General features: G+C 47.7%; 3 protein-coding genes across 9 annotated transcripts; all 3 read left to right on the top strand.

Moving 5' to 3' along the window:
• Positions 1 to 22041: 22041 nt before the first annotated feature.
• On the top strand, positions 22042 to 58875 carry srgap2 (SLIT-ROBO Rho GTPase activating protein 2). 3 transcript variants are annotated; one of them, XM_045222977.1, is made up of 21 exons: positions 22042 to 22198; positions 27285 to 27347; positions 33536 to 33751; positions 34309 to 34437; positions 37228 to 37449; positions 37628 to 37729; positions 38700 to 38897; positions 39222 to 39306; positions 40038 to 40065; positions 40729 to 40759; positions 41648 to 41708; positions 42049 to 42126; positions 42234 to 42368; positions 42740 to 42845; positions 45264 to 45488; positions 47291 to 47355; positions 48321 to 48519; positions 49619 to 49747; positions 54543 to 54768; positions 54867 to 54977; positions 55110 to 58875. In XM_045222977.1, exons 2-21 carry the CDS (start codon positions 27321 to 27323, stop codon positions 55626 to 55628), a joined length of 2892 nt encoding a protein of 963 aa, XP_045078912.1. In that variant the 5' UTR covers positions 22042 to 22198; positions 27285 to 27320; the 3' UTR covers positions 55629 to 58875. The 3 variants fall into 3 exon arrangements, with proteins under 3 accessions (XP_045078912.1, XP_045078911.1, XP_045078913.1); XM_045222976.1 differs by having other exon boundaries at positions 22121 to 22198; positions 48339 to 48519; XM_045222978.1 differs by lacking the exons at positions 48321 to 48519; positions 49619 to 49747; positions 54543 to 54768; positions 54867 to 54977; positions 55110 to 58875 and adding an exon at positions 47511 to 48069 and having other exon boundaries at positions 22121 to 22198.
• A 1492-nt stretch (positions 58876 to 60367) lies between these two features.
• LOC121574828 (inhibitor of nuclear factor kappa-B kinase subunit epsilon) lies at positions 60368 to 83744 on the top strand. Of its 3 annotated transcripts, XM_041887441.2 has the most exons (21): positions 60368 to 60545; positions 60971 to 61165; positions 65662 to 65799; positions 65966 to 66095; positions 66195 to 66376; positions 66631 to 66791; positions 66995 to 67105; positions 75227 to 75406; positions 75495 to 75691; positions 76276 to 76334; positions 76534 to 76625; positions 76715 to 76816; positions 81028 to 81085; positions 81215 to 81327; positions 81467 to 81543; positions 81771 to 81810; positions 81890 to 81991; positions 82087 to 82183; positions 82877 to 82962; positions 83039 to 83110; positions 83405 to 83744. In XM_041887441.2, the coding sequence occupies exons 2-21, from the start codon at positions 61064 to 61066 to the stop codon at positions 83466 to 83468; spliced, it is 2163 nt and encodes a 720-aa protein (XP_041743375.1). In that variant the 5' UTR covers positions 60368 to 60545; positions 60971 to 61063; the 3' UTR covers positions 83469 to 83744. The 3 variants fall into 3 exon arrangements, with proteins under 3 accessions (XP_041743375.1, XP_041743374.1, XP_041743376.1); XM_041887440.2 differs by having other exon boundaries at positions 82877 to 83110; XM_041887442.2 differs by lacking the exon at positions 75227 to 75406 and having other exon boundaries at positions 82877 to 83110.
• Positions 83745 to 86702: 2958 nt separating this feature from the next.
• Positions 86703 to 132355, top strand: LOC121574827 (ras association domain-containing protein 5). Of its 3 annotated transcripts, none has more exons than XM_041887438.2 (6): positions 86703 to 87633; positions 113851 to 113975; positions 130799 to 130909; positions 131036 to 131375; positions 131524 to 131639; positions 131812 to 132355. In XM_041887438.2, the coding sequence occupies exons 1-6, from the start codon at positions 86808 to 86810 to the stop codon at positions 131953 to 131955; spliced, it is 1662 nt and encodes a 553-aa protein (XP_041743372.1). In that variant the 5' UTR covers positions 86703 to 86807; the 3' UTR covers positions 131956 to 132355. The 3 variants fall into 3 exon arrangements, with proteins under 3 accessions (XP_041743372.1, XP_041743371.1, XP_045078910.1); XM_041887437.2 differs by having other exon boundaries at positions 130796 to 130909; XM_045222975.1 differs by lacking the exons at positions 86703 to 87633; positions 113851 to 113975 and adding an exon at positions 119781 to 120959 and having other exon boundaries at positions 130796 to 130909.
• The last annotated feature ends 719 nt before the right edge of the window (positions 132356 to 133074 follow it).

Here is a 133074-nt window from a genome sequence, read left to right as displayed (position 1 = left end):
TCCTCTCCTCTCTCCTCTCCTCCTCTCTCCTCTCCTCTTCCCTCTCCTGCTCCTCTCTGTCCTCTCCTCTCCTCTCCTCTCCTCTCCTCTCCTCTCCCTCCCTCCTTCTCCCCTCCGCCTCTCCTCTCCTCTCCTCTCCTCCTTTCCTTTCCTTTCCTTTCCTTTCCTTTCATTCCTTTCCTCTCCTCTCCGTCTCCTCCTCCTCTCCTCTCTCTCCTCTCCTCTCCTCTCCTCTCTCTCCTCTCTCTCTTGTCTTCTCCTCTTTCTCTCCTCCTTTCTTTCCTCTCCTCTCCTCCTCTCCTCTCTCCTCTTCTTCCTCTCCTCCTCTTCTCTCCCCTCCCCTCCCCATGCCCTCCTCTTCCTCTTCTCTCCCTTCTCCTCTCCCTCTCCTCTTTCTCCTCTCCTCCTCTTTAACTCCTCCTTTCCCTTTTCCTTTCCTTTCCCTTTTTCCTTTCCTTTTCCTTTCTTACCTTCTCTCTCCTCTCCTCTCCTCACTCTCCCCTTCTCATCTTCTCTCCTCTCCTCTCCTCCTCTTCTCCTCTTCCTGCTTCTCTCTCCTCCTTTCCTTTCCTCTCCTCTCCTCCTCTCCTCTTCTCCTCTCCTCTCATCTTCTCCTCTTTTCTCTCTCCTCTCCCTCTCGTCTTCTCCTTTCCTTTCCTTTCCTTTCCTTTCCTTTCCTTTCTTTCCATCTCCTCTCCTCTCCTCTCCTCTCCTCTCCTCTCCTCTCTCTCCTCTCCTCTCTCTCCTCTCCTCTCCTCCTCCTCTTCTCCTCTCCTCTCCTCTCGTCTTCTCCTCTTCTCTCCTCCTTTCCTTTCCTCTCCTCTCCTCCTCTCCTCTTCTCCTCTTCTCTCCTCTCCTCTCTTCTTCTCCTCTCCCCTCCTTTCCTCTCCTCTCCTCTCCTCTCGTCTTCTCGTCTTCTCGTCTTCTCTCCTCTCCTCTCCTCTCCTCTCCTCTCCTCTCCTCTCCTCTCCTCTCTCTCCTCTCCTCTCCTCTCCTCTCCTCTCCTCCTCTCTCCTCTCCTCTCCTCTCTTCTCCTCTCCTCTCATCTTCTCTTCTCTCCTCCTTTTCCTTTCCTCTCCTCTCCTCCTCTCTCTTCTCCTCTTCTCTCCTCTCGTCCTCTTCTCTCCTTTCCTCCTGTCTTCTCCTCTCCCCTCCTTTCTTCTCCTCTCCTCTCTCCTCTCGTCTTCTCGTCTTCTCGTCCTCGTCTCTCCCTCTCCTCTCCCCCTCTCCTCTCTCTCTCTCCTCTCTCTCCTCTCCTCTCCTCTCCTCTCCTCTCCTCTCCTCTCCTCTCCTCTCCTCTCCCTCTCCTCTTCTCGTCTTCTCTCCTCTCTTCCTCTCCTCTCCCCTCTCTCTCCTCTCCTCTCCTCTCTCTCTCTCCTCCCTCTCCTCTCCTCTCCTCTCCCTCCTCTCCTCCTCTTTCTCTCCCTCCCCGCCTCTCCTCTCCTCTTTCCTCTCCTCCCTCCCTCCTCCTCTCCTCCTTTTCTCTCCTCCTTTCCTTTCCTTTCTTTCCTTTCCTTTCCGGTTCTTTCCTTTCCTTTCCTTTCCTTTCCTCTCCTCTCCTCTCTCTCTCTCCTCTCCTCTCCTCTCCTCTCCTCTCCTCTCCTCTCCTCTCCTCTCCTCTCCTCTCTCTCTCTCTCCTCTCCTCTCTCTCTCGTCTCGTCTCGTCTCGTCTCCCCCTCTCCTCTCGCCTCTCCTCTCCTCCCTCTCCTCTCTTCTCTTCTCTTCTCTTCTCTTCTCTTCTCTTCTCTTCTCTTCTCTTCTCTTCTCTTCTCTTCTCTTCTCTTCTCTTCTCTTCTCTTCTCTTCTCTTCTCTTCTCTTCTCTTCTCTTCTCTTCTTCTCTTCTCTTCTCTTCTCTTCTCTTGTCTTCTCTTGTCTTGTCTTGTCTGTCTTGTCTTGTCTTGTCTTGTCTTGTCTTGTCTTGTCTTGTCCTCTCCTCTCCTCTCCTCTCCTCTCTCCTCCCCTCTCTCCTCCCCGCCTCTCCTCTCCCTTCTCCTCTCCTCCCTCTCCTCTCCTCCTCTTCTCTCTTCCTTTCCTTTCCTTTCCTTTCCTTTCCTTTCCTTTCCTCTCCTCTCCTCTCCTCTCCTCTCGTCTTCTCTCCTCTCCTCTCCTCCTCCTCTCCTCTCATCTTCTCCTCTTCTCTCCTCCTTTCCTTTCCTCTCCTCTTCTCCTCTTCTCTCGTCTTCTCCTCTCCTCTCCTGTCCTCTCGTCCTCTCCTCTCCTCTCCTCTCCTCTCCTCTCCTCTCCTCTCCTCTCTCCTCTCCTCTCCTCTCCTCTCCTCTCCTCTCCTCTCCTCTCCTCTCCTCTCCTCTCATATTCTCGTCTCGTCTCCTCTCCTCTTCTCTCGTCCTCTTCTCCTCTCCTCTCGTCCTCTCCTCTCCTCTCCTCTCCTCTCCTCTCCTCTCCTCCTCTTCCTCTCCTCTCGTTTCTGCTTTCCTCCTTTCTTTCTCTTTGACATTTTTCCTTTCACTTCCTCTTTTTTCTCTCTGTTCATCAAGCCATGTTCCAGTCAGTCAGGCTCTCCCTGAAATAGATAATCTACTGGACATGCAGGGGGACTTTTCGTGTGGAAACACACACACACAAACTCATACACACACACACACACACACACACACACACACACACACACACACACACATATGATTGCCACGGTGTGTGTGATCAATATCCGGTGCGTGTGGACTTCCAGACTCAACCATACCCCATGAGAGATGACGTCTCCTGCAGACAGCCTCTCTCTTTGATCCATGCTTGGGGGGATTTTCTCCTCTGGTGGGTGGAGGGGAGGGAGGGAGGAGGAGAGAAGAGAATACTACTACTTACTAACCTCTCTGTCCTCCCCTTTTCATCTCTACCCCCCCCTCCTCTCTCTCTCTCTCAATTCAATTTCAATTTAAGGGCGTTATTGGCATGGGAAACGTATGTTAACATTGCCAAAGCAAGTGAAGTAGATAGTAAACAAAAGTTAAATAAACAATAAATATTAACAGTAAACATTTCACTCAGAAGTTCTAAAAGAATAAAGATATTTAAAATGTAATATTATGTATATATACAGTGTAGTAACAATGTGCAAATAGTTAAAGTACAAATGGGAAAATAAATAAACATAAATATGGGTTGTGATTGCACACTGTGGTATTTCACCCAGTAGATAAGGGAGTTTATCAAAATTGGGTTTGTTTTCTAAGTCTTTGTGAATCTCTGTAATCTGAGGGGAATATGTGTCTCTAATATGGTCATACATTTGGCAGAAGGTTAGGAAGTGCAACTCAGTTTCCACCTCATTTTGTGGGCAGTGTGCACATAGCCTGTGTTCTCTTGAGAGCCAGGTTGTCACGACTTCCGCCGAAGTTGGTGCCTCACCTTGTGCGAGCAGCTATCGGCGGTCGTCGTCGCCGGCTTTCTAGCTGCCACCAATCTACGTTTCTGTTTTCCATTTGTTTTGTCTTGTTTCTACACACCTGGTTCCCATTGTATGATGATTATTTCCCTATTTAACCCTCTGGTTCCCACATGGTTTTGTGCGTGTTTGTTCGTTGTGTTGTGTCATACGCTTTTGTGAGCTGGTGTGTTTTTCCCTGCGTGGAAATTAGTGTTTGTTTTTCCGAGTAAAGTACGTTGTGTACTCAGTTCTGTGTCCTGCGCCTGACTCTGTCCTACCGCTGCACATTTGACACCCTGACAGAAACACGCACCTAATATGGTGTAGCCAGTCCTCCGGTACCCGTGGAGGAGCGCATCAAGCAGTACGCGACGATGCTCCAGAATCTGGGCACTGCGATGGATCGTGTGTTGCAGACCATGGAGCGATGGGAGAGAGGGGGTTTTCCCACAACCCCAGCAACTTCAGGTCAACCCACACCGATGTCCACCCCTCCGTCACCTGGACCCAGTGGGATTCAGCTCTCGCTACCGAGGGCATATAAGGGGACGGCTGCCAGGTGCCAGGGGTTCCTGCTCCAGGTGGAGCTCTACCTGGCGACCATCCACCCGGCTCCCTCGGGATACGAGAGCGTGTCCGCCCTCATCTCCTGTCTGTCTGGGAGAGCGCTTGAGTGGGCCAATGCCGAATGGGGAAGAATAGACGCAGCGTTGGTTCGCTATGAGGATTTCACCCACCGCTTCCGGACCTTGGTGGCCAGTGCGGGATGGAATGAGAGGGCCCTGATCGACCATTACCAGTGTAGTCTACGTGAGGACATTCGTTGGGAGCTGGCATGCAGGGACACCACCCTTACCCTTGACCAGCTGGTGGATCTATCTATATGGCTGGATAACATTTTGGCCATCCACGGACGTCTGGATCAGGGTCTGTCCCTTCCATCCCCCAGCACCTCCGACCCTACCCCTATGGAGCTCGGAGGTGCTGCTCCTAGGGTGACCGGAAGGGGGCCGGTTCCTGCACCAAGTGTGGCCGCAGAGGGCACACTGCTGGTCGGTGCTGGGGAGGTTCCCCAGGGAGTCGAGGCAGCAGGCAGGGCACTGGTGGATCATCCCAGGTGAGTAGGCACCTGACTTACCCAGAGCTCCCTGTTGCGCACATGTATGTTTGTATAGAATTTCATGAGTTTTCCCCACATTCCCAGCATAAGGCGCTAGTCGATTCAGGCGCAGCTGGGAACTTTATTGACAGGTCATTTGCACGTAGATTAGGGATCCCTATTGTTCCTGTTGATGTGCCCTTCCCTGTACATGCCTTAGATAGTCGTCCTTTAGGGTCGGGCCTGATTAGGGAGGTCACAGCTCCACTATGGATGAAAACGCAGGAGGGTCATGAGGAGAGAATTAGTCTCTTCCTGATCGATTCTCCTGCGTTTCCTGTGGTGTTGGGGCTTCCCTGGTTGTCCTCTCATGACCCCACTATTTCGTGGCAACAGAGGGCTCTCAAGGGATGGTCACGTCAGTGCTCAGGGACGTGTGTAGGTGTTTCCATAGGTGCAACTACGGTGGAGAGTCCAAACCAGGTCTCCACTACGCACATTCCCCCCGAATATGCCGATTTGGCTCTCGCCTTCTGTAAAAAGAAGGCGACTCAACTACCACCCCATCGACAGGGGGATTGTGCGATAAATCTCCAGGTAGGTGCAGCACTTCCCAAGAGTCACGTGTATCCTTTGTCTCAGGAGGAGACGGCGGCTATGGAAACATATGTCTCCGAATCTCTGGGACAGGGATACATTCGGCCTTCCACTTCACCTGCCTCCTCAAGTTTCTTTTTTTGTGAAGAAGGATGGAGGTTTACGCCCGTGCATTGACTACCGTGGGCTAAATCAGATCACTGTGAAGTACAGTTACCCACTGCCTCTCATAGCCAGTGTGACAGAGTCATTGCATGGGGCGCGCTTCTTTACCAAATTGGATCTCAGGAGCGCTTACAACCTGGTGCGTATCCGGGAGGGGGATGAGTGGAAGACGGCATTTAGTACCACCTCTGGGCACTATGAGTACCTCGTCATGCCGTACGGGTTGATGAATGCTCCATCAGTCTTCCAATCCTTCGTAGACAAGATTTTCAGGGACCTGCACGGGCAGGGTGTAGTGGTGTATATAGATGACTTTCTAATATACTCCGCTACACGCGCCGAGCATGTGTCCCTGGTGCGCAAGGTGCTTGGTCGACTGTTGGACCATGACCTGTACATCAAGGCTGAGAAATGTCTGTTCTTCCAACAGTCCGTCTCCTTCCTAGGGTACCGCCTGTCCGCGTCAGGGGTGGAGATGGAAAATGACCGCATTTCAGCCATGCGTAATTGGCCGACTCTAACCACGGTAAAGGAGGTGCAGCGGTTCTTAGGGTTTGCCAACTACTACTGGAGGTTTATCCAGGGCTTTGGTCAGGTAGTGGCTCCCATTAACTCCTTGCTTAAGGGGGGACTGGTGCGACTGCAGTGGTCAGCTGGGGCGGACAGGGCTTTTGGTCACCTCAAGGCTCTGTTTACCTCGGTTCCCGTGCTGGCTCATCCTGATCCCTCCTTGGCATTCATAGTAGAGGTGGACGTGTCCGAGGATGGGATAGGCGCTGTGCTGTCTCAGCGCTCAGGTACGCCACCAAAGCTCCACCCCTGTGCTTTCTTTTCTAAGAAGCTCAGCCCGGCGGAGCGAAACTATGATGTGGGGGACCGGGAGCTGTTAGCTGTTGTCAGGACTCTGAAGGCGTGGAGGAATTGGCTTGAGGGGGCTAAACACCCTTTCCTCATTTGGACTGACCACCGCAATCTGGAGTACATCCGGGCGGCTAGGAGACTGAACCCTCGCCAGGCAAGGTGGGCCATGTTTTTCACCCGTTTTGTTTTCACCCTATCGTACAGACCAGGTTCCCAGAACGCCAAGGCAGACGCACTGTCCCGGATGTATGACACAGAGGAGCGGTCCATGGATCCCACTCCCATACTGCCAACTTCTTGCCTGGTGGCACCGGTGGTATGGGAGGTTGACGCGGACATCGAGCGGGCGTTACGTACGGAGCCCACTCCCACCCAGTGTCCAGTTGGGCGTCTGTACGTTCCGGTTGTTGTCCGCGATCGATTGATCTGTTGGGCCCACACGTCACCCTCCTCTGATCATCCTGGCATCGGTCGGACAGTGCGCTGTCTTAGTGGGAAGTACTGGTGGCCCACTTTAGCTAAGGACGTGAGGGTTTATATTTCCTCCTGCTCGGTGTGCGCCCAGTGCAAGGCACCTAGACAACTACCCAGAGGGAAATTACAACCCCTACCCGTTCCACAACGGCCGTGGTCACACCTATCGGTGGACTTCGTGACGGATCTTCCTCCGTCACAAGGTAACACCACGATCCTGGTCGTTGTGGATCGGTTTTCTAAGTCCTGCCGTCTCCTTCCTTTGCCCGGTCTCCCTACGGCCCTACAGACTGCGGAGGCTCTGTTTACCCACGTCTTCCGGCACTACGGGGTGCCTGAGGATATAGTGTCTGATTGGGGTCCCCAGTTCACATCGAGGGTCTGGAGGGCGTTCATGGAACGTCTGGGGGTCTCGGTCAGCCTGACCTCAGGTTTTCACCCCAAGAGTAATGGGCAGGTGGAGAGAGTTAACCAGGATGTGGGCAGGTTTCTGCGGTCCTATTGCCAGGACCGGCCGGGGGAGTGGGCGGCTTTCATCCCCTGGGCAGAGATGGCCCAAAACTCCCTTCGCCACTCCTCCACTAACATGTCTCCGTTTCAGTGTGTACTAGGTTATCAGCCGGTATAACCCGAAACCTGCCCCTTCGCCTGCCCTGCCGGAAGCTGGGTCCGCAGTTTGTGGGGCCATTTAAAGTCCTGAGGAGACTGAACGAGGTATGTTATAGCTCCCCCCTGATTACCGTATTAACCCCTCGTTCCATGTGTCTCTCCTCAGGCCGGTGGTAGCAGGTCCGCTCCAGCAGTCTGAGGTGCGGGAGGTTCCTCCGCCCCCTCTGGACATCGAGGGGGCCCCGGCTTATACTATACGAGCCATCATGGACTCAAGATGTCGGGCGAGGGGCCTTCAGTACCTCGTGGAGTGGGAGGGGTACGGTCCGGAGGAGAGATGCTGGGTGCCGGTGGAGGACATCCTGGACCCTTCCTTACTGCAGGAATTTTACCGTCTCCACCCGGATCGTCCTGTGCCTCGTCCTCCGGGTAGTCCCCGAGGCCAGAGTCGGCGCGCTGCTGGAGCCACGCGTCAAGGGGGGGGGTACTGTCACAACTTCCGCCGAAGTTGGTGCCTCTCCCTGTGCAGGCGGCTATCGGCGGTCGTCGTCGCCGGCTTTCTAGCTGCCACCGATCTACGATTCTGTTTTCCATTAGTTTTGTCTTGTTTACATTTTTTTTACATTTTAGTCATTTAGCAGACGCTCTTATCCAGAGCGACTTACAGTTAGTGAGTGCATACATTATTAAAAAAATTATAATAATCATACTGGCCCCCCATGGGAAACGAACCCACAACCCTGGCGTTGCAAACGCCATGCTCTACCAACTGAGCTACATCCCTGCCGGCCATTTCCTCCCCTACCCCGACGCTGGGCCAATTGTGCGCCGCCCATGGGTCTCCCGGTCGCGGCCGGCTACGACAGAGCCTGGATACGAACCAGGATCTCTAGTGGCACAGCTAGCACTGCAATGCAAAGATAACATAAGTAAACACAAAATTATTTTTGTTTGTACGCACCTGGTTCCCATTGTATGATGATTATTTCCCTATTTAACCCTTTGGTTCCCACATGGTTTTGTGCGTGTTTGTTCGTTGTGTTGTGTCATACGCTTTTGTGAGCTTGTGTGTTTTTCCCTGTGTGGAAATTAGTGTTTGTTTTTCTGAGTAAAGTACGTCATTTACTCAGTTCTGTGTCCTGCGCCTGACTCCGTCCTACCACTGCACGTTTGACACCCTGACAGAGGTCTGCCTACGGCACCCTTTCTCAATAGCAAGGCTATACTCACTGAGTCTGTACATAGTCAAAGCTTTCCTTAAGTTTGGGTCAGTCACAGTGGTCAGGTATTCTGCTACTGTGTACTCTCTGTTTAGGGCCAAATAGCATTCTAGTTTGCTCTGTTTTTTTGTTAATGCTTTCCAATGTGTCAAGTAATTAGGTTTTTGTTTTCTCATGATTTGGTTGAGTCTAATTGTGTTGCTGTCCTGGGGCTCTGTGGGGTCTGTTTGTGTTTGAGAACAGAGCCCCAGGACCAGCTTCCTTAGGGGACTCTTCTCCAGGTTAATCTCTCTGTAGGTGATGGCTTTGTTATGGAAGGTTTGGGGATCGCTTCCTTTTAGGTGGCTGTAGAATTTAGCGGCTCTTTTCTGGATTTTGATAATTAGCGGGTATCGGCCTAATTCTGCTCCGCATGCATTATTTGGTGTTTTACGTTGTACACAGAGGATATTTTTGCAGAATTCTGCATGCGGAGTCTCAATTTGGTGTTTGTCCTATTTTGTGAATTCTTGTTTGGTGAGCGGACCCCCGACCTCACAACCATAAAGGGCAATGGGTTCTATAACTGATTATTTTTAGCCAGATCCTAATTGGTATGTCACATTTTATGTTCCGTTTGATGGTATAGAAGGCCCTTCTTGCCTCTCAGATCGTTCACAGCTTTGTGGAAGTTACCTGTGGCGCTGATGTTTAGGCAGAGGTATGTATCGGTTTTGTGTGCTCTAGGGCAAAGGTGTCTAGATGGAATTTGTATTTTCCCCCAACACCACTTTCCATCAATTTGTATAGCAGACCCTCATGCCAAATTGAGTCAAAAGCATTTTTGAAATCAACAAAGCATGAGAAGACTTTGCCTTTGTTTTGGTTTGTTTGTCAATTAGGGTGTGCAGGGTGAATAGGTGGTCTGTCGTACGGTAATTTGGTAGAAAGCCAATTTGACATTTGCTCCTGTTCTCTCTCTATCTCCCCCCCCTCTCTCTCTTCCCCCTCTCTTTCTCTCTTCCCCCCTCTCTCCCCCCTCCCCTCTCACTCTCTCCCCCCTCTCAATTTAAATTCAAGGGTCTTTATTGGCATTGGAAACATATGTTTACATTGCCAAAGCAAGTGATATAGATAATAAACAAAAGTGAAATAAACAGTAAAAAATGAACAGTAAACATTACACTCCAAAAAAAATAAAGACATTTCAAATGTCATATTAAATCAAATCAAATCAATTTTTATTTGTCACATACGCCGAATACAACAGGTGTAGACTTTACCGTGAAATGCTTACTTACGAGCCCTTAGCCAACAATGCAGTTCAAGAAATAGAGTTAAGAAAATATTTACTAAATAAACTAAAGTAAAAAATCAAATAAAAAGTAACACAATAAAATAACAATAACGAGGCTATGTACAGGGGGTACCGGTACCGAGTCAATGTGCAGGGGTGCAGGTTAGTCGAGGTTCTCTCTGCTTGCCGTGTGGTAGCAAAGAGAACAGTCAATGACTTGGGTGACTGGAGTCTTTGACCATTTTTTGGGCCTTCCTCTGACACCGCCTAGTATATATGTCCTGGATGGCAGGAAGCTTGGCCCCAGTGATGTACTGGGCCGTACGCACTACCCTCTGTAGCGCCTTAAAGTCGGATGTCGAGCAGTTGCCATACCAGGCGGTGATGCAACCGGTCAGGATGCTCTCGATGGTGGAGCTGTAGAACTTTTTGAGGATCTGGGGACCCATGCCAAATCTTTTCAGTCTCCTGAGGGGGAAAAGGTGTTGTCGTGCCCTCTTCACAACTGTCTTGGGGTCTTTGGACCATGATAGTTTATTGGTGGAACTTGAAACTCTCGACCCACTCCACTACAGCCCCGTCGTTGTGAATGGGGATGTGTCCGGCCCTCCTTTTCCTGTAGTCCACGATCAGCTCCTTATTATGTATATATACAGTGTTGTAACGATGTGCAAATAGTTAAAGTACAAAAGGGAAAATAAATAAACATAAAAAATATCTCTCTCTCTTTCTCTCCCCACCCCTCTCTCTCTCTCCCCCTTCTCTCTCTCCCCCCTATCTCTCTCTCCCCCCCCCCCCTCTCTCTCTAACATCTGGGTCTTTAACAGCTCCACTGCTGCAGCTCAGCTCTGGTGCCACGCTGGAATCTCACATTTTTTCCGGTTTTGTGTGTGTGTGTTTGTGTGTGTGGTGATTCCATGGAGACTGCTGCTCTGTGTGTTTCTGTGTATCTGTGGCACAGAGGCAACAACACTAGAGGAGCAGAATGTGGAGGAGAAATGGACCCCAGCTTACTTCTCTCATCTTCAGTCCTGCCCCCTCCATGTCTCTCTAATGCTGCAGGAATGTATGAAACACTGGAGGAAGACTTTAACTAGAGGAAACATCCAGGCAGTCCAGCCAAGCACAACACATTGGTGTGTGTGTGTGTGGGTGTGAACATGTGATGTCTTAGGGTAGAGGGTGAGGATTGTCCTCCTCCCAGAGTGCAAAGAACCTTGGCGTGACACCGCTAACATCAAAGCGGTGACCCGATCCTGCAGGTTCATGCTCTACAACATTCGCAGAGTACGACCCTACCTTACACAGAAAGCGGCACAGGTCCTAATCCAGGCACTTGTCATCTCCCGTCTGGATTACTGCATCTCGCTGTTGGCTGGGCTCCCTGCCTGTGCCATTAAACCCCTACAACTTATCCAGAACGCTGCAGCCCGTCTGGTGTTCAAACTTCCCAAGTTCTCTCATGTCACCCCGCTCCTCTGCACACTCCACTGGCTTCCAGTTGAAGCTTGCATCTACTACAAAACCATGGTGCTTGCCTACGGAGCTGTGAGGGGAACGGCACCTCCTTACCTTCAGGCTCTGATCCTACACCCAAACGAGGGCACTACGTTCATCCACCTCTGGCCTGCTAGCCCCCCTACCTCTACGGAAGCACAGTTCCCGCTCAGCCCAGTCAAAGCTATTTGCTGCTCTGGCACCCCAATGGTGGAACAAGCTCCCCCACGACGCCAGGACAGCGGAGTCACTGACCACCTTCCGGAGACACTTGAAACCCTACCTCTTTAAGGAATACCTGGAATATAACAGTAATCCTTCTACACCCCCCCCTCCCCCAGTGGTGGTTGTCCCACTGGCTATCCTAAGTTGAATGCATACATTTGTAAGTCGCTCTGGATAAGGGCGTCTGCTAAATGACTTAAATGTAAAAATGTAAAATGTCTAGGGTTTCTGGGATGATGGTTTTGATGTGAGACATGACCAGCCTTTCAAAGCACTTCATGGCTACCGACGTGAGTGCTACGGGGCGGTAGTCATTTAGGCAGGTTACCTTCGCTTTCTTGGGCACAGGGACTATGGTGGTCTATTTGAAACATGTAGGAATTACAGACTCGGTCAGGGAGAGGTTGAAAATGTCAGTGAAGACACTTGCCAGTTGGTCCTGGTAATCCGTCTGCCTTGTGAATGTTGACCTGTTTAAAGGTCTTGCTCACATCGGCTACGGAGAGTGTGATCACACAGTCGTCTGGAACAGCTGGTGCTCTCATGCATTCTTCAGTGTTGCTTGCCTCGAAGCAAGCATAAAAGGCATTTAGCCCGTCTGGTAGGCTCGCGTCACTGGGCAGCTCGCGGCTGGGTTTCCCTTTGTAGTCCGTAATAGTTTGCAAGCCCTGCCACATCCGACGAGCGTCAGAGCCGGTGTAGTAGGATTCAATCTTAGTCCTGTTTTGACGCTTTGCCTGTTTGATGGTTCATCTGAGGGCATAGCAGGATTTCTTATAAGCGTCCGGATTAGTGTCCCGCTCCTTGAAAGCGTCAGCTCTAGCCTTTAGGTCGGTGCGGATGTTGCCTGTAATCCATGGCTTTTGGTTGGGATATGTACGTACGGTCACTGTGGGGATGACGTCATCGATGCACTTATTGATGAAGCCGGTGACTGAGGTGGTATACTCCTCAATGCCATTGGATGAATCCCGGAACATATTCCAGTCTGTGCTAGCAAAACAGTCCTGTAGCGTAGCATCCGCGGCATCTGACCACTTCCGTAATGAGCGAGTCACTGGTACTTCCTGCTTTAGTTTTTGCTAGTAAGCAGGAATCAGGAGGATATAATTATGGTCAGATTTTCCAAATGGAGGGCGAGGGAGAAATTTGTGTGCGTCTCTGTGTGTGGAGTAAAGGTGGTCTAGAGTTGTTTTCCCTCTGGTTGCACATGTGACATGCTGGTAGAAACGAGGTAAAACAGATTTACGTTTGCCTGCACAGTGACTCCCCCAGTGCTCCCACAGACTCCAGTCACAGTGACTCCCCCAGTGCTCCCACAGCCTCCAGTCACAGTGACTCCCCCAGTGCCACATCATCCAGTCACAGTGACTCCCCCAGTGCTCTCACAGCCTCCAGTCACAGTGACTCCCCCAGTGCTCCCACAGCCTCCAGTCACAGTGACTCCCCCACAGCCTCCAGTCACAGTGACTCTCCCACAGCCCACAGCCTCTAGTCACAGTGACTCCCCCACAGCCCAAAGCCTCCAGTCACAGTAACTCCCCCACAGCCCAAAACCTCCAGTCACAGTAACTCCCCCACAGCCCACAGCCTCAGGTCACGGTAACTCCTCCATAGCCCACAGCCTCCAGTCACAGTGACTCCCCCACAGCCCACAGCCTCCAGTCACAGTTACTCCCTCAGTGCTCCCACAGCCTCCAGTCACAGTGGGTCATACATCACTAGCATGTCACTATCTATATCAGACTGCACCCCCCCGCCGCTCTCTCTCTCTGCCCCTCGGTCAAAGACACTCTCTGTCTCTCTGACCTTGTGTCTGCTAGGGTCAATCCTCTACTCTCATGATCCTGCAGTGTGTGTGTATGTGTGTGTGTGTGTGTGTGTGTGTGTGTGTGTGTGTGTGTGTGTGTCGTATGTACGTATGTGTCACATAACAAAGCTGCGCTTTAGGGCACAACAGACAACACTCATACATTTACATTCACTCCGAATCTATTTTCTCCGCTGGATAATCCGTAACACACACACACACACACACACACACACACACACACACACACACACACACACACACACACACACACACACACACACACACACACACACACACACATAGCTTCTGGATATTAAGACAGCAATTACTCACCTCGTATTGGACAAAGATTTTTTCTTGAACGAGTCGGACGCAAAGGATATCCTACAGACACCCGACAAGGCCCAATTCCCCGTCATTCGCAGGAGGAAGAGACAGAGATATCGTGGATGTAGGTCGGGGTGCCTCGTAAGGATCCGACGGCGAGCGAGTAAACAGCCTGTTCCATCAATACTATTAGCCAATCTTCAATCATTGGAAAATAAATTAGATGACCTAAGAGTACGGTTATCCTACCAACGGGACATTAAAAACTGTAATATCTTATGTTTCACCGAGTGGCTGAACGACGACATGGACAACATACAGCTAGCGGGCTATACGCTACATCGGCAGGATAGAACGGCTGACTCCGGTAAGACAAGGGGTGGCGGTCTGTGTATATTTGTAAACAACAGCTGGTGCACAAAATCAAATACTAAGGAAGTCTTGAGGTTTTGCTCGCCTGAGGTAGAGTATCTTATGATAAGCTGTAGACCATACTATTTACCAAGAGAGTTTTCATCTATATTTTTCATAGCTGTCTATTTACCATCACAAACCAATGCTGGCATTAAGAGGCAGCGCTCCTAGTGGCCGGGGACTTTAATGCAGGGAAACTCAAATCCGTTCTACCTAATTTCTACCAGCATGTTAAATGTGCAACCAGAGGGAAAAAAACTCTAGACCACCTTTACTCCACACACAGAGACGCATACAAAGCTCTCCCTCGCCCTCCATTTGGCAAATCTGACCATAACTCTATCCTCCTGATTCCTGTTTATATGCAAAAACTAAAGCAGGAAGCACCAGTGACTCGGTTAATAAAAAAGTGGTCAGATGACGCAGATGCTAAGCTACAGGACTGTTTTGCTAGCACAGACTGGAACATGTTCCGGGATTCTTCAGATAGCATTGAGGAGTACACCACATCAGTCACTGGCTTCATCAATAATTGCATCGATGATGTCGTTCCCACAGTGACCGTACGTACATACCCAACCAGAAGCCATGGATTACAGGCAACATCCGCACTGAGCTAAAGGTAAGAGCTGCCACTTTCAAGGAGCGGGTCTCTAACCCGGACACTTATAAGAAATCCCACTATGCCCTCCGACGAACCATCAAACAGGCAAAGAGTCAATACAGGACTAAGATTGAATCGTACTACACCGGCTCTGACGCTCGTCGGATGTGGCAGGGCTTGAAAACTATTACAGACTACAAAGGGAAGCACAGCCGCGAGCTGCCCAGTGACACAAGCCTACCATTTTTTTACATTTTACATTTTAGTCATTTAGCAGACGCTCTTATCCAGAGTGACTTACAGGAGCAATTAGGGTTAAGTGCCTTGCTCAAGGGCACATTTACGTCATTTAGCAGACGCTCTTATCCAGAGCGACTTACAAATTGGTGCATTCACCCTATAGTCGAGCTAAACCACTTCTATGCTCGCTTCGAGGCAAGCAACACTGAAGCATGCATGAGAGCACCAGCTGTTCTGGATGACTATGTGATCACGCTCTCCGTAGCCGATGTGAGTAAAACTTTTAAGCAGGTCAACATTCACAAGGCCGCAGGGCCAGACAGATTACCAGGACGTGTACTCCGAGCATGTGCTGACCAACTGGCAAGTGTCTTCAACGACATTTTCAACATGTCCCTGACTGAGTCTGTAATACCAACATGTTTCAAGCAGACCACCATAGTCCCCGTGCCCAAGGACACTAAGATAACCTGCCTAAATGACTACCGACCCGTAGCACTAACGTCTGTAGCCATGAAGTGCTTTGAAAGGCTGGTCATGGCTCACATCAACACCATTATCCCAGAAATCCTAGACCTACTCCAATTTGCATACCGCATCAACAGATCCACAGATGATGCAATCTCTATTGCACTCCACACTGCCCTTTCCCACCTGGACAAGAGGAACACCTACGTGAGAATGCTATTCATTGACTACAGCGCAGCTTTCATCACCATAGTGCCCTCAAAGCTCATCACTAAGCTAAGGATCCTGGGACTAAACACCTCCCTCTGCAACTGGATCCTGGACTTCCTGACGGGCCGCCCCCAGGTGGTAAGGGTAGGTAACAACACATCTGCCACACTGATCCTCAACACGGGGGCCCCTCAGGGGTGCGTGCTCAGTCCCCTCCTGTACTCCCTGTTCACCCATGACTGCATGGCCAGGCATGACTCCAACACCATCATTAAGTTTGCCGACGACACAACAGTGGCAGGCCTGATCACCGACAATGATGAGACAGCCTATAGGGAGGAGGTCAGAGACCTGGCCGTGTGGTGCCAGGATAACAACCTCTCCCTCAACGTGACGAAGACAAAGGAGATGATTGTGGACTACAGGAAAAAAAAGAGGACTGAGCACGCCCCCATTCTCATCGACGGGGCTGTAGTGGAACAGGTTGAGAGCTTCAAGTTCCTTGGTGTCCACATCACCAACGAACTATCATGGTCCAAACACACCAAGACAGTCGTGAAGAGGGCACGACAAAGCCTATTCCCCCTCAGGAGACTGAAAAGATTTGGCATGGGTCCTCAGATCATCATAAAGTTCTACAGCTGCACCATCGAGAGCATCCTGACTGGTTGCATCACCGCCTGGTATGGCAACTGCTCGGCCTCCGACCGCAAGGCAGCACAGAGTGTAGTGCATACGGCCCAGTACATCACTGGGGCCAAGCTTCCTGCCATCCAGGACCTCTATACCAGGCGGTGTCAGAGGAATGCCTTCAAAATTGTCAAAAACTCCAGCCACCCTAGTCATAGACTGTTCTCTCTGCTACCGCACGGCAAGCGGTACCGGAGCGCCAAGTCTAGGTCCAAAAGGCTTCTCAGCAGCTTCTACCCCCAAGCCATAAGACTCCTGAACAGCTGATCATGGCTACCCGGACTATTTGCACTGCCCCCCCACCCCCACCCAATCTTTTGATGCTTTTGCTATTCTGTTAATTATTTATGCATAGTCACTTTAACTCTACCCACATGTACATATTACCTCAACTAGCCGGTGCCCCCGCACATTGACTCTGCACCAGTACCCCCCTGTATATATAGCCTCACTATTGTTATTTTATTTTACTTCTGTTCTTTTTTTCTCAACACTTTTTTGTTGTTGTTGTTTTATTTTACTTTTTTATAAAAAAAATAATGCATTGTTGGTTTAGCATTTCACTCTAATGTCTACACCTGTTGTATTCGGCGCATGTGGCAAATACAAATTTGATTTGATTTGATTTGAAATGCTCGCTGGCTTCCCTTGCCTATAATACTATGGGCGGCAACAATGTAATACTCGTTTGGACCAGACAGCATCAGATAGATGGCCTACACATAGAGAGACAGAGAGGCGCTGTTTCGATCGCTCGGATGCTTTCTCCTGTGAGATACATTCAGCCTCTAGTGAATTGAAGGACAATTATGAAACACAGAGGGACGAAAGAAAGATTATTTTATATTTGGTAATTTGATTTGTGCAATAGGCTTCTTTTCCGTCTAGCTGCTATATTTCGGGCCTCGTGAGCAACACTGATCTCGCGAGCTTTCATTAATTTGTTTCACTACAAGGAATCAAGTAAAGTGGAACGAGAACGCAGCAGTCTGGCTGGTCTTGGATCAGGACAGTATGTCTGCCCTCTCTCGCTTTCTTTCTCTCTGCCTCTCTGTTTCTTTTTCTTTCTTTCTCTCTCTCTCTCTTTCTATCTGACATATGTTGTCTAGAACAGTGGTTGCCAAACTGTCATATTAGTCATTGCTTACCTTAGAAAGCTATTTATAACTTGTCAGAAATGTCCAGATCAACTAGCCCATGACAACTTTTTATTTATTTAGTTTTTTTAGCCCATAGATATTGTTGGAATTTTTTAGTCACTCAAACATCACATGAATACACATTAGACATAGCAAAATGGATATAATTGCAAGAAAGATAGCTTTAAAACTGCAACATTTTCTTTGCACCCCATGACAAAATGTGTAGAATTGCAGGAAATAAGCTTTAAACCTGCAATATTCTCTTATGAACAGTACTTGTACCCATAGACATACAGTGCCTTTGTTGTTGTTACATTACAGCCTTATTTTTTAATGGATTAAATCGTAGTTTTCCCTCATCAATATACACACAATACCCCATAATGACAAAACAAAAACAGGTTTTTTGAAATGTTTGCTAATTTATATATATATAAAAAAACAGAAAATATAATAATATAATATAATAATATGCCATTTAGCAGACGCTTTTATCCAAAGCGACTTACAGTCATGTGTGCATACATTTTTACGTATGGGTGGTCCCGGGGATCGAACCCACTACCCTGGCGTTACAAGCGCCATGCTCTACCAATTGAGCTACAGAGTATTAGATTTACATAAGTATTCAGACCCTTTACTCAGTACTTTGTTGAAGCACCTTTGGCAGCGATTACAACCTACACAATAGTCTTCTTGGGTATGACGCTACAAGCTTAGCACACCTGTATTTGGGGAGTTTCTCCCATTCTTCTCTGCAGATCCTCTCAAGGTCTGTCAGGTTGGATGGGGAGCGTTGCTGCACAGCTATTTTCAGGTCTCTCCAGAGATGTTCGATCGGGTTCAAGTCCAGGCTCTGGCTGGGCCACTCAAGGACATTCAGAGACTTGCGTTGTCTTGGCTGTGTGCTTAGGGTCGTTGTCTTGTTTGAAGGTGAACCTTCGCCCCAGTCTGATGTCCTGAGCACTCTGGAGCAGGTTTTCATCAAGGATCTCTCTGTACTTTGCTCCGTTCATCTTTCCCTCGATCCTGACTAGTCTCCCAGTCCCTGCCGCTGAAAAACATCCCCACAGCATGATACTGCCACCACCATGCTTCACCTGGTGCCAGGTTTCCTCCAGACGTGACGCTTGGCATTCAGGCCAAAGAGTTCAATCTTTGTTTCATCAGACCAGAGAAGGTTGTTTCTCATGGTCTGAGAGTCTTTAGGTGCCTTTTGGCAAACTCCAAGCGGGCTGACATGTGCCTTTTACTGAGGAGTGGCTTCAGTCTGGCCACTCTACCATAAAAGCCTGATTGGTGGAGTGCTGCAGAGATGGTTGTCCTTCTGGAAGGTTCTCCCATCGCCACAGAGGAACTCTGGAGCTCTGTCAGAGTGACCATCGGGTTCTTGGTCACCTCCCTGACCAAGGCCCTTCTCCCCCGATTGCTCAGTTTGGCCGGGCAGCCAGCTCTTGGAAGAGTCTTGGTGGTTCCAAACTTCTTCCATTTAATAATGATGGAGGCCACTGTGTTCTTCGGGACCTTCAATGCTGCATACATTTTGTGGTACCCTTCCCCAATCCTGTCTTGGAGCTCTACGGACAATTCCTTCGACCTCATGGCTTGGTTTTTGCTCTGACATGCACTGTCAACTGTGGGACCTTTATATAGACAGGTGTGTGCCTTTCCAAATCATGTCCAATCAATTGAATTTACCACAGGTTGACTCCAATCAAGTTGTAGAAACATCTCAAGGATGATCAATGGAAACAGGATGCACCTGAGCTCAATTTCGAGTCTCATAGCAAAGGGTCTGAATACTTATTTAAATACATTTTTAATAAATTTGCAAACATTTCTAAAAACCTGTTTTCGCTTTGTCATTATGGGGTATTGTGTGTAGATTGATGTGGGAAAAAAATAATGTAATACAGTTTAGAATATTGCTGTAATGTAGCAAAATGTGGAAAAAGTGAAGGGGTATGAATACTTTCCGAAGGCGCTGTAGATGTGGCGCATGCAGGGGGCGCGGGTTGTTCCCCAATGCTGGAAGGGGGGCCCCAAGTGAAAATGTTTGTAAACCCTTGGTCTAAAAGGCCAGGTGGAGTGGTGGTGTCCTACAGTACCTCTCCCTGCTGAGATTTATACCCTGGCTGAATCCTTTGTTTGTTTGCGTGTGTGTGGGTGTGTGTGTATGCGTGTGTGTGTGTGTGTGTGTGTGTGTGTGTGGTTTTCAGGCTTGGCAATAGTGAAATCTGTCTGGACACTCTTGCCCTCCAAGTGACTAGTCTCGTCCAAGTGTCTTCTCTCCTGACCATTATGGGGTTGTGCGTGTCTGTGTGTGTGTGTCTCAGGGTCAGGATTGTACGCTGCACTGCATTTTGGGTTAGTGTCATCCCTGAGCCAGGAGAGAGCGCGAAAGAGAAAGATAGAGAGAGTTTGTTTGTGTGTGATAGCGTGCCTGTCTGTGTAGTTTCACTGTGTTTCTACTCATGTGCCCTGACTGGAACGCTAAATCAAATAAACATGGTGCCCTGACCTACTCTCTACACACACACACACACACACAACCTGCTGTCCAATCTCCATTTTGGGGGATTCCACACCACTATGGCCCTAAACAATCTCTGATTGTTCTGGCAATTCTCACATAAAAACTATATTGAGAGGAAAGATGTTTAACATGCTTTTAACATTTGTAACACAAACCATTTTAGAAAATAATTATGAAAGTGGCCATTTTAGGCCCTTTTTTAGACCTATACATGCCTCCTGTAAAACCCTATGATCCATGAACCGTACATGGTAGAGGAAACATATTGGTGTCATTATACTCCTTTTAAGCCCTGTTTCCATTGTCAACCCAGGTTGGGCTGGCCTTGGTGCCTCCAGAAATGAGAAATTATGTCATTGCTAGGTAGCCAATATGTGACTGCAGCTGGCTTCTCTAATGTTGCTAGCTAGCTAGCAAGATGTTGAAGAATTTAATTCACCCTCACCATGCTGTAACTAACGTTACCCGATACTCCTGCCAGTGCCAGCCAGACTCAGAGCCATGTATTTAGCTTGCTGACGTTAGCTAGCTAGCTAAATGGTTAGCGTCGTCGCTACCATAACAGGCTAGTTAGCTGGCTTAATTCCTACCTTGCTTGCCATGGCATTGGCTTTTAGCTAGCTAGCTTGTTTAAACTCTGATTTGCTAGCTAACGTTAGGTAGGGCTGACTGTTCTCATAAAAGTTTATTGTGTAGTGCAAAAATGAATGAAGGATCCAGCTATGGTGGTAATTCGTGTCATGTCTGACTACTGCAGTACGCTTGTCCATGTGCTAGCTAACTTGCTACATTTGCACACACTGTATATATATTTTCTGTGGTATTTTTGACGTTATGTTTTGTTTTACCCCATATGTAACTCTGTGTTGTTGTTTTTATCGCACTGCTTTGCTTTATCTTGGCCAGGTCGCAGTTGTAAATGAGAACTTGTTCTCAACTGGCTTACCTGGTTAAATAAAGGTTAAATAAAAAATTAATAAAAATGTGCTAGCTAACAGCAACAAGCCCAGACAAGCTAGCTAAACATTGTGTCAGCATCCAGCAGTGATCAGCTTGGTGGTTGCATAGTAACGGCATCACCAGCCCGAATTCTAATTTTATTTTTAGACATTCTTTCGAACAATATACTCTTCAAACACATCACATTTCCAGAGTGGGCTCTCTCCTACCTTTTGAAGACATTATACATGTTTTACATATAAATTGACATTATAGGTCATTGAGTACCACAGTATGAGTCATAAAATCGTTTTTTTCACCATAAATTTTTCCATCTGGGATTTTAGAACTACTTCAAATAAGGTCTGTGTTTCATGTAGGCTTACCCTGGCTTGACGTTTTGATAACCGCGCAAATATCTCTTTTATGAATAATTAGCATTGCGAATTATTGAGAGTTAATTGAGGCGAATATATTGATGAAACTCTCCTTGTCCGAGAGAGAATGACACGGCTATTAAAATAGGGGGGGATAGCCACTGACACACACACACACACACAGATAGTTCTATAAAGTGGGAATGTCTCTAAGCTCTGGGCTGCTGGAGGGAGGGTCTCAGGAATACCAAAGAGGGCAGCTGAGGATATGGATGTCTTGGGGTGTGTGTATGCGTGGTTGAGTGAGTTTACTTGGATTTATGTGTGTGGTATGCCACTAATTTACATGCCTGTCTGTGTGTCGTGTGGTTGGTGGAACCACGTGTGGTTGGTGTGACCACGTGTGGCTGGTGTGAACTAGGCCTGCTGCTGCTGCTGCTGCTAAGCCTTGGGGTTAGAGGTCAAGGTCTCTGTTGCTTCAGGGGATACGAGGTAGCATTGACATACTTTTATTCTGGTAGCAGCTAGCAGAGTGGCATGTTGCTCTCACCAGTCTAACTCACAAGTAAGGCTCAGTGTTTAGTCTTTTAAGTCATATTTCAATAAAGTGTCTCTCTCTTCCTCTTTTTCTGTCTCTTGTTTCAACATTTTACTGTTTGTTCCTTACTTCTAACTTTGGTGGTTTTGTTGAGAGGAGTGACTTTTGATGCATTATGCCCTGCTTAACTCTCTCTCTCTCTCTCTCTCTCTCTCTCTCTCTCTCTCTCTCTCTCTCTCTCTCTCTCTCTCTCTCTCTCTCTCTCTCTCTCTCTCTCTCTCTCTCTCTCTCTCTCTCTCTCTCTCTCTCTCTCTCTCTCTCTGTGTAGGAAGGAGCAGAGTGTGCTGTCTCCAGTCAACTGTTGGAACCTGTTGTTGACTCAGGTGAAGAGGGAGAGCAGAGACCACACTACGCTATCTGACCTTTACCTCAACAACATCATACCGCGCTTCGCCCAGGTCAGCGAGGACTCCGGAAGACTCTTCAAAAAGGTAACACACACGGGAGCACAGGTGCACATGCACGTCAAACACAAATGCATACCATAACACACACACCACAGCCACACATGGGTACGGCCCACTGCTATTTCAGCACACTCTCTATCTTTCACCTCTGTCTCTCTCTGTCCAAAAAACAAACAAACACCTCTGCCAATTTACACGCCGTTATCTCCCTCCCTGGGAGAGCATTGGGCCAGTAACTGAACAGTCGCTAGTTCGAAATCCCAGAGCCGACAAGGTGAAAACTGCCGATGTGCCCAGGAGCAAGGCACTTAACCCTAATTGCTCCAGGGTCGCCGTTGATAATGGCAGACCCTGGCTGTGACCCCACTCGCCAAGGGTATCTCAGGGGGAGTTGGGATATGCAAAAAAACACATTTCCAATTCACACCTACAGGACGTATTAATACACACTTGTACATTTGTGAAGTAGGACAAATATAAGCACCCACCAAATTATTATATTTATTTTGAAAAAGGTCAAAGGTAATCGAGGAGAGGAGGAGAGGAAATGTGGAAACAAATGCGCTTGTAGGAAATGAGACTCTCCAGGCATATGACGAATCCCAAAATATATGTGTAAATTGGCCAGAATGTATTTTGCTAGTTGTGGCAGACATTTTATAGATAAAACGATAAGTAGCATAACGTTTTAAACGTGTGCATACTTTTCTCCTCCGACAAATCAACAGCTGATTGAAGGACTCAGGTAGGATACAGATGACTATCCTTGATAAAAGGTGGAGGGGAGAACACTCTTCCGTTCGTCTACTAATGAATTGACACTCTCCTCAACCACTCGACCACTTATCGGTTTCCGGGTCACAGAGGAGAAAGGACGGAGGAGTCTAGGAGAGGACGGTATTTTTTCCCAAATGAGAATCGCTCCCTCGCTCTCTCTCTCTCTCTCTCTCTCTCTCTCTCTCTCTCTCTCTCTCTCTCTCTCTCTCTCTCTCTCTCTCTCTCTCGCCCTCCCTGTCTCTCTGCCTCCCCCTCCCCATTATCCCTGTATTTGGGATGTTGACAGCTGAGGTCTCAAGGCCACTCTTATCCAAACATCCCTCCAAACTCTTCCCACCTTTCACCTCTCCGCCTGGGTGTGTGAGGGAGTGTTTATTAATGTCTCAGTACAGATAAACCTATGGGATTACTCATCTCTAACCTTTCTTCTGTTAGAGAGATAGCTAGTTGTGTCCCAAATGGCACTATATCCCCTATGTAGTGCACTACTTTAGACCAGGGCCTATCAAAGGTACCACACTACATAGGGAATAGGGTGCAATTTGGAACACAACCCTAGAGAGCTAAGTAACTCCCGATTAGAAAGAGATGACTCAAGTAGGGTTTCAATATTTCAGTAACTTTCCCAAAATTCCCCGGTTTTCCAGAAATCCTGGCTGCAGGATTCCAGATTTTCTGCTTATCCCCTCCTGATTCCAGAGATCTTCCAACCGGATTCTCTGGAAAACACCTTGGTCATTTGGGAAAGATTCCAGAATTTTTCAACCTTACTCAAGAGATTCCAGTTTATTCTGACGCTCAACTATTAATTATAACTGTTCTCTATGGTTGTATGATCTCTGTCATGGTCGGGGGTGTCGGTTCAGCATCTCTGGGTCTGATTGAGAGGAAAGGAGTGAGCCAATCTGGAGTGTCTCGTCAAAACACTGATTATCGATCTGATGATAGCTTCGGTTTGAACTCCACACACACACACACACACACACACACACACACACACACATACACACACACAGACACACACACACACGCACCCACACACACACACAGCAGTGTGCGCATCAGCAAAACTACAGTGGCTAATTAACTAGATAATTAGTTCAATTAAAACATTTCCAGTCAGTGGCATGAGCCAGAGGCTACAAGTCTAAAGCACTCATACACACACTTATACTTGCACACACACAAGCACGCACGCAAATACACACACACACACAGTCGCGTGCTCACACACAGTGGAGCTGTGTGAAGTAGTGCAGAATGATGTCATGTGCTGCTCAGTGGGAAGTGTGTGTGATGTTGTCCGATGAGGCTGCTCATCTGAGAGAAACAGAGAGAGAGAGAGAGAGAGAGAGAGAGAGAGAGAGAGAGAGAGAGAGAGAGAGAGAGAGAGAGAGAGAGAGAGAGAGAGAGAGAGAGAGAGAGCAAGGAAACAGAGAGAGAGAGGGAGAGAGAGAAACAGAAAGAGAGAGGGAGAGAGAGAGAGAGAGTGCGAGAGAGAGAGAGAGAGAGAGAGAGACAGAGAGAGAGAGAGAGAGAGAGAGAGAGAGAGATGAACTTGGAGAAGAGTCCCCTAAGTAAGCTTGTCCTGGGCCTCTGTTCACAAACACAAACAGACCCCACACAGCCCCAGGACAACAACAACAACAACAACACAATTAGACCCAACCAAATCATGAGAAAACAAAAAGAGAATTACTTGACACATTGGAAAGAACAAACAAAAAAACAGAGCAAACTAGAATGCTATTTGGCCCTAAACAGAGAGTACACAGTGGCAGAATACCTGACCACTGTGACTGACCCAAACTTAAGGAAAGCTTTGACTATGTACAGACTCAGTGAGCATAGCCTTGCTATTGAGAAAGGCCGCCGTAGGCAGACCTGGCTCTCAAGAGAAGACAGGCTATGTGCACACTGCCCACAAAATGAGGTGGAAACTGAGCTGCACTTCCTAACCTCCTGCCAAATGTATGACCATATTAGAGACACATATTTCCCTCAGATTACAGCGATCCACAAAGAATTCGAAAACAAACCCAATTTTGATAAACTCCCTTATCTACTGGGTGAAAAACCACAGTGTGCCATCACAGCTGCAAGATTTGTGACCTGTTGCCACAAGAAAAGGGCAACCAGTGAAGAACAAACACCATTGTAAATACAACCCATATTTATGTTTATTTATTTTCCCATTTGTACTTTAACTATTTGCACATTGTTACAACACTGTATATATACATAATATGACATTTGAAATGTCTTTATTCTTTTGAAACTTCTGAGTGTAATGTTTACTGTTAATATTTATTGTTTATTTCACTTTTGTTTACTATCTACTTCACTTGCTTTGGCAATGTTAACACACGTTTCCCATTTATTCCCCAATAAAGCCCTTAAATTGAAATTGAATTGAATTGAGAGAGAGCGAGTGAGAGAGAGAGAGAGAGAGAGAGAGAGAGAGAGAGAAAACAGAAGAGAGAGAGAGAGAGAGAGAGAGAGAGAGAGAGAGAGAGAGAGAGAGAGCAAGGAAACAGAGAGAGAGAGGGAGAGAGAGAAAGAGAGAGAGAGAGATAGAGAGAGAGAGAGAGAGAGAGCAAGGAAACAGAGAGAGAGAGGGAGAGGGAGAGAGAGAAACAGAAAGAGAGATGGAGAGAGAGAGAGGGAAACAGAACGAAAGACGGAGAGAGAGAAACAGAAAGAGAGAGAGAGAGGGAAACAGAAAGAGAGAGGGAGAGAGAGAGAGGGAAACAGAAAGAGAGAGGGAGAGAGGGAAACAGAAAGAGAGTACTTAGCGCAGTATTGAGGGGGAACGTTCCAAACGGTCCAAATGGTCCCCTGAGGTCTAAAACAGCCTGGAGCCGACACAGCTGTGCACAGACTGATAGGAAAGTTCTATTCTATTACATCTTTCCTCTCTCCATATCTCTTCTCATGTTAGGTTTAGGTTTATTTGAACATCTCGGTACATATGCAGAAACATATCAAATGTGTTGTCATACAATATAAAAGTAAAAAGATGTGATTAGGCTAACTATATGGACAGTGCATCATCAATAAGGCGTAAGTCATCAATAAGTCGTAAGTCATAAACAACAAATTGGCATACCAATTTCTCCATACCAGTTTCTCCATGGTGGAAGACAGACTGCGTAGAAGGATACTAGAGGGTTATGGGTCAGAGGTCAGGTCTTGTGTCTGATGGATGGGTGTGTTCTGGCGTGGCAGATTGCTTTTTGATTGACTATCGTTTGGTTATATGTCACTCGATGGACGCTACACACCCTCCAATCAATCAACTGGCTTCAGAGAGGGCTGTCTTCTCCACTCTCTAGTTTTTAGCTGATAGGAGTGGAACCCGGTGTGGTCGTCTGCTGCAATAGCCCATCCGTGACAAGGATTGACAAGTTGTGCGTTCCGAGATGCCATTCTGCACACCACTTCTGTATTTGTCTGTTTGTGGCCCGCCTGTTAGCTTGCACGATTCTTGCCATTCTCCTTTGACCTCTCTCATCAACGAGCTGTTTTCGCCCACAGGACTGCCACTGACTGGATGTTTTTTGTTTGTCGCACCATTCTCGGTAAACCCTAGACACTGTTGTGCGTGAAAAGCCCAGGAGGGCGGCCGTTTCTGAGATACTGGATCCGGCGTGCCTGGCACCGACGATCATACCACGCTCCAAGTTGCTTAGGTCACTCGTTTTGCCCATTGTAACATTCAGTTGAACAGTAACTGAATGCCTCAATGCCTGTCTGCCTGCTTTATATAGCAAGCCACAGCCACGTGACTCACTGTCTGTACGAGCGATCTATTTTTCTGGAACAGGGTAGTGTACCTAATAAACTGGCTGGTGAGTGTATATATCCTCCCCTCATCGCTCTCTTTACTCCTCTGTTCTCCCCCGTCTCCCACTCAACCCCCCCACCCCTCACACACATACCGCCAACGGCTGCAATTTCATAATCAGGAGTAAATGCTTAGAGTTAGAACTCAATTAATCTCTCTCGCCTGGAAAGCCCAGACGTTTTCCATCCAGCACAGATAGAGGAGAGCAGAAAGAACATTTCCCTCAGTCAGTTTCCCAGCAGCCCACTAGTGAGGAGGACTCTGCTATGGAGCTTTCTCTCTGTAGAATCATTTGTCACCTGCAGCCTGTGATTGATGGATGGCTGGCTGGATGGGTGGATAGATGGGTGGATAGATTGAAAGATGGATGACAGTGAGGGGCTGATTGGAGTTTAGATGGATTTATCTTGTTAATGTTAATGATGAGGGTATGTCTATTATTACAGAGGATAGACAGCCTCTCTAATCTTCTCTGTGTCTCTGCAGAGTAAGGAGGTTGGTGTCCAGCTTCAGGAGGATCTGATGAAGGTTCTGAACGAGCTTTACACGGTAAGACTGACTCCACACACACACACACACACACACACACACACACACACACACACACACACACACACACACACACACACACACACACACACACACACACACACACACACACACACACACACACACACACACACATCACAGAAACACACACAGGCACACACACTCTTCACCACAATGAGACTGGTGTTGTATGTGTAGGTCAGTCAACATGGCTGTTTAATAGTCACCATGTGTTTTAACTGTGGTTGTGGAGGAGGAGATATTCACAGGAAAGATTCCCTGCTGGGAGGGAGGTTGTTCTCTGTTTAGGGGCAGCAGAGGAACCATATAACTATGTCCAGGCCAGTAGCAGCAGACTAATAGTGTAATTACACAGTGAGACACTCCACAAGACAGAAATAGACCGGCACATACCCACACACACACACACACACACACACACACACACACACACACACACACACACACACAGACACAGTATGGAGAGAGGACTGGGCTTAACGCCTGCCTCAGTACAGAATCTGACAGAAAGAATGCAGATTATCATATCTATACATCACCTCAACTCCTAAACACCTCAGCTTTAAAACGGCAATCAGCAGTTGAAACAATAACAATAACCAAGCGTCTCCCCGCCGCTGTTTCAGTTAAAAGCTTAGGGACGGGGCTGGAGAAATGTAACAACTCTCAAATGTATAGACATAGCTATGGATGCAACGACTGACCATCCATGATATCAACATATAGCTTTAACCATGTTTTGAGGCTATATAGTGTTTGTTTACAAACGTTGGAGTAAAACAAGCTTATATTTTGGGTTCTGATGGGGTACGACAGTTAAACTAAGCTCATGATTCATTTATAAGTTACATTCTTCATGAATCAATAGGTTCATATCATTAATGTATAAGTCAAAAAATTGATGTAGCAACTGCAGATTGCCCCATTAACTGATCCTTGTTCTAGAGATTAGTGAATCTGAGCCTTGCCTAGCTCTGGCCACACACACACACATACACACACTCTTGTGAAGCAGCGGTCTGATGGTTTAAAGAGGGAAATGTAATGATGGGGTCCGCCCATGTTTCCCCTTTAAGTGGTCAGTGTTAGTGCTGACACTGCACACACTAACATACGTGTGTGTGGCATTCCCTGGCAGAATTGTGTGTGGGTGGGTGAGTGAATGAGAGAGATTGAGAGACAGAGAGACAGAGACAAAGTGAGAGAAAGTGTGTGTGTGTGTTTGTGTATGTACGTACAGTGGGGAGAACAAGTATTTGATACACTGCTGATTTTGCAGGTTTTCCTACTTACAAAGCATGTAGAGGTCTGCAATTTTTATCATAGGTACACTTCAACTGTGAGAGACGGAATCTATAAAAAAAATCCAGAAAATCACATTGTATGATTTTTAAGTAATTAATTTGCATTTTATTGCATGACATAAGTATTTGATCACCTACCAACCAGTAAGAATTCCGGCTCTCACAGACCTGTTAGTTTTTCTTTAAGAAGCCCTCCTGTTCTCCACTCATTACCTGTATTAACTGCACCTATTTAAACTCGTTACCTGTATAAAAGACACCTGTCCACACACCGTATTGAGGGGAGGATGGATGGGGCCATGTATCGCGAGATGGGTCGTGGCTGGGTCTTCCAGCATGACAACGACCCGAAACACACAGCCAGGGCAACTAAGGAGTGGCTCCGTAAGAAGCATCTCAAGGTCCTGGAGTGGCCTAGCCAGTCTCCAGACCTGAACCCAATAGAAAATCTTTGGAGGGAGCTGAAAGTCCGTATTGCCCAGCGACAGCCCCGAAACCTGAAGGATCTGTATGGAGGAGTGGGCCAAAATCCCTGCTGCAGTATGTGCAAACCTGGTCAAGACCTACAGGAAATGTATGATCTCTGTAATTGCAAACAAAGGTTTCTGTACCAAATATTAAGTTCTGCTTTTCTGATGTATCAAATACTTATGTCATGCAATAAAATGCAAATTAATTACTTTAAAATCATACAATGTGATTTTCTGGATTTTTGTTTTAGATTCCGTCTCTCACAGTTGACCTATGATAAAAATTACAGACCTCTACATGCTTTGTAAGTAGGAAAACCTGAAAAATCGGCAGTGTATCAAATACTTGTTCTCCCCCCACTGTATGTATACACATCAGGATTTCCGTTTGGAAAATGTGGCGCCGGACATTTGACCGGCAGCATATTGATTTACAGGACATTTGAAAGAGGGGAGATATAATATGCAACAACTAGCATGGGTTGCTAATATGACTAGGATTTTGATTTTGGCTACTGCACAATGAAAGAAAGTTGATATAAAATAATAGCCTTCACGGATATGGTCTGATTTTGGCTTGGCTACTTTGAAGGAAGGTAAGACATGCCTCATAATATGTATTAAAACTTTCAGGTTTCAAACAATTAAGTATATATTTTCAAAATGCATACTGCCTCCAGCTCATTGCAAAGTGGTAAATGACGCTCTGATGAAGCCTACCTTCCGTTGCCTATACATTTGCTGTTTGAGATGCTGTAGCAGCAGCTCTCCCGCTGTCTGACAGATTTTCCACTCAAAGGCTCTGTATCTGTATGCTGTAGGCGTGTGATAAATAAGGTCAATGTCGAAGGTGTTCATTCCACAGACTCATGTACGTAACAAATATACTGTACAAACGCGGCAATTTAATTCCACTAAATAATGCAAATTAACCTATAGAACGATAAGCATGACCAATTAAATATATTTACATCGACTGGTATTTCAGTCAGTGAATAGGCTAAAAAGCATTATTTCACAATGTGATTTTTTTCTTCTTCTCTCTGAGAATTGGCCGGTGGCAATTTTATTTATCGGCTTTTAAATTTTTTTAGCAGCCAAAAGACGGCTATTACCGGCTAACGGAAACCCTGATGCGGTGTGTGGAATTCCCTGTCAGTGTTGTGGGATGCCAGCGCACCAGGCCTCTTGGGAACGCCAGGCCTCTCATTCCTGACAATCCACTGCTGTCCAGCCGTGCTTCTCAAGGAGACAAACACACACACAACACTCTCTCTCTCTCTCTCTCGCTCTCTCTCGCTCTCTCTCTCTCTCTCTCTCTCTCTCTCTCTCTCTCTCTCTCTCTCTCTCTCTCTCTCTCTCTCTCTCTCTCTCTCTCTCTCTCTCTCTCTCTCTCGACAAAAACCAACAACGCGAATTAAACAAAACAAAGACAAATCAATCAGACATTAACAGTAAACATTACACACACATAAAGTTTTGAGAGAATTACAACGTTTAAAATGTTATATTATTAGCGGTTAAATGTTTTTGTAGAAATAGGCAGGGGGGTGGGGTAATAAATAGACAGATATAGGTTATATTTGCATTGGTGTTTCTGTCCCACTGGTTGACCTTTTCTTGTGGCAGCAGGTCACACATTTTGCTGCTGGGATTGCACACTGTGGTATTTTGCCTAACAGATATGGGAATTTGTCCAAATTTGATTTGTGTTCAAATTATTTTGTGGGTTTGTGTAATTTTAGGGAAATATGTGTTTCATATGGTCGTACATTTAGCAGGAGATTAGAAAGGGCAGCTCGGTTTCCACCTCATTTTTTGGGCAGTTGCCACATATCCTGTCTTCTCTTGAGAGCCAGGTCTGCCTATGGCGACCTCTCTGAATAGCAAGGCTCACTGAGTCTGTACATAGTATTTTCTTCATTTTGGGTCAGTCACAACAGTCAGGTATTCTGCCAATGTGTACTCTCTGTTTAGGGCAAGGTAGCATTCCAATTTGCTCTGTTTTTTGGTTGATTCTTTCCAATGTGTCAATAGTTCTCTTTTTGATTTTTCATAATATGGTTGGATCTAATTGTGTTGCTTTCCTGGGGGTCTGTTTGTATTTGTGAACAGAGCTCCAGAACCAGCTGGCTGAGGGGGCTCTTCTCCAGGTTAATCTCCTTGCAGGTTAGGGCTTTGTGATGGAAGGTTTGGGCATCGCTTTCCTTTAGGTGGTTGTGGAATTTAACAGCTCTTTTCTAGATTTTGATAATTAGTGGGTATAGTCCTAATTCTGCTCTGTATGCATTATGTGGGGTTTTACGTTGTACACAGAGGATGTTTTTGCAGAAATGGGTGTTCGTCCCATTCTGTGAATTCTTGGTTGGTGAGTGGACCACAGACCTCACAACCATAGAGGGCAATGGGTTCTATAACTGATTGGAGTATGTTTTTGCCAGATCCTATTTGGGATGTCAAATGTTATGTTATTTTTGATGGCATAAAAGGCCCTTCTTGCCTTGTCTCTCAGATCGTTCATAGCCTTGTGGAAGTTACCTGTGGTGCTGATGTTTAGGCCGAGGTATGTGTAATTCTTTGTGTGCTCTAGGGCAACGGTGTCTAGATAGAATTTAAGTTTGTGGTCCTGGCATCTGGACCTTTTTTGGAACACCATTATTTTTGTCTTACTGAGACAAGTCTGACAGAACCTGTGCAAGAGATCTAGGTGCGGCTGCAGGCCCTCATTGGTTGGGGGCAGAAGCACCAGGTCATCTGCAGTAGACAGTAGACATATCAGAATCTATTAGGGTGAGGCCAGGTGCTGAAGACTCTTCTGGTGCCCTCGCCAATTCATTTATATGAAAGTTGAAAAGGGTGAGGCTCAAACTGCATCCCTGTTTCACCCCCGATCCTGAGGGAAGAAATATGTGTGTTTATTGCCCATTTTGACCGCACACTTATTGTTTGTGTACATTGATTTTATAATATCGTAGGTTTTCCCCAAAACACCGCTTTCCATCAGTTTATACAGCAGGCCCTCATGCCCACGCATGAGAATACTTTTGTTTTGTTTTGTTTTGTTTGTCAATTAGGTTGTGCAGGGTGTATACATGGTCTGTCATACAGTATTTTGGTAAAAAGCCAATTCGACATTTGCTCAGGACATTGTTTTCACTGAGGAAATGTTGGAGTCTGCTGTTGATGATACTGCAGAGGATTTTCCCTAGGTTACTGTTGATACAGATTCCCCTGTAATTATTGGGGTCAAATTTGTGTCCACTTTTGTGGATTGGGGTGATCAGACTTTGGTTCCAAAGATTGGGGAAGATGCCAGAGCTGATGATAATATTGAGTTTGAGTATAACCAACTTGAATTTGTGGTCTGTATATTTTATTATTTCATTTAGGATACCATCAACATCACAGGCTTTTTTGGGTTAGAGGATTTGTATTTTGACCTGCAATTCATTCAATTTAATTGGACAGTCCAATGGGTTCTGGTAGTCTTTAATAACTGATTCTACATTTTGTAAATTGTCATGTATATGTTTTTGCTGTTTGTTCTTTGTTATATGGCCGAAAAGTTTGGAGAAGTGGTTTATCCATACATCTCCATTTTAGATACACTCTTAGAAAAAAAGGGTCCTTCGACTGGCCCCATAGGAGAACCCTTTGATTAACCCTTTTTGGTTCCAGGTAGAACCCTATTGTGTTCCATGTAGAAACCTTTTCCCAGAGGGTACTACATGGAACCCAAAATAGTTCTACCTGGAACCAAAAAGGGTTCTCCTATGGGGATAGCCGAATAACCCTTTTGGAACTATTTTTTCTAAGAGTGTAGCTAGCTCTTTGTGTTGTTGTTTGTTCAGTGTTTTCCAATTTTCCCAGAAGTGACTTGATTCTATGGATTCTTCAATTACATTGAGCTGTTTTTTGACGTGCAGTTCCTTCTTTTTTCTTAGCCTATTTCTGTACTGTTTTAGTGTTTCCTCATAGTAAAGGCATATGTTCTGGTTTTCTGTGTCTCTGTGTTTTTGGTTGAATAGGTTTCTCAATTTCTTTCTTAGGTTTTTGCACTTTTCATCAAACCATTTCTCATTGCTGTTAATTTTCTTAGGTTTTCTGCTTGAATTTTTATTAGTGGTAATGGCTGGAGTGGAATAGGTGGAATGGTATCAAATACATCAAACACGTGGTTTCCATGTGTTTGATGACATTCCATTCGCGCCGTTCCAGACATTATTATGAGCCGTCCTCCCCTCAGCAGCCTCCACTGGTAAGAGTCCACTTGAAGCCTATGTACAGACCCAGCGTGCGACAGAGCTGAAGGAGTTGTGACCCGTTTTTGTTGGTTATGTTGTCGTAGTCTCTCTCTCTCTCTAACCCTGCACCCACCTGTCCTCCTGTGTAGGTGATGAAGACGTACCACATGTACAACACAGACAGTATAAACTCTGAGAACAAACTGAAGGATGCAGAGAAACAGGAGGAGAAGCAGATGGGGCGCTCTGGTCGCCAGGACGAAAGACAGACTCCCAGGTCACCTGACACACTGGCCAGCATCAAGACGGAGGAGAAACATGTCCGACGCTCCTCAGTCAAGAAGATAGAGAAGATGAAGGAGAAGGTAAAGAGAGAGAGAGAGAGAGAGAGAGTGTGTGTGTGTGTGTGTGTACAGGGACGTTGAGACCTCTACTGACTGATAATGCAGCTCACACAGTACAGTCCATTATAGTGTGTGTGCATATACCTGCATGTGTGTGTGGTCCTCTGTAGCTCAATTGGTAGAGCATGGCGCTTGTAACGCCATGGTAGTGGGTTCGATCCCCGGGACCACCCATACGTAAAAATGTATGCACACATGACTGTAAGTCGCTTTGGATAAAAGCGTCTGCTAAATGGCATATTATTATTATTATTATTATTATTATTCATGAATGATGTATGAGTTTCTAACTGTCTTAATGCTCTAGCCATGTTCTTCTACAGTGGGGCTCTGTTAGAGAGACAAGACCCTACTACTGGCCTTATTATTATCTACCAATAGAGACCATGTTCTCTCTCAATCCTGTTATCTCTCTTTCTCTCCCTCTCTCTTTCTCTCTGTCTCTCTCTCTTTCTCCCCCTCTCTCTTGCTCTCTTTCACCCCCTCTCTATCTCTCTCTCTGTGTGTGTCCCTCTCAGAGGCGGGCTAAGTACACAGAGAACAAGCTGAAAGCGATCAAGGCGAGGAATGAATACCTACTGGCTCTGGAGGCTACCAACAGCTGTGTCTTCAAATACTACATCCACGACTTGTCTGACATCATCGACGTGAGTAACACACACACACACACACACACACACACACACACACACACACACACACACACACAACCTGTTGGACATCGTAAAAATAGATAGTCCAGCAGTCTTTCTGGGGGGCAGAGAACAACTGAGTATGTAGCCCAACCCTCATCCCACCTCCTCCCCCTCTCCCTGCAGCAGGTAGACCTGTCAGCCTCAACTCAATTTAACAAGGCCTACTACAAGCAGAGCAGGGTTCTCCCCTCATCCCCCATCATCCCTACTCCCCCTCATCCCCCATCATCCCTACTCCCCCCTCATCTCCCATCATCCCTACTCCCCCTCATCCCCCATGATCCCTACTCCCCCTCATCCCCCATTATCCCTACTCCCCCTCATCCCCCATCATCCCTACTCCCCCTCATCCCCATCATCCCTACTCCCCCTCATCCCCATTATCCCTACTCCCCCTCATCCCCATGATCCCTACTCCCCCTCATCCCCCATTATCCCTACTCCCCCTCATCCCCCATCATCCCTACTCCCCCTCAGCCCCATCATCCCTACTCCCCCTCATCCCCCATGATCCCTACTCCCCCTCATCCCCCATCATCCCTACTCCCCCTCATCCCCCATGAGCCTCCTCCCCTCATCCCCCATGATCCCTACTCCCCCTCATCCCCCATGATCCCTACTCCCTCATCCCTCATCATCCCTACTCCCTCTCATCCCCCATCATCCCTACTCCCCCTCATCCCCCATGAGCCTCCTCCCCTCATCCCCATGATCCCTACTCCCCCTCATCCCCCATGATCCCTACTCCTCATCCCTCATCATCCCTACTCCCTCTCACCCCCATCATCCCTACTCCCCCTCATCCCCCATCATCCCTACTCCCCCCTCATCCCCCATGATCCCTACTCTCCCTCATCCCCCATCATCCCTACTCCCTCTCATCCCCCATGATCCCTACTCCCCCTCATCCCCCACGATCCCTACTCCCCCTCATCCCCCATCATCCCTACTCCCCCTCATCCCCCATGAGCCTCCTCCCCTCATCCCCCATGATCCCTACTCCCCCTCATCCCCCATGATCCCTACTCCCCCTCATCCCTCATCATCCCTACTCCCTCTCATCCCCCATCATCCCTACTCCCCCTCATTCCCCATCATCCCTACTCCCCCTCATCCCCCATGATCCCTACTCTCCCTCATCCCCCATCATCACTACTCCCCCTCATCCCCCATGATCCCTACTCCCCCTCATCCCCCATGATCCCTACTCCCCCTCATCCCTTCTTTCACACTGGCAGGGCTCCCCTCTTTGCACCCTCCTCCCTCCTCCCTCATCCCCCTCTTTCTCCCTACTCTTCCCTGACCCTTAACAAGGACCACTGACAGGGCTCTCCCTCCTCTCCTGTTCCCTCCTCTCCTGTTCCCTCCTCCTCCCCCTCCTCTTCTGTTCCCCCGTCCTCCCCCTCCTCTTCTGTTCCCTCCTCCCCCTCCTCTTCTGTTCCCTCCTCCCCCCTCTCTTCTGTTCCCTCCTCCTCCCCCTCCTCTTCTGTTCCCTCCTCCTCCCCCCTCCTCTTCTCCTCCCCCCTCCTCTTCTGTTCCCTCCTCCTCCCCACTCCTCTTCTGTTCCCTCCTCCTCCCCCTCCTCTTCTGTTCCCTCCTCCTCCCCACTCCTCTTCTGTTCCCTGCTCCCCCCTCCTCTTCTGTTCCCTCCTCCTCCCCACTCCTCTTCTGTTCCCTCCTCCCCCCTCCTCTTCTGTTCCCTCCTCCTCCCCCCTCCTCTTCTGTTCCCTCCTCCCCCCTCCTCTTCAGTTCTGTCCTCCTCCCCCTCCTCTTCTGTTTCCTACTCCCCCCTCCTCTTCTGTCCCTACTCCCCCCTCCTCTTCTGTTCCCTCCTCCCCCTCCTCTTCTGTTCCCTCCTCCCCCTCTCTTCTGTTCCCTCCTCCTCCCCCCTCCTCTTCTGTTCCCTCCTCCTCCCCCTCCTCTTCTCCTCCCCCCTCCTCTTCTGTTCCCTCCTCCTCCCCACTCCTCTTCTGTTCCCTCCTCCTCCCCCCTCCTCTTCTGTTCCCTCCTCCTCCCCACTCCTCTTCTGTTCCCTCCTCCTCCCCCCTCCTCTTCTGTTCCCTCCTCCTCCCCCACTCCTCTTCTGTTTTACTGCTCCCCCCTCCTCTTCTGTTCCCTCCTCCTCCCCACTCCTCTTCTGTTCCCTCCTCCCCCCTCCTCTTCTGTTCCCTCCTCCTCCCCCCTCCTCTTCTGTTCCCTCCTCCCCCCTCCTCTTCAGTTCTGTCCTCCTCCCCCCTCCTCTTCTGTTCCCTACTCCCCCCTCCTCTTCTGTTCCCTCCTCCCCCCTCCTCTTCTGTTCCCTCCTCCCCCCTCTCTTCTGTTCCCTCCTCCTCCCCACTCCTCTTCTGTCCCCCCCCCCTCCTCTTCTGTTCCCTCCTCCCCCCTCCACAGACTGAGAGCCTTTGGCTATGTGTACAGGAATGATGATGATTGATGAAGTAGTTCTAATGCTCCTTCACTCCTTCCAACTGAAGGGTTAGCATGTAGCATACCTCTCATGAATGATGGTGTAGCATGTACTGTAGCTTGTTTGAATGGACATCGATGGGAATGTCTCATTGCCTAAGACATATTGCTTTGATTTGAACCATGCCTTTGTAAGCATCTCTTTGAATTAAACAACTCTCTCTCTCTCTCTCTCTCTCTCTCTCTCTCTCTCTCTCTCTCTCTCTCTCTCTCTCTCTCTCTCTCTCTCTCTCTCTCTCTCTCTCTCTCTCTCTCTCCCCTCCTTCCCTCTCTCAGTGCTGTGACCTGGGCTATCATGCCAGTCTCCACCGTGCGTTGCGGACCTACTTGTCAGCCGAGATGAACGTGGAGGCATCTAAACACAGCGGTCTGGAGGGCCTGGAGGGGGCAGCAGAGAGCCTGGAGCCCAACGGTGACAAGCAGAGGCTGATGGAGACCTACAACAACGTCTTCTGTCCCCCCATGCGCTTCGACTTCCAGTCACACATGGGAGACACGGTACGGGAGTGGGATGGGGTTTGGTGGGTGGGTGGGTGGTGGTGGGGGTTAGTAAGTGTACGTGTGTGTGTGAACTTAAACCAATTGTGTGTGTCTATCTATTTCTCTCTGTTACTCTCTCCCTCTCTCTCTCTCTATCCCTCTTTCTCTCGCTCCCTCTCTCTCTATCTCTCTCTAGATGGGGGTAGTATGTGCCCAGCAGCCTTTAGAAGGGGAGTTACTCCAGAGGTGTCAGCAGCTGCAGTCCCGTCTCTCCACCCTCAAGATCGAGAACGAGGAGGTGAGACATCACTCCATCATTTAACCCCCTCACCCCCCATCTCTCACCTCATCACTCCATCATTTAAAACCCTCACCCCATATCTCACCTCATCACTAACCCCCTCACCCCCATCTCTCACCTCATCACTCCATCATTTACCCTCCTCACCCCCCATCTCTCACCTCATCACTCCATCATTTAATACCCTCACCCCATCTCTCACCTCATCACTCCATCATTTAACCCCCTCACCCCCATCTCTCACCTCATCACTCCATCATTTAACCCCCTCACCCCCATCTCTCACCTCATCACGCCATCATTTAATCCCCTCAACCCCCATCTCTCACCTCATCACTCCATCATTTAACCCCCTCACCCCCATCTCTCACCTCATCACTCCATCATTTAACCCCCTCACCCCCCATCTCTCACCTCATCACTCCATCATTTAACCCCCTCACCCCCATCTCTCACGTCATCACTCCATCATTTAACCCCCTCACCCCCATCTCTCACCTCATCACTCCATCATTTCACCTCCTCCTCCCCCATCTCTTACATCATCTTGCCATAGCCTTTTCTGTTCACTCTGACAGTTGTTATTCATCTATGTCTTCCCACTCACACATATTCCACCCACAATTGATTTCACCCACTGCTGTTGACCGTTTGACACCATCTCTCCCTCCCTCTCTCTCCCCCTCTCCCACCCCCCTTTCTCTCTCTCTCTCCCCCACTCTCTCCCCCCACTCTCCCCCCTCTCTCTCTCTCTCTCTCTCTCTCTCTCTCTCTCTCTCTCTCTCTCTCTTCCCCCTCTACCCCCTCTCCTCCCCTCCCTCCCTCCCTCCCTCCCTCCCTCCCATCTTCTCTCTCTCTCTCTCTCTCTCTCTCTATTACTCCCCCTCTCTTTCTCCCCCTCTCCTTCCCTCTCTCCCCCCTCTCTCTCTCCCTCTCTCGCTCTCTCACCCTCTATCTCTCGCTCCAGGTGAAGAAGACTATGGAGGCCACTCTGTCGACCATCCAGGACATGGTCACCGTGGAGGACTATGAGGTCAGCGAGTGTTTCCACCACAGCAACTCCATGGAGTCGGTCAAGTCCACCATGAGCCAATCATTCCTCAGCAAACCCAGCCTGGCCAAGAGACGGGCCAATCAACAGGAGACGGAGCAGTTCTACTTCACGGTGAGAACCAACCACAGAGCAGAGATGTGTTGTGTTGAGGACAGTGGTGTGTTATGGGGACACATTCAGACCGAGGAAGAGTCAGTGAGGTCTTGTTATGGTGATATACACACTCACATGCACTGCCTAGGGCGGGGTCAGTGATGTCATGATATTACACACTCAATCATTGTGCACAGTAACTAACTTCTCTCTCTCTCGCTGTTTCTCTCTCGCTGTTTCTCTCTCTCTCTCTCTCTCTCTCTCTCTCTCTCTCTCTCTCTCTCTCTCTCTCTCTCTCTCTCTCTCTCTCTCTCTCTCTCTCTCTCTCTCTCTATGTTGTAGAAACTGAAGGAGTTTCTGGAGGGCCGGAACCTGATCACCAAACTGGAGGCCAAACATGACTTGATACAGAAGACCCTGGGAGAGAGTGAGTCACACGCTAACGCACACACGGTCACATACACACACTACTAGATGTTTTTAACTGAGTGTGTCACTGTTAGGACAAATAGTTGAACAAGTTTCCTTCAGCATGTGAGAGAGATGTTTGTGAGTTTGTGAGAGCAGAGCAGAGCAGGATAGGAGGGAGGTGGGGGTGTAGGCCAGAGCAGGCCACAGAGAGCAGATGTGTGCTGGGACACACAAAGGGCCACACTGGGGAGCAGGATGGGGCAGCGGGGGATAGGATGTGTGTGTTGCACTACAGGCCCATCTGTGGATGTAGCTGTGGGTTGGGGAGGGAGATCCTATGGGATGTGTGTAGCTGGAGCTACACAGGACAGCCATTGACAAGTGTGTGCGTGTAAGCATGTGTGTTAGTGTGTGTGTGTTAGCGTGTGTATGTGTTAGCGTGTGTGTTAGCGTGTGTGTTTTAGTGTGTGTGTGTTAGCGTGTGTTTGTGTATTTCAGGGGAAGTCTGTCACAGTTTGTGTCCAGCTGTGGCCCTCTCCTTCTGTCTCCTGCTCCAGCTATAACGAACTGTCTCTCTCTCTCTCTCTCTCTCTCTCTCTCTCTCTCTCTCTCTCTCTCTCTCTCTCTCTCTCTCTCTCTCTCTCTCTCTCTCTCTCTCTCTCTCTCTCTCTCTCTCTTTCTCCCTCCCTCATATTCTCTCTGCCCTCTCTCTCCCCTCCCCCTCTTCCTGTCTCTTCCCTGCTTTAGGTCAGAAGACTGACTGTTGCCTTGCCAGGTAGGTGTGGTAAAGGAAACATACACACACACGTACCATTGGGAGATTCTATAGTAGGCTCTAAGGTCTGTTTGACTGCTACAATGGTGTGTTTTTGGGTACATACTCATTCTAATATTGCACATTGTGTGTGTGTGTGTGTGTGTGTCCGTGCATGTGTGTGTGTGTCCGTGCATGTGTGTGTGTGTGTCCGTGCTTGTGTGTGTGTGTGTGTGTGTGTGTGTGTGTCCGTGCGTGTGTGTCCGTGCTTGTGTGTGTGTGTGTGTGTGTGTGTGTGTGTGTGTGTGTGTGTGTGTGTGTGTGTGTGTGTGTGTGTGTGTGTGTGTGTGTGTGTGTGTGTCCGTGCATGTGTGTCCGTGCTTGTGTGTGTGTGTGTGTGTGTGTGTGTGCATGAGTTCACATAGATCATTTCCAGAGTTGTGTATAAATAGTATCTCTCTCTCTGGAGGTGTAATGACAGAGCAATGTTTTCTCTTTCTTTCTTTCTTTCTTTCTTTCTTTCTTTCTTTCTTTCTTTCTTTCTTTCTTTCTTTCTTTCTTTCTTTCTTTCTTTCTTTCTTTCTTTCTTCCTCTCTCTCTGCTGTCTCTCTCTCTGCCCTCTCTCTTTCCCCTTCTCTCTCTCTGCTCTCTCTCTCTCTCTTTCCCTCTCTTCCTCCTCTCCAGTGACAGGAGGAACTCTGCCCTACGGAATCAGGTAATTTCTCTCTCTCCATTCAGAGTGTGGTTTCCTGTGTGTATGTTTCTCTCTCTCTGTGTATGTGGTTTTACCTTTTACCTGGAGACACTGTCCACTGCTCTGTAGTGTTATGCACCAGCCCCATGTCATTCTTATGCTAGGTCTACAGACTACCCTATCTGAAACAGTTGTGCAAATAAGATGTACTGTGTTAGAGACGTCTGGTCTATTATATCATGCAGTGAGTGTAGCTAGCTCCCCCTAGTGGGAGCCTTCTTCTATGATCCTCTGCTGTCGCCCCCCATCCAGAGATCAAACAGCAGGCAGCTTCTGAACAGTGTACAACCACACTGATACGCACAGACACATAACACACACACAACAACAACAACAACAACAACAACAACAACAACACACACACACACACAGAGAGCGTTCCCCAGATTCCCTGCCCTCGTCAGATAGTGATCTGTGGAAAACCTAAACAAAGGGAACAGGGAAGAAGCTGTCTCCTAGCAACAGCTGGCTTCTGTATTCCCGCGCTTTCCTCTCCCCTCTGCCCTCCGATACCTCTTCTTCCTTGATGTGTGTGTGGTTCAAGTATGTCTGACTCCTTTTGTATGTGCTGTGTGCCGAATTGGATATGTGACTTGTATCCGTGTGTAAATAATGTTCTCCCTGTCTGAACTCTCAGTCTCAACACTTGCTACTGTTCCTACTGCTCTCCCTCCATCCCTCTCTCCCCCCCCCCCCTCTCTCCCCTCCCCCCTCCCCCCTACAGAGGGAAATGGTCAGGGAATTCTCTCTTTTCACTCTCCATCCCCCTTTCCCCTCCCTCTACTGGTTACCTGTGCGGTGTATTCTCTGCTCCTCTAATCCCCCTCTTCTCTCCTCCTCTTCTCTCAGGAGGCTGGCCATGTCATCCCTCTGATGGTGGAGAGCTGTATCCGCTTCATCAGTCGCCATGGTGAGGACGCCCTGCTCTGTACTCAAATTGGCTGGGTCTCTGTTTCCTCAGCCAATGATTGGCTGTGTCTCTGTTTTCTGGGCCAATAATTGGCTGTATCTCAGCCTTTGTGGATGGATGTTTTGTTGTTTGCTTTGCAGAGGCAAAATATTTGTTTAATAGAATAACCTTAAGTATTGTGACATTGCAATATAAATTATTAAAACACAACAGAAGAATGAAGAGCCTGTGTCTGCTGTCTGTTGTCTAGAAGATCAGTAACACCTCTCTCTCTCTCTCTCTCTCTCTCTCTCTCTCTCTCTCTCTCTCTCTCTCTCTCTCTCTCTCACTCTGTCTGCAGGTCTGCACCATGAGGGCATCTTCAGAGTGTCTGGCTCTCAGGTGGAGGTCAATGACATCAAGAACGCCTTTGAGAGAGGTAAGACTACAACACCCAGAAAGCCCAGCACCAGCCATAGCATAAACAGAAGGACCTGCTTATCTCACAATACTCATTTACCCCCCCTCTTCTCCATCTGTATGTAGGTGAGGACCCATTGGCAGGGGATCAGAATGATCATGACATGGACTCCATCGCCGGCGTTCTAAAGCTCTACTTCAGAGGCCTGGACCACGCGCTCTTCCCCAAGGAAGTCTTCCATGACATCATATCCTGTGTCTGTGAGTCTACGCCAGCGCCACTCCTTTTACATTATCTTACTCTACAAAAAGAGCACTGTCCAGAGTGGTGTGTGTGTGTGTGTGTGTGTGTGTGTGTGTGTGTGTGTGTGTGTGTGTGTGTGTGTGTGTGTGTGTGTGTGTGTGTGTGTGTGTGTGTTTGTGTGTGTGTGTGTGTGTGTGTAGTGTGTGTGTGTAGTGTGCGTGTGTAGTGTGTGTGTGTAGTGTGCTTGTGCGTGTGTATGTGTGTGTGTGTGTGTGTAGTGTGCGTGTGTGTGTGTGTGTGTGTAGTGTGCGTGTGTGTGTGTGTGTGTGCGTGTGCGACGTGGGTGTGTGTGTGTTAACCCTTTGTGTGTGTATGCGTACTGTTTCAGCTATGGAGAACCTGCAGGAGAGGGCTGTCCACATCAAGAAGGTTCTGCTGACTCTGCCCAGCAACACTCTCATCGTCATGAGATACCTGTTTGCCTTCCTCAACTAGTGAGTAACACTGTGCTAACGCTAATACAACGCTACTGGAACATTACTACAGCTCCATCTCAACACATCTTCTGCAGTTCCAAAGATGTGCTCAGCCACTGGTTACACCTCTGTGGTCTGTGGTCTGTGTGTAGCCATGTGGTTTCTCCAGCCAGCGGTGTGTGTGTGTAACAGCTCCCTAGCCGTGTGTGTTTCCCAGGCTGGTAAGAATGGCTGCTCTGTGTCTGTCCATCCTTACAGCTCGCCCCTGGGTCATAAAGGACACCAGACGTGCCAGAATCAACCTTTACTAATGCTACTACTACTACACACACACACACACACACACACACACACACACACACACACACACACACACACACACACACACACACACACAGACCAAGCTACAGACCTCACTTCTAATGCTCCTACCCCCACACAGACACATACACACACACCTAAAATAGGCCAAATCTAATATAGTCTCAGATTTGATGACTAAACCCTCCACTCTGTGGGGGCGTAGGTAGAGTGTCCACATCAGCAACAAACTATCATGGTCCAAACACACCAAGACAGTTGTGAAGAGGGCACACAACACCTTTTCCCCCTCAGGAGACTGAAAAGATTTGGCATAAGTCCCCAGAGCACCCTGACCGGTTGCATCACGGCCTGGTATGGCAACTGCTCGGCATCCGACCGTAAGCCGCTACAGAGGGTAGTGCGTACCGCCCAGTAAAAATTGTCAAAGTCTCCAGTCACCCAAGTCACTGTTCTCTCTGCTACTGCATGGGAAGCGGTACCTGAGCGCCAAGTCTAGGTCCAAAAGGCTCCTTAACAACTTCTACCCCCAAGCCATAAGACTGCGTGGTGGTCCTCTGTAGCTCAGCTGGTAGAGCACGGCGCTTGTAACGCCAAGGTAGTGGGTTCGATCCCCGGGACCACCCATACACAAAAAATTTATGCACGCACGACTGTAAGTCGCTTTGGATAAAAGTGTCTGCTAAATGGCATATATTACTGCTGAACAATTAATCAAAAGCCTCCCAGACTATTTACATAGACCCCCCTTTGTTTTTACGCTGCTGCTACTCGCTGTTTATTATCTATGCATAGTCACTTTACCCCTACCTACATGTACAAATTACCTCGACTAACCTATACCCCCGCACATTGACTCTGTACCGTTACCCCCTGTATATAGCCTTGTTATTGTTATTTTATTGTGTTACTTTTTATTTTATTTTGGACTTTTATTTAGTAAATATTTTCTTAACACTATTTCTTGAACTGCATTGTAGGTTAAGGGCTTGTAAGTAAGCATTTCACGGTTAGGTCTACACCTTTTGTATTCGGCGCATGTGACAAATACAATTTGATTTGATTTGATAGCAAGAGAGCGGGAGAGAGAAAGGGGGAGAGAGAGAGCGAGAGAGAGAGAGAGAGAGAGAGGAGTGTAACTTGAGAGGTAGTTTTCAGTGTTCCCGATAGACCTCCATCATAAATCCAGTTTGGAGCTGGTCCATTTGGTCCAAGTGATTTAACATGACCCCCAACACGCCTGACCCTATCTATCCCCCCAGGTCTCATCCTCTGCTCTCTCTCTGTCTCCATACCTCCACACACACACACACACCATGACCCTCAACACTCCTGACCCTCTCTATCCCCAGCCCCCATGTCTCATCCTCTGCTCTCTCTCTGTCACATACCTCCATACCTCCATACCTCCATAACTCACACACACCATGACAGGGGAGTGTCTCAGAGGGTGGGAGTGGGGTCTGAGGTTGTGGTCAAACTGTCTACCCTTCTCCCCGGGAGTGAACTCATTCACGCAAGAAATGATGGTGGAAACTCCCTTTAAAGCACCAATCAAATGCATTCTTTATTAAGGGGTCTGGAATAGAAAAGGTAATGAGCTGCCTGAGAGCTTTATAAATGGACAAGCACATTCTGCTACCTGAGAGCTTTATAGATGGACAAGCACATTCTGCTGCCTGAGAGCTTTATAGATGGACAAGCACATTCTGCTGACTGAGAGCTTTATAGATGGACAAGCACATTCTGCTGCCTGAGAGCTTTATAAATGGACAAGCACATTCTGCTGACTGAGAGCTTTATAGATGGACAAGCACATTCTGCTGCCTGAGAGCTTTATAAATGGACAAGCACATTCTGCTGACTGAGGGGCTGGAACCATGCTTTCCACTGATCCTGGTTTAAACATTACTGTCCCCCACACACACACACAGTCTCTCTCTCTCCCTCTGGTTTAAACATTATAGCCATATACTACACAGAGTCACAGGCACAGAGGATGGGTAATGATTTCAACAGGAATGTAATGAAGGAAGTATGTGTGTGTGTGTGTGTTTGTGTGCGTCTGTGTTCAGGTTTAACCCTACCCTATAACCTCCTCTCCTCTCTCCCCAGCCTGTCCCAGTACAGTGAGGACAATATGATGGATCCCTATAACCTGGCCATCTGTTTTGGTCCCACCCTGATGTCAGTCCCAGAGAGCTGTGACCAGGTGTCCTGCCAGGCCCACGTTAACGAGCTCATCAAGACCATCATCATCCACCATGACGGGGTCTTCCCCGGACCAGGGGACCTGCAGGGGCCCGTCTACACCTGCCCAGGGGCCACCGACGAGTACTGGTGAGTGGTGGGGCAGGAGGAGGGGCCATTGTGAGTGTGTGTGTGTTTGTGTGTGTGTGAGGCAGAGAGGTGCAGGGGCCCCTATACCGTATATATTATCAGTGGGGTAAACACTAGAGGGTAGGGGGAGGGTAGTGATTTAAGGTTCTGGTCCAGGTCAAAGGGGCCAGGAGGATCAGCTTACCTACAGAGCACTGAACTAAGGCCCAAGACACGCACACACACACACACACACACGTCAACACACACACACACAGAGTCACAGACACACACACACACACACACAGGCCTAGGTTGGATCAGACCAGACACTGTGTGTGTGTGATATGTGTGTGTGGACAGTCCATTAGTAGTGTAACAGTAGTAGTGGCAGACAGACAGACAGACAGACAGACAGACAGACAGACAGAAAGAAAGAAAGAAAGAAAGAAAGAAAGAAAGAAAGAAAGAAAGAAAGAAAGAAAGAAAGAAAGAAAGAAGGACGGACGGACGGACGGACGGACGGACCGGACCGGACCGGGCAGCTTCCCAAAGCAACTCAGAGACATTATACCATACAGCTACAGTATACAGAAACTTCAAATGTTTCTTGGGTAAAGAAGATGTCTCTATCTCTGGCCAGACCTGAAGTGTCTGCTTGAAACTAGATGAATGGAAATATCTGATGTTGTCATATTGAAACCATTTACTCTCTTGTTCTCTCATTTCATAAACATATGAGTTAATTGAGCTGAAATGTGTGTGTGTGTTTATTAACTGTAAGTGACCACATGGTACACACGCTGAAGCACACACACACACACACACTGAACCACACACACACACACACACACTGAAGCACACACACACACACACACACTGAAGGACACAAACACACACTGAAGAACACACACACCCACACACTGAAGCACACACACACACACACTGAAGGACACAAACACACACTGAAGAACACACACACACACACACACACACACACACACTGAAGCACACACAAACACACACACACACACACACACACACACACACACACACACACACACACACTGAAGCACACAAACACACACTGAAGAACACACACACACACACACTGAAGCACACACACACACACTGAAGAACACACATACACACACACACACTGAAGCACACACACACACACACACACACACACACAAACTGAAGCACACACACACACACACTGAAGCACACACACACACACACACACACACACACTGAAGTACACACACACACACACTCCCTGAGGGAAAACGTATGTACATATCTGGTCTGTTTTACTGCATGGCCAGCTGTTCCACCAGTCACTGAACCCCCCCTTCTCTCTCTCTCTCTCTCTCTCTCTCTCTCTCTCTCTCTCTCTCTCTCTCTCTCTCTCTCTCTCTCTCTCTCTCTCTCTCTCTCTCTCTCTCTCTCTCGCTCTCTCTCTCTCTCTCTCTCTGTCTCTCTCTCTCTCTGTCTCTCTCTCTCTATCTATATCTCTCTCTCTCTCTCTCTCTCTCTCTCTCTCTCTCTCTCTCTCTCTCTCTCTCTCTCTCTCTCTCTCTCTCTCTCTCTCTCTCTCTCTCTGTCTCTCTCTATCTGTCTCTCTCTGCTCTCTCTCTCTCTCTCTCTCTCTCTCTCTCTCTCTCTCTCTCTCTCTCTCTCTCTCTCTCTCTCTCTCTCTGTCTCTCGGTCTCTCTATCTCACTCTCTCTCTCTCTCTCTCTCTCTGTCTCTCTGTCTCTCACTCTCTCTCGCTCTCTCTCTCTCACTCTCTCTCTCTCTCTCTCTCTCTCTCTCTCTCAGTGAGCCCCCCCTGGTGGATGAACCTGCTCCTGACACAATCTCTGTCATCCACAACAGCGAAGATGGTGAGTACACAGCAATATGTACACACACACACACACACAAACACACACACACACACACACACACACAAGCACACACTGTTAAAGACATTTCCCCATAATTCTTCTGTGAACTGTAATTAGCTGAAGCCCACTGATCTCTGCCCACTGACACCCAGCCTTGATGCCCACGGATGCCACTCACACGCTCTGCCCCTAACTCTGAACCTGCTTCCCTAAGTAACATTCTGCTTCTCACAGCAACATGCTGCTTCTCACAGCAACATGCTGCTTCTCACATCAACATTCTGCTTCTCACATCAACATTCTGCTTCTCACAGCAACATTCTTCTTCTCATAGAAACATTCTGCTTCTCACATCAACATTCTGCTTCTCACATCAACATTCTGCTTCTCACATCAACATTCTGCTTCTCATAGCAACACTCTGCTTCTCACATCAACATTCTGCTTCTCACATCAACATTCTGCTTCTCACATCACATTCTGCTTCTCACATCACCCACCTCCGCTAGCAGACCACACCATACAGTCACACTCTGACCTCTTATAACCCACTTATGAACACTTTATAACAGCTGGATGATCACTACTATATGACTGCCTGCGCCACAACCCCTCTGCCTGTAACCAACTGCTGTGTCACTAACCTGCTTGGCACTAACCCGCCTCCCTCTCTCTCTCTCCTCCTGCCCCTCCTTCCCTTCTCCCCTCTCTCTCCCCTGTTCCTCCCCTTCTCCTCTCCTCCTTCTCTCTGTTTCTCCCCTTCTTCTCTCGATCTCTGTCTCTCCCTCCCTCTCTCTCCCCCCCTCTCCCCCCCCCTCTCTCTCGCTCTCGTCTCTCTCTCTCTCTCTCTCTCTCTCTCTCTCTCTCTCTCTCTCTCTCTCTCCCTCTCCCTCTCCCTCTCCCTCTCCCTGTCCCCCTCCCTCCTCCCTCCCTCCCTCCCTCCCTCTCTCTCTGACTCTCAGGCTCGTTGGTCGTTTCAGAATCTGACCCAATAGAGGCCATCGCTCGCTTCGACTACTCTGGACGGACCAACCGGGAGCTGTCATTTAATAAGGGCGCGTCTCTCCACCTTTTCCAGCGAGCCAGTGATGACTGGTGGGAGGGCCGACACAACGGAGTGGACGGACTGGTGCCTCACCAGTACATAGTGGTTCAGGACATGTAAGAAACCAGAAGACCAGTGTTTAGACAAGTACAAACCTGTTCAGACCAATATAGACCAGTAAAACAAATGTAGACCAGTACAGTGCAGGCCACCATAGACAAGATGAGAGAATGGTGTTCTAGTTGGCTTGTCTGTAGTGTGATTATGTGTGTGTTCCAGGCCGGACAGGGCTGTAGTGTATTTATGTGTGTTCCAGGCCGGATGGGTCTGTAGTGTGATTATGTGTGTGTTCCAGGCCGGACGGGTCTGTAGTGTGATTGTGTGTGTGTTCCAGGCCGGACGGGGCTGTAGTGTGATTATGTGTGTGTTCCAGGCCGGACAGGGCTGTAGTGTGATTATGTGTGTGTTCCAGGCCGGACGGGGCTGTAGTGTGATGGTGTGTGTTCCAGGCCGGACAGGGCTGTAGTGTGATGGTGTGTGTTCCAGGCCGGACGGGGCTGTAGTGTGATTATGTGTGTGTGTTCCAGGCCGGACAGGGCTGTAGTGTGATTATGTGTGTGTTCCTGGCCGGACGGGTCTGTAGTGTGATTATGTGTGTGTTCCAGGCCGGACGGGTCTGTAGTGTGATTGTGTGTGTTCCAGGCCGGACGGGGCTGTAGTGTGATTATGTGTGTGTGTTCCAGGCCGGACAGGGCTGTAGTGTGATTATGTGTGTGTTCCAGGCCGGACGGGGCTGTAGTGTGATTATGTGTGTGTGTTCCAGGCCGGACGGGGCTGTAGTGTGATTATGTGTGTGTTCCAGGCCGGACGGGGCTGTAGTGTGATTATGTGTGTGTTCCAGGCCGGACGGGTCTGTAGTGTGATGGTGTGTGTTCCAGGCCGGACGGGGCTGTAGTGTGATTATGTGTGTGTGTTCCAGGCCGGACAGGGCTGTAGTGTGATTATGTGTGTGTTCCAGGCCGGACGGGGCTGTAGTGTGATTATGTGTGTGTTCCAGGCCGGACGGGTCTGTAGTGTGATTGTGTGTGTTCCAGGCCGGACGGGGCTGTAGTGTGATTATGTGTGTGTGTTCCAGGCCGGACAGGGCTGTAGTGTGATTATGTGTGTGTTCCAGGCCGGACGGGGCTGTAGTGTGATTATGTGTGTGTGTTCCAGGCCGGATGGCGGCAGAGGCAGTACTAAGACTGAGGCGGAGTTGCAGGAGGAGAGAGTGTCCACTAGGGGCACTGCTGCCTCTCCCACTGGAGCTCATGTAGCTGACATCTACCTGGCCAACCTCAACAAGTAAGACACACACACACAAGCACCAATCACAACGCATCATCTCCTCATTTACACCTTCACTGACCCAATTAGATCGTAATGTAACCTGGTAACCTGTCTAAATGACTATCGACCCGTAGCACTCACATCTGTAGCCATTACATTTACATTTTAGTCATTTAGCAGACGCTCTTATCCAGAGCGACTTACAGTTAGTGAATACATTTTTTTTTTATACTGGCCCCCCGTGGGAATCGAACCCACAACCCTGGCGTTGCAAACGCCATGCTCTATCAACTGAGCTACATCCCTGCCGGCCATTCCCTCCCCTACCCTGGACGACGCTGGGCCAATTGTGCGCCGCCCATGAGTCTCCCGGTCGCGGCCGGCGGCGACAGAGCCTGGATTCGAACCAGGATCTCTAGTGGCACAGTTAGCACTGCGATGCCATGAAATCCTTTGAAAGGCTCGCCATGGCTCACATCAACACCATAATCCTAGACACCCTGGACCCACTCCAATTCGCATACCGCCCCAAAATAAAAAAAATGTACATTCCAAAAACAAAACAAAAATGTATACATACGAACAACAACTTACTGACCCGCATGCTCACATCCCCATCCCTAGAGCCTGCATTATTGTTTAAATTGTACCAATTCGTTTTTCTCAGTTGCTCATGATATTTCAATATTTCAATAATAAATAATTTGATTTTTCCATTGTATCAATGATGGCGGATTGATTGACTTCCAAGTTTTTAGTATACGTTTTTTCTAAATGATTGATGAGAAAATAATCTTCCAAGCCATTGGGTATCTCACTACACCCCCATATGTTATGTCTTGAAATATGCAGACAGATCGATTAAAAGTAAGTTTATATTGTAATATTCTGACAACTTTCTAGCTCCACCCACAACTTCCAAGCTTTATAGCATTCCCAGAAAGCATGGTTTATTGAATCATTATTAGTTTTACATTTGAGACATGACTCTGCCGTTGTGCTGTAGAATTTGTGAATATTGTCTCTTGTATAATAAATTCTATACTGTACATTAGTTTACAGTGGGGGAAAAAAGTATTTAGTCAGCCACCAATTGTGCAAGTTCTCCCACTTAAAAAGATGAGAGAGGCTTGTAATTTTCATCATAGGTACACGTCAACTATGACAGACAAAATGAGAAAAAAAAATCCAGAAAATCACATTGTAGGATTTTTAATGAATTTATTTGCAAATTATGGTGGAAAATAAGTATTTGGTCAATAACAAAAGTTTCTCAATACTTTGTTATATACCCTTTGTTGGCAATGACACAGGTCAAACGTTTTCTGTAAGTCTTCACAAGGTTTTCACACACTGTTGCTGGTATTTTGGCCCATTCCTCCATGCAGATCTCTCTAGAGCAGTGATGTTTTGGGGCTGTCGCTGGGCAACACAGACTTTCAACTCCCCTCCAAAGATTTTCTATGGGGTTGAGATCTGGAGACTGGCTAGGCCACTCCAGGACCTTGAAATGCTTCTTACGAAGCCACTCCTTCGTTGCCCGGGCGGTGTGTTTGGGATCATTGTCATGCTGAAAGACCCAGCCACGTTTCATCTTCAATGCCCTTGCTGATGGAAGGAGGTTTTCACTCAAAATCTCACGATACATGGCCCCATTCATTCTTTCCTTTACACGGACTTTCCTTTACAGTTATATTTTGGTTTCATCTGACCATATGACATTCTCCCAATCCTCTTCTGGATCATCCAAATGCACTCTAGCAAACTTCAGACGGGCCTGGACATGTATTGGCTTAAGCAGGGGGACACGTCTTGCACTGCAGGATTTGAGTCCCTGGCGGCGTAGTGTGTTACTGATGGTAGGCTTTGTTACTTTGGTCCCAGCTCTCTGCAGGTCATTCACTAGGTCCCCCCGTGTGGTTCTGGGATTTTTGCTCACCGTTCTTGTGATCATTTTGACCCCACGGGGTGAGATCTTGCGTGGAGCCCCAGATCGAGGGAGATTATCAGTGGTCTTGTATGTCTTCCATTTCCTAATAATTGCTCCCACAGTTGATTTCTTCAAACCAAGCTGCTTACCTATTGCAGATTCAGTCTTCCCAGCCTGGTGCAGATCTACAATTTTGTTTCTGGTGTCCTTTGACAGCTCTTTGGTCTTGGCCATAGTGGAGTTTGGAGTGTGACTGTTTGAGGTTGTGGACAGGTGTCTTTTATACTGATAACAAGTTCAAACAGGTGCCATTAATACAGGTAACGAGTGGAGGACAGAGGAGCCTCTTAAAGAAGAAGTTACAGGTCTGTGAGAGCCAGAAATCTTGCTTGTTTGTAGTTGACCAAATACTTATTTTCCACCATAATTTGCAAATAAATTCATTAAAAATCCTACAATGTGATTTTCTGGAAAAAAAATTCTCAATTTGTCTGTCATAGTTGACGTGTACCGATGATGAAAATTACAGGCCTCTCTCATCTTTTTAAGTGGGAGAACTTGCACAATTGGTGGCTGACTAAATACTTTTTTTCCCCACTGTATACTGGATTCATTAAGTGTACATTTTTGTTAACTGTAATTTCGTTAGTTATGTTCCAACTTTCCCTCCATTTTATGCCAACATTTGTTAATCTTGGTTCCAATCGTTTATAATGACAAGAGGTTGTCAGTTGGATATGCTCTCTGCAAGGTTTTGTATATCTTTCCTATCATATGAACATCCTTTTCTGATTACCTCAAGATCTACCTCGAAATTTCGTGATATTTAACTTTTAAGTTGCATTTGTATAAGTTGTATTTGAAACTATCTACATTGGTCAGTCCAAAATTATTTCTAAATTCTGTCATGGAAGTAAATGTATTTCTTGTTGCCAAGTCATTTACAGTTTCTATGCCTTTAGTTTTCCATGTGGACCAATTTATCTGTGAATTCTGAAAAGCTATCCAAGGATTGTTCCATAAGGTTGTGTTTCTAGGGAGTGATATTGTAAAATAGGTTTAATTTTCTTCCATATCGTTATAGTGTTCTTAACTGTGAAGTTGTTAATGTTCTTAGCTTTATCCTTTGGAAATCGACACGTAAAAATATTCTGGGGATGAGCATGCGCATCTTCAATATCTACCCATTGTTCCTCTTTAGTGCATTCAACTACATGTCGCAAGGAAAAGCCTTGGGTAACGAGTTGATACAATTCCAAGTCTGGAAGATTAAAACCACCCCAGATCTAGGAAGATGTAAAACTTTCCTTTTAATTCTATGAATTTTATTTGCCCATGTAAAGTCTGTTATGACCGAGTATACTTTTTTAAAGAATGTCTTCGGTGGGGTAATTAGTATTACTGGCAGACAAAACTTTGGCAGACATGCCATTCTAAAGAGGTTTATTCTACGTATAACATTTGTCGGAAGATTATTCAATTTCATTAAATCTGCTTTCATATTGTTGAGTAATGTGATAAAGTTGTCTTTATATATTTGTTGTTTGTTGTCACTTATTAAGCATCCTAAGTATTTAATATTTTTTGTGTTCCATTTAAATGATTGCTGTAGATCATGAGTTATTCTTTTTCCTATTGCCATGATTTTGTTTTTTCTGAGTATTCTGAAAATATTTTTAGCAAACGGGCATTGAGTTTTGACGCAGAGATGACGCAATCTCTATTGCACTCCACACCTTCCTCTCCCACTTGGATAAGAGGAACCCCTATGTGAGAATGTTGTTCATTGACTACAGCTCAGCATTCAACACCATAGTGCCGTCCAAGCTCATCACTAAGCTCAGGACCCTGGGACTGAACACCTCCCTCTTCAACTACATCCACCACGCTGACCCTCAACACGGGGGCCCCTCAGAGGTGCGTGCTCAGTCCCCTCCTGTACTCCCTGTTCACCCATGACTGCATGGCCAGGCACGACTCCAACACCATCATTAAGTTTGCCGACGACACAACAGTGGTAGGCCTGATCACAGACAACGATGAGACAGCCTATAGGGAGGAGGTCAGAGACCTGGCCGTGTGGTGCCAGGATAACAACCTCTCCCTCAACGTGACCAAGACAAAGGAGATGATTGTGGACTACAGGAAAAAAAAGAGGACTGAGCATGCCCCCATTCTCATCGATGGGGCTGTAGTGGAACAGGTTGAGAGCTTCAAGTTCCTTGGTGTCCACATCACCAACAAACTATCATGGTCCAAACACGCACTGCTTGGTATGGCAACTGCTTGGCATCTGATTGCAAGGCGCTACAGAGGGTAGTGCGTACGGCCCAGTACATCACTGTGGCCGAGCTCCCTGCCATCCAGGACCTTGGTGTCAGAGGAAGGCCCTAGAAATTGTCAATGACTCGAGCCACCCAAGTTATAGACTGTTCTCTCAGCTACCACACGGCAAGCGGTACCGATGCACCAAGTATAATACCCCCAAGCCATAAGACTGCTAAATAGTTAAACAAATAGCTACCCGGAACATCTGCATTGTCCCCCCTTTGCACTAATCCTTTTGACTCAACATATACGCTGCTGCTACTGCTTATTATCTATCCTGTTGCCTAGTCACTTTACCCCTACCATTATGTACATATCTACCTCAATTACCTCATACCCCTGCACATCAACGGTACTGGTACCCAATGTATATAGCCATGTTATCATTACTGATTGTGGATTTATTCCTCATGTTATTATCTTTGTATTATTTCACTGTTAGTCTACACTTGTTGTTTATCAAACGTGACAAATCAGATTTGATTTTTCATCTTCTCACTAACCAATCCCCCCCCTTCTCTCTCTCTCACTCTCTTCCGCTCTCTCTGTCAGAATGAGGAAGAGGCCAGAGTCGGGGAGTATCCGTAGAACATTCCGGGTGTCTGAGGGAGGCCAGGGGGGTGACGTGTCCCAATCGGGGGCGACCGGCGGGGGTGTGAGGATGGCCAGTCTGCCGGTGGGAGGGGCTCTGGTGAAGGAGGGCGGGGACAAACGACCGGTCAGCGCCCACAGTGTCCTCAACTCCTCCATCACACGCCACTCCTCTCTCAAGACCAAGGTAGCTTTTTATTACCACTGTACTATTGTCTGTTGTTGGGTATTATTATCTGTCATTCTTGTTATTGCTGATTGTAAGGAGTGTTATTTGTTGTACAGGTGGAAAGCCCTCAGTTCCGCAAAGCGACCACCGCGGGGCGCTCTAAGAGCTTCAGCAACCACAGACCGCTGGACCCTGAGGTCATCACTCAGCTGGAGCCTACCTCACAGGTTCGCCCACCTCTGACCTCTGACACCTCACCACTCACCTTTGACCCCTCACCTCTCAGCCCTACCAAATGAGCGTGTATGTGTGTGTGTTCTGATTTGTATCTCTGTCTGATATCTTCTTTTCTGTTTCAGGATATCGAGGCAGCTATGAGCTCTGCTCTGAGTGAGCTGAGAGAGCTGGAGAGGCAGGGCAGTGCCAAGCACACACACACCCCTGACGTGGTGCTGGACACACTGGAGCAGCTGAAGGGTGTGTGTGGTGGGGGAGGCGGGGGTACATCAGAGCCCTCCAGTCCCCTCCACTCCCGTCTGCTGAGGGACAGCGAGGGAGCAGGATCTCCACACTCACACCCCCTTCAACGAAGCGCTTCGTCCGCTAGCGACGTCCCCTCCTCCTTCCGCCCTTCCTATCCCAGGAGCTCCCTGCCCTCCTCCACATCCTCCTCTCTCACCTTCTCAGCCCTCTCTTTCTCCACTCCCTCCTTCCGAGAGCCTCGCCCTCCAGCCACGCGGCCCAAGCCGGTGGTCTTCCCCAAGGGAGGAGGAAGCAGCAGTCCGGCTATGGGGTCCCCAACCTCCACTGTCCCCCCAGCCCCTCCTCCCCCTCCCCCACCCCCACCCCAGCCCAACGACAAGTCCTGCCCCGCCTGAGGGGGTAGGATCTCACACATACAAACCACTTCCCCTATCTTCCCTCACCCAATGACAAGTGGGATAGCTCTCATCTAGGATCAGCTTACCCTCCCAAACTCTAAGCATTATGGGGGTTAGACTGTATAAAGCATCCATGACTCAAACAAGGGATCAAAACGGACATAAAGCATGACAATAAAGAGATATGGAATCTGTGCTGTATATACTGGTGTGAAGTGTGTGTGTGCGGGCAGGCCTGTGTGAGGTGTGTGTGTGCGGGCGTGCCTGTGTGAGGTGTGTGTGTGTGCGGGCGTGCCTGTGTGAGGTGTGTGTGAGCGTGCCTGTGTGAGGTGTGTGTCGCATACCTTATACTTGAGAGCACTGTTTGATTTTGAATAGATGGAACATTTAAGGACATTTCCCAGGTAGTCTCTCCTTTTTATCCCCAATGAACCCTGAGAAGACTGGCGTGGACAGGAGGACTGGTTCACCTGGATGGCTGTGTGTGTGTGTGTGTGACTCCTGGATCCAGACTCTCTGAGAACTCACAGACAGACTGTGGAACACAGAACACTGTATAACTCAGAAGAAACTCAGTATCTCCGAGCTCAGTATCAACTTTGACTGGCTACATTCACTCGCTGCTTCAAGGCTGGATCTGCCAACCTGGACAGAAAGAGAGAGAGATGGACTGATAGATGGATGGATGGAGTGGGCAGTGGAATGCCTGTTTGAGAGGGCAGTGGAATGCCTGTTTCTATGTGAAGAGAAGAGGGCTAGGCTACAACTCTGATCCTCCTGTGTCTAGGCAAGCTGAGTGTTGTGGTGATTCATTCTAACAACAACGCTCACCAGTAAAGCTACTACATGCTAGGCTCTTTTCTACTGTATTCTACTAGACTCTACTATACTCTTCATCAGGGCTATTCAATTAGCGGCCCTCAGGGGCCAAAGGAATGCTGGATTACTTTTCTAAGTGGAAGTTGTAATGTAATTGATTGGCCAGAAAGTCCAATCACCTGTGTCCCAGGTGTGAAGAAAATAATGTAATGCAGTAGTGATGGGGCCCTCCAGGACAATAGTTAAAAGCCCTTCTCTACATTCTGTATTTACCGACATAATGCAACACTTGTCTAGCTTTCCAACAGCACCTCCTGCTGGTATTTTAAGTGCATGACATGGCCATTGTCAATAACCAACCTTTCTTTAGCAATAAGAGTCTGACTCAGACTCATCAGTTTAGCAGCATGCCAGGCCTGCTGCTTCTCTCTCCCTTAGATTCCCAGCATCAATATACACTCTATTACAGAAGTGGAATAGACACACACATGCACATGTGTGTGACATGTGTGTGTGTGCTGTGGTAGCTAAATGTCTTTCAGTTCTCCTCGCATGCAGGAGCCACAGCAGTCGCAGTGCTGACTGACTGACTGACTGACTGACTGACTGCGTCTATTTTCAATACTATCAAATGCCCCTCTTAGACCAGCTTCACACAAATTATTATTCCAAACATAAATCAGCAAAAAGGGTATTTTTAGGTGTATAGTTTATTAACCATGGTGATAACTGGAAATGTGCAGATGAGGAATCTCAGTGAGGTGGAAGAGTTTGTAGCAGACACAAACAGACACAAACCAGCAGACACAAACCTTGTCAAGCGCATTCAAAAAAATTACTTTATCCTTGTTTACTTCCACTTGTTAGTTTATTATGTGTGTGTGTGTGTGTGTGCGTGTGCATGCGTGCGTGTGCGTGCACGCGTCGGTGACTCTTCACAGCTCTCAGAAGTCAGCATTAACCACTCATCATAAAGGGAACCAACTAATGTAATGCCTGCTCTCTGGAGACAGGGGACCAACAGGATGGGACATACAGACAGCAGAACCACTTCCTGTGTCTCCAGAGCCACTCTGCTACCAGTATCACTGTTCACTAGGCTTAATGTTTGTGTGACTGACTAGTTCTCAGTCCCAGCCGCTAAAGACAGAGGACAACAGGAAAAGTGTCACACTGTCTCCTCTGTCGCTCCTCTACCAATAGCATTGTTGTGTGTCATGGTGGACCCGCATCCAATAATTGATTGGATTCATCTTTAACAGAACTTCTTCTGTGACTCCCTGACTGTCTATTACACAACTCTGACTGTCGCATCATGTGGTCAATGTCAAACCGGTCCTGTCCTGTCTGTCACTGGTAGAATTTCCATTTTCTGTAGTCTGAACTGTGATTTGTCAAGGGGAGGAGACAGAATGTTTTGATTGCTCAAGGTTAGTGGGAGGCGGCGGGATGCTTTAGTTATTGACAGCTTTAACACTGTCTGAGACCAGGATATTTAATGTCAGGGCTTAGAGAACCCTGATGTTAGAAAAGCCATTAGTTAACCAGGCAGACATTTCTGTCTTTCCGCCTCTCCCTATCACCTTCCTCTCTCTGTACCTTTCTCCTCCTAGCATTCTGCCTCTGTTCCCACAGACACACACCTTTTCCTTACAAATATCCCTCTGTCTGTTTCCTCCCTTATTCATTCCTCCCTGCCCTGCAGGTATATAATTGTATTATTGCATTCCCAAATGATCTGTAACAGGGGATTTAATTCTAATTGTAATGTTTTATCTCTATGTGTGTATTTCAAGATGTATTTTACATTGTGTTGCTCCTCTTACCTCATCTTGGCAACTGGAGGGATTGTGTGTTTGTGTGTGTGTGTGTGTGTGTGTGTGTGTGGTGGGGTGGGGTGAATAGGCATTAACACACACGTCATACGAACATACACTCATGGGTGATGCTTTGTGGTTGGTGTCTTTGTGTTATCCTGGCTTTGTTGTATAGGAGCTAGGAACCTCAGTCTCCACACCATATTATCAGTTGAGCTCAAATCAATCATCATGCACTTGAAATTACATGGTGTGCTCGTGGACTGATTGAGTGAGGATGATTTTATTATGATTAACTATTGTTAGATATGCATTTCTTGTCCATTTGAAAACACAAGATCTAAAAAATGACTGTAATGTCAAATATATTTATAGTTGTCTCTGTATTACTGGAGAATCCTGTGTTAAGATGTACTTTGTATATACAATGTTGTACATTACAGAGGTACACTCTTTTTTTGGTACAATATTGTACAGTAATAGCAATAGTAGTTTAATCAAATAGGCCTAACATAATTCTATGTGTAGTTCTTGTAGTATACTTTTTTAAATAAACATTGCTTGCTATAAAGGTCTCTGCGTTGTTGTGGAGATTATGATGACAGTGATGATGATGATGATGATGATGACAGTGATGATGATGATGATTGGGATGAAGATTATGGTAATGATAGTTCAGGGATGATGATGATGATGATGATGATGATGATGATGATGATGATAGGATTGATGATGACAGTGATGATGATGACAGTGATGACAGTAGAGATAGTGATGATGGCAGTGATGATGATGATGATGATGATGATGGATTGCATGCATCTGGTTCTCTGACTCTCTCACTCGCTCTCTCTCACACACACACACACACACACACACACACACACACACACACACACACACACACACACACACACACAGTGGATGAGACTCTTTTCCATTGACCACACTTATATCTTCAGAAGAGCTGCTTCCACAGGGCTTTATTACTGACAGAGGCTTCTTTCTTGTCTCCTCCTCAATTATTCTCCTACAACAACTCCCCATCAGGATGTGGTTTGAGGCATCCTACCATAGGCAAGGTATGTTCCCCATACGCTACCCACCACTGTGACCTGTACGCTCTTGTTGGCTGGTCCTCACTACATGTTCGTCGTCAAACCCACTGGCTCCAGGCCATCTATAAATCACTGCTAGGCAAATCCCTGCCTTATCTTAGCTCATTGGTCACCATAGCAGCACCCACCCGTAGTCTGCGCTCCAGCAGGTATATCTCACTGGTCATTCCCAAAGCCAACACCTCCTTTGGCCGCCATTCCTTCCAGTTCTCTGCTGCCAATGACTGGAACGAATTGCAAAAATCTCTGAAGCTGGAGACTCTTATCTCCCTCACTAACTTTAAGCATCAGTTGTCAGAGCACCTTACCGATCACTGCACCTGTACACAGCCCATCTGAAATTAGCCCACCCAACTACCTCATCCCTATATTGTTATTTATTTTGCTATTTTGCACCCCAGTATCTCTATTTGCACATAATCTCTTGCACATCTAGCATTCCAGTGTTAATACTATTGTAATTATTTTGCACTATAGCCTATTTATTGCCTTACCTCCATAACTTGCTACATTTGCACACACTGTATATATATTTTCTGTTGTATTTTTGACTTTATGTTTTTTACCCCATATGTAACTCTGTGTTGTTTTTATCGCACTGCTTTGCTTTATCTTGGCCAGGTCGCAGTTGTAAATGAGAACTTGTTCTCAACTGGCTTACCTGGTTAAATAAAGGTGAAATAAATAAATAAAAATTTGCCTATCATTAGTGGTCAGGAGAGAATTTAATAGGAAACCTTAAGGAACACCCCTTACAGTTATTTTTAATAGTCCAGGCCTGGACTTCATCAACAATGTCACTATTATTATCTGTCCTTCTCCAACCTGGATTTTCAAACTGGAAGTTTGCAATAAATTAAATTACAGTGTGAGACCTCAAACACTATGGGTGTAGTACACAATATATGCCACTAGATATCGCCAGAGCTTATCTTTAAAGTGGGCTGGTGCAAAACTCGGAAGTTACAGCACTGAACCGAAACTGACATAGAACGCAGACAGACTGTAGTAGCATTTCCGCCGAAGTCTTCCACGATAGCCCCGTTCAGTGACGGATAATTGGTGCGGTTGCCATCGGTTTTTTCGGGAAACGTCAGTGAAATGTAGCAGATTGTGGATTAAAATAGTTGGAATTTGTCCCTGTGACAAAAACGACACAGGTAGGCTACCTTTTATTCAAGACCTCGAACCTTGAACTTCAGTTGGAGTTTTGGCAAGTGTGTCAATGTTTGCCTATCCGTTTTTAAACACACATATTGTCTGAATTATTGTGTAAAAAATCATATTTGTTTTCTGACTAAGCCTTGTCACAAAGCCCACCCCGGTAGTGCACATCACAACATCTGACTGGTCTCATCTGTTCAGAACGTTACAGTGTATATCTTCGTTTTCAACAGAAATATGTATCAACATTGATAGTCCCTACCATAGACCGTATGATTAGGGGCAGTGGAATGTATCTATTCACTTCACAATTTCCCCTTGTTGTTTACCTTTCTGACGATAGAGAAGTCCACATTTCCTCTGACTTTATATTAACCACAACCCCTTCACTCTTCATTCCCCACCAACATCCTGTGAATAGGTTTCATTCTGAAGAGAAGGTGTGTTTCAGTTCTTGACTCATAGCCTACTGTATATTCCCTACCGCCGCCAATCAGACTCCTCCAGGCTGTATATGACAGAGAAGATGACTGCGAGCACAGCCAACTACCTGTGGTCTCTGGGAGATGTGCTTGGTCAGGGGGCCACAGCCAGCGTCTACAAAGCCCGCAACAAGGTAGGACTCTAAACTCACCTTTACAAAAAAAAGATTGTAGTTACAGTAGTATGCTAGGTGCAATGGCGACGCGTCATTCAGGGCAGGTGTTTTGAGCCCCCACCTGTTTAGCAACAAAAACTAAATAGTAATGTTCTCTAGTTGTGCCGTGATTGGCTCACTGTTCTGTCATTCATGGGGACACTACTTCACTGCAAAATCTACAGGTAGAGCTCGAAAATTCAAGCCCCTTGGGTGCTGCCATAGACTTACATTAGAAGTGACCATCAAAGAAGGCTCAAGGTCATTGGCCACAGATAAAATGACGTCAAATCACGGTATATATACGGTAGCTTTGATTGGACTGATCATGTCAACATCATACTTTCAAAATCTTAGCTAGCAAGCTAGACAAGCAGTCATCATCATGCATCAAGTCGGCAATCTACTTTCAAATCCTTTTCAATCCTTGTCACATGAAGATAAATTATAGATAAAACGTATCGGTGCTCATCGGCCATTGGACATAAACATTACAACAAGTTGGAAATCGTAAATTCAACAACTATGGCGCCACTGCAGCCCCGGGTTCGATCCCAGGCTGTGTCATAGCCGGCTGTGACCAGGAGACCCATGAGGCGGTGCACAATTGGCCCAGCGTTGTCCGAGTTAGGGGAGGGTTCGGCCAGCCGGGATCTCCTTGTCTCATTGTGCTCTAGCGACTTCTTGTGGCACCTGTAAACTGACTTCGGTCGTCAGTTCAACAGTGTTTCTTTCGAGACTTTGGTGCGGCTGGCTTCCGGGTTAAGCGAGCAGTGTGTCAATAAGCAGTGCGGCTTGGCTCTCGACCTTCGCCGAGTCCGTAGGGGAGTTGCAGCGATGAGACAAGATCGTAACTACCAATTGGATATCACGAAAAAGGGGGTAACGCAATGGGCCAGAAAAGTTTGAATACATTGGCCATGCTGTCAATCCAGCATGACTTCTTCCGCGTTCAAAACAACTGGAAACTCGGAACTGGGGAATCTCAGACTTCAGTGAGTTCAAGACAACTGGGACCTTGGATAAAACTAGCTCCGACTGGGAAAATACGGAAAATAATTTTAAACGGTCATCCAACTCGGAATTCCAAGTTGGGATTTCTGGCCTCTTTCTAGAGCCCACAAGAAGCAACCCCGCGCCACCTTCCTGTTCAAGTGAGCACAGCACACCAAGGTGAGTCCAAAAATGTGTTGTATGCTGCTGCATAAATTATGTAATATGAAAGGGAGATATGTAACTGTAGCCAAGAAAGTAATACTAAGTGTACAGTGAGGGAAAAAAGTATTTGATCCCCTGCTGATTTTGTACGTTTTCCCACTGACAAAGAAATGATCAGTCTATAATTCTAATGGTAGGTTTATTTGAACAGTGAGAGACAGAATAACAACAACAAAATCCAGAAAAACGCATGTCAAAATGTTATAAATTGATTTGCATTTTAATGAGGGAAATAAGTATTTGACCCCCTCTCAATCAGAAAGATTTCTGGCTCCCAGGTGTCTTTTATACAGGTAACGAGCTGAGATTAGGAGCACACTCTTAAAGGGAGTGCTCCTAATCTCAGTTTGTTACCTGTATAAAAGACACCTGTCCACAGAAGCAATCAATCAATCAGATTCCAAACTCTCCACCATGGCCAAGACCAAAGAGCTCTCCAAGGATGTCAGGGACAAGATTGTAGACCTACACAAGGCTGGAATGGGCTACAAGACCATTGCCAAGCAGCTTGGTGAGAAGGTGACAACAGTTGGTGCGATTATTTGCAAATGGAAGAAACACAAAAGAACTGTCAATCTCCCTCGGCCTGGGGCTCCATGCAAGATCTCACCCCGTGGAGTTGCAATGATCATGGGAACGGTGAGGAATCAGCCCAGAACTACATGGGAGGATCTTGTCAATGATCTCAAGGCAGCTGGGACCATAGTCACCAAGAAAACAATTGGTAACACACTACGCCGTGAAGGACTGAAATCCTGCAGCGCCCGCAAGGTCCCCCTGCTCAAGAAAGCACATATACATGCCCGTCTGAAGTTTGCCAATGAACATCTGAATGATTCAGAGGAGAACTGGGTGAAAGTGTTGTGGTCAGATGAGACCAAAATGGAGCTCTTTGGCATCAACTCAACTCGCCGTGTTTGGAGGAGGAGGAATGCTGCCTATGACCCCAAGAACACATTTACATTTAGTTACATTTACGTCATTTAGCAGACGCTCTTATCCAGAGCGACTTACATTTAGTGAATACATATTTTTTTTATACTGGCCCCCCGTGGGAATCGAACCCACAACCCTGGCATTGCAAACGCCATGCTCTATCAACTGAGCTACATCCCTGCCGGCCATTCCCTCCCCTAACCTGGACGACGCTGGGCCAATTGTGCGCCGCCCATGAGTCTCCCGGTCGCGGCCGGCTGCGACAGAGCCTGGATTCGAACCAGGATCTCTAGTGGCACAGTTAGCACTGCGATGCAGTGCCTTAGACCACTGCGCCACTCAGGAGTTACACCATCCCTACCGTCAAACATGGAGGTGGAAACATTATGCTTTGGGGGTGTTTTTCTGCTAAGGGAACAGGACAACTTCACCGCATCAAAGGGACGATGGATGGGGCCATGTACCGTCAAATCTTGGGTGAGAACCTATTTCCCTCAGCCAGGGCATTGAAATGGGTCGTGGATGGGTATTCCAGCATGACAATGACCCAAAACACACGGCCAAGGCAACAAAGGAGTGGCTCAAGAAGAAGCACATTAAGGTCCTGGAGTGGCCTAGCCAGTCTCCAGACCTTAATCCCATAGAAAATCTGTGGAGGGAGCTGAAGGTTCGAGTTGCCAAACGTCAGCCTCGAAACCTTAATGACTTGGAGAAGATCTGCAAAGAGGAGTGGGACAAAATCCCTCCTGAGATGTGTGCAAACCTGGTGGCCAACTACGAGAAATGTCTGACCACTGTGATTGCCAACAAGGGTTTTGCCACCAAGTACTAAGTCATGTTTTGCAGAGGGGTCAAATACTTATGTCCCTTATTAAAATGCAAATCAATTTATAAAATTTTTGACATGCGTTTTTCTGGATTTTTTTGTTGTTATTCTGTCTCTCACTGTTCAAATAAACCTAACATTAAAATTATAGACTGATCATTTCTTTGTCAGTGGGCAACGTACAAAATCAGCAGGGGATCAAATACTTTTTTCCCTCACTGTATGTTGTGTAGTAAGCTGTTAGTAGCCATGTCTAATTAGCCACCCTAATCATTAGGTCCCTTTCCTCCCTCATAACTTAGCCTACTGTTCTGACTTGGTGGTACACATGTAGCCTATGGCGTGTTTTAGACAAATGTAATCATTGAATATTGTAAGAGCTTTCATTGTCTGCTTATATGCCCCCTTTATTTATCCTACGGTTCTGACTTGGTGTACAGGGAGAATACTGTAAGAACGGCCCATGTTCTGAATTCTGTCTCTGTACATTTCAAAAGTGCTGAACAAATAGTTATATTGACTACGTCTGTCCTAGCTCGCTCATTAATGTCTTAATCGAAATTACGGATTGCCTATTATCCGCTCGTCGTCCCCTTATGCCATAGTTTGTACATCTCAATTGTCAGTAGAAACCACATTTGTTTAAGCAAGTCAGCCATATCAGCTATGCTTTTTTTTAAAGGCAGTAAATTAGTCTGAATGAACTGTTTCCCTGACAGACAAGGCTCTGCTGATAGCCAGGTGTAGCAGTGGTAAGGATTCACTACATGTTGCTGAAAAGAAAGCTCTGCTGTCAGGCCAGCTTTATGTAGGCCCTAACAGTTTGTGGGCACCGTTTGTCACCGTTATAGTGCAATTAATGTATTGTTTAGTGTTGTGTTGTGTAGTGGCTTTGCTGGCATGCATCTAAAACAAATTTGGGGGAGTTTGCCCCACCAAGATTTACATGCTAAAATCGGCACTGGCTAGGTGTCAAAGTGATGCTCAGAGCCACATCCGGCACACACAGTTGGTTCCCAGGGTCAACATTGAGAATCACTGACCCTGATATACGCCATAAACCATTATACACGTCAGCATCTCCCCACAGACTACATTATTACAAACATCAGCATACGCCCACATACATACACACACACACACACACACACAGACACAAACACACACACACACACACACACACACCCACCACCACCACCACCATTACAGTACATCAAAGAAAAAGCTAACGAGATCAAAAACTTCAGCGTGAATGAGATGTAATCTGCATCTAAACTTTGAAGTGTAGGCTACTTCTTACACCCACTGAGGGAAACATACTTTCTGTGACGGAACACATCTTCACTGTGATAACCTAGCATGTCTATCATGGAGCCCAATGGTAACACTGTACACTTATAACAACTACATAACAATGTCATATGACAAAAAAGCTGACAACTAATAACTATGTAACTTTTTATAACTGATTTTGTGTGTGTGTGCCCGTGTGTAGAGGACAGGGGAGCAGGTTGCGGTGAAGGTGTTTAACCAATTGAGCTACAGCCGTCCGTATGAGGTTCAGATGAGAGAGTTTGAGATGCTCAGGAGACTCAACCACAACAACATCGTCAAGCTCTTCTCTGTGGAGGAGGTGAGGAGGGGAGGAGTTAAGGATGGGAGAGGGGAGAGTTGGGATGGGAAGAGGTGAGGAAGGAGGAGGGGAGGAGTTAAGGAGGGAGGAAAAGACCTGTATTAGTCTGCCGTTTCAACTCTCCCTTGTATTTATGTATTAACTCTAACTCTCTCTCTCTCTCTAGCTGAACAGTAAACAGAAGGTGTTGGTGATGGAGTATTGTTCAGGAGGCAGTCTGCTCAGTCTGCTGGAGGAGCCAGAGAACGCCTTCGGTCTGCCAGAGACAGAGTTCCTCATAGTACTACAGTGTGTGGGTGTGTGAGGAGGGGTAGAGAGGTTAGGGGCCTGGGGATGAGGGAAGAAGTTAGTCCCCCCCAATTAATGGAATGAACCATTCCTCCTATTTCTTCTAGTGCAAGGGATGAACCATCTGCGTGAGAACGGGGTGGTGCACCGGGACATTAAGCCTGGGAACATCATGCGTCAGGTGGGAGAGGACGGGAGTTCCGTCTATAAGCTAACAGACTTCGGAGCGGCCAGAGAGCTAGAGGATGATGAGAAGTTTGTCTCCATCTATGGAACAGAGGAATACCTGGTGAGAAAGGGAGGAGTAGAGAGGAAAGGTAGTGGAGGAGAGAATACAGGGAGGCTATGGGGAGAAGAGGGGAAAGGTAAGAGAGAGGGAGAGATTACATTTATTGTTTACTGAGATGTATGAGCCTGCAGTTTTGCATAACCCTCAGCAGATAACATAAGTTAGGGCAGGCTATGGTGTTTGTTTTTGTGTTATTGAGCTTGTGTGTGTGTGTGTGTGTGTGTGCGTGTGTGTGTGTGTGTGTGTGTGTGTAGCACCCAGACATGTATGAGCGTGCAGTACTGCGTAAGCCCCAGCACAAGGCCTATGGTGTGAGTGTTGACCTGTGGAGTATTGGAGTGACGTTTTACCACGCTGCCACCGGTACTTTACCCTTCACACCCTACGGAGGACCCCGCAGGAACAAACCCACCATGTAAGTCTGTGTGTGGTGTGTTTCATAGCTTCAACAGTGAGTGTGCAGTTAATTACTATGGTGAAATTGTCTAATAATTGCTATTTTATTTATTTGGGATTCGTCCAAATAAACACAACAACAGCTGAAATAGGACTGTAAAATAAGGAGCTAGTGTCTTCTCCTCTCTCTGCTCCTCCTCTTCCCCTGTCTGTGCCGTGCAGGTATAAGATCACCAAAGAGAAGCCGGTAGGGGCCATTGCTGGAGTCCAGAGGGTCAACGACGGACCTATAGAGTGGAGCTACCACCTACCACACAGCTGCCTGCTCTCAAAGTCAGTACCTTTGATTTGATTTGTTAGGATCCCCATTAGCCGACACCAATGGCGACAGCTAGTCTTACTGGGGTCTGATATATAACAAAAAAGACATTACAGACAAAATACTTTACAATTTACAAACATTTAAAAACATTAATATGAAGTGTTTGTATTTGTATTTATTATGGATCCCCATTATTTCCTGCCATGGCAGCAGCTACTCTTCCTGGGGTCCAGCAACATTAAGGCAGATACAATTTTAAAAACATTACAATACATTCACAACAGATTTCACAACACATTAGGTGTGTGCCCTCAGGCCCCTATTCTACTACCACATATCTACAACACAAAATCCATGTGTACGTGTGTGTATAGAGCGTATGTTATCGTGTGTGTGTATGCATGTGTCTGTGCCTATGTTTGTGTTGCTTCACAGTCCCCACTGTTCCAAAAGGTGTATTTTTATCTGTTTTTAAATCTAATTTTACTGCTTGCATGAGTTACTTGATGTGGAATAGAGTTCCATGTAGTCATGGCTCTATGTAGTACTGTGTGCCTCCCATAGTCTGTTCTGGACTTGGGGACTGTGAAGAGACCTCTGGTGGCATGTCTTGTGGGGTATGCATGGGTGTCAGAGCTGTGTAACAGTAGTTCAAACAGACAGCTTCGTGCATTCAACATGTCAATACCTCTCACAAATACAAGTAGTGATGAAGTCAATCTCTCCTCTACTTTGAGCCAGGAGAGATTGACATGCATATTATTAATGTTAGCTCTCTTTGTACATCCAAGGGCCAGCTGTGCTGCCCTGTTCTGAACCAATTGCAATTTTCCTATGTCCCTCTTTGTGGCACCTGACCACACGACAGAACAGTAGTCCAGGTGCGACAAAACTAGGGCCTGTAGGACCTGCCTTGTTGATAGTGTTGTTAAGAAGGCAGAGCAGCACTTTATTATGGACAGATTTAGCTACTATTATCCCCATCTTAGCTACTGTTGTATCAATATGTTTTGACCATGACAGTTTACAATCCAGGGTTACTCCAAGCAGTTTAGTCACCTCAACTTGCTCAATTTCCACATTATTCATTACAAGATTTAGTTGAGGTTTAGGGTTTAGTGAATGATTTGTCCCAAATACAATGCTTTTAGTTTTTGAAATACACTAACTGTCAAAAGTTTTGGAACACCTACTCATTCAAGGGTTTTTCTTTATTTTGACTATTTTCTAAATTGTAGAATAATAGTGAAGAAATCAAAACTATGAAGTAACACATATGGAATCATGTAGTAACCAAAAACATGTTAAACAAATCAAAATAGATGTTATATTTGAGATTCTTCAAAAAGCTGTGGTAGCCATGCTGGTTAAGTGTGCCTTGAATTCTAAATAAAATACAGACAGTGTCACCAGCAAAGCACCCCCACAACATAACACCTCCTCCTCCATGCTTTACGGTGGGAAATACACATGCAGAGATCATCCGTTCACCCACACCGCATCTCACAAAGACACGGCAGTTGGAACCAAAAATCTCAAATTTGGACTCCAGACCAATGGACAAATTTCCACCGGTCTAATGTCCATTGTTCGTGTTACTTGGCCCAAGCAAGTCTGTTCTTCTTATTGGTGTCCTTTAGTAGTGGTTTCTTTGCAGCAATTCGACCATGAAGGCCTGATTCACACAGTCTCCTCTGAACAGTTGCTGTTGAGATGTGTCTGTTACTTGAACTTTGTGAAGCATTTATTTGGGCTGCCATTTCTGAGGCTGGTAACTCTAATTAATTTATCCTCTGCAGCAGAGGTAACTCTGGGTCTTCCATTCCTGTGGAGGTCCTCATGAGAGTCAGTTTCATCATAGCGCTTGATGGGTTTTGCGAATGCACTTGTAGAAACTTTCAAAGTTCTTGAAATATTCCGGAGTGACTGACCTTCATGTCTTAAAGTAATGATGGACTGTCGTTTCTCTTTGCTTATTTGAGCTGTTCTTGCCATAATATGGACTTGGTATTTTACCAAATAGGGTTATCTTCTGTATACCCCCCTACCTTGTCACAACACATCTGATTGGCTGAAACGTATTAAGATGGGAAAAAAATCCACAAATTAACTTTTAAGAAGGCACACCTGTTAATTGAAATGCATTCCAGGTGACTACCTCATGAAGCTGGTTGAGAGAATGCCAAGAGTGTGCAAAGCTGTCATCAAGGCAAAGGGTAGCTATTTGAAGAATCTCAAATATAAAATATATTTTGATTTGTTTAACACTTTTTTGATTACTACATGATTCGATATGTGTTATTTCATAGTTTTGATGTCTTCACTACTTTCTACAATGTAGAAAATAGTAAAAATAAAGAAAAACCCTTGAATGAGTAGGTGTTCTAAAACTTTTGACCAGTAGTGTATTTAGGACTAACTTATTCCTTGCCACCCATTCTGAAATTAACTGTAGCTCTTTGTTAAGTGTTGCAGTCATTTCAGTCACTGTAGTAGCTGACGTGTATAGTGTTGAGTCATCTGCATACATTGACACACTGGCTTTACTCAAAGCCAGTGGCATGTTGTTAGTAAAGATGGAAAAAAGCAAGAGGCCTAGACAGCTGCACTGGGGAATTCCTGATTCTACCTGGATTATGTTGGAGAGGCTTCCATTAAAGAACACCCTCTGTGTTCTGTAAGACAGGTATGTTTTTATCCACAGTATAGCAGGGGGTGTAAAGCCATAACACATAAATTTTTCCAGCAGCAGACTATGATCGATAATGTCAAAAGCCGCACTGAAGTCTAACGAAACAGCCCCCACAATCTTTTTATCATCAATTTATGATCAGTCATTTGTGTAAGTGCGGTGCTTGTTGAATGTCCTTCCCTATAAGCGTACTGAAAGTCTGTTGTCAATTTGTTTATTGTAAAATAGCATGTGCATCTATCAGTTACACATGTCAGTATATACACACAACAAGTAGGTCACATGGGGGAGAGGTGTTGTGCCGTGAGGCAGTGTTTCCTGTGGAAAAATGTGTAGGAGTGGGGGGGGAAAGGTCGCGGAGGGGGGTTGAAGGGGGTGGGTCTTTCCTATAATTTTTATGTAGAAGGACTGAGGAGCTGTCACGCCCTGGCTCTGGGGACTCTAGTATGTTGAGCCAGGGTGTGAGTTTTCATGTGTGTTGGTTCTAGTTGTTGTATATCTATGTTGGCCAGGGTGGCTCCCAATCAGAGACGGCTGTAGCTCGTTGTCTCTGATTGGGAGTCATACTTAGGTAGCCGTTAGCCATTCATTCATTGTGGTTTCTTGTTCCAGTGTGGTTTGTGTTAAACCGTAGACGTCACGTTATCGTTTTGTTGTTTTTGATCGTGTGATCATTATATAAATAAATATGTTCGCATTCAACGCTGCGCCTTGGTCCTCCTCTCTCACCGACGATCGTGACAGAAGAAACCACCAAGACTGGACCAAGCAGCGTGTCCAGGAGCCATCGCCAGGGAGATCTCTAGCAGATCTCCTTCGCCTCCTCGACTGGGTCAAGCCGGGTGAGGAAGAGAAGGGCTTGACATGGAAGCAGAAGGGCGAAAGGCTGGCGAGGGACATGGAGACCTGGTCCACGGGTAGGAGAGACGCCCAGAAATTTTTTAGAGGGGGGCTAACGCCGTGGACGACGGGCCAGCAGGAGACCGCGGCAGAGCGGCCCAGCGGGTTGGCAGAGGAGGCCGCCAGGTTACGGGGGCCACTGGTCGAAGAGGGGATGGAAGGTGTAGAGGCACGGCGAGAGGTACTGGGGTGTGTTACCAGTCCGGTCCGGCCCATTCCAGATCCCTGCGTAGGACCAGTGGTGTGTGTCCCCAGTACGGTCCGGCCTGTTCCTGCTCCCCGCACCAGGCCAATGGTGCGCGTCGTCAGCCCGGCTCGGCCCGTTCCTGCTCCCCGCACCAAGTCAGTGGTGCGCTCCCGTCAGCCCGGCTCGGCCCGTTCCTGCTCCCCGCACCAAGTCAGTGGTGCGCTTCGTCAGCCCGGCTCGGCCCGTTCCTGCTCCCCGCACCAAGTCAGGGGTGCGTTTTGTCAGCCCGGCTCGGGCCGTTCCTGCTCCCCACACCAAGCCAGTGGTGTGCGTCGTCAGTCCGGCACAGCCCGTGCCTGTTCCACTGGTGTCTGGTTCAGCACGGGTCAGCTGCTTCACGCCGGAGCCAGAGCAATCCGCTCCACCAGTGTGCAGTCCAGCTCCGGTCAGCAGGGCCAGACCGGACCAGGGGTACCTTGGGGGGTTGGAGAGCGAGTGGGGATCATGCCCGGAGCCGGATCCGCCGCCAAGGCGGAGTGCCCACCCGGTCCCTCCCCTGTGGTGTTTGGTTGGCGCGGTCGGAGTCCGCGCCTTTAGGGGGGGGTACTGTCACGCCCTGGCTCTGGGGACTCTAGTATGTTGAGCCAGGGTGTGAGTTTTCATGTGTGTTGGTTCTAGTTGTTGTATATCTATGTTGGCCAGGGTGGCTCCCAATCAGAGACGGCTGTAGCTCGTTGTCTCTGATTGGGAGTCATACTTAGGTAGCCGTTAGGCATTCATTCATTGTGGTTTCTTGTTCCAGTGTGGTTTGTGTTAAACCGTAGACGTCACGTTATCGTTTTGTTGTTTTTGATCGTGTGATCATTATATAAATAAATATGTTCGCATTCAACGCTGCGCCTTGGTCCTCCTCTCTCACCGACGATCGTGACAGGAGCTCAGTTCTGGTGACTTTTTAAAAGGACATTCTACTCCAAAATGAATTAAAATAAGTATGCTGACACCATCTAAAATAGAATATTCACCTCCAGAAATCAGCCCAATAACACATTGGTAAAATTATTTGTAAAAATGATTTAAACATATTGGGCCATGTACAGTATATAGCCTATGCATGGTCCATATGATTGTCACGATCGTCAGGGAGAGAAGTAGACCAATGCGCAGCGTGATGAACGAACATGTTACTTTATTATATTAAAGCACGAAACAAAACAATAAACGACTCGTGAAGTCCACGGTGACAATGACCGACAAGGAACAAGAACCCACAAACACAAAAGGAAAACAGACAGTATAAATATGGCTCCCAATCAGAGACAACCAGCCAACAGCTGACACTCGTTGCCTCTGATTGGGAGTCACTCAGGCCAACATAGAAATACACAACCTAGAACCCCCAACATAGAAATAGAACACATAGAATGAACACACCCTGGCTCAACATATAGAGTCCCAGAGCCAGGGTGTGACAGTACCCCCCCCAAAAGGCGCGTACTGCGACCGCGCCTCAATAAGAGCAAAACAGGGGAGGGCTGGTTGGGCATACCTCCTCGGCGGCGGTTCTGGCTCCGGCCTTGCCCACCACCCTCCAATAATCCCCCCATAGCGCCCCTGGTCCGGTCTGGCCCCGCTGGCTGGAGCTGACCTGAACGTAGCAGGAACGGCTAGCTTCAGCTCCGTTGTGGAGCAGTTGAGCGGTACCTGATTTGGCACCGATGACCCAGGCACGGGTTGTGCCGGACTGACGACGCGCACCCCTGGCTTGGTGCGTGAGGCCGGAACGGACCGGACCGGGCTGACGATGCGCACCCCTGCCTTGGTGCGTGGAGCAGCAACGGGCCGGACCGGGCTGACGATACGCACCCCTGGCTTGGTGCGTGGAGCTGGAACGGGCCTCACCGGACTGACGACTCGCACCCCTGGCTTGGTGCGTGGAGCAGCAACGGGCCGGACCGGGCTGACGATGCGCACCCCTGGCTTGGTGCGAGTAGCAGGAACGGGCTGGACCAGGCTGACGACTCGCACCCCTGGCTTGGTGCGAGTAGCAGAGACGTTCTGGACCAGGCTGACGACTCGCACCCCTGGCTTGGTGCGAGTGGCAGGAACAGGCCGGGCCGGGCTGGCGACTCGCACCCCTGGCTTGGTGCGAGTGGCAGGAACAGGCCGGGCCGGGCTGGCGACGCACACCGTAGGCTTGATGCGAGTGGCAGGAACAGGCCGGGCCGGGCTGGCGACGCGCACCGTAGACTTGGTGCGTGGAGCAGGGACAGGCCGGGCTGGGCTGGCGACGCACACCGTAGGCTTGGTGCGTGGAGCAGGGACAGGCCGGACTGGGCTGGCGACGCACACCGTAGGCTTGGTGCGTGGAGCAGGGACAGGCCGAACCGGGCTGTGGAGACGGATAGGAGACCTGGAGTGAAGAGTGGCCACAACCCGTCCTGGCTGAATGCCTACCCTCACACACTCTGTGTGAGGCATCCGCACAGGACGTACAGGGCTGTGTACCCGTACTGGCATAACAGCACGTGACACTGGAGCAGGATATCCGGGACCGCGGAGAGGCATTGGAGACCACGAGCGTTGAGCGGGCACACTCCGTCCTGGCTGCATACCCCCCTTCGCACGACACGTGCGGGGTGCTCGCACAGGACGTACAGGACTATGCCGGACCACTCGTGGCACAGTACGCCGCTCCGCATACCGCGGAACCTGCCCCGTCCCATGCTGCCATGCCTGAGTACGGGAAGTTGGTTCCGCTCTCCATCCAGGCTCCGCCAACCTGCCTTCTGGCCCCCTAACCCGGTGGCCTCCTCTCCAATCGCCCTGTGGCAGCCTCCTGCTGCCCAGCCGCCCATGCCGTGTGCCCCCCCCTAAAAAAATGTTGGGGTTGCCTCTCGTCCGTCCGACGATGGCACTGCTGACGCCGCTGCTCCTCTCTCGCCAGGGCCTTAATCCTAGCCCAAGGTCCCTTGCCCCCGAGCATGTCCTCCCAGGACCACGATTTGCCCACCTGGGCCATCGCCAACCTCTCCATCTCCTTACCCGGCGCTTCCTCCCATGTCCAGTCTGCCTGCTCCTGGACACGCTGCTTGGTCCTTTTATGGTGGGTTCTTCTGTCACGATCGTCAGGGAGAGAAGTAGACCAATGCGCAGCGTGATGAACGAACATGTTACTTTATTATATTAAAACACGAAACAAAACAATAAACGACTCGTGAAGTCCACGGTGACAATGACCGACAAGGAACAAGAACCCACAAACACAAAAGGAAAACAGACAGTATAAATATGGCTCCCAATCAGAGACAACCAGCCAACAGCTGACACTCGTTGCCTCTGATTGGGAGTCACTCAGGCCAACATAGAAATACACAACCTAGAACCCCCAACATAGAAATAGAACACATAGAATGAACACACCCTGGCTCAACATATAGAGTCCCAGAGCCAGGGTGTGACAATGATCAGGTATGCTATTAGCAATAAACATTATCACCTTTAGCCCAACTGATGCAGCAAAGTGCAAATAAATAGGCTGAAGCATGGGGTTGCCTATCTGCATTTACCCTATTGGGCTAATCATTAGGCAGATCTCAAATGTGGTCTTTTAACTAGTTATTATCATATTGATTAATTTTATGTCCCAAAAAACTTGCATAAACACTGAATATAATGTAGGCCTACCTGTTATGGTAACTTAGGATAACTCGCCACCTGGGGTAAAAAGCCCCCTGCCTGTACTTCTCACAGAAACCACTTCATGTCACAATTTTCCCCCCAACACTTTCCCTGGTTTCCACTACTCTTGCTCATCAAAAAAATGTAAGTCATTCCAAATAAATGATTTTGAGGTAGAGAGGCGTTGTACCCCAAGTCACCCTACAATTGACCGGTGTTACATTTAGCCCCACTCCCCAATGCACTCACTGCGAATTACGGAGCGGTAACATGCTTAACCATGCTATTACTAAAAACCCCGGGTTTAAAATAGCGTAGTTCCCACATATTTAGGAGTTGAGAAATAAATAAAGTAGGAATGGAAAGCTGGGAGACCCCTCTTTTGAACAAAAGCCATCAAAACTGCTGTTTTCACAATTGCAAGAATTGTTGTGCATTGACTGCTTGTCAGAATGCATGTCTGGTGGGGTAAGTGTGTGTGTCAGTGCTGTGTGTAAGTTGACTATGCAAACAATTTGGAATTTCCAACACATTAATGTTTCTTATAAAAACAAGAAGTGACGCAGTCAGTCTTTCCTCAACTCTCAGCCAAGAGAGACTTGTCATAGCTCTTTTAATGACTGTGTCTGAAGTTGCAGTTTAACCCTCTGTCTTTCACTCTCTTTTGTATAGGGGTCTGAGGGGTCAGCTAGTGCCAGTGTTAGCTGGTATACTGGAGGCAGACCAGGAGAAGTGTTGGGCATTTGACCAGTTCTTTTCTGCCACCACAGACATACTACAGAGAGTCTCAGTCTATCTTTTCTCCCTGCAACAGGCCACAGCTCACCGCTTATACATACACCACTACAACACGTGAGTCACACGCACACACACATGCACACACACACTTGTGTTTACCTAAACCCACCCTGCCCCCCATCTCTCCCGTCTCGCTCCCCAGGGCGGCCATCTTCTGTGAGGAAGTGGCATCTCAGACGGGGGTGGGGCTGGAGAAACAGCACTTCCTGTTCCTGGGTCATGACCTTTCCCTGGAGGGCTCTATGAAGGTGGTCAACTTCCCCCCTACCTCGCCCTCCCAGCCGCTACTGCTGCTCAGCCGCACTCCAGAGACACACGCTGGCCTCCCATACAGAGAACGTAAGACACACACACATACACTGAGTTTACAAAACATTAAGAACACCTGCTCTTTCCATGACATAGACTGACCGGGTGAATCCAGGTGAAAGCTATGATCCCTTATTGTTGTCGCTTGTTAAATCCACTTCAATCAGTGTAGATGAAGAGGAGACAGGTTAAATAACGATTTTTAAGCCTTGAGACAATTGAGACATGGATTGTGTATGTGTGCCATTCAGAGGGTGAATGGGCAAGACAACATATTTAAGTGCCTTTGAACGGGGTATGGTTGTAGGTGCCAGGCGCACTGGTTTGAGTGTGTCAAGAACTGCAATGCTGCTGGGGTTTTCATGCTCAACAGTTTCCCGTGTGTATCAAGAATGGTCCACCACCCAAAGGACACAACTGTGGGAAGCATGTGAGTCAACATGGGCCAGCATCCCTGTGGAACAATTTAGGCACCTTGTAGAGTCCATGCCCCGACGAATTGAGGCTGTTCTGGTGGGGGGTGCTGTCCTTAATGTTTTGTACACTCAGTGTATATGGATATTGTATTTGTAATTGATTAATAAACTATAAATGATGTGTGTTTTGTCCTCTAGCTGAGATGCCCAACATCCCATCCCGGTTTGACGTTGTGTCAGACTACTCTTTCTCCAAGGTAAGAGTGTCACTCCACACACGTGAGTCATGACATGGGATCCAGCACTGTGTGACCAACTGGAAGAGAGTTAAAGCTGTCAGCTGAATGATCTGTTGATGGTTGTGTTTTTCTATTTATTTACTCAAACCCTCTCTTTTCTCTCCTCTCCCATTCTCCTCCTCTCCCATCTCTCCTCTCTCTCTTCTCCTCTGTCTAGTTGATAGTAGGAGTGGTCCATCAGTACCTGAGGATAGTGCGTTCCTTACACACACACAGAGAGCTGTTCATACATGGATACTACAGCTACATGTGAGACACACACACACACCGTGAGAACAAACCAGCAACATCCCATTGATTTGCCATGACCCATGCTCTCCCCCCCTCTCTCTACCCAGAGAGAAGGTGCGTAGGGAGTGTGGTGACGCGCTGCTCAGTATCAGCATGGTCAACATGAGACTGCAGTCCTGCCTCAGCTCTGAGCACAGACTACACACACTGTGAGTGACAGACAAGACCACATACAGTGGCTTGCGAAAGTATTCACCCCCTTTGGCATTCTTTCCTATTTTGTTGCCTTACAACCTGGAATTAAAATAGATTTTTGGGGGGTTTGTATAATTTGATTTACACAACATGCCTACCACTTTGAAGATGCAAAATATTTTTATTGTGAAACAAACAAGAAATAAGACAAAAAAACAGAAAACTTGAGCGTGCATAACTATTCACCCCCCCCAAAGTCAATACTTTGTAGAGCCACCTTTTGCAGCAATTACAGCTGCAAGTCTCTTGGGGTATGTCTCTATAAGCTTGGCACATCTAGCCACTGGGATTTTTGCCCATTCTTCAAGGCAAAACTGCTCCAGCTCCTTCAAGTTGGATGGGTTCCGCTGGTGTACAGCAATCTTTAAGTCATACCACAGATTCTCAATTGGATTGAGGTCTGGGATTTGACTAGGCCATTCCAAGACATTTAAGTGTTTCCACTTAAACCACTCACGTGTTGCTTTAGCAGTATACTTAGGGTCATTGTCCTGCTGGAAGGTGAACCTCCGTCCCAGTCTCAAATCTCTGGAAGACTGAAACAGGTTTCCCTCAAGAATTTCCCTGTATTTAGCGCCATCCATCATTCCTTCAATTCTGACCAGTTTCCCAGTCCCTGCCGATGAAAAACATCCCCACAGCATGATGCTGCCACCACCATGCTTCACTGTGGGGATGGTGTTCTCTGGGTGATGAGAGGTGTTGGGTTTACGCCAGACATAGCATTTTCCTTGATGGCCAAAAAGCTCAATTTTAGTCTCATTTGACCAGAGTACCTTCTTCCATATATTTGGGGAGTCTCCCACATGCCTTTTGGCGAACACCAAACGTGTTTGCTTATTTTTTTCTTTAAGCAATGGCTTTTTTCTGGCCACTCTTCCGTAAAGCCCAGCTCTGTGGAGTGTATGGCTTAAAGTGATCCTATGGGCAGATACTCCAATCTCAGCTGTGGAGCTTTGCAGCTCCTTCAGGGTTATCTTTGGTCTCTTTGTTGCCTCTGATTAATGCCCTCCTTGCCTGGGCCGTGAGCTTTGGTGGGCGGCCCTCTCTTGGCAGGTTTATTGTGGTGCCATATTCTTTCAATTTTTTTATAATGGATTTAATGGTGCTCCGTGGGATGTTGAACGTTTCTGATATTTTTTTTATAACCCAACCCTGTTCTGTACTTCTCCACAACTTTGTCCATGATCTGTTTGGAGAACTCCTTGGTCTTCATGGTGCCGCTTGCTTGGTGGTGCCCCTTGCTTACTGGTGTTGCAGACTCTGGGGCCTTTCAGAACAGGTGTATATACAGTGGGGGAAAAAAGTATTTAGTCAGCCACCAATTGTGCAAGTTCTCCCACTTAAAAAGATGAGAGAGGCCTGTAATTTTCATCATATGTACACGTCAACTATGACAGACAAAATGAGGAAAAAAAATCCAGAAAATCACATTGTCTGATTTTTTATGAATTTATTTGCAAATTATGGTGGAAAATAAGTATTTGGTCAATAACAAAAGTTTCTCAATACTTTGTTATATACCCTTTGTTGGCAATGACACAGGTCAAACGTTTTCTGTAAGTCTTCACAAGGTTTTCACACACTGTTGCTGGTATTTTGGCCCATTCCTCCATGCAGATCTCCTCTAGAGCAGTGATGTTTTGGGGCTGTCGCTGGGCAACACGGACTTTCAACTCCCCTCCAAAGATTTTCTATGGGGTTGAGATCTGGAGACTGGCTAGGCCACTCCAGGACCTTGAAATGCTTCTTTACGAAGCCACTCCTTCGTTGCCGGGCGGTGTGTTTGGGATCATTGTCATGCTGAAAGACCCAGCCACGTTTCATCTTCAATGCCCTTGCTGATGGAAGGAGGTTTTCACTCAAAATCTCACGATACATGGCCCCATTCATTCTTTCCTTTACACGGATCAGTCGTCCTGGTCCCTTTGCAGAAAAACAGCACCAAAGCATGATGTTTCCACCCCCATGCTTCACAGTAGGTATGGTGTTCTTTGGATGCAACTCAGCATTCTTTGTCCTCCAAACACGACGAGTTGAGTTTTTACCAAAAAGTTCTATTTTGGTTTCATCTGACCATATGACATTCTCCCAATCCTCTTCTGGATCATCCAAATGCACTCTAGCAAACTTCAGACGGGCCTGGACATGTACTGGCTTAAGCAGGGGGACACGTCTGGCACTGCAGGATTTGAGTCCCTGGCGGCGTAGTGTGTTACTGATGGTAGGCTTTGTTACTTTGGTCCCAGCTCTCTGCAGGTCATTCACTAGGTCCCCCGTGTGGTTCTGTGATTTTTGCTCACCGTTCTTGTGATCATTTTGACCCCACGGGGTGAGATCTTGCGTGGAGCCCCAGATCGAGGGAGATTATCAGTGGTCTTGTATGTATTCCATTTCCTAATAATTGCTCCCACAGTTGATTTCTTCAAACCAAGCTGCTTACCTATTGCAGATTCAGTATTCCCAGCCTGGTGCAGGTCTACAATTTTGTTTCTGGTGTCCTTTGACAGCTCTTTGGTCTTGGCCATAGTGGAGTTTGGAGAGTGACTGTTTGAGGTTGTGGACAGGTGTCTTTTATACTGATAACAAGTTCAAACAGGTGCCATTAATACAGGTAATGAGTGGAGGCCAGAGGAGCCTCTTAAAGAAGAAGTTACAGGTCTGTGAGAGCCAGAAATCTTGCTTGTTTGGCCAAATACTTATTTTCCACCATAATTTGCAAATAAATTCATTACAAATCCTACAATGTGATTTTCTGGATTTTTTTTCTCAATTTGTCTGTCATAGTTGACGTGTAGCTATGATGAAAATTACAGGCCTCTCTCATCTTTTTAAGTGGGAGAACTTGCACAATTGGTGGCTGACTAAATACTTTTTTTCCCCACTGTATACTGAGATCATGTGACAGATCATGTCACTTAGATTGCACACAAGTGGACTTTATAAAGACGTTTTTTTTTTCATTTCACTTTTTTAATGTTTTTATTTTAGCAGACGCTCTTATCCAGAGCGACAGGAGGCCAATTTGGACTATTTTGTGTATGTCCATTACATAATCCAAATAAAAATCAATTTATATTACAGGTTGTAATGCAACAAAATAGGAAAAACGCCAAGGGGGATGAATACTTTTGCAAGGCACTGTACACACACTCACATACAAAACACTTAAAATCTCAGTCATTGTAACATTGTGAGCAGTGAACACCTAAACCAGTTGTAGATTTACTTTAATTCACCTCTCACCCTCCCTCCCTCCCTCCTGTCCTCCTCATCCTCACCCTCCCTCCCTCTTGTCCTCCTCCCTCCCTCCCTCCCTCCCTCCCTCATCCTCTCCTCTCACCCTCCCTCCCTCCTGTCCTCCTCTCATCCTCTCCTCTCACCCTCCCTCCCTCCTCACCTCTCACCCTCCCTCCCTCCTGTCCTCCTCATCCTCACCTCTCATCCTCACCTCTCACCCTCCCTCCTGTCCTCCTCATCCTCACCTCTCATCCTCTCTCCTCTCACCCTCCCTCCCTCCTGTCCTCCTCTCATCCTCTCCTCTCACCCTCCTCTGTCCTCCTCTCACCCCTCTCACCCTCCCTCCCTCCTCATCCTCACCTCTCACCCTCCCTCCCTCCTGTCCTCCTCTCATCCTCTCCTCTCAACCTCCCTCCCTCCTCATCCTCACCTCTCATCCTTTCCTCTCACCCTCCCTCCCTCCTGTCCTCCTCTCATCCTCTCCTCTCACCCTCCCTCCCTCCTCATCCTCACCTCTCACCCTCCCTCCCTCCTGTCCTCCTCTCATCCTCTCCTCTCAACCTCCCTCCCTCCTCATCCTCACCTCTCATCCTCACCTCTCATCCTCTCATCCTACCTCTCACCCTCCCTCCATCCTGTCTTCCTCTCATCCTCACCTCTCACCCTCCCTCCCTCCTGTCCTCCTGTCCTCCTCTCACCCTCCCTCCCTCCTCATCCTCACCTCTCATCCTCTCATCCTCACCTCTCACCCTCCCTCCATCCTGTCTTCCTCTCATCCTCACCTCTCACCCTCCCTCCCTCCTGTCCTCCTCTCATCCTCTCACCCTCCCTCCCTCCCTCCCTCCTCATCCTCACCTCTCATCCTCTCATCCTCACCTCTCACCCTCCCTCCCTCCTGTCATCCTCTCATTCTCTCCTCTTGCAGAGGACAGTTCCCCCTGGAAGCCCCAGACTCCACTGATGACAGCAAGAAGCTGCGACTGGTGAGAGACATACGGTTGAAACTGACTGGGGAAGGGTGTTGTGTGGTGGGGAGGGATCCTTGACACTGGCCATGGCTGTCTCTCTAGAAGTTTGGGCTGGTGTTGTTTGTCCCTGTTCACTCCTTGTAGATCAGGGAGAACCTGCCAGTGTACGCCGGAGGGATCCGGGAATTCCAGACCCGTCTAGAACACCTGCACATAGAACTGGCCAAACACTCTGAGAGTCTGGCTGAGGACAAGAGGTGAGACTTCCTTCATCATTTTTATACCTGTCCCGTCCTTATTCACATCTCTACAAGGGCTCGGGGCCAAGGGGTTGCAGTGTGCAGAGTTGGGGTTAAAATGGCGTCTGGTGTGAACTCTGACCCCTGACCTCTACAGCATCCAGAAGATGGAGGTCCTCCTGGAGAAGATCATGGCCATCCACCAGCAGTACCGCAAGGACCGACTGACTGGAAGTATGTGTGTGTGTGTGTGTGTGTGTGTGTGTGTGTGTGTGTGTGTGTGTGTGTGTGTGTGTGTGTGTGTGTGTGTGTGTGTGTGTGTGTGTGCGTGTGCGTGTGCGGTGCGTGTGCGTGTGCGTGTGCGTGTGCGTGTGCGTGTGCGTGTGTGTGCCCTTGCATGTCTAACGTGTGCCTCCTGTGTGTTGAGTGTTTAATAAATCTCTCCCTTGTGTTTGTCCTAGAACTTGCCTACAATGATGAGCAGATACACAAGTTTGAGAAGTGAGTATGTCAGCATTGTTTCTGAGGAAAATGTGTTATTTGTGTGTGTGTGTAACACATCTCTCTCTCTCTCTGCTAGGATCCACCTGTCGTCCCATATAAAGCGCGTGAAGGGTCTGTTTAGAGAGGAATGTCTACAGAAGTATCGAGACCTGCTGGCCTCAGCATCGACCTGGAGCAGGTTAGACACACACACGCACACACACACCTTTTAGTGATATCAACTTGCTCATCATACTGTTGTGTTGTTATTGTTCTTTATTTGTGTGTTGTCAGTGTTCTCCGTGAGATGCAGTGCAGGCTGTCAGACTTTGGCAATTTCTCCCGAGGGCTGATGGGGGACCTGGAGATGTGTGAGGAGCGCCAGAACAAGGTTTCCCTTAACTATAATAATTGTTTAATAATAAATAAATAAAAATATTTTAAAAAGATATTGATATAGAGAAATATAATAAGTATATAATAATTAATAACTGACTAACAATACAAAATTAAACAAGATATTGAGGGAGAGAAAAAATTTGTTTGACCTCTTACCTGTTATCTCTAGCATCATCCTGTCATGGAAATTACTTCACAGGGGCACTCGAAGTCAATCTTAAATGAATCACTCTTTATTGTCAGCAAGCTGGAGAGGTCACAGTCAAACTTAGATGAGTAAAGTACCGGTCTGAAGTGAGCTCTAACGGGACAGTCCTGTTAGTTCCCTTTATATACTGACAAGTTATATTTGCATGATTTAGCTTATTCATTATTCATAATTAATGTTTGCTTCATTCATGTGACTTACCAATACTGGGTCATGCATGTGACAGACCAATCCCTCATGAGGCTTCTTCTCTCTAAACTGAGACCTTGAAACTGAGATATCCCTTTCTCTAAACAAGGTTCTGGGTGTACTGCCAAATTGCAGATACTTATAGTGAGGATTCATTCAATCAGTCACTTGCATGAACACAGAAATTGGTTATTAGAAAAGCACAAACATAAATGTCCATCACAATCCCTACACCAATAAGTGGCTTTAAAGATAACACTGACCATTGTCCTGCTGTGCTCTCCTCAGTTCCTGGACAGAGTCCTGCTCAGAGCCCAACCAGGACCAGGGGGTCAGGAGGCCACACCCAGGGAGAAGGAACACATGGTCCTCAGGTGTGTGTGTGTGTGTGTGTTATGTGCCTGGCTGCATGTGCGTGTAAACCCCTGTGTTTTATCATTGTGTGTCCAGGATGCACCGACTAAAGGAAGAGATGGAGATAGTGGTGAGAGAGTTACAATCCAACAACAGCGTCATTGAGAGGTCAGTGGCCTTAACCCCTAACCTCCTAACCTTAGCCCCTAACCCTTAACCCTATCTCTTAACTCTAACGCTAACCTCCTATCCCTGCCAGATCACACATAGTTGGCCCCTCAAGTGTTTCATCTGAATGACAAACTGTAGCATTGACTATGTCCCAAAATACGTCTCAAATGGCAACCTATTCCCTATATAGTGCACTACATTTGACCAGGGCCCAACGTAGTGAACTATATAGGGAATAGGGTGCCCTAATGGGACACACTTTATTTAGACCTGACGCTTTGTCTCCTGCAGTCTGGGAGCTGTTAACTCTGCAACCATGCTGGAGCCTGATCTACCCAGACCCATCGGACTGTGACCAGACAACCACTCACACACTCTCAGAAAGAGAGAGCGAGAGAAGATGGCTCTTGTGACATATTCCAAATACAAACCTCATCATTGTCTTGAATGTTATAGTTGTTCTACTAGACTGTCATTGTGTGATAGACTGTTATGGTAAAATAATTGAATGTCTCTGTCTTACTCAGCTGCTTTGGAAGTCACTGGCCTTGTCTCCTCTAATCTCCATAGTAACAACGTTAACTGGAGAATTCTTAATGGCAAACTAACGTAATAAATATCGACATCTGCCTCTGTTCTGCTGACAGGATGTTTGTGATGAGAGAAAGAGGAGGGCTAAAGACCGAGAGAGAAGAGGAGAGACTGACAGACAGACGAACAGACAGACAGACATACAGATGAACACACATACAGATGAACAGACAGATGAACTGACAGACAGATGAACAGACAGAAGAGAGAGGGGTAGATAGAGTACCTCATCTACTCAGTGCTCCTACTGAAATGGGACAAACGGAAGCTCAGGACCAAAGCCAATATGGTGTCATTATTATGTGTGTACCGTGATTAAAACCATAAATGAACCACTGGACGTGTGAAATCATAATGCGGTTTAAACATTTGTTTATGTTGATATGATTGCCAGGCTACAAAGTCACAAGGGAGGACATACAGTGAGTGACATCAGCTGCCATCAGACATGAAACATGAGGGAATTACATATAGAGAACACACTCACAGAGCACACACATATGGTAGCCATTTGATTAGCTATTTAGCCGTCTTGTTTAGTAGTCTTATGTCTTGGGGGTAGAAGCTGCCGCTTGACATGCGGTAGAGAGAACCGTCTGTAGCTTGGGTGGCTGACAATTTTTTGGGCCTTCCTCTGACACCGCCTGGTATAGAGGTCCTGGATGTTAGGGAGCTCGGCCCCAGTGATGTATTGGCCATACGCACTAGCCTCTAGCGCCTTGCTGTCGGTTGCCAAGCAGTTGCCATACCAAGATGCTCTCGATGGTGCAGGTGTATAACCTTTTGAGGATCTGAGAGCCCATACCAAATATTTTCAGCCTTCATTGTGCAATTACTGAATATCTACAACCTCCCAAGTTCAAATCATTCCAACTGGTTTGAGAATGACAGATAAAGAGTAGGCTGACAAACAGGAGGTTTTCCTGAGTAAACAAACAACTAAACGCATCACAATGTAAACTAAATACACTTTCATAATGTGAAAGTCAAAGGTGTTTGTGTGTGACCATTATGTGTGCGTGGGTGGGTGTTTGTGAGAGGGGTGTTCTGCAAACCGTTGGGGGAATTTCTGTCTCATGGGGAACAAGCTCACTGCGTCATGTGGTTTCTTAAAATACAGATGATGTATTGTGACATGGAAATTTAATAATTTTCCTCATCATAACACAATAGACTACAGTGCCTTGCAAAAGTATTCAGCCCCCTTGGCGTTTTTCCTATTTTGTTGCATTACAACCTGTAATATAAATTGATTTTTATTTGGATTTCATGTAATGGACATACACAAAATAGTCCAAATTGGTGAAGTGAAATGAAAAAAATAACTTGTTTCAAAAAAATGTATAACGGAAAAGTGGTGCGTGCATATGTATTCACCCCCTTTGCTATGAAGCCCCTAAATAAGATCTGGTGCAACCAATTACCTTCAGAAATCACATAATTAGTTAAATGAAGTCCACCTGTGTGCAATCTAAGTGTCACATGATCTCAGTATATATACACCTGTTCTGAAAGGCCCCAGAGTCTGCAACACCACTAAGCAAGGGGCACCCTCAAGCAAGTGGCACCATGAAGACCAAGGAGTTCTCCAAACAGGTCAGGGACAAAGTTGTGGAAAAGTACAGATCAGGGTTGGGTTATAAAAAATAAAAATAAACTTTCGACATCCCACGGAGCACCATTAAATCCATTATAAAAAAATTGAAAGAATATGGCACCACAATAAACCTGCCAAGAGAGGGCCGCCCACCAAAGCTCACGGCCCAGGCAAGGAGGGCATTAATCAGAGGCAACAAAGAGACCAAAGATAACCCTGAAGGAGCTGCAAAGCTCCACAGCTGAGATTGGAGTATCTGTCCATATGACCACTTTAAGCCGTACACTCCACAGAGCTGGGCTTTACGGAAGAGTGGCCAGAAAAAAGCCATTGCTTAAAGAAAAAAATAAGCAAACACGTTTGGTGTTCGCCAAAAGGCATGTGGGAGACTCCCCAAACATATGGAAGAAGGTACTATGGTCAGATGAGACTAAAATTGAGCTTTTTGGCCATCAAGGAAAACACTATGTCTGGCGCAAACCCAACACCTTTCATCACCCCGAGAACACCATCCCAGTGGCTAGATGTGCCAAGCTTATAGAGACATACCCCAAGAGACTTGCAGCTGTAAGGGGGAGGGGGGGTGAATAGTCATGCACACTCAAGTTTTCTGTTTTTTTGTCTTATTTATTGTTTGTTTCACACAAAAAATATTTTGCATCTTCAAAGTGGTAGGCATGTTGTGTAAATCAAATGATACAAACCCCCAAAAAATCCATGTTAATTCCAGGTTGTAAGGCAACAAAATAGGAAAAATGCCAAGAGGGGTGAATACTTTCGCAAGCCGTTGTAAATGTATTGCATTCGTACTTCTTCATAAACTACGTACATGGATGTATTCACTGTTGTCTATTATTTTACTATCCTCTACTACTATCTTTCTATGCTGTATTGTGACTATACTGTGTTATGATGTTACTAGAACCAACCTCCCAGGGTGTACAGTATGACAGTGATGTCACTCACTGATGCTGCCATGGAAGCCCCATGTTTATAGGTTCAATGTACTGTAGGCTAATGGCAACAGAACAAGTTCAGAAGTTCATGGAGTTTTGTCTTTGGGCTCAATCACCAACAAATTACTCCATAATAATGATTGGAAAGAATGGTGAAAAGCAAAATATGTCTATATCATCATCTGTAGCAGTAGCCTAGTAGTAATATAGTGCAGTAGTAGTAGCCTATACTAGGCCTATACATAGCGTAGTAGTAGTAAAATGAATAATAGTACTGTAGTATTAGTAGAAGTAACCTAGTAGTAGTTTAATCCCTGTTTAGCCTACACTGTCATGTAAAAACCCTGAATAATCCCTGGATTAGGTACACTGCCGCTTTAAGAGTGCTCGTCCCCCTGTGGCATTTAAACGCTTTCAGATTCATCGTTGGGGATGTGTCACACTCCATGCCTGGCTCGCGCTTCAATTTAGTTTACATTCACCGCACACGCACGGATACACACACTGCTCACATTTACACACATTAGGGCATTGGATTAGGAGCAGGGCAATGGCTTCAGTGAGTGTGGTAGGACCAGGACAGCATCGCCCGGCTCCAGAACAGCAGTGTTTCTTTTTGAAGAAAATAACGTTATCGAGGAAAACCTCCCAGGATAAGATGATGTTCAGGAAGAGCTCGGTGACGGCGGTGTCAGCAACCACAGCATCCCCGCTAAACCCGTCCCAGACCCCGGCACACCAAGGAGCCGTAGCCGGGGTAGGAGTAGGGAATCCCGGGGTGAGATGTGGGGCTCAGCCGAGGCTGGTGCCACGTAGCTTGGACAGAGAAAGCGACAGCAGCAGCCCTGACTGTGGGCACACCGAGAGAGACACGACAGCCGCGAGGCAGAAGGACACTGGTCAAAGCGGACGGAAGGCAAGCGGCAATGGCTATGTCGGTGATCGAGGGAGTTCAATGATGACCGTCACAAATGTTCTGTCAAGCACATTGGCTAATGGACAGATAGCAGATGCCAAGTGTGACAGATCAAGCGCGCCCACAAACGGACACACGGGCGCACACTCTCATCGGGACCAGTCAGTCAGGATGCGCGCATCCCCCAGCCCTCCTGGTGAGACCACCGGGCCGGGGACCAAAGGGGACACCGGGGGGCCGCCGATGGAGCGGTTGACACAGGGAAGGACAGGAGTCGTTAAACTCGCGCGCACAGAACCCCACCGGATGGAGGCCTGGTCAATATTTGCCTCCCAGGAGGACCCGCGCGTGCGGGCGGAGACAGGAGAGGGCCACCTGTTCTGGACCAGAACAGTTACGCAGGACTGGTGCGACGTGTGTAACCAGCCAATCAACGCGCAGCAGGCGCTCAAGTGTAAAAGTAAGTAGTAGGCTACACCATGACTGGAGAGGACAAATACATTTCCAGTTATCCAGGGGAAGGTGTAACTGTTCCTTTACTAATATAATAGAGATGGTTTGTGCTTGATTCATTTCTTTCACCTGGTGAGATATGGGATGATAGTGCAGAATTGCTTTGATGGGTGTGCTGTGACATCATGGTTTGGAGATGAGGCTTGGATATTGACCTCATACCAAGGTGGATGCTGCTGGCTGTTGCGTCCAGCTTTAATGTGAAGGGCACTATCAGGCCAGGACTAAAATAGCAATATACTCTTCAGAGAGAGAGAGGGATAGAGCGTGACTTTGCCAAGTATTCAGAGCTGCAGCCAGTAACCTCCTACAGAAACCTCATTATCTTGTCCTCCCAGACTCGTCTCTCTGTCCCCCTATCCTCCTCCAGCCTCCCCTGCCCCGCCTCCCAATGTCTCAGTGTCACAGCCTGATTTGAAAGCACAGCTTCAGGAATTAGCCTACACAGAGAGACAGGAATGAGGGAGTGAGAGAGAGAGAGAGCGAGAGAGAAAGCGAGAGAAGGACAAAGTTAGTTTGAGGAGTCTAGAGTTATGCGTGTGTGTTTGTGTAATATTAACCTAGTGCATGTGTCAGTACTACCGTAGGCCATCTGCCATTGTCATATCTGTATGGGGATATTTTGGTCACAGTTATCTTGTCATGTGTGACTGCTCTGGAGGGTTAGGGGAGGGCATGTTTGTGTCTGTGTGTGCGCATGCGTTCATAATCTGTGTGTGTTTTAACTGGAGGTTCAAAAAGACATAGCTCAGGTGTCATCTGGCCCACATTTAATCCTACTGTTCTCTCTCACCACTGTTCTCTCTCACACACATCACACTACTTTCTTCGGTACGCATAGCATCTTTCTGCTCTACTTCCACAGTGTTAACAACGCAACAACAGTGACTCAAGCGCTGACTCCTTCATGGTCTCCTCCACTCTGTGTCTGTCCTATGTAGGCTCTATGTCAGGGCGCTCAGGAGCGGAGGAGAGGGGAGGGCAGGGGAGCGGGGGAGTGGGGGAGAGGGCAGGGGAGTGGAGGGGAGGGCAGGGGAGCGAAGGGGTGGGGAGGGCAGGGGAGCGGAGCAGAGGGGTGGGGAGGGCAGGGCAGGGGAGTGGAAGAAGAGAGCAAGAAAATGGAAGAGATAAAGAGTGGAAAGACTGAAACAAAGAGAAAAGCTGAACAGAGTGAAAAGAGAGAGGAAGAAAAGAGGAGAAGTGTTGCTGATGAGGAGAGGGCGGAGAGAGAGGGCACAGGGAGAGGGCGGAGAGAGAGGGCGGAGAGAGAGGGCACAGGGAGAGGGCGGAGAGAGAGGGAGGAGAGAGAGGGCACAGGGAGAGGGCGGAGAGAGAGGGCACAGGGAGAGGGCGGAGAGAGAGGGAGGAGAGAGAGGGCACAGGGAGAAGGCAGAGAGAGAGAGAGGGAGGAGAGGGAGGGCGGAGAGAGAGGGCGGGAAGGAAGGAAGACAGGAAAGAGTGAAAGCAAGAGAGAGAGAAGAGGATGGAGAGAGAAAGGGATGAGAGAGAGTAATAGAAAGAGAGGGAGAGTAGATGAGAGGACCTCAGCCACCCGAGCCACGGCCTGTTCATCCCACTACCATCTAGAAGGTGGAAACAGTACAGGTACATCAAACCTGGGACCGAGAGACTAATAAACAGCTTCTATCTCAAGGCCATCAGACTGTTAAATAGTCACCACTAGCCGGCCTCAACCTAGTACCCTGCCCTGAACTTAGTCACTCTTACTAGCGGGATACCACCCGGTACTTTACCATGCACCTTAGAGGCTTCTGCCCTATGTGTCATTGAACACTGGTCACTTTGATAATGGCTACCACCCGGCCATACTGTTTTACCCACTTCATATGTATATACTGTATGGCTCATCCTATATAACTACTGCTGTACACACCTTCACTATTCATATACAGTGAGGGAAAAAAGTATTTGATCCCCTGCTGGTTTTGTACATTTGCCCACTGACAAAGAAATGATCAGTCTATAATTTTAATGGTAGGTTTATTTGAACAGTGAGAGACAGATTAACAACAAAAAAATCCAGAAAAACACATGTCAAAAATGTTATAAATTGATTTGCATTTTAATGAGGGAAATAAGTATTTGACCCCCTCTCATTCAGAAAGATTTCTGGCTCCCAGGTTTCTTTTATACAGGTAACGAGCTGAGATTAGGAGCACACTCTTAAAGGGAGTGCTCCTAATCTCAGTTTGTTACCTGTATAAAAGACACCTGTCCACAGAAGCAATCAATCAATCAGATTCCAAACTCTCCACCATGGCCAAGACCAAAGAGTTCTCCAAGGATGTCAGGTTCAAGATTGTAGACCTACACAAGGCTGGAATAGGCTACAAGACCATCGCCAAGCAGCTTGGTGAGAAGGTGACAACAGTTTGTGCGATTATTCGCAAATGGAAGAAACACAAAAGAACTGTCAATCTCCCTCGGCCTGGGGCTCCATGCAAGATCTCACCTCGTGGAGTTGCAATGATCATGAGAACGGTGAGGAATCAGCCCAGAACTACACGGGAGGATCTTGTCAATGTTCTCAAGGCAGCTGGGACCATAGTCACCAAGAAAACAATTGGTAACACACTACGCCGTGAAGGACTGAAATCCTGCAGCGCCCGTAAGGTCCCCCTGCTCAAGAAAGCACATATACAGGCCCGTCTGAAGTTTGCCAATGAACATCTGAATGATTCAGAGGAGAACTGGGTGAAAGTGTTGTGGTCAGATGAGACCAAAATCGAGCTCTTTGGCATCAACTCAACTCACCGTGTTTGGAGGAGGAGGAAGGCTGCCTATGACCCCAAGAACACCATCCCCACCGTCAAACATGGAGGTGGAAACATTATGCTTTGGGGGTGTTTTTCTGCTAAGGGGACAGGACAACTTCACTGCATCAAAGGGATGATGGACGGGGCCATGTACCGTCAAATCGTGGGTGAGAACCTCCTTCCCTCAGCCAGGGCATTGATGGGTCGTGGATGGGTATTCCAGCATGACAATGACCCAAAACACATGGCCAAGGCAACAAAGGAGTGGCTCAAGAAGAAGCACATTAAGGTCCTGGAGTGGCCTAGCCAGTCTCCAGACCTTAATCCCATAGAAAATCTGTGGAGGGAGCTGAAGGTTCGAGTTGCCAAACGTCAGCCTCGAAACCTTAATGACTTGGAGATCTGCAAAGAGGAGTGGGACAAAATCCCTCCTGAGATGTGTGCAAACCTGGTGGCCAACTACAAGAAATGTCTGACCTCTGTGATTGCCAACAAGGGTTTTGCCACCAAGTACTAAGTCATGTTTTGCAGAGGGGTCAAATACTTATGTCCCTCATTAAAATGCAAATCAATTTATAACATTTTTGACATGCGTTTTTCTGGATTTTTTTGTTGTTATTCTGTCTCTCACTGTTCAAATAAACCTACCATTAAAATTATAGACTGATCATGTCTTTGTCAGTGGGCAAACGTACAAAATCAGCAGGGGATCAAATACTTTTTTCCCTCACTGTACTGTCCATACTGTCATTACACACCATTATATACATATATATTTATATTACCGGACTCTGACATTGCTCATTCTGATATTTCTTAATTTATTTCTTTAAATTCTTTGGATTTGTGTGTATTGTTAGGTATACTGCACTGTTGAAGCTAGAAACATAAGCATTTAGCTGCACCAGCGATAACATTTGCTAAATATGTGTTAGCGACCAATAAAATGTGATTTGAGAGAGAGCGGAGTAGAGGGATAGAGGAGAAAGGAGAGTGGGAGCCCAGTACTGCAGTGCTGTCTGATTTAGTGTGCAATCAGCAGGGGATCACTGGAGCGAGACCAGAGACACACTATAGCTCCGCACTGACACTAGCCAACACTGTGTGTGCATGTGCGTGTATGTGTGTTATGTGTGGAGTAGTCCCCTGTAGCTCAGTTGGTAGAGCATGGCGCTTTCAATGCCAGGGTTGTGCGTTCGTTTCCCACGGGGGCCAGTATGAAAATGTATGCACTCACAACTGTAAGTCGCTCTGGATAAGAGCGTCTGCTAAATGACTAAAATGTAAATGTAAATGAGTTGTAGGATCCATATATATAGAATCCATATAGTGCAAATAATCTTCATAAAATGCAGGTTATAATCTCATAGAGCAGTTTGGGCTAGAAGCAGTAATTCCTCTGTATGTATTCATCTTGTCTGTGTGTGTGTGCACGTGTGTGTGCATGTAGGTGTGTGTGGAAATGTGGTCGTCTGTGTATGTGTTCCACATATAGCTTCCACTCACTCACTCCATCCACCACCACCAATTCCTTATGAACCTGACTGTGAGTGTTGCATTATAGCCATTTTGTGCCTTAGTGAAGCCCAACACTATACAGTTTCTTACTTTACCTCCCCTTGGTCTAAAACTGCAACCTCACAAAATGATAGTGTTCTCCAGGTACAGGAACAATGGAGAGGGAGGAGTTCTCAGCTAGGCTGGCGTTATAGGGGAGATTCAAAGGCAACAAGGGGTGAATGGGGCATTTGGGGTTTCGGGGTATTTGTAGTGGTGATGAACTTGGCCCCTCAAGCTAAACAAACATCATGGCTGGGTCTTCAGATCAGTGTTTTTTTAACACACACATACATACACACACACCAAATAAATAAATACACACACAGTGTTGTATTCATGAATTTTCTGGACCTTTTGGAGGTAAAAATGGATTCCCATTCAAAATCCTATTTTCCCTAACCCCTAAACCTAACCCTTAACCTAACCCTAACCTTAACCCCAAACCCCTAAACCTAACCCTAACTCCTAACCCCAACCTTAACCCCAACCCCTAAACCTTATCATACTATCCAGGTCAGTGCCCAAAAAGTTTGAGCTTCTACTTCTAAAAATCCACCTTTCCAGAAATAAGTCTCTCACTGTTGTTGCTTGCTACAGACCCCCCTCAGCCCCCAGTTGTGCCCTGGACACCATATGTGAATTGCTTGCCCCCCATCTATCCTCAGAGTTCGTACTGCTTGCTGACCTAAACTGGAATATGCTTAACACCCCGGCCGTCCTACAATCTAAACTAGATGCCCTCAATCTCACACAAATTATCAAGGAACCTACCAGGTACAACCCTAAATCCGTAAACATGGGCACCCTCACAGATATCATCCTGACTAATTTACCCTCTAAATACACCTCCGCTGTCTTCAACCAGGATCTCAGCGATCACTGCCTCATTGCCTGCATCCGTAATGGTTCCGCGGTCAAACGACCACCCCTCATCACTATCAAACGCTCCCTAAAACACTTCAGCGAGCAGGCCTTTTTAATTGACCTGTCCCGGGTAACATGGATGGATATTGACCTCATTCCGTCAGTAGAGGATGCCTGGATGTTCTTCAAAAGTGCTTTCCTCTCCATCTTAAATAAGCATTCCCCATTCAAAAAATTCAGAACTATGAACAGATATAGCCCCTGGTTCACCCCAGACTTGACTGCCCTAGACCAGCACAAAAACATCCTGTGGCGTACTGCATTAGCATCGAACAGCCCCCGCGATATGCAACATTTCAGGGAAGTCAGGAACCAATATACACAATCAGTTAGGAAAGCAAAGGCTAGCTTTTTCAAACAGAAATTTGCATCCTGTAGCACTAACTCCAAAACGTTTTGGGACACTGTAAAATCCATGGAGAATAAGAGCACCTCCTCCCAGCTACCCACTGCACTGAGGCTAGGAAACACTGTCACCACCGATAAATCTACGATAATCGAGAATTTCAATAAGTATTTTGCTATGGCTGGCCATGCTTTCCACCTGGCTACCCCTACTCCGGCCACCAGCTCTGCACGCTCCGCTGCATCTTGCCCATGCCCCCCGCTTCTCCTTCACCCAAATTCAGATAGCTGATGTCCTGAAAGAGCTGCAAAATCTGGACCCCTACAAATCAGCTGGGCTAGACAATCTGGACCCTTTCTTTCTAAAATTAGCCACCGAAATTGTCGCAACCCATATTACTAGCCTGTTCAACCTCTCTTTCGTATCGTCTGAGATCCCCAGAGATTGGAAAGCTGCCGCGGTCATCCCCCTCTTCAAAGGGGGTGACACTCTAGATCCAAACTGTTACAGACCTATATCCATCCTGCCCTGCCTTTCGAAAGTATTTGAAAGCCAAATTAACAAACACTGACCATTTCGAATCCCACCGTACCTTTTCCGCTATGCAATCTGGTTTCCGAGCTGGTCATGGGTGCACCTCAGCCACGCTCAAGGTCCTAAACAATATAATAACCGCGATCGATAAAAGACAGTACTGTGCAGCCGTCTTTATCGACCTGGCCAAGGCTTTTGACTCTGTCAATCACCGCATTCTTATTGGCAGACTAAATAGCCTTGGTTTCTCAAATGACTGCCTCACCTGGTTCACCAACTACTTCTCAGATAGAGTTCAATGTGTCAAATCGGAGGGCCTGTTGTCTGGACCTCTGGCAGTCTCTATGGGGGTGCCTCAGGGTTCAATTCTCGGGCCGACTCTATTCTCTGTATATATCAATGATGTCGCTCTTGCTGCTGGTGACTCTCAGATCCACCTCTACGCAGACGACACCATTTTGTATACATCTGGCCCTTCATTGGACACTGTGTTAACAAACCTCCAAACGAGCTTCAATGCCATACAACACTCCTTCTGTGGCCTCCAACTGCTCTTAAACGCTAGTCAAACTAAATGCATGCTCTTCAATCGAACGCTGCTTGCACCCGCCCGCCCGACTAGAATCACTACTCTCGGCGGGTCTGACTTAGAATATGTGGACAACTACAAATACCTAGGTGTCTGGTTAGACCGTAAACTCTCATTTCGGATTCACATTAAGCATCTCCAATCCAAAGTTAAATCTAGAATTGGCTTCCTATTTCGCAACAAAGACTCCTTCACTCATGCTGCTAAACATGCCCTTGTAAAACTGACTATCCTACCGATCCTTGACTTCGTTTTGTCACCAAAGCCCCATATACTACCCACCATTTTGACCTGTATGCTCTCGTTGGCTGGCCCTCACTACATATTAGTCGCCAAACCCACTGGCTCCAGGTCATCTATAAATCACTTCTAGGCAAATCCCTGCCTTATCTTAGCTCATTGGTCACCATAGCAACACCCACCCATAGTATGCGTTCCAGCAGGTATATCTCACTGGTCATCCCCAAAGCCAACATCTCCTTTTGCCGCCATTCCTTCCAGTTCTCTGCTGCAAATGACTGGAACGAACTGCAAAAATCTCTGAAGCTGGAGACACTTATCTCCCTCACTATCTTTAAGCATCAGTTGTCAGAGCAGCTTACCGATCACTGCACCTGTACACAGCCCATCTGTAATTAACCCACCCTACTACCCCATCCCCATATTGTTATTTACATTGTTATTTATTTTGCTCATTTGCACCCCAGTATCTCTATTTGCACATCATCTTCTGCACATCTATCACTCCAGTGTTAATACTAAATTGTAATTATTTTGCACTATGGCCTATTTATTGCCTTACCTCCATAACTTACTACATTTGCACACACTGTATACAGATTTTCTATTGTGTTATTGACTGTACGTTTTGTTTATTCCATATGTAACTCTGTGTTGTTGTTGTTTTTATCGCACTGCTTTGCTTTATCTTGGCCAGGTCACAGTTGTAAATGAGAACTTGTTCTCAAATGGCTTACCTGATTAAATAAAGGTGCATTTTTTTTTAAACAACCGTAAGCCTAAAATAGCATTTTAACAAATTCAGGACGTGAAAAAAGTATTGACTTTTACAAAATATATTGTTTTCCTACCTTGTCAGGACATTCTGGTGACTTGTGGTCCTGATAAGGTAAGAAAACATGTGCACACAGGTTTCTCTCACACACACACACACACACACAATACACATACACATTCACACACACACACACACAGCTCAGCTGACACACACATTCACTCACACACATAATGACAGGGAACTGTATTTGAGGCAATGTCAAAAACAGTAAACAACCACCTCTCTCTCTCTCTCCGTCTCTCGCTCCCTCTCCTCTCTCCCCCCTCACTCACTCTCTCTCTCTCTCTCTCCCTCTCTCTCTCCCCCCTCACTCTCTCTCTCCCTCTCTCTCCCCCCTCAGTCTCGCTCTCTCCCCCTCACTCTCTCTCCCCCTCTCTCTCACCCCCTCTCCCCCTCTCTTTCTCTCCCCCTCACCTTCTCTCTCCCCCACTCACTCTCTCTCCCCCCTCACTCACTCTCTCTCTCCCCCTTCACTCACTCTCTCTGTCCCTCTCTCTCTCCCCTCTCTCTCTCGCTCTCTACCCCTCACTCTCTCTCCCCTCTCTCTCTCTCCACCCTCACTCTCCCTCTCTCTGTCTTTCTCTCTCTCTGTCCCTCTCTCTCTCTCTCTCTCTCTCTCTCTCTCTTTCTCTCTCGCTCTCTTTCGCTCCTCCCCCCCCTCCTCTCTCTCTCCCCTCTCTCTCTCTCCTCTCTTTCTTACTCTCTAATTTATCTCAAGCCTTCCGTCTGTGTTGGTATTGTTGAATATATAGCCTATAGAAATAACCTCTGGTTTAGCCCCTTGGGAGAGCTTTGCTTCATCTCAGAAAACAGACAAACTAGTGGTCTATTGTTGCCATGATTCTCAACTTGATATTATACAGTTGAGTGAGTTGGGGAGTGATGAGATATAGCCTAGTCTTATGTTGTGGTCCTCTGTAGCTCAGCTGGTAGAGCACGGCGCTTGTAACGCCAAGGTAGTGGGTTCGATCCCCGGGACCACCCATATACAAAAAATTTATGCACGCATGACTGTAAGTCGCTTTGGATAAAAGTGTCTGCTAAATGGCATATTATTATTATTATTATGTTAGATCAGCCCCTCCCCCAGCCACGCATGGCAGGCAGAAAGACAACTATAATACTAAGAGCAGACATCCAGTCTAAAAGGCTGGTGACAGACAGATATAATACCTATGACAGACATGAAACAGCTCCTTGTGTCTGTCTGTCTGACACTAATCTGGCTAGTTTAGGATCACTCCTCCCCTCCTCCCCCCTCTATCCTCGCTCTCTTTCCTCTCGCTCTTCCTCCTTTTTCCTCTCCTCAGCCTCGTTACTTCTCTTTTCCTCTCCATTTTATCTCTCCTCTTCCTCTCGTTCCTCTCTTTCTCTCACTCTACCCCCTCTTTTCTCTGTCTATCTCTCATCCTCCCTCTCTCTCTTGTTATGGTGTCTGCAGTGGGTTTGTAATCCCAGATGAGGCAGCTCCTTCTGTGGGATTAAGAGATTAACTTTTAATTAAAGGTTTCTAAAGTTGTTGTCGTAGAAACACACACATAGATACACACACACACACATACACTCTCTCCTGTTCTCTCTCTCTCTCTCTCTCCTGTTCTCTCTCTCTCCTGTTCTCTCTCTCTCCTGTTCTCTCTCTCTCTCTCTCTCTCTCTCTGTCTCTCTGTCTCTCTGTCTCTCTGTCTCTCTGTCTCTCTGTCTCTCTGTCTCTCTCTCTATCTCACTCTCTCTCTCTCTCTCTCTCTCTCTCTCTCTCTCTCTCTCTCTCTCTCCAGAGAGGCAGGCAGGCGTTGGGTCGGTCTCTGGTCACTGCTTCCACAGGAAAACATGGGGAGTGACACTGCCACTGATAACACAGTAGGCAGGCAGACAGACTGGGGACATTTTTGCAGAAACTCCCATGAATTAAATAAATACAGAATGAAAACTGAAAGCAGAGGAAATAGGAGATCAACCCTCCTTCTCTTGCAGTGAGCCTGTTTATTTTGGCCTGTTGTGATGTGTCACTGTTGCCTTAGGCCTAACGAAGCTCTCTCCATTGGTAGCTAGTATACTGGTAGTTTATGGAGATAAAACACTTTCTATACTCTCCATATGCCCTTCCTAAAGTATAACCCTTAGCCTCCATATACCCTGTACCCTCCCTGTACCCTAAACCCTATGCCCTCCCCCATCCCCTACACAGTGCTGGCCTTGTCTTCAGCAGCAGCCATAGCAGTCTGACCGTGTGTTACTCTCAAAGCTTCATTGACTCCAGCAGAGGAAGCAGAGGGTGTTAATGTCTCTTAGCTTCCTGTACTCACATACCACTGCTACACATGTTTAATAAACCACCAGCCTAGCATAACTACAAATGTCTAACATAATCCCTTCTGACCACGCTAGTCTCGTCTGAGCAGAGAGTTCAACATTGGGCCAGACAGGCAGAAATGTTCAAAGTGTGTGCAGGGATGTTGTCAGTCATGGAGTTGTTGTCAGTCATAGAGAGAAACATTCTTGGCAACTTTAGAACTCGATGCCATGATGCTGCCTCCGAGCTTTCTATTCACCCCTTCATGATGAGTTTATGGCATGCATGGTTAGGGTTATGGCTAGGATTAGGGTTGAGCCGAGGTGTTGACATGAAGCAAGAGCTAGGGTTAAGATTAGGGTTATGGCTAGGGTTAGGGTTGGGCCAGGGTGTGGACATGGAGCTAGGGTTAGGTTTAGGGTTGAGCTAGGGTATGGACATGGAGCTAGGGTTAGGTTTAGGGTTGAGCTAGGGTGTGGACATGGAGCTAGGGTTAGGTTTAGGGTTGGGCCAGGGTGTGGACATGGAGCTAGGTTTAGGGTTGGGCCAGGGTGTGGACATGGAGCTAGGGTTAGGTTTAGGGTTGGGCCAGGGTGTGGACATGGAGCTAGGGTTAGGTTTAGGGTTGGGCCAGGGTGTGGACATGGAGCTAGGGTTAGGTTTAGGGTTGAGCTAGGGTGTGGACATGGAGCTAGGGTTAGGTTTAGGGTTGGGCCAGGGTGTGGACATGGAGCTAGGGTTAGGTTTAGGGTTGGGCCAGGGTGTGGACATGGAGCTAGGGTTAGGTTTAGGGTTGGGCCAGGGTGTGGACATGGAGCTAGGGTTAGGTTTAGGGTTGGGCCAGGGTGTGGACATGGAGCTAGGGTTAGGTTTAGGGTTGGGCCAGGGTGTGGACATGGAACTAGGTTTAGGGTTGAGCCAGGGTGTGGACATGGAGCTAGGGTTAGTTTTAGGGTTGAGCCAGGGTGTGGACATGGAGCTAGGGTTAGATTTAGGGTTGGGCCAGGGTGTGGACATGGAGCTAGGGTTAGGTTTAGGGTTGGGCCAGGGTGTGGACATGGAGCTAGGGTTGGGCCAGGGTGTGGACATGGAGCTAGGGTTAGGTTTAGGGTTGGGCCAGGGTGTGGACATGGAGCTAGGGTTAGGTTTAGGGTTGGGCCAGGGTGTGGACATGGAGCTAGGGTTATGTTTAGGGTTGGGCCAGGGTGTGGACATGGAGCTAGGGTTAGGTTTAGGGTTGGGCCAGGGGTGTGGACATGGAGCTAGGGTTAGGGGTTGGGCCAGGGTGTGGACATGGAGCTAGGGTTAGGTTTAGGGTTGAGCCAGGGTGTGGACATGGAGCTAGGGTTAGGTTTAGGGTTGAGCCAGGGTGTGGACATGGAGCTAGGTTTAGGGTTGGGCCAGGGTGTGGACATGGAGCTAGGGTTAGGTTTAGGGTTGGGCCAGGGTGTGGACATGGAGCTAGCGTTAGGTTTAGGGTTGAGCCAGGGTGTGGACATGGAGCTAGGGTTAGGTTTAGGGTTGGGCCAGGGTGTGGACATGGAGCTAGGGTTAGGTTTAGGGTTGGGCCAGGGTGTGGACATGGAGCTAGGGTTAGGGTTGGGCCAGGGTGTGGACATGGAGCTAGGGTTAGGTTTAGGGTTGGGCCAGGGTGTGGACATGGAGCTAGGGTTAGGTTTAGGGTTGAGCCAGGGTGTGGACATGGAGCTAGGGTTAGGTTTAGGGTTGAGCCAGGGTGTGGACATGGAGCTAGGTTTAGGGTTGGGCCAGGGTGTGGACATGGAGCTAGGGTTAGGTTTAGGGTTGAGCCAGGGTGTGGACATGGAGCTAGGGTTAGGTTTAGGGTTGGGCCAGGGGTGTGGACATGGAGCTAGGGTTAGGTTTAGGGTTGGGCCAGGGTGTGGACATGGAACTAGGGTTAGGTTTAGGGTTGGGCCAGGGTGTGGACATGGAGTTAGGTTTAGGGTTGGGCCAGGGTGTGGACATGGAGCTAGGGTTAGGTTTAGGGTTGGGCCAGGGTGTGGACATGGAGCTAGGGTTAGGTTTAGGGTTGGGCCAGGGTGTGGACATGGAGCTAGGGTTAGGTTTAGGGTTGGGCCAGGGTGTGGACATGGAACTAGGGTTAGGTTTAGGGTTGGGCCAGGGTGTGGACATGGAGTTAGGTTTAGGGTTGGGCCAGGGTGTGGACATGGAGCTAGGGTTAGGTTTAGGGTTGGGCCAGGGTGTGGACATGGAGCTAGGGTTAGGTTTAGGGTTGGGCCAGGGTGTGGACATGGAGCTAGGTTTAGGTTTAGGGTTGAGCCAGGGTGTGGACATGGAGCTAGGGGTTAGGTTTAGGGGTTGGGCCAGGGTGTGGACATGGAGCTAGGGTTAGGTTTAGGGTTGGGCCAGGGTGTGGACATGGAGCTAGGGTTAGGTTTAGGTTGAGCCAGGGTGTGGACATGGAGCTAGGGTTAGGTTTAGGGTTGAGCCAGGGTGTGGACATGGAGTTAGGTTTAGGGTTGAGCCAGGGTGTGGACATGGAGCTAGGTTTAGGTTTAGGGTTGGGCCAGGGTGTGGACATGGAGCTAGGGTTAGGTTTAGGGTTGAGCCAGGGTGTGGACATGGAGCTAGGGTTAGGTTTAGGGTTGAGCCAGGGTGTGGACATGGAGCTAGGGTTAGGTTTAGGGTTGGGCCAGGGTGTGGACATGGAGCTAGGGTTAGGGTTGGGCCAGGGTGTGGACATGGAGCTAGGTTTAGGGTTGAGCCAGGGTGTGGACATGGAGCTAGGGTTAGGTTTAGGGTTGGGCCAGGGTGTGGACATGGAGCTAGTGTTAGGTTTAGGTTTAAAGGTGTGATTTAAGATTCAGAAAATTAGTTTAACTGTTATGGCTGCCATGGGATGAATATCAACAAGTGATGTTGTCTTCACATAAGAGACTATCTCCTATATCTGTTGTGTGTGTGTGTTTGTGAAAGCTGGTGCAGTTCTCCTGTATGTTTGACAGATCTGTGGGGAGTTTTACTCAGGCTATATTTAGGGTGCCCTTGGCAGGCCCTGGGACTACTCAGAGGTGACGTGTGGAGACGGCAGTGTGTGTGTGTGTGTGTAACTGCCTCGTCTTAAAGGGTGTTTGAGAGAGGAGGAGAGGGCACACAACAGGCGCTACAGCTATACACACACACACACTCACACACACACACACACAAAGAAGACAGTAGTGTAAAACAGGATGTATTAAGTGGGCGCATGGAGAGATGGTGCTATTGGTGATATAACTGCATGGTGTCATAATCATATCATCTGTATTACTCATGCTGTTGCAGATGATTATGTCATATAGGTGTGTGTGTGATTTGATGAGGGCTGGTACATCCTGTGCCTCCAAACTCATTAGGCTCAGAAGTAGGGCAGGAAAAGTCCCAGCAGCCCTCTCGCTGTCTTCTCCAGGGCATATTAATAGCCGATGGAGTGTGTATCAAATACACCAAGATACGCACATGCACACACACACATAATAATACACACACACAGAGAGCCGGTGCGATGCATGTCATACAGTAAAAAGATTTCCCACCGTTTCACAACGAGAGAGAGAGAGAGAGAGAGAGAGAGAGAGAGAGAGAGAGAGAGAGAGAGGAGAGAGAAGAGAGAGAGAGAGAGAGAGAGAGAGAGAGAGAGAGAGAGAGAGAGAGAGAGAGAGAGAGAGAGAGAGAGAGAGAGAGAGAGAGAGAGAGAGAGAGAGAGAGAGAGAGAGAGAGAGAGAGAGAGAGAGAGAGAGAGAGAGAGAGAGAGAGAGAGAGAGAAGCATTTGGGAGACAGTATCCAGCACTGCAGTGCTCTGCTCTAGCATGTTTACTGTGTTATTGGCGTGTGACCAGGAAGATGTCCAGTGACCCTGGAGATGAACAAATACTTTGATAGACAAGGAGGATGAGAGAGGGGAAGCCAGTGATGGAGAGAGCGAGAGAGAGCAAGGATGAGTGTGTGAGTAGCATTGGGGCTCTGTCTCTTTAAGCTGTTTGCTGCTGCAGAGTGTGTGGGTGCTGCAGCAGAGGCACAGAGAGCTGAGAGAACGAGAGAACACGGAGTCCATCAGCTACAAAACAAGTGAATGAGAGAGAGCGATGCCAGCGGAGGGGTGAGGACAGGTTGAGGGTAGTGGTATGTGTGAGCAGTGAGGAAACGCTTGACGGAGGTGGAGAAGGAGGGAGGGAGAGAGAGGCAAGCTGAGGTGTGAGGGGTAGAGGTGTGTGTGCAGTGTGTGAGGTAAGAGCAGCTAGGTGTGTGTGAGGTGTGTGTGTGTGTACGGGGTGGCAAAGCGAGAGGCGGACGAGGTGCTGGTTCGGAGCGTGGCACAGCTGGGTGAGTGGTGGCGCTGGGATGGCAGGCACTGGGGGGGCTGGCGAACCGGCAGCCCTCGGACCGACAGGAAGCCCCTCAGCCGCAGGCAGGAGAGGGGCAGAGGGCACTTGCCGGAGGGAGCTGGCGGCCTGGGGTACAGGACGGTGCCAGCGGGGTGGTGCCATGCTCCCAGCCGGACACAGGTAGCGCCGTTGATGGTGGGGCGGGGGGTAGAGGAGGGGGAGGGAGAGTTGGAGGCAGGGGAGAGAGGTGAGGGTGTAAGCCAGTTGAGAGCTTCTCAATCCTTGTCTCTGCATCTGACGGCTGAGGTGGGGGGTGAGGGAGAGGGTGAGGTGGGGGGTGAGGATGGCGATATGGGCAGTGCGTGTTTCGGTCAGGTTTCCAGGCGTCTGGGGAGGCTGTTACGGCGCCTGCCTAAGTCTCGCTCCTGGAGTGACGGACTACGGATGCTCCGCAGAACCAGTTCCCATGGATCACTCATCACCTCTTCCTCAGGTATGGAGAGAGGGAGGGAAGAGATGAGAGGAGGGGAGGAGTAGAGGGTAGAATAGAGCTCCTCCAATGGTTTTCTCAATGAATGCATCCCTTTCTCAGGTCTGGAGAAGGAGGAAGGAGGGAGATGGGAGGAGAGGAAGAAAGAAAGAGAAGAGGGGGTGGAGAGGAGTGTCAGAGAGTAAGATGAGTGGAGAGGAGTGTCAGAGAGTAAGATATGGTAGATAGAGAACAGATAGCAGAAGATAAAAGGAGAGAGGAATGAGAGGAAGATAGAGGTGGTGGGTAGGGGTATTGTTACATTGTGGCACAGAGTAGAGAAGGACATCTCTGCAATGACCCCTTTAACTCCTGTATACTGTTACTCAGAATCTCTCTCTCTTTGTCTTTCCCCTATCTCCCCCAGTCTATCTCTCTGATCTCTCTCTCCCTCTCTATTGTGTTGTGTTTACGGGTGGGGATGAATAGAGGGATATAGACAGACAGTCATCAACACAGTGGAGCTTCTGGAACTCTCTCCCAAACAGGGAATAGGAAGTACGTACACACACACACACACACACACACACACACACACACACAGTTCACTTAACCAACTCGGCTACACTACACTCCATATTTCTCCCGATAGATGACTCTGAAAATCGAAATCATTCGATGATAAATGTGTTCTTATAAACCTAATCTGTAATCTGAGGGGACGATCCTATAAAACAAGATTATAGACGTCTGCCTGTGCTCTGTTGTGGGAATATGATATTAGAGCTGACTATTTAGGGGCCTGGAATGGAGTTTAGCATCGATCCTAGCGTGATTGTTCACAGAGAGGGAAAGACTGACGCAGTTGTGTCCAGTGATAAATACAGAGTGGGTATACAGTGTAACACAAGGAGAAAATGCTGTCTGCACAACGGTAGGAAAAAGACTGGAGGCTGCAGAGACAGATTTATACATTAACATAGTGAAAGAAGAAATTGGACTGAAGTGTTTGTCTGCGTGTGCACATGCATTTGTGAGTGTGTGTACCATTTATCTCAATGGTGAGTGTCTTCTTCTAGGCCTGTCTGTGAAGGGCTGATAAGGTCCTGACCAAACATCAATCAGCTTATCAAAGGGACTAGAACACGTCACTACATCTGTGTGATGTCACAGCCCTCCCTTCACCAATCAGCAGTGGACCAGCTAGTCCCTCTAGAGCAGGGCTGGGCAACTTTGATGGGGGTGGGGACCACAAAATATCTGAACTCATCATGAGGGGATGCAGTGGCTCGCTGTCAAAGCTGCAAAGCTGTCATCAAGGCAAAGGGTGGCTATTTGAAGAATCTCAAATATAAAATATATTTAGATTTGTTTAACACTTTTTTGGTTACTACATGATTCCATATGTGTTATTTCATAGTTATTATTATTTTGTCTGGGCCCCGTTTTTGGAAATTGGTCCATGGGCCTACAAAAGGGGGGCCGCCAGTTGTCCAACCCTCCTCTAGAGAGTCATATCTATCAGGGCTAGTGGAGCAGTTGAAATAGCTCATATAACCGCACTTTAGGTGTAGAGCATAAAGAGCTTATTTAGATTAAAGCGGTTCCTTTTCTACATCATCTTAGATCATTGTATCAAAACATGTAATTAGCCTATCTGAAATGAGTCGTTCTTACTGGCTGACTTCTCTTCTCCTCTAGCTGTCATTGTCACGATTCTGTATAGTACGGCTTCTGTGTTGAACTAACTAACTGACCAAGAGGACGGGTGGAATCCCCTCATCTTCCAGCCCCAAAGTTCCCTATACCTCCCTCGCTGTCCCCCACTCTGCCTTAGCAATAGAAATGTGTTGACTTTCTGTTTCTGTTGTTGTCTCTAGTGTCCTCCTGTCGAGGGCCAGGAGTTTTTTTCTTCTTCAGGAAAACCTCCTGACCTCCTGTCTCTGAGTGTGTTAGTGTATTTCTCTCGTTGGACTGCTACTTCCTCTGCCCGGCCACGCTGGTTATATTTGGTGTGTGTGGGTGGCACAGGCCTGACAGAGCGATTGTGTGTGTTTGTGTGTGCATCGTGTGATTATCACCTTCCGAAATGCGCCCTAGCAAAATCACCTCTCATCCATTCTTTCAGACCTCTCATAACATCTCTCTTTCATTGGCTAGCTCTAGTTCTCTCAGAATCTCCCCCCTCTGTGTGATTGGTTAGCTGAGTGTTCAGGGTGTCACTCTGCTGTGTGTGGTGTCAGCTGTAGACAAGCACACAGATGTGTGTGACTGTGTGATGTGTGTGTGTTCTGTAAGATAATGTCCCGGCCTTCTCTCCTCTGTTGCCTGGGAGACAGGGACAGTTCTGTGTTTTGGTTTGGCCTAGTCCCTTCTGTTGCCTAGGAGACAGGGACAGTTCTCTGTTTTGGTTTGGCCTAGTCCCTTCGGTTGCCTGGGAGACAGGGACAGTTTTCTGGTTTGGTTTAGCCTTGTCTCTTCTGTTGCCTGGGAGACAGGGACGGTTCTGTGTTTTGGTTTGGCCTAGTCCCTTCTGTTGCCTAGGAGACAGGGACAGTTCTGTGTTTTGGTTTGGCCTAGTCCCTTCTGTGTGAGCTGAAGCCTATAAGAAATGTAAAAGGAAGGAAGTAGGATGGAAGGTGGGAGGGATAGGGTGAGGAGAGGGAGGTAGATTCAGATTGGTGTTACTGGATCCAGAACACATATACACACACACACACACACACACACACACACACACACACACACACACACACACACTGGAGCTTCAAAGGGGGATAGCAGCAGGTTTTGGTTCAGCTTATGGGTTAGGGTTTGTTGGTGTAGGCTGGGCCAGAGCACGAGCTGTTTATTCAGGCTGTATCCAGGCTGGGTGAGCGGCCAGTGGCCATGTGATGTATGTGAGGGAGAGAGATGCAAGAGGTGTGGTGGAAGGTGTGTTTGTGTGTGTGTGTGACTGCAGCAGTGCTACACAGAGAGACAAGGCCGGTCTCAAGGTTATAAAGGTTACAGCCTCCGGCACCAGCTGCTCTAGAAAGCAGCAGAAAAAATCTGAGAGGAAAGGAGGGAGGGGAGAGAGAGAGGGGTGTCAGCATAAAATGTCCTGGCGATTGTCAGGAGAGAGAGTGAAGAGAGAGAGAGAGAGAGAGTCTTTGAAAGAGGCATCGGTGTTTCCCCTCATTCCTAAAAGCCCCCCTGAGTTCCAGATACTGCAGGGGATTCTACAGCTCTGACCACAGCACGGCTCAAGGAAGTAACACACTGCACCATAGTGTTCTGTCTCTATAGGGGAAGGGATTATTCAGAACCCAAGAGAAAGGAGAGGGAGCAAGAGAGAGGTTATATGAGTTGTGCTGTGAGGTCCAGTGTTCCAGTCGTGTGACTGTAGGGGAAGTGAGGTTCAGTACAGTAACAGTAAGGGAAGTGACTCTGTAGACGGACTGCTTGTTTGACAAGGAGGAGATTCCCTCTGTTGGCTGGGGGAGTTAAGAGCTCAGAGCCTCAGGGAGGACTGACTGTGGAGCGTGTGAGCGCTCAGGAATACTCACTGTGTGTGTGTGTGTGTGTGTGTCTGTCTGCGTGTGCAACGCTCTTTAGGAATGCAGACAGACTGACAGGTTCCTCTGTAAACTGTGTGGACCTCCAGTGCACCTGAACAGACAGTGATCTTTGCCAATATGAACACTAGAGACATGGTGTCTGTTTGAGCAGTTAGCAGCAGATCACACACACTCTGTTAGCTCTCAGAAGTTTCACACTTTAATGAAGACTTCAAAACCTTAAACTCTCATCAGTATCATTAACCTGAAGTTGTGTGTGTGTGTGTGTGTGTGGTGTGTGTGTGTGTGTGTCAAATCAAATTTGATCGGTCACACGCTTCGTAAACAATAGGTGTAGACTAACAGTGAAATGCTTACTTATGGGCCCATCCCAACAATGCAGAATAAAAAATACAAAAATACAAACATTATAATAATAGCAAAATAGTAACACAAGGAATAAATACAAAATGAGTAACGATAACTTGGCTATATACACGGGGTACCAGTACCGAGTCGATGTGCAGGGATATGAGGTAATTGAGGTAGATATGTACACATACTGTAGGTAGGGTTAAAGTGATTGGCAACTGGATAGATAATAAACAGTAGCAGTAGAGTATGTGATGAGTATGGAAGTGGGTGAGTGTGTGTGTGGCGACAGTGTGCCTGTGTGTACGTGTTATGTGTGAGTGTGTCTATGTTGGAGTGTCAGTGTAAGCATGTGTTAGTGTGTGTGCATAGCAGAGAGAACAGTATATGACTTCGGTGGCTGGAGTCTTTGACAGTTTTTAGGGCCTTTCTCTGACACCGCCTGGTATAGTGGTCCTGGGTGTCAGGGAGTTTGGCCCCAGTGATGTACTGGGCCGTACGCATTACCTTCTGTAGTGACTTGCGGTCGGATGCCAAGCAGTTGCCATACCAAGCAGTGATGCAGCCAGTCAAAAGGCTCTCAATGGTTCAGCTGTATAGCTTTTTTGAGGTTCTGAGGGCCCATGCCAAATCTTTTCAGCCTCCTGGGGGGGAAGAGGCGTTATCGTGCCTTCTTCACAACTGTGTTGGTGTGTGTGGACCATGTTAATTCCTTAGTGATGTGGACACCGAGGAACTTGAAGCTCTCGACTTGCTCCACTACAGCCCCGTCGATGTGGATGAGGGCCATGTGGATGCTCGACCCTCTGTTTCCTGTCGTCCACGATCAGCTCCTTTTTCTTACTGACGTTGAGGGAGAGGTTGTTGTCCCGGTACCACACTGCCAGGTCACTGACCTTCTCCCTATAGGCTGTCTCATCATCGTCAGTGATCAGGCCTACCACCGTAGTGTCATCAGCTAACTTAATGATGGTGTTGGAGTCGTGCGCTGCCACACAGTCGTGGGTGAACAGGGAGTACAGGAGGCGACTAAGCACACACCCCTGAGGGACCCCGTGTTGAGGGTCAGTGTGGCTGATGTGTTGTTGCCTACCATCAACACCTGGGGGCGGCCCGTCAGGAAGTCCAGGATCCAGTTGCAGAGGGAGGTGTTCAGTCCCAGGGTCCTGAGCTTAGTGATCAGCTTGGAGGGCACTATGGTGTTTAATACTTAGCTGTAGTCAATGAACAGCATCCTCACATAGGTGTTCCTCTTATCCAGGTGGGAGAGGGCAGTGTGGCGTGCCGTAGAGATAGCGTCATCTGTGGATCTGTTGGGGTGGTATGCAAATTGGAGTGGGTCCAGGGTGTCTGGGATGATGGTGTTAATGTGAGCCATGACCAGCCTTTCAAAGCATTTCATGGCTACAGATGTGAGTGCAACGGGGCGATAGCCATTTAGACAGGTTACCTTGGCTTTCTTGGGCTCAGGGACTATGGTGGTCTGCTTGAAACATATAGGTAATACAGACTGGGTCAGAGAGAGGTTGAAAATGTCAGTGAAGACACTTGTCAGCTGGTCAGCGCATGCTCTGAGTACGCATCCTGGTAATCTGTCTTGCCTGGCGGCCTTGTGAATGTTAACCTGTTTAAAGGTCTTACTCACATCGACTACGGCGAGCGAGATCACACAGTTGTCCAGAACAGCTGGTGTTCTTATGCATGGTTCATTGTTGCTTGCCTTGAAGCGAGCATAGAAAGTATTTAGCTGGTCCGGTAGGCTCGCGTCACTGGGCAGCTCGCGGCTGGGTTTGCCTTTGTAATCTGTGATAGTTTGCAAGCCCTGCCACATCCGACAAGTGTAAGAGCCGGCGTAGTAGGATTCGATCTTAGTACTGTATTGACGCTTTGCCTGTTTAATGGCTCGTCAAAGTGTCCTTGAAAGTGGCAGCTCTAGCCTTTAGCTCAGTGCCGATGTTGCCTGTAATCCATGGCTTCTGGTTAGGATATGTACATAAAGTCACGGTGACACAGATGTGGTAAAGTCCTCAATGTTATCAGATGAATCCCGGAACATATTCCAATCTGTGCTAGCGAAACAGTCCTGCAGTTTAGCATCCGCTTTATCTGATGACTTCGGTATTGAGCGCGTCACTGGTACTTCCAGTTTGCTTGTAAGCAGGAGGATTTAGTTATGGTCATATTTGCCAAATGGAGGGTAGGGTAGAGCTTTATATGCATTTCTGTGTGTGGAGTAAAGATGGGAATCGAACCCACAACCCTAGTGTTGCAAACGACATGCTCTACCAACTGAGCTACATCCCTGCCGGCCATTCCCTCCCCTACGCTGGGCCAATTGTGCACCGCCCCATGGGTCTCCCGGTCGCGGCCGGCTACGACAGAGCCTGGATTCGAACCAGGATCTCTAGTGGCACAGCTAGCACTGCGATGCAGTGTCTTAGACCACTGCGCCACTCACAGTTCTTCAGGTCCCGTTGATAGGATAGTCTGGAATGGAGCTCATCCAGTTTGTTCAGTGACTGTACGTTCACCAAATGAACGGAAGGTAGATGCAGTTTATTTGCACGCCTGCGTAGTTTCCAGTGGTGTAAAGTACTTAAGTAAAAATACTTTTAAGTACTAATTAAGTAGTTTTTTGGGGGATCTGTACTTTACTATTTATATTTTTGATTATTTTTACATTTACTTCACTACATTCCTAAAGAAAATAATGTACTTTTTACTCCATACATTTTCCCTGACACCCAAAAGTACTCGTTACATTTTGGATGCTTAGCAGGACAGGAAAATGGTCCAATTCACACACTTATCAAGAGAACATCCCTGGTCATCTCTACTGCCTCTGATCTGGCAGACTCACTAAACACAAATGCTTCATTTGTAAATTATGTCTGAGTGTTGGAGTGTACCCCTGGCTATCCGTAAATTAAAAAACACGAAAATACCGTCTGGTTTGCTTAATATAAGGAATCTGAAAGGATTTATACTTTTACTTTTGATACTTAAGGGTATTTTAGCAATTACACTTATTTTTTATACTTAAGTATATTTAAAACCAAACCCTTTTAGACTTTTACTCAAGTAGTATTTTACCGGGTGACTTTCACTTTTACTTGAGTCATTTTCTATCTTTACTTTTACTCAAGTATGACAATTGGGTACTTTTTCCACCACTGGTAGTTTCATCAGTATGCCCGCACGTTTGCCTCTTTTGCGGCATCGCTTGCCTTTTCGACTCCCAGGGATTTGGGCCTTGTCCGGAGTAAGCAGAACATCCACAGCTGCTGTCTCGTTGAAGTAGAAGTTGTCGTCCAAATCGAGGTTAGTGATCGTTGTTCTGATGTCCAGAAGCTGTTTTCGATCATAGGAAATGATGGTGGAGACATGATGTACAAAAAAGTAAAGAGCTTTTCATCCTCTGTCGTTTCAGTTTGACAGCTTTTCCCTTATTTATTTTCCCTGAGGGGATTTCCAACTGCCACTGTCCCTACTGAAGTGAGGGTTTGGAAACCCCCAATTCTTTCTTTGAGGTTTGATGTGTCTGATGTGGGCTTTTTCAGGTAAATCCTGTGAGAAACTTGAAGGCCCTGTGTTGCAGTCTTACTGTCCTATCTACAGAGGAGGAGCGAGAGGGAGGGAGTGAAGGGTGAGAGAGGAGGGGAAGGAAGGAAGGAAGGAAGGAGAGGGGGAGAAGTAGAGAGAGGGAGGAAGTGTCTGTCAGTGTGAGGTAATCAATAGTTTTGCTCAAACTAGCCAATCAGGCTTCCCGCTTAAGCACTCAGGCTCCATCCTCACTGCAGATAGAGGATATTGACTACATTATCAGCTCTCTGCACCCACTGCCGTCTCTCTCCCTCTTCCTCATCTCCCCCACTCCTCTTTCCCTCCCTTCCTCTCTCTCCTCTGCCATGGATTTTCCCTTGCGTCCAGTCTAGTGAGACAATACTCAAGGAGCCAGACAATCTCAGCACATCTCTGTGTCTGTAACCCGAGATGCTCTGTGTGTGACCAGGGTTGGACAAGGCAATACGGAGGGGAGGAGTGGGGATGAGGGGGTAGGAAGGCATGGGCGTGTTTGTGATGACCAAAAGAGGGTACAGTATGATTTTGGATTTTTATTCAGATCCACATTAGCTGCTGAAGAAGCAGCAGCTGTTCTTCCTGGGGTACAAACAGAACATGACCAAATACAGAACACTAATGGACAAGAACAGCAACACACATTTAAACTAAGAACACCATGACCAAAGAACAACACGACTACTTAAAATAACAAGAAGAAGAAAGAGAAAACAAAGAAAAACAAATACATTTAAAATACTAAGAATAATGTGTGTAGTGTGTGTGTAGAGTGTGTGTGTGTAGAGTGTGTGTGTGTAGAGTGTGTGTGTGTAGAGTGTGTGTGTGTAGAGTGTGTGTGTGTGTGTAGAGTGTGTGTGTGTAGAGTGTGTGTGTGTAGAGTGTGTGTGTGTAGAGTGTGTGTGTGTAGTGTATGTGTGTGTGTGTGTGTGTGTGTGTGTGTGTGTGTGTGTGTGTGTGTGTGTGTGTGTGTGTGTGTGTGTGTGTGTAGAGTGTGTAGAGTGTGTCTCTTCACAGTCCGCGTTGCTCCTTGAGGTGTTGTTTTATCTGTAAGTCTGCATCCTGCGCAGATTAGCAAAGTCAGGAGGGCAGACAGAGAGATGGACTGACAGACAGATGCTGGGCGATGGAGGGAGGGACATACAGTATGTTTACTGTGCAGCTCTGGGTAGGTGGTAGAGGTGGGAAGTATTGGGGGACGGGGAAGAGATAGTAAGTAAATGAATAAAGGTTATAGGGAGGCGGGTGTGGGGGGCTTAGGAGGTAGGGGGACTTGGCGTAGAGGGGATGGGAAGTGCTAGGGGTCAGGGGGTACGTGGGTAGAGGGGTACAGTGCAGGCAGTAGGGGGTCGACAGCAGAGGGGTTTAGACGATAATGACCCTAATGAATAGGGGGTTGAGGGTTTACTCACTAATAGTCCTAACATGTGTTCTGGGGGTCTTAACAGGACCTCATGGAGGGCTCCGGGGGGCTTTGAGTCCTGTAATTCTCTCTGAGCCTGTTGGGGGCATTTAACTGTGTTCCCCCTCGGCGCTGCAGAGACATACAGGCTGTCACTCATAGCTGCGTTCAGCTGCGTTCAGGCTGCGTTCAGGCTGCGTTCAGGCTGTGTTCAGGCTGCTTAGCTGAAGTTAGGAGTGTGTCTTCATTCTCTTCCTACTGTGTCTTTGTCTGCACTCCCAGCTGGTCTCTTCATAATGCAACACTTTATCAACAACAAGGTGTGCCGTGTGTTTATGTGTGTGTGTGTTTTGTGTGTGTACAGTATGTGTGTACAGTATATGTACAGTGTGTGTGTGAACATTATCAGTGTGGGAATAAGGCGAACCCTAAGGTTGAACCTCAGGCCTGGTGTCTTTCAGTCCTCCCCTGTTGACAGCAGTATATCAGAAAATCTAATCAAAACAAATGTATTTGTCACATGCTTCGTAAACAACAGGTGTAGACTAACAATGAAATGCTTACTTACGGGTTATTTTCCAACAATGCAGAGTTAACGATAAAGATATATTTTTGTATAAAAAATAGAAATAGTGACTGGGGACTACAGTAAGCTTCCTAACAATGTGACAGGTGAAATTAAGAAGGCAATGTTCTTTATCTCCTAACATATTGCACAAGTTGACTGCAGGTATTTACGTAAAAAGTAGCTACAAATATTCAAATGTATACAAAAACATCAAATAAATACTGTAGTTTCAACAGTATTGAAAAACCATCCCGTGGCTTTTTCCAAATACCCCGGTATATGGTATATATGGTATACCGCCCAAGCCTAATTAGTTTTATAAACCACATCAACGCTCTAACCACCCTTAGCGGCATTGGCAGAAAGCAGATGTTTCTGGTTTTCAGGGATACAGTATTTTCAACCTAACTTGCGTTTCCCCTGAAGAACAGAAGTGGGGACTCCGCTCAGGCGTCTTTCTACGCCTGCTACGTTAGGTTACGTTTAAACAAACAGGCTTAAACGGATCCTTATTATGGGAAGATTGACCGATCAGTGCAGCACTTAGCTCAGACATACCCTGGTGAATGGTGGAGTGAGGTCCTGTCTGCCTGATTGTAATGGGACAGGCTGATAGGGTGTCACTAACAATGAGGGGTGAGATGTAAAAAGGATGACAGGATGGGAGAGTCTCTCCTCCCAAAACGCATTTCCCCTCTCTGCGTGTTTGGGTTGGCCTTCTCTCTCTCTCTCTCTCTCTCTCTCTCTCTCTCTCTCTCTCTCTCTCTCTCTCTCTCTCTCTCTCTCTCTCCTCTCTCTGCCCTATATTTCCATCAACACTGAGTCTCTATCTCTTCCCCAGACACCTCCCTCCTATCAGCAAGGCATCCGTCCCTCACACTCACTCATCGGTCAGGCTCTTACAGAGAGGATTCGTTGCCTTAGTTACCGTGCTGCCCTGTAGCCTTCTAATTTTGTGTAGCCTCTGATTAAATGAGCTGGTGGGAGAACAGTGTCCCAATACAGTTACATTGCCTCTTCTCCTCCCTTTATGACCTCAGATCTGAAGACACTCTGGAGTGGCAGTCTTTTCTATGTGTAGGCTGTTTTGCTGTACTCTGCCCTCACTACCTGTGAGATGTTAGCTCTATACCACCCTCTAGTGACATCTGTGCAATAATACAACAGATAGAGCATCCACTGATTCACTTCAGTGAAGAGAAACCTGTAAATCAACCACTACAGTTGTTATGTACAGAGAGCAGCCTCTAGGTGGAGCCACATGAACACAGAGCTCTCAGGCAGATCTCTCAATGAAATGTGAAATTCACAACAGCAGATTAGATTAGATAATATCAGCCTGAAATATTGTGAAAATGCATGTTGAAACTGTTGGGAGGTACGTGAAATATTTAATCTTAGTTTGGATTGGATTGGTGTGTGTCTTGTCATTGTTAGATTGATATTGTGTGTGTGTGTGTGTGTGTGTGTGTGTGTGTGTGTGTGTGTGTGTGTGTTATTGGAAAACGTGTGTTGTTGAGGATCTTCTCTCACTCCTCTGCTCTGAGAGAAAGACATAGGTTTCTGACTGCTGGCTACATGATTAGTATGTGACTCCTCAATAGACTCACATTACCCATTACCCCAGAACAGTGCGCTCGCAGACTGTCACCATTACAGTACGCCACACAAGGACAAGGGTGATACTAACGGTCAAACAGTCCAAGGAAAATGCTTTATCATTGCTGCTCTCTAACTGGTGCCCTGTGTGTGGACCCAGTCATTGATTGGTCTGTTTATGTGTCCGTCAGACTGCAGCTACACCTGTCACCTGGAGTGTGAGGGGCGGGTCCAGCTGGACTGCAACCAGAGAGACAGCAACCCACAGGAAACTCCATCTCCCAGAAGACACTGCTCCACGCCTCCTCAGTACAAGGTGAGACAGACCTAGAGCTAAATGAATCAGGTGTATACTGGTTATTAGGTGTACTGTGGGGGTTGTTGTAGGTCACAAGCTGTTTGACAGGATGCTGCTGGTCATGTTGGCTGTGAAGCACTTGAGCTGCAGACATACAGAAAGTCAATGCAGCAGAGGAGGACACGCACACGTGCACACGTGCACACACACACTCAGGAGACAAAGACCTAACATCCACTCAATCACTATAGATTTTCCACTATTGATCCACTATTCTTGTGAGCGTGGAGCAGTGCTCTGCAGCGTCAGGAGATTACCCTCTGTTCCTTTAGCCTATATCATCCCTGCTTTATATCTGGCTGTCATTCTGGCTGTTCCTCTCTCAGTGATGGGGTGTGTGGTAGTGTTTGGGTTGTGATTTTCAGTCGATTCATTTTGTTGAGTTCGAGGTTGTTATTTAACTAATAGGGATTCTCCTGAGGCAAAGTTTTCCTTTTCACACATTCAGAACCCCATTCTCCTCTCTCTCTCTCTCTCTCTCTCTCTCTCTCTCTCTCTCTCTCTCTCTCTCTCTCTCTCTCTCTCTCTCTCTCTCTCTCTCTCTCTCTCTCTCTCTCTCTCTCTCTCTCTCCCACATTCACTTATTCATTCATTTATTCGATGATTTGGAGTCAAGATGTTCTCTGAGCAGATATGTCTATATGTCATGCCCCTCACATCTGTAACTCATAGTGCCCATCCCCTTCTCTCCACCTCTGCTGTCTACTCCTTCCCTCTGCTCTCCCCTCTCCCTGCTCTCCCACCCCTTCTCTCCTCTTCCCCCCCTGCTCTCCCCTCCCTCTGCTCTCCCCTCCCACCCCTTCTCTCCTCTCCTCTCCCTTTCCCCTGCTCTCCCCTCCCCCTGCTCTCCCCTCCCACCCCTTCTCTCCTCTCCCCTCCCCTGTTCTCCCCTCCCACCCCTGCTCCCCTCCCCTGCTCTCCTCTCCCCTCCCCTGCTCTCCCCTCCTCTCCCCCTCCCCTGCTCTCCCCTCCCCTGCTCTCCCCTCCCACCCCTTCTCTCCTCTCCCCTCCCCTGTTCTCCCCTCCCACCCCTGCTCCCCTCCCCCTGCCTCTCCTCTCCCCTCCCCTGCTCTCCCCTCCTCTCCCCTCCCCTGCTCTCCCCTCCTCTCCCCCTCCCCCTGCTCTCCCATCCCTCTGCTCTCCCTCCCACCCCTTCTCTCCCCTCCCCCTGCTCTCCCCTCCCCTGCTCTCCCCTCCCTCTGCTCTCCCCTCCCTCCCCTTCTCTCCCCTCCTCCCTGCTCTCCCCTCTCACCCCTTCTCTCCCCTCCCCCTGCTCTCCCCTCCCTCTGCTCTCCCCTCCCTCTGCTCTCCCCTCCCTCCCCTTCTCTCCCCTCCTCCCTGCTCTCCCCTCTCACCCCTTCTCTCCCCTCCCCTGCTCTCCCCTCCCACCCCTTCTCTCCCTCCCCTGCTCTCCCCTCCCTCTGCTCTCCCCTCCCCCTGCTCTCCCCTCCCCTGCTCTCCCCTCCCTCTGCTCCCCCTCCCCTCCCCCTCCTGCTTCCCCTCCCTTTCCCCCCTCGCTCCCCTCTCTAAGGGCTGTTAGCGTAAGTGCTAGCGGTAGCGTCAGTCCTCATCTCTTCAGACCCCAGTCTCTCTGCCTAGGGGGCCATATGCTCAGTCATTAGCCTAGCCGTAGCCTTACCCCAGCCTTCCTGGCTGCGCTGTCTCTGTGAGTCTGGGAGAAGAGCAGACCATGGGGAAAGTGGGGGAGACAGCCCTGCAGAGAGCTAAACTCCTCCTCATCCCCCCAGAGCTACTCCAAACATTCCCCGGCCTTCTGTCTGACCTGCCACAGAATTAATCTGCTGTGTGTGTGCATGTTGCTGTGCCCTCTGTGTCAGTCTCTCAGGGTGTGTATGCTCTTTGTGTTTATATAACCTCTCTTTTGAGGACAGACACTGTGCTTTAGCAAACAAGCTGCTTTAGTTAGCTGTGTGTGGTATAGTGGCCATACAGGGTTGTGAGTGCAGGAAGTCTTGTCGGTCACATGATGAGGGCCATACTCTTGGTAACGTTGTTGGTCTCTGTGAGCACAGCTATATTAGCTGTCTGTCTGTATTCACTGACTTCCTCTGCCTGTAGTATAGTCTACTACACACACGCACCCAAACACAGAAACCAGAAAAGGCTTTCTCACTTCCTGCTTTCGTGCTAGCACAATCAAATCTCCTTGATTAGCTTTTGAGGTCATAAATATTTGCAGGTGTTCACACACTCACACACACACGCAAACACACATACACACACACACGCACGGTCACAATCATGCACAAATGCTGTATGAAGTAGAACTGTGTCTCCCTCTCAAATTAATATCTAGCCTTTTCTGAGTTGAGTGTGTAATGTGTATATGTGTGAACATGTGAAGAGTTTCATTTACATTTGACATTTTAGTCATTTAGCAGAAGCTCTTATTCAGAGCGACTTACAGTAAGTGCATTCATCTTAAGCTAGCTAGGTGAGACAACCACATATCACAGTCAAATATACAGGATACGAACATTCAATTCCAGCTAAACAATGTGTATATATAGTGTTTTGTAAAGAAACATATTTTACACATCTTTAAAATCTGTGAATTAAAAATCAGAGAACAGTAATATTTTACACACATATGAAGCAATCCTTTCTGATGAAAAAACACGTGAAAAATTGGTGGATGTAGTGTTTTGGAAATAAAGTCTTCATGTGTAAATCTGTGCCTATGTGTTTCTGTTGTGATTCACTCTATGGTCTCAAAACACACTCTGACACTGCCTAGAGTGGGCCGGATAACACACACACACACATCTCCCTCATTGTTTTTAGCTAGTGAGATAACCCAGCACGCCTCCAGTAAGGAGCCAGCAACTATAGCCATGCCAAATACCACACTGATACCAGGGATCACACACACACACACACACACACACTTTGATCTGCTGTCACACATGCCAAGCGTGGGAGAAAGAGAAGGAGTGAATGAGAGAAATAGAGTGAGAGAATATCAAGGGGGTGACCTTGTAAACGTCACTAGAGTAAAAAAAAAAAAAAGATTCCTTATCAGAGTGTGGTGCTCAAGTAGTATATAACTGTAAAAGTGAGAAGGAGCACAGTGATACGTGCCTGTGTGTTAGCTTAGGCCGGCAATGGAGGGACAGTTGATTATCTCTGTAACCTGGAGTCATGTTAAACTATTTTCTGGTGTGTGCAGGCTACTCAGTGTTTTGACCTCCAGCCAGACTCAGTGGCTGGAATGGGCTTCAGAGCTGGAGGAGTACACTATTACTGTACTATAGAGATGATTAGAGAAGACAGCTCTCATCTCAAGGGCCTTCTTCCTCTTCTACTCCCTACTCTCTCTCTCTCTCTCTCTCTCTCTTCTTATTCTTCTCTGCCTCCCTCTCCCTCTTTCTCTTTCTTTCTTTGGTGCTTACACCAGCAGAGATCAATCCCCTTTTCGCCAATACCTCCACAGAGTCAATGTGTCTCATTGAGTGAGACTGGAGCCTAATTCACTGGGCTTTATCGACTCTGGCCTGGTGGGGGGCTGAAATAGAATGGGGGGGGCTGGTCTGTCAATGAGCTCCTCTTATTTCCCCCTACCACCCACTGTCCCCTTTGTCCCCCTCCACAGTGATGATGGTAATGGTGTTGAATCTGTCATCATCTGATACTGACCTGACAGACAGGCAGTTCTCTGTCTGTCTGTGGTTACCACTGGAGAGAGACAGACAGCTCTCTCAACAATCTATCAGAATCTAATCAACCTCTGACATGGGAGATGGACAGGCTCCATCTCTTTAATGGAGGATCTTCCTCCTCTGACAGAACAGCCTCCCTCTCTCTGAAAGACTGACAGAGTCCACCTGATCAGCCGTCTGTCAATCTAATGTGTTAATGATTAAGTTGGTTGGGATTTAGAAAAAAGGCTGTAGCTAGATATTGCTCTCTGACACACTGTCACGAACGTCGTATGAAGGAGTGGACCAAAGCGCAGCGTTAGTAGCGAACATACTTGCTTTATTTAATTAAAGCATACACACGAAATAACAAAACAATAAACGACTCGTGAAGTCCTCAGTGACAATGACCGAACACGGAACAAAAACCCACAAACACAAAGTGAAACACAGACAGTTAAATATGGCTCCCAATCAGAGACAACCAGCACACAGCTGACACTCGTTGCCTCTGATTGGGAGTCACTCAGTCAAACATAGAAATAAACAACCTAGAACACCCAACATAGAAACAGAAAACATAGAATGAACACACCCTGGCTCAACATAATGAGTCCCAGAGCCAGGGTGTGACACACACATGCACACACGCGCACACGCGCACACGTTTTGTTGTTCTAAACTCGTGGGGACCTAAAATTGATTTCCATTCAAAATCCTATTTTACTTAACCGTAACCGTAAACATTAACCCCTGACCCTAACCCTAGTTCTAACCCAAACCTAACCCCTAAGCTTAAAATAGCCTTTGTCCTCATGGGGACGTGGGAAATGTCCCCCAAGGGAGAATTTTCCTTGTTTTACTATCCTTGTGGGGACATTTGGGGATTTTAGGTCCCCACAAGGATAGAAGCACCAACCCACCCACCCACTCTCTCACACACACACACACACACACACACACACACACACACACACACACACACACACACACACACACACACACACACACACACACACACACACACACCCTTGTCATAGGGAGGGCCAGGGCCAGAGGGCAGAGGTCCTCATCTCTGACCCCTGGGGAATAATCACTTGACCTCCACGCTTGGTTTCTCCTGGAACCCACAGGCAATATTAATGCTGTGTCTATACCCAATGCTTACAATTCCTCTTTATGGAATTAGACCTAAGATGAATTTCTAGATGAGTATCTTCATCACCCCCTGTATATAGCCTCCCTACTGTTATTTTATTTTACTGCTGCTCTTTAATTATTTTTTACTTATCTATCTTTTACTTAACACTTTTTTTAATTTTCTTTAAAAAACTGCATTGTTGGTTAAGGGCTTGTAAGTAAGCATTTCACTGTAATGTCTACACCTTTTGTATTCGGCGCATGTGGCAAATAAAAATTGATTTGTTTGTGTGTGTGCGTGCGTGCATCTGTTGGTGTGTTTATTAGCATGTTCATAAGAGTGTATAATGCCGTTCTAATGCAGTAGTAAACAGAAGGGCAAAATGATCAGTGCTCTGCTCTCCTCTGGGTCATTCTAAATGTGGAGGTTTATCTCATACAGCAGCAGTAGCAGCACTAAGGCAGAGCACAGCAGATATTACTGTGGCTTCCTGCTCATGCATATCAGGTGTTATGAGCTATGAGACCGCATCTCTCTCTCTCTCTCTCTCTCTCTCTCTCTCTCTCTCTCTCTCTCTCTCTCTCTCTCTCTCTCTCTCTCTCTCTCTCTCTCTCTCTCTCTCTCTCTCTCTCTCTCTCTCTCTCTCTCTCTCTCTCTCTCTCTCTCTCTCTCTCTCTCTCTCTCTCTCTCTCTCTCTCTCTCTTTATTTATTTTTCCCCATTAGAGGAAGTGGCTGGGCTGAGCAGGGTGCCGTTGCTTGCAGGATGACAGAATAGAGGAGGGGAGGGGAGAAGAGGAGAGGGGGAGTGAGGGGAGGGGGTGTGAGTTGAGGAGAGGAGAGGGAAGGTGAGGAGAGGAGAGGAGAGGGGGAGAGAGGAGAGGAGAGGGGGAGGGGAGGAAATAAGAGGGGGAGTGAGGAGAGGGGGAGTGAGAGGAGGGGGTTTGTGTAGCTCTGCAGAGAGCTCGTAGGCAGGAAACAGACTCAACCACAGATGGCTGAGAGAGAGCAAAACGAACGCTACAGCTTTTCTGCCAGTCTCTGTGAAACAGACAGGAGTGTCTGTGTGTGGCTGCAGAGAAACCTCCGAACGTCAGAAGCCTGCAGCAGCCGAGGTTTCTTCCCAAGAACCAGGGACTACACACACACTGGCACTACAGCACAGGGACACTGCAGCACAGGGACACTGCAGCACATGGACACTGCAGCACAGAGACACTGCTGCCTGCCCTGGAGCCACTGACCTGAACTACAGCTACCGGAGTGTGTGTTTGTGTGTGTGAGGGAGAGAGAGAGAGACTGTCAGAGTAATTGATGTATGAGCATGTGCCTGTATGGGTAAGCAGTAGTAGCCTGCTAGAGTAATTTGTGTGTGTGTGTGTGCACACTCACGGCTCTTATCAGCTGATCAGTACACACAGCTGCAGGGTAGGAGTGGGTTGAGGGGCAGTGTGTGTGTGTCTGTGAGGCATTCTCAGGTGAGCAGTGCTGGAATTGGAGGCTAAGCTTTGATACTCTGACTCTGTGACACCGGCATGTGTGTGTGTGTGATACTGGTGTCAGAGCACACATGACAGGAGGAAGTGACACGTCTCTACTCGCGCTCTCCGATTTCCTGAAGCCTCTCTAGTGGAACGAGGACGCTGGCCGGACCCGAATCTGAGCGGACCTCACCCGCTTCTCACCTCTCTCTTCACCCCTGATCCTGTAGTCCAAGCCTATCTGTATACCTACAGACACAGGACTGTGAACGACCGGCAGTGGATGCTTGTATTGAGGGAACTGAGCAATACTTGGACTGTGAGCTTTAGTGGTGTGTGTGTGTCCGTATACTGACCTTCCGAGGAGGTGGGACTGGCTGTGGATGCATAGTGGATGTGAAGAGCTCTAGGACTGAGCATTGTGAACAGTGAGTGTAGCTGAATGCCTCTACAGACAGAGTATTTCCCCCTTGGGAACAGTCAGATTTTCTCCTGCGGCTCTGCTGGGTGTCTATAGGCAGCCAAGGGCTCGTATTTAACTCCTAAATGACCGGCAGCAACAGCATGAGCAGCGGCTACTGCAGTCTGGACGAGGAGGGCGAAGACTTCACCTTCTTCACCGCAAAGAGCACCTTCTTCCGCCAGCCCAAAAAGCTGGTTAAGGTACGACAGAGATGGAGGGAGGGGTTGTGTCAGTTTTGATGTCAACAACATTCAGCTGAAAAAGGAGAAGCATTGAGTTAAGAGGAAGTAGGCACTAGAGGTCTTCACGGATCCAAAAAGTTGGACCTGTTCTGAAATGGACCTGGGGCTTTGCATAAATATATATTGTTTAATATAGAGACCCGTTCCAAACGGACCCGAGGACAACTAGACCCGTTCCGTATAGACCTGGTCAGATCCAGACCCGATCCGATCCAATCCAAGTGAGGGAAGCAGCAGAAAATTAATTTTTTAAGCTACTTTATTAACCTAATAAAGCTGATAAAGCGTGAGAGGGAGAGCGGTGCCACTCTAGCAGGCGGGGAGGGGCCATACTGTGAACAGGGAGGAAGGAGCGAGAGACGAGAGCCAGCAACCAACCAAGCCAACTTGCGCTATAGTAGACTAATAGCTGCCATAGATAGGTTATTTATAATCAAATATGATTATGTAGTACCTGTCTTGACTGTATCAAACCAGGAGAAGCTAGTTAAGCTAGCTAACGTTAGCTAGCAAGGCTAACTGAGGCTGCAGTGCATGCGCTTTCTAATCCTACAGTTACAAATAACAACAACTCCATTCAGAATAAGTAGCAGCCTACCTGCTGGCTCTTGGTTGTTGTAGCCTATCCATCTCCTTTAACTTTTAATTCCGTCATTTTTAATTTCATCTTCCATTGATTAGATATGTTATAACTTTTGCCACACACGGAGCAAGGTTCTATGGCTGTAGCGTATTGCCGCTTTGATGATTGGCCACCAACAACAACAAGCTGCACGCGCCACACTCCACTCTTGTGAAAAGCAAGAGCAGCAGCATAAATTATCAAATGTTTCTCTACTGCAGCAGTCACGTTCGGATCTGTACGGTCCCTTCCGGACAAGTCAGTTACAATCATATCAGACCAGACCCGTGACATTATATAGAATTTTGGATCCAGACCCTCTCAGGTCCCGGATCGGGTCTCGGATATTTGGGTACAGGTGGATCCGTGAAGACCTCTAGTAGACACACCTCAGGCCTGTTTTACTGTGTGTGTGTGTGTGTGTGTGTGTGTGTGTGTGCATGCGTGTGTGTGTGACAGAAATCCTTCTGCCTGTGTTCCTTCTGTCATAGCATCAAACAGCTATCCACGCAGCCTTGTAGGAGATACACCCTCTAGGCCAGTTTTTCATGGCTTAGATCTGAATGGACTGTATAGGAGCAATATGTTAATGAACCATCAGCCGTTGTCTGTCGTTGTTTCCTTAGTAACAGGATAGTTAGTTACATAGTCACACACCTGTCCTTGATTGTGAGTTTTACTGTAGGTCTCTCTCTCTCTTTCGCTTTCTTTTCCTTTAGTTCAGCTGGTCAAGGTACCCGTAGCAACAGCGGATCTCACTGATTCTGCTTTGAGTTAGAACTCTGCAGGACACACACACATACACACACACTTTCAGTTTTACACAGCGGTGGTACCATCTTCCGCCAGAGTGGGGAATTTTGGGGGCTTGTTTGTCTGTTCATATGAATAGTAATGAATTGTATAATGTAGGACTGTAAATGTGTTGCTGCAGATTTACAGAATAGTAGGTACTACCAGAGCCATGTATTTAAATAAATGGCTCTGGGTTCAACATGTTTGTGCAGAAAATGCCTCCACACTCTACTCTCACATACACACTGGGAGATTGTTCTCAAGGCTTTTAATGGACTGCATTACCTTCTCTCTCACATACACACTCGTACATGCACACACACTCACGCATACACACACACATACACACACACATTGTGGCGTAGGGAGGAAACTGTTGCTGAATAGAACAGAGGGCATAGAGATTCTGTTGTTTTAGAATCAAACGTACACTTACACAGACACTTACACAGACACTTACACAGACACAGACACACACAGAGTCCTTTGTCAGTGTTATCTTAATACCTGCAGTGCCTCTGCTCTCTGGTTTGGAAAGATCACCGTCACAAAATAATTCAGCCCCGGCCCCGTGTTTGTCTGTTTGTTAAGTTTGGGTTGCCAGGGTGGAGACTCTTGTGACCCAAAAACAAAGGACCCAGTCTTAAACCATGACTGAAAGGTACCAATTCCCCATATACTGTAAGAATGATTGCTGTGCTCTAGTACTTCTGTAGGAGCAGTCTCTCTGTACAGGAAAACCACCCTGTCGCCCACTAGCGATTGAATATGAAAAACAGACATGCAAATATACGAAAGCCACAGTCTTCCTGTACTCTCTGACACAATCCATTAGTGTCTGTGTCGCAGGGGCGGACTGGGACTGAAAATCGGCCCTGGCATTTCTAACACATCGGGACATTTTTTCCCCGAGGCCCCCATTATTAGCCCACTAAGGATCATTTTGCGCTAAAAGCCCAAGTTAGACAGGCCCACTGGGCTAAAATTTGTCCAACCCGTCTGACATCTGCCTGAAATGCCAGATGGCCAGTCCGCCCCTGTGTGTGTCATTTTACTCTTCCTGTTGTCTACAATGGTGGCAACCACAGATCTGGAATCAGCTCTCCAAACCCTAACCTTGACCATAATGGAGGAAACCCTACGTCAGGGTCTAGGGGCATTTTCGTCCAACTCCCCAGTCCTTTTATTATTCGTCAGCCATTATATTATTTTTAAATATATATATTTTCTTTAAGACTATTTTCTCCTCTCACACGCTCCTGACTGCATGTGCTGATGCTGCAGGGAGGGGGGTGTTGCCTATGCAACCAAAGACTTGTTTGCTACAATAACTTGCTTGTTTCAGCAAGGAGCAACAAAAACGGCGTCAAGTTAGACCCACATAAACAGACACACACATTTACATGCATTCATAAACTCACTCACTCTCTCTCACAAGCTGAGCGTTAAAGCAGGCTGGTTTATTAGAGCAGGGCTCAGCTCTGGAAATAATTCATAAAGAAAAGAGGATCTCTGCTCCCTCCCTCCCATCCTGATGAGCATATGTATCTGTGTGTGTTTGTATTTGTGTGTGTGTGTGTGTGTGTGTGTGGTTACTGCTGTAGAGCGCTCCCTTGCTCCGAGCTGAACTTTGATGCTGTGGAAATGAATGAATGAATGAATGAATGAATAAAATCCCCACTGTTTATAATTCACACACACACACACACAGAAGTGTCACGCCCTGACTCAGGGGACGGTTATTTGTTGAGTCAGGGTGTGTATATTTCGTGTTGTGTTTATTTCTATGTTTAGTTTCTAGATCGTTTAGATCTATGTTGGCCAGGGTGGTTCCCAATCAGAGGCAGCTGTAGCTCGTTGTCTCTGATTGGGGACCATACTTAGGCAGCCTTTTGGCACCAGTCAGTTGTGGGATCTTGTTCCGTTAAGGTTTGTTTTGTGTAACCTAGGACTTCACGTTGCGTTTGTTTGTTGTTTTGTCGTGAGTTAAGTACTTAATAAAATGTACGCTTATCACGCTGCGCCTTGGTCCTTCTCGTTAATGAGCGATCGTGACAGAAGATCCCACCAAGCCTGGATCAAGCAGCGTGACGAGGAGAGAGGAGGGACTTGGGAGGAGATGAGCGAGAGTCTGGCAAGAGGGATGGAGGCCATGATTACGGGGGAGAGACAAGCCCAAACATTTTTTAGGGGGGGGCTCACGCCGTGGACGATGAGGCAGCAGGAGGCCGCGATAGAGCGGTTCAGCCGTTTAGCAGATGAGGCCGCCAGATTAAGGGGGTCATTGGTGCAGAGGGAGCAGAAGGAAAGTGTAGAGGCACGGCGAGAGGAGCTGGTTAGGCAGCAGAAGGAGCGGGGGTTAATGAAGGAACCCAGTCCCGCTCCTCGCACCAATCGAGTGGTGCGTGTCGCCAGTCCGGTCCGGCCCGTTCCTGATTCCCGCACTAAGCCAGTGGTGGGTGTTCCCAGTATGGTTCGGTCCGTTCCTGCTCCTCGCATCAAGCCAGTGGTGCGCATCGCCAGCCCGGTCCGGCCTGTTCCTGTCCCTCGCACCCAGCCAGTGGTGCGCGTCGCCAGCCCGGCCCGGCCTGTTCCTGCTCCCCGCACCAGGCCAGTGGTGCGCTTCGCCAGCCCGGCCCGGCCTGATCCTGCTCCCCGCACCAGGCCAGTGGTGCGCGTCGCCAGTCCGGTACGGCCCGTTCCTGCTCCCCGCACCAAGCCAGTGGTGCGCGTCGTCAGCCCAGTCCGGCCCGTTCCTGCTCCCCGCACCAAGCCAGGGGTGCGCGTCATCAGCCCAGTCCGGCCCGTTCCTGCTCCCCGCACCAAACCAGTGGTGCGTGTGTCCAGTCCGGCACGGCCCGTGCCTGTTCCACCGGTGCCTGTTCCGGCACCGGTCAGCTGCTCCACTCCGGAGCCAGAGCAATCCGCTCCACCGGTGCCTGATCCAGTTCTGGTCAGCGGCGCAACCCCGGAGCCAGAGCAGTTCGATCCACCGTCGTCGGTTCCAGTCCAGACCCAGACGTCAGCCCCTCTCCAGGTTCGGGGTCTCCCACACCAGGGTCCAGACAGGGCGTGGTACTTCGTGGGAGGAAGGAGAGAGGAAGCAGCGCGCCAAGGTCCAGACCAGACCAGGGGCGCAACGGGGAGGTGGAGAGTAAGTGATGGTTACACCCGGAACCGGATCCGCCTCCGAGGCGGAATGCCCACCCGGCCCCTACCCTGTTAGGTTTATGTGGCGCGGTCGGAGTCCGCACCTTTGGGGGGGGGGGGTACTGTCACGCCCTGACTCAGGGGACGGTTATTTGTTGAGTCAGGGTGTGTATATTTCGTGTTGTGTTTATTTCTATGTTTAGTTTCTAGATCGTTTAGATCTATGTTGGCCAGGGTGGTTCCCAATCAGAGGCAGCTGTAGCTCGTTGTCTCTGATTGGGGACCATACTTAGGCAGCCTTTTGGCACCAGTCAGTTGTGGGATCTTGTTCTGTTAAGGTTTGTTTTGTGTAACCTAGGACTTCACGTTTCGTTTGTTTGTTGTTTTGTCGTGAGTTAAGTACTTAATAAAATGTACGCTTATCACGCTGCGCCTTGGTCCGTATCTTCTATAAACGATCGTGACAAGAAGAGAAGAGACCCTCTTTTCTTTATGAATTATTTCCAGAGCTGAGCCCTGCTCTAATAAACCAGCCTGCTTTAACGCTCAGCTTGTGAGAGAGAGTGAGTGAGTTTATGAATGCATGTAAATGTGTGTGTCTGTTTATGTGGGTCTAACTTGACGCCGTTTTTGTTGCTCCTTGCTGAAACAAGCAAGGTATTGTAGCAAACAAGTATTTGGTTGCATAGGCAACACCCCCCTCCCTGCAGCATCAGCACATGCAGTCAGGAGCGGATGAGAGGAGAAAATAGTCTTAAAGAAAATATATATATTTAAAAATAATATAATGGCTGACGAATAATATAAAAGGACTGGGGAGTTGGACGAAAATGCCCCTAGACCCTGACGTAGGGTTTCCTCCATTATGGTCAAGGTTTGGAGAGCTTATGTGTGTGTGTGTGTGTGTGTGTGGTTACTGCTGTAGAGCGCTCCCTTGCTCCGAGCTGAGCTTTGATGCCGTGGAAATGAATGAATGAATGAATAAATGAATGAATAAAATCCCCACTGTTTATAATTCACACACACACACACACACACACACACACACACACACACACACACACACACACACACACACACACACACACACACAATCAAAGGAATGGGTGCATAGCAAGGAGAGACACAGAGAGAAAGAGACTGTGTGTGTGTGTGTGTGTGTGTGTGTGTGTGTGTGTGTATTTGTGTCTGTCTGGCACTTGCTGATCACAGGAGAAGAGAGTGGGATGAGGGTGGAATAGAGTTTGGAATGGAGGGAGGGGGGAGATACAACACTGAATGAAAGTATGAAACCAGAAGCATGCACAGGGAAACACAAACACACGTTCTACGGTATCTGCCTTCTGTAAAAGAGAAAATGAGGTATGGGTTAAAGCTTCCACACGGATTTGTACCTGTCTCTTCACACCACTCTCATCTCTCAATCTTTCTCCATCCATCCATCCATCCATCCCTCCCTCTCTAATGTAATCTTCACTGCTCTATATCCTAGCAGCACTCTGTTATCTCAGCTGTGACAGCTCATCTACAGTAGTTAATATGGCTATCAGAGAGATGGGGAGCTAAGTGTGCTTCCTCTACCGCAGCAGTCTGCTCAGGGATTAATGGTTTGGTAGATGGGGAGCTAAGTGTGTCTCCTCTCCTGTGTGCTTCCTCTACCGCAGCAGTCTGCTCAGGGATTAATGGTTTGGTAGATGGGGAGCTAAGTGTGTCTCCTCTCCTGTGTGCTTCCTCTACCGCAGCAGTCTGCTCAGGGATTAATGGTTTGGTAGATGGGGAGCTAAGTGTGTCTCCTCTCCTGTGTGCTTCCTCTACCGCAGCAGTCTGCTCAGGGATTAATGGTTTGGTAGACTGCCATCATACCAGAAGAGGAATTTGGTGTTGCTACGGTAAAGATGACGTTCTGAGACGCAGTCTGAGACGAGGGTGCAGCTCAGGTTAGGGTTAGTATCAAGACACACACACTCACAGACACTTAAAGGTCTGTCTATTTCAGAATGTCCTCTTTTCTGTTCCACTTCTATGACACTGAAGTGCTGGAACCTTCTGTGTCACTTCACTTACATTATTACAGTTGTGGGGAAAGTTGACTAAATGTTGAATGTTAAGCTGTTGTGTGTGGTGCATAGGCTACAGTAAAAGGCCTGAATCTGTTCGTGGTGTTTCTGGGGTGACACTGCAGCCTCGGATGACACTGTGTTTTCCCATTGAGGGGTTCTAGAATGTTCCCTTGCTGTGTGAAGTGTAATCTGCTGGTCTGTGCTGTATCTGTCTGGAAGTATGTGTTAGAGGTCTCCTCCGTGCCTCTTGTAAAGCTAAACCACCATGCCGCTCAGACAGTTAAGGTCAGACAGTTGTCCAGTCAAAATAGGGCAGGCTATGGATTGCGTGATTTGTATTTGCGTGTGTGTGGTGTGTGTGTGGTGTGTGTGTGTGAACGTCCTCTTGCGTGTGTGTCACAGGTTGAGAGCGTCTGCTCCTCCGCCTGCTGTGACATCACCCTGAGTGATCACATGAGCTTCCCTGTCTGATCCTGTCAACGTGAGAACAACAGCAACATCTCATGTGTGAGGCATGTCATGTGCACTTTCCCTGGCTGTGGATGTTCCTGGGAGCCCTGGGTGTGGTTGTGGTTGTGGGTGTGGGTGTGGGTGTGGGGGTGGTTCTGGGTGTGGGTATGGGTGTGGTTCTGGGTGTGGGTCTGGGTGTGGGTCTGCTCACACTGCTGGTTCACTTTCTCTGTCCTTGAGCTCTGTGTTGGTGTGGTGGGCCGTGGACCGGGAAGGGTGACGGGTCAGTATTGTCCTACTACTCCATTGTCTCTCTCTCTTCTATAGGAATGCACAGAGGGGAGGGAGGGAGAGAGAGCACTATATTTAGCAGCCAGCAAACATCAAGACACTGACACAGGAATTCCTTAGAGACTTGATTGTTTTCAAGAACTAATTTGAATCATTGAATCTTGACCCTCCAACACACACATTCCTCCAAGCACATCTGTATTCACACAGGTGTAGGCCTATGTGTGAGGCAGGTGTGTCTTCAAAGTGCTTCTCTATGGCAAATAGCAAGCTATAGGAATATGCACACTGTCTGCAGATATTGTGTTGCACATAATACAGTGATAATGCTGTGCCAATACCCTAGCTTCTGTGTTACAGGGATTTTCATGCTGTTTCAAGGTCTTTGGGGGCGGCAGGTAGCCTAGCGGTTTAAGAACATTGGACCAGTAACCGAAGGGTCGCTGGTTCGAGTCCCCGAGCCGAATAGGTGAAAGATCTGTCTGTGTCCTTAAGCAAGGCTCCTGTAAGTCACTCTGGATAAGAGTGTCTGCTAAATGACTAAACTGTAACTGTAAACTGTCTTTGTGTTAAAGTGGTGTTTAGTCTCGTGGTCGTTTAGAAATGGTTAGTTTGTGACATTTAGACCAGTTTGCCCAAACTCCCTCTGCATTCTCACCTCATGAACTCTTACTGCACTGGAATATGCCAAGATAAACACAAACATACATACACACACACACACACACACACACACATTAAGCCATGCCATACACACAAAAAAAATTGATGCACGCATGACTGTAAGTCGCTTTGGATAAAAGCATCTGCTAAATGGCATATTATGGAAAGTTGCCGCACACACACTAAACACACAACAAACATAACTAACATCCCAAGAAGATGCCCTTGTTCATATTCATGGAGGAAGAGAGAAGAAAAGAGAGAGGAGAGGAGAGAGGAGAGAGGAGAGAGAAGAGAAGAGAAGAGAAGAGAAGAGAAGAGAAGAGAAGAGAAGAGAAGAGAAGAAAGGAAAGACAACATCCTGTTCAGACTGATCCTGCTCACTGTCTCTACATATGCAAGCCAAGATATGCTACACACACACACACAAACGTATACAAGGCTACTGTACTGAGTGAAGCAGACTCGCTCCCCTCACACCCTGAGGACTCCCATACATAAATGATTCCTGCCCTGCATTCTCGATCCATCTCTTTCTCGTTCTCTCTCTGTCTTCCCCTATCTATCTCTCTCTCTCTCTCTCTCACACGACCGAGTCCCAGACGAAGAGAATGAAAAGGAGGAGAAGAAGGAAAACAGCATCAGAGGATGCATCTAGAAATAACCCAGTCAAACTCTGTGTTGCTAAGGCTTGCTCAGCAACCATGCCTCCACTCTTCCTTCTTCATCTCTCCTTCTCTCCCCCACCCTCCCTCCTTCATCTCTTCCTCACAACCCCATGATGAGCGAGCCTCAAGATGAGTCCTACAGTCACACTGCATGGGGGAGGTGGAGTTTTGTGCTTTTCCGTGGCTCTAGCAGTGGGAGATATTGGAGCTGTCACAGTGACTGTCTGAGAGTGGGGATGGAGAGGGAGAGAAAAATAACAACACAGAGGCAGAGAGTCATGCTGGAGTTGGGAGGATGGATGGAGGGAGGGGAGGAGAGGAGAGGATGGGTGGAGGGAGGAGGAGGAAGAGGAGAGGATGGGTGGAGGGAGGAGGAGAGGAGGAGGAGGAGGAGAGGATGGGTGACGGGAGGGAGCAGGAGGAGGAGGGGGATGGGTGGGGAAGAGGAGGGGAGGAGGGGTGGGTGGGTGAAGGGAGAGGAGGAGTGGAGGGAGGATAGGTGGAGGAAGAGGGGAGGGAGGAGGAGGAGGAAGAGGGGAGGGAGGAGGAGGAAGGGAGGGAGAGGAGGAGTGGAGGGAGGATAGGTGGAGGAAGAGGGGAGGGAGGAGGAGGAAGGGAGGGAGGTGGAGGAGGAAGAGGGGAAGGAGGAGGAGGAAGGGAGGGAGGTGGAGGAGGAGGAGGAGGAGGAGGAGGGAGGGGGGGGACACACAAATTAAATCACGCAACATTCCATAAATGTTATAGCCCGATAGGCAATGTCCGGAAGCCAGTGGCGAGTGTGAGTGTGTGCATGTGTGTGTGCTTGTGCATGAGAGAGTGAGTGTGTGCATGTGTTTGTGCGCATGTTTGTGTGCACCCTGGGTTCTTAGGCCTGAGTGGAAACTCCTGTGTCAGTGTCTTTCTGAAAGTTAGCACCCTCTGCTGTTTAGAGTGATAGCAGCTGAATGAGGGAAATGTCATGAAGCCATCACAGAGGAAGTCAAGGTGTCCTCAGGTCTGAGTCATAATGACTGCTCTCTTTCTCAACTTCCCCCGGTACTGCAGTTCCTGTTTCTCACACAGCCTGTTGTCTGTCTCTCTCTCTGTGTGTTTCAGCAGAATGAGGTCAAAGAGGAACAGGGGGGAGGGCCCAAGGCTCTGTCAGAGGAAGAGGTGCGGGCCAGGATAGAGGACTACAACTCTAAGGTCTCAGAGAATGGCATGAAACTGGTGAGTGCTACAACATGTAACACATACACATAGGTACTAGTATGAAGTACTGAATCTGAATTTACCAATATATACACAAAGGCATCATACTCTCTCTCTCTCTCTCTCTCTCTCTCTCGCTCTCAGGCTGCTGATGGTTTGTACAGTGGCTTCATTAAGGTCCACCTCAGGCTGAGTCGGCCAGTCACGGTGCTCGCTGTGGAGGGGGCGGGATTAGAGGGACATGCAGGCCAGGCAGACAGATGCGGTCGGCCAATGACGGTGTCAGAGGGCCAGAAGAGGGAGGGAGCGGGGTTGAGTGACAAGCGGACGTCGTTCTACCTTCCCAGTGACTGTGTGAAGCAGCTCCACATTAGTTGTACTACCACAGTTAGGGAGGTCATACAGGGCTTGCTGAAGAAATTTATGGTGCTGGATAACCCACACAAGTTTGCCCTATACAGACAGACACATCGCGATGGACAGGGTGAGTTATACACACACATTACATGTGTATACATTCGCACATTTACATTCTGCCCCACTGCTGAGTGTAGATTTGAAGATGTCTGATAATATGCAAATGGCCTGGATTGGAATCTGATGCGTCTTTCCTTTGTCGTGTGTCTGAGTAGATCTGTTCCAGAAACTTCCTCTGGTGGAGTGTCCTCTCGCCCTGAGACTGGTGGCAGGTCCAGACCCTGAGCTGCTCAGCTTTGTCCTCAAGGAGAACGAGACTGAAGAGGTGGAGGTAAGACAAACACACACAAACACACACACACACACACACACACAAAAACACACACACACAAACACACGCAAACACACACACACACAAACACACACATACTGTGTGTCCTATAATCATTCTCTAACATCTCTAATATCACTAATATCTCTCTCTTTCTCTCTCTTCCTCTCAGTGGCATGCGTTCTCGGTTCCTGAGCTGCAGAACTTCCTGGTGTTTCTGGAGAAGGAGGAGACTGAGCGAGTGCGATTGGTGGAGCAGAGATTCGCAGCCTACCGACAGAGATTGCAGAAGGCACTATGCAAGCATCAACCCTGACCCCTCACCCTTGACCCCTCGTCCCTAATCTCTCACACTGACCCCTCAACCCTCACCCCTCTCTTGACCCAGGGAGACAGGAGACCAGTGAGGCTCACAGACTCCTATACCTCCCTTCCTCCTCACACCCCTCTTGAGAAGAGAGGAGGGGTTGAGAAAGCATGGAAAGGGAAAAGGTGACTGTTTGAAGGACGAGTGGACAGGATGCTGGAACAAAATAAGTGTTTCCCTTGGAGGTGAAAGACACACTGAACTGAAGGACCCTCTGACTTCTTTGGGCTCAGATATCTCAGTTTGGTCTGACAATGTGACCTGATGGGTCTTCTAATGTTACATTGACTCTCAGTTTGGTCTGATAATGTTTTTAAAATTATACTGCTGCTGCTGCAAGTGTTACTTATTTACTTAGTTACGTATTTACTAAGGCATGAGTCTCACCCTGCTCCATCTGCCCCAGTGCCCCTGCATAAAGATTTAGATGGACTAGAACAGACATTACCATTCAAAGCAACACTCCATGGTGGATGGACCATTTGGAATGTTCCATTACTTGATGTTTATGATATCAACTCTCATATTGTCCCTGCATGCCTTCTGTCCAGGGCCGAGGGTAGGATAGGAGGGTAGGAGACGGGTGGGTATGCTTGGGTTGGGAAGTAGGGTTGGGATGGTGGGGTAAAGCTATGTAGGGTTAGGGTGGGGTGGGCCAAAGGAATGCCAGAATCCATCCTCATCTTCAGACTCCTCTCATATCAGTTCCAGGGATGTACAGCAATGTTTCTCATAGAACTGCTCTGCTGAGCTCAGGAGGCTACAGAAGCAGAAGACCTGAACTCTCTATCCTAACTTCTTTATCCAGCACTGAAATAACGCCTCTATCTCCACAGCTCTATCTCAGGCGGCTAACTTTCACTTAATCCTGCATCTCCATCTACCTGGGTAACCATGCTAGTGTGGGATTTCTTGTGCAAACAGACATATATATCATAGATCATCTCCATCTACCTGGGTAACCATGCTAGTGTGGGATTTCTTGTGCAAACAGACATATATATCATAGATAATCTCCATCTACCTGGGTAACCATGCTAGTGTGGGATTTCTTGTGCAAACAGACAT

The sequence above is a fragment of the Coregonus clupeaformis genome, chromosome 10, assembly GCF_020615455.1.
Source record: "Coregonus clupeaformis isolate EN_2021a chromosome 10, ASM2061545v1, whole genome shotgun sequence".
Classification (NCBI taxonomy): domain Eukaryota; kingdom Metazoa; phylum Chordata; class Actinopteri; order Salmoniformes; family Salmonidae; genus Coregonus; species Coregonus clupeaformis.
The sequence above is the reverse complement of the archived record's forward strand: the minus strand, read 5'-3'. Positions and strand labels throughout refer to the sequence as shown.

Bases quoted from the DNA above. Each gene is read 5' to 3' on its own strand.
- srgap2 (XM_045222977.1), top strand. From the start codon at position 27,321: ATGAAGGTTCTGAACGAGCTTTACACG. The intron at 27,348-33,535 runs GTAAGACTGACT...CCTCCTGTGTAG, and splicing joins TTCTGAACGAGCTTTACACG to GTGATGAAGACGTACCACAT. The intron at 48,520-49,618 runs GTAAGAAACCAG...TGTGTGTTCCAG, and splicing joins TACATAGTGGTTCAGGACAT to GCCGGATGGCGGCAGAGGCA.
- LOC121574828 (XM_041887440.2), top strand. From the start codon at position 61,064: ATGACAGAGAAGATGACTGCGAGCACAGCCAACTACCTGTGGTCTCTG. The intron at 65,800-65,965 runs GTGAGGAGGGGA...CTCTCTCTCTAG, and splicing joins AGCTCTTCTCTGTGGAGGAG to CTGAACAGTAAACAGAAGGT. The intron at 82,184-82,876 runs GTTTCCCTTAAC...TGCTCTCCTCAG, and splicing joins GTGAGGAGCGCCAGAACAAG to TTCCTGGACAGAGTCCTGCT.
- LOC121574827 (XM_041887437.2), top strand. From the start codon at position 86,808: ATGGCTTCAGTGAGTGTGGTAGGACCAGGACAGCATCGCCCGGCTCCA. The intron at 113,976-130,795 runs GTGAGACAGACC...TGTGTGTTTCAG, and splicing joins CCACGCCTCCTCAGTACAAG to CAGAATGAGGTCAAAGAGGA. The intron at 131,376-131,523 runs GTGAGTTATACA...GTGTCTGAGTAG, and splicing joins GACACATCGCGATGGACAGG to ATCTGTTCCAGAAACTTCCT.